Source organism: Heteronotia binoei, chromosome 2, assembly GCF_032191835.1.
Source record: "Heteronotia binoei isolate CCM8104 ecotype False Entrance Well chromosome 2, APGP_CSIRO_Hbin_v1, whole genome shotgun sequence".
NCBI lineage: Eukaryota > Metazoa > Chordata > Lepidosauria > Squamata > Gekkonidae > Heteronotia > Heteronotia binoei.
In genome coordinates, this window is record NC_083224.1 from 156,746,444 (window position 1) to 156,888,536 (window position 142,093).

The 142,093-nt window shown below is 42.8% G+C and overlaps 1 long non-coding RNA gene and 1 other non-coding gene across 2 annotated transcripts; one reads left to right on the top strand and one right to left on the bottom strand.

The window, feature by feature from the left end:
- Nucleotides 1-66,864: 66,864 nt before the first annotated feature.
- LOC132567671 (uncharacterized) lies at nucleotides 66,865-118,179 on the bottom strand. The gene is made up of 5 exons (XR_009555110.1): nucleotides 118,063-118,179; nucleotides 116,351-116,457; nucleotides 107,822-107,916; nucleotides 75,518-75,592; nucleotides 66,865-67,233 (listed from the first exon to the last, which is right to left on the bottom strand). It is a non-coding gene; the product is annotated as an uncharacterized LOC132567671 (long non-coding RNA).
- Nucleotides 118,180-139,316: 21,137 nt separating this feature from the next.
- TRNAT-GGU (transfer RNA threonine (anticodon GGU)) lies at nucleotides 139,317-139,388 on the top strand. Its single transcript has one exon. It is a non-coding gene; the product is annotated as a tRNA-Thr (tRNA).
- Nucleotides 139,389-142,093: the final 2,705 nt, after the last annotated feature.

Sequence of the window (142,093 nt, forward strand, 5' to 3'; positions counted from 1 at the left end):
CAAGCAACTGGCCCCCTTCTCCCTATATCTTGCTTCCTTCTGCATAACAGCTTGCTTTGCAAGGCTTGCTCAGGAGCTACAGAGCAAAGCGTCTATATTCTCCATTGGCTGAGGCAATGAGTAGGAAGGAGGGGGGAAGGGTACCTTACTTTGCCAAGCTCTCTCAATTGCACAGCAGGGCTACTAAGCAAGCCTCTCTTCCTTCTATTGGCTGAGGCTCCTCCCCCCCCCCCGCCCCCGGTCCCTTGGGGAAGGAAGGAAAAAGCCATAGCTTCCTTTGTCAAGTTCTCTGGATCTCATGGGAGAAATACAAAGAAAGCATCTTTAAGACCAATGGGTGCTAACATTTTAAGCATGTTTTTAGTTTTTAAAAAAATGTATTTGTGTTTGTGCTCTTTATAAAATGTATATCTCTGCTACCTAATCTTAAATAGGTATGCACATGGCCCAGCCCAACATGACATAGCCCAGCCCAACAAGGTCTCATTTATGTCAGATCCGGCCCTCATAACAAATGAGTTCGACACCCCTGCAAGGTATAATGGGCTCGGGGGGGGGGGGTGTTGCTAGAGTTATCAGTGCCAAATATTCAGCATAGCATCTGGTGCCTCTCCTCAGAAAAGTCCCCAAGTTTCAAAAAGGTTGGATCAAAGGGTCCAATTCTATGAGCCCCAAAAGAAGGTGCTCCTATCCTCCAGTATTTCCAAATGGAGGGGGGGCATTTAAAAGATGTGTGGTCCCTTTAAACATGATGGGCAGAACTCCCTCTGGAGTGCAATCGTGCTTGTCACAACCTCAGTCCTGGCTCCACCCCCAAAGACTCCTGGCTCCACCCCCAATGTCCCAGATATTCCTTGAGCTGGACCTGGCAACCCTACATTATCCCAGTTTTGCAGAAGGAAACTCAAGACTGAGAAAATACTGATATCAGAAGATGCACAGTTCTTATCATAGAGGTAATATGCATGCATCTTAGAGGTATGGTATATTTCAGAATGTGCTGGAGGTAGGATTGCAAGTTAGGATGTTTTCAAATATCTCCTGATGCAAATTTGTCCCTGGATCTTGGTGTTCAAAGTTGCTTGATTACATTCTAAAAAACACAGTACAGAATTTTGCATATCTGCAGTTTCCCCACCACCATCCAATGCAGACTTCACCCTGCAGCACCCAGTGCAATGACACCACTTCTGGCAAAACCCAGAAGTGACATCTTCACATTGGATAATGCCCTATGGTTAAACTGTAGAGTTTGTGGTAAATGTTTGAGCATCACTCTGGAACTATGATGTCCCTTTGACACCAATCGCCCTCTCAACCCTAACTCCCCCTTCCATCATCTCTTGCCAGTTGCCAGGTCTTTTCTTGCCTGGCAACCCTACCTGACCCTCAGGAACACATTTCAGGCAACACTTTAGGTCACAGTAGAATGGGAGAAGCAAGAAAGTTCTTTTTCATAGAAATCACGTCCATCAGCAGGATTACCTGCGGATCCAACACAAAGGATTCTTCATTTATGTCTTTTCCCTGCTGTGACAAAGCAACTACTTTAATAATCTCCCTTCTAAAATGACCACCTTGTAGGTTTACTTCATCAGAAATAGGCACCTAAGCACATTGAAAGTTAAAACAGAAATCAGGTTTGTTAGTACAAACAGGCAGCATATGGAAAACTATACTTACGAGTGAGCTATGGTTAGGTTGGTAGAGGTTTAAGGGTATGCCCCAAACTTTTTACAGCATTAGAGATATTTAGAGAGCATGTTTTCTTAGTTTACTTTTCTTGCTGCTGTGACAGATGTTTCACTGCTTATACTGTGATATAGATATTACTAGGGTGTCTTATACCTTCTTCTGGAGCTTGTTACTGGATAATAGTCTGGGACCAATTTTATACTCACCTTATGCCGCTTTCACGTTTGTCTTCTCAGCGCAGCTTCCTTCCGATTTCACACTATTTGCCCCAGGGCTGCACCAAGCATCGGCATTTTTGCACAGCAAACAGAAACTGGTTTTTAGCGATTTCTGTTTGCTGTGTGAAAACACTAACGCTTGCTGCAGCCCTGGGACAGATAGTGTGAAATTGGAAGGCTGCGCTGAGAAGACAAATATGAGAGCGGCGTAAGGTGAGTGCAAAATTGGTCACACAGATTTGAGATATTATTATGCTTTAACTTTATGTTTAGAGTTCAGAGACTTTTCCTATCTGCCCCCACTTCCTCTGGCCAGATTGTTATGCTCAATAACCCCTTTTGACTTGCTTGAGGAACCTCTGTGCCTCCTCAAACTTTTTGTCAATTCCCTATCTTCCAGGAGGACAATCTCTGTAAACTGGTTAATAAGCTTCCACACTGAAAATGACTAATTCTCCACTCACAGCATCATCATCATCAGTGTTTCTGATGTTCACGCAAGAAGATTTCTTTCACTCCTTGAATATGTGAGGTTCTGACACTTTTTTGCCAGAATTACTGTCACCCCCCCTAGTGTGTCATTGGCAGAAGTCACAACACCCTCCTCTGCTACAGACCAGGCTTAACAGACCCTTTGTCGTCAGAGTCTCTCTCTAGGAGATTTTTGTCCACTCTCCTCTCTAGCTCCAACTCCAGCTACTTCAGCCAACTGCCTAAATGTCCCCTTGTGACAGTTAGCAGAAGTTCCCCCAATCAGAGTGAGTTCTATTAGCTGTCACACATTTGCAGTTCCATTAGCTGTCCATTCATATGCACTACCTCTAAGCCTGCATAAACCTGCTGTCGTCACACCTGCCTCTGCATTACTGATGTGCATATGCATGCATTGAGAGAATTCAAGGGGGGGGGGAGGCAAAAAGCTCTAATGATCGCCTTGTGTTTTGCTGATGTGCATATGTTCTCTCATGCATTCGTAAAACACTGCACCAAAGAGAATCTTGATGCAATAATAAAAACACTCTCAAGATTATGTTTTGCACTGATTAATCAAAGCCCACATGAACACTGGTAATACAGAGGAGGATGTAGATACAACTCAATGGAAAGGTACAATACTGTGTTTTGGGGCATACTGGTTATTACTTTTCCCCAGGGCTTTTTTTGAGCCGGAACACACCAGAAAGCCATTCCAGCTGCCCCAGGCAGCATTCTGGCTTGGCCTTATCAACTTCCTCCACTGCCTGGCAGGGCTCAGGGAGGCCAGCCACGCTTGCGCAGGGGCCTCTCGATGTCCAGGTGTCTGGCGGGGCTCAGGGAGGCCTGTCGCACTTGCATGGGGGCCTCCTGACGTCGCGCTGCTCAGCGGGGCTTGGAAAGGCCTGCTGTTCTGGGGCGGGGCCTCCCGACATCCAGCTAGCCAGCAGGGCTCAAGGAGCCAAGATGCAGAGTTGGGGCTTTGTGGAAGTCAGCACTTTTACAGGTGAGTTGCTTGCATCCCCTTTCTTTCAGTCTCTTTATTTTTTCCTTTCTTTTCTCTTTCCTTCTTGGTTTTCCCCCCTCCTTTCTTTCACTCCTTCCCTCCCTTTTCCTTTCTTCCTATTTCATATCTCTTTCTTTTTTTTTTTCTCTATTTGTTTCCGATTGTCTCCTTTCCCTCCCTTTCATTCATTCATTATTTCTTTCTTTTTGCCAGTCTTTCTTTCCAACTCTCTCCCCCCTTTCATTCATTCATATTCTCTTTCTGTCAGTCCCTTTCATTCATTCATTATTTCTTTCTTTTTGGCAGTGTTCTTTCTTTCTTCTTTCTTTCCAACTCTCTCCCCCCTTTCATTCATTCAGTCAGACTTTCTGTCATTCATTCATTCATTCATTCATTCATTCATTCATTATTTCTTTCTTTTTGGCAGTGTTCTCTTTCTTTCTCCCCCCTTTCATGCATTCATTTTTTTCTTTCTGTCAGTCTTTCTTTTTCTCTGTCTATTTGCTTTATTTTCCACTCCTTCACTCTTTTTTTCTGTCAATATTTCTTTTTCCCTTATTTCTTTTGCCTTATTTCCCACTACCCCTCCCTCTCTCTCTCTCCTTCTCTCTTTCCAGCTCTCTCCCCCCATTCATTTTTTCATTCAGTCTTTTCTCCTGTCTGTTTGCTTTATTTCTTTTTCTTTCTTTAAGCACTACACCGTGCTGGCTCTGTAGTAGTGTGTTGGAATTTGATTTTTTCCCTGGGATTGCTATATATTTATGGCTTTGTGTATGTGTGTGTGTGTGTGTGTGTGTGTGGCTATATATTTCTGGACTTTTTCCAATGCTAGAATATCTTTTTTGAGGTGTGATGACCAGAATTGTTACCACACCCCAAAAAAGACATTATACACTTTTGGTGATGTCAGAGGTGTGGCCTAGTATGCAAATGACGGTGATGTCAGAGGTGTGGCCTAGTATGCAAATGACAGTGATGTCAGAGGTGTGGCCTCAGATACTAATGAGTTCCTGCTGGGCTTTTTCTACAAAAAAAGCCCTGACTTTACCAGTGAAGTTACCATCTGGCACTTCCTTGGAGGGCTACTAGTGTCTAGGAGCAAGCAGAACTGTGTCCCAGCAGCTTGGCCAGTGCTGTAGGAGTCACTTGACTAAGACCATTCAGCAGCAGTGATAACTGGCATTAGTTCAGCCGCAAGAGCCAGCATGGCATAGTGGTTAAGAGTAGCAGACTGTAATCTGGAAAACCAAGTATGATTCCCCACTGCTCTGCATGAGGAGTGCCCTTGGGCCAGTCACAGTTCTCTCAGAAATCTCTTGGTCCCACCTACTTCACATGGTATCTGTTGGGGGGAAAGGAGAGAAGGCAATTGTAAGCCACTTTGAAACTCCTTAAAGTAGAGAAAAGTAGGGTATAAAAACCTACTCTTTTGCTGCTCTCACATTGCTGCCAGTCAGTAGCAATGCAGCCAGAAGCAATAGGTGCCTTGATATGCATCATTAGCACTACTGGCTGAGTCTTAGTTGAATGGCCCTTGCAATGCTGGCCCACAGTGCTACAGGGGTTGCTCAGCTTTCCAATTTAACTTCCCAGTCCTCCTCTGCTGTGCATGCTGAAAAACAGAATTAATTTTAGAAATGTACCTTACATCAGGTTACAAGACTAGCATTCAGGGCAGAGTCAAAAAAGGATCAGATTAGGAGAACCCCTCTGATCACAGCTGTTAATTTACTTATTAGGGTAGGATTCCAGTGTAGATATATTGTTCAGTTGCCATCATATGAAGAACAACATGTTCCTTCATGGGTCTGTTGACAACTATTCATGTAGATGGGGCCCTAGTTATCAAAAGATACACTTGGGTGCATAATGATAATTAGTCATACTGTAGCTCTATAATTTCAATGAATAAAAATGTAATGTTTGATGAAAACCTAATACTTTACAGCCCTGATCTGGATGGCCCAGGCTAGTCCAATCTCATCAGATCTCAGAAGCTAAGCAGAGTTACCCTTGGTTAATATTGGATTGGAGACTTCCAAAGAAGTCCAAGATTACTATAAAGAGGCAGGTAATGGCAAACCACTTTTGTTCACCTTTTGCCTTGGAAACCCTATAGGGTCACTGTTGTGTACTGGACCTAAGTGTAATGGGCATTCCTGCCAGGCTCACTGGAGCCAGACAAATGGAGCTTGGGAACTTGGGGACTATGGGCAGCAAGATCCAAATTCCTGCTGCCCTGCACCAATCACAGCCCCCCTGCTGGTTTGAATGATCCAGTAATGTGCTTGCGCGGGAACCCTGAGTTGTACATAGTTGGCCCAGTTTGGCAGTCTTAGTACAGCAGCCTCCACCATGCTGTATCTAATAAAGAGCTGTTTATCACTGTTACCTTGTCTCATCTATGCATAGAACCCACTATATTATAGTCACTATAAGCGAGTTTCTAGAGGAACGATTTTTCTTGAAGCATCTTAGATCTAATTAGGTGTTTGGCACATATTTCCCACCAGAGAAAAGTAGTATTATTCATAAATAGTTGAGTTTTAGGACTACTATTTGCTTATCAATATACTGAGGATGCTGCTTATTGTTTGTCATGTACAAAAAAGGTGGCAGGTTTGGGGTAAATGTTCTTTCCCTCTGTTTCCATAGGCACAAATTTTGGCAAACAAACCAGCAAGATGTAGAACCAGGAAGCTAGTCAGGATTCTGTTACTTTTAACTCCATGTAACCCCTCCCTATTTATGCCAAACTTTTCTTAAAGTTAATTTCACATGTGTGCTGCATTGCTTATTACTCTGCTAAGTATCCAATAAAACATTTTCACACAGTTTGTAGACCAATTAACATGACCAGGTGGTTCATATGCTCCTTTATGTTGCACTGGAAACCAGAGCACAGCCCTCCTCCATCTGTAACCCATAGATGTTCTTATGGTCCTCTTGAATATGAATACACAATAGGAACAGGGTTTTTCACCACTTGTATATATGCTTCTGTTAGGACCTTTCTGGTCATGTGATATAACCAGAAATGTAATTTCCAAATAAAAAATGCACTAAGGAAGAAGCACAGAATGTTAATGATACATATATATCATTTTTGTCAGTTGCAGTTCCATTAGCTTTGCATTTGACAACTGACAAACCAATAAGATCCTCATTAAACCTATGAAGTATACACTGCACTGGGAAATATCCATCTGGAATTTGTAATGCTAGCAAGCATTATTGATATTTTTGCTATCAAGAAAGGGCATTCCCAATGCACACAATGTCATTAGTTTATTCTGCATTTCATTGTGGTTTAGCTGGATGCAAAAAAAAAGGAGGAGGCAGCAGGTTCAGTAATTTGAGCTAAGACAGCAGTAAGAAAAGGCAACAAGCTAACCCCCTGAAAAAGTTCCAAAATGTGGTTCAAGAAGTGGTTTGCACATGCATACTCATTGATTATGGCAAGGTGGCCCATCATAGTTCAAACACCAGTACTTTTCACATCACCTCAAAGACAGCTTTTTTCAACAGAGTCAACTAGCATAGGCAGACATCAAGTGCATGCACACACATATGAACTAGCCATACTTATAAAACTGCAAAACCCACATCTTGGAGCTTAGCTCACTTGCTCCTCCCTGGTATCATCCTATGACTTTCAGATAAAACAAAACAGATTTCTGGTATCATAATTCATCACAGTCTCATTGTGTCAGCTGCATTGTACATCCCTTTTAAATCACTAGGGTACAGACATATGTCAGATAAATGCGCTCATTATTGGCTGGATGCAGGTGACACACTTCAGAGAGCCTAACAGAATCCATACCCCCAAACCTGCCAAATCTGTTTGACAGAAGTGGTGGGTCTGTCTTTAAGACCATCTCTGTTATTAACCTCTAAGACTCACTGAAACCAATGAGATTTTAAAATTCAGCTGGGCACAGGGATACCAGCCTTCAAGTTGGACTTGAGGATCCCCTGGAATAACAGTTCATCTCCAGACTATAGTAATCAGTTCCCCTGGAGAAACCAGATGCTCTAGAGATCAATTCCCCTGGAGGAAAATGGATGCTTTGGACTCCATGGCATTTTATCCCACACTGAGGTCCCTGTCCTTCCCAGGCTTGTCATTTATGATGCTGGCAAGCTCCAGGCAGGTCCCAGACTCTGCCATCAACCGGCCATGGCTTCCTGCCTTTGTTTTCACTGTCCAAAAGAGGAGTACGTGGGAGCATACACAGAGAACACTTCTGTTTTGGTAGGGATTTAAACCCCTCAATGAATTTGTCAAAACTTTTCCAATTTTTCTGAAAACCTGGGGGGAGGGTTGCAGAGCTATCCATTTTTAGTCAGTGTGGAACTTATCTACAGATTTTAGTATCCACAGATGAGTCCACATTTGACCATTAGGATCGAAAATAATGTTGTGGTATGTTTGTGTAGTCAAAGAAGAGGCCATTGGCAGCATAGGTAAAGGCAGGGGTGGAATTCTAGCAGGAGCTCCTTTGCATATTAGGCCACACCCCATTGATTTAGCCAATCCTCCAAGAGCTTACAAAAAAGAGCCTTGTAAGCTCTTGGAGGATTGGCTACATTGGCCTAATATGCAAAGGAGCTCCTGCTAGAATTCCTTCCCTGGGTAAAGGTAGACCCCTGTGCAAGCACCAAGTTGTTACCGACCCATGGCATAATGTCACATCAGGATATTATCATGGCAGACTTTTACGAGGCGGTTTGCCATTGCCTTTCCCAGTCATCTATACTTTACCCCCAGGGTGCCCATAAGATGTAATATTTAGATGGCTGTTTTAATGTTTTTAAACCATTGTATTTTGTTGTTACACATCACCCAGAGTCTAGCTTTGGCTGGGTACAGAACGATGGAAGGCTGAGTCAACCTTGAGCTGGCTACCTGAACCCAGCTTCTGCCAGGGTTGAATTCAGGTTGTGAGCAGAGATTGGACTGCAGCACTGCAGCTTACCACTCTGTGCCATGGGGTATACCACTATAAAATTTCATTCATCTTACTGCATGCTTCCTTTTCAACCAACAATTTGTTTGACTGTATCTACTTATTGAAAGTGTACTTGAAATTTAGTCTTCTAAATTAGAATTGTCAGGCTCTATCAAGGGTAGGCTTGCTGTGTCGTTATTGCCGGCAGAAAAGAGAAAAATTCACTAGGTGTAGATTTTCCACCAGTCACATAAGGGAACGAGATGGGGTAGAAAACTACAGATCTGTCAAAAAAAAAATCTCAGACAGAACAACACATTATGTTTAGTTCAATTATCATTTTTAAAGAGTTTTCCTTTTCCAAATGTAGCCATCAGAAGTGCTTCAAATATAAGAATGACATAGGGGAGAGAAGGGCTCTTTCTTTTTCCCTCCCCATATGTCTTCCCACTGGAAAATGCCTGCTTACTGTATTTTACCCCATGTTAGAAACTTAAGGGAATCCAATTAATCTGGTGTGGTGTGAAAAAAGTGTGGGGGGGGGGGGGGAGAGCAGGGAAGGGAAGAGTTAAAAGTCCATCTGCCCAAAGTTGTCCTTCAAAAAGCAGGCCCCAAAATTTTGCACAGTAAAATAGCAATGAAATTGTCTGGGGATGAAGACTTACTCCAAGAGGAGTGGTAACATCTTCAATGCATAGATGGCTCTGGAACCTAAGGTCCTCAGCAGGCCAACCCCTGTAGAAGCAGCAGTTGGGTGGCAGCAATTTTTACAGGAAACAACCCTGGGTGGTGCAATAGAGGGGAGGCTTAAGTCAGTATGAGCTGGGTTATGCAAGACAGTGAAGGCCAGGCCAGCCAGCAAGAATGCAGGTTTTATACACCTTGCTCCACAGGGGTGACGACTTCTGCAGGAAAATGCGGGCATCCATCAGCTTGTATGGGCTGCACATCTCTATTTAGGGGACTGGATGGAGGCATAGCTGAGAATAATGGACACAGGCCTCAGTACTAACATGAAAGTCATGCAAGCGAGAAGGGCCAGGGATGTGACAGATAGGCCTCAACCAGAATTTTTCATTGTGAACTTTGCATTATTCAGCTCTATGACCCAAACTACATTTCAGAGCAAAGCATGATATCTTTGACAGAGGTATCTATGTTCTAGTCAAGGTTTGGATATCTGCCCAAGAATCAGTGCCCACTAATTAGGGCTGTATCCCTGGGAGGAAACATGTGGAGTGAAAGCAATGTCACCATGTTATTGAAAGTTATTTATTTTTCCTACAAGCAGCAGAAACACAGACTGATTGTGAGGGGAATCTGAACTTGCTTGCCACCATCAAACATGCAGGTCATCTTTTTCATCACTGTATTCCAATAAAATTAGAAAAAGAACACATTGCCCTGACCCAATTTTTTTGTTGTTGTTGTCAGAGTAAATGTTCATAATGAGCATCTCTCCTTATGGTGGATACAAGGCTTTAGCATACACAAATAATTAGGCACCCCTTTTTTCTGCTTTTTGCATTATTTCCTCATGTGTCCAATGAAAAGTGTCTGCAGACCAGCGGTCTTTGGTATAGTGGTTAAGTGTGCAGACTCTTATCTGGGAGAACCCGGTTTGATTCCCCACTCCTCCACTTGTGACTGCTGGAATGGCCTTGGGTCAGCCATAGCTCTTGTAGGAGTTGTCCTTGAAAGGACAGCTGGTGTTAGCGCTCTCTCAGCCCCACCTACCTCACAGAGTGTCTGTTGTGGCGGGGGGGAGGTAAAGGAGATTGTGACGACTCTGAGATTTAGAGTATAGGGCGGGGTATAAATCCAATATCTTCTTTTTCTTCTTCTAAGCCAGTAGTTTTAACCATGAATTTAGAGTATCACACTTGGACAGGAAAGACTCAGCTTTGAATCCCATGAATCTTACTGTGTGGCCATTGATTAATCAATTCCTCTCCTCCTAATTCACCTCACAGTGCTGTTGTAAGGAAAGCAGAATGGGGTAATCCCTTTCATGAACACCAACCTGAGTTTTTTGGAGGACATATGAGATATCAACATAGAACTACAAGTAAGAACTATAATGAAGCTGGACCACCTATGTAAGAAATTTTATAGCACCATTTAAAATTTTGAAATTATAAATTGTTATGTTTTTGATTTTATAACCATAAGGCATTGTTATTATGGTATTGTGATTGTGAGCCGCCCAGAGTCCATATGCAGTGGGTGGCATACAAATGTAAGGAAATAAATAAAATATAGAAAAGTTATAAAGAAATGTATAGCCAAATGGTCTTGGAGGAGTTTGAAAGTTACCACATTAGAGAAAAAAAACCATAGAACCATGCCCATCATAAGAACATAAAAGTCACTTTGATGGATGAAACCAAGGTCCCTCTAATCCACAGCCATTCTGTTTCTACAAATGAACAACCAATTGCACTGAAACTCCACAAACAAGAGATGCTTCCCAAAGTCTACCTTCTGTTGTTTGTTATAACAAACAGCTCAAATGCACAGGGATACCACATTTAAGCCCTGACTTCCTCTTGTTTGTTAAAATGAATACTCATTGATAGTTGCATTTTCTATGGATTTGTCTACAGTTTGAAAAAGTACAGCTAAGTCAGGGGATATCACTACTATCATCTTTTCAGGGCAGACTTGTTTTATACATCCTTCCTAGGAAATGGGTTAATCCGATTACCTGTTACCATTACTTGAAATAACTGATACCAGAGGCACAAAGAGGATGGTGTATAGAAAACATTAAATATGATTATTTCATTTGATTATATCGCAAATATTGAGGAAGTCATATTAAGATATTTACTGTTTCCCTTTCATCTCCAAGCTGTAGAAATACAGGGGCAAAAGCATCAAGACATGACAAACTAGTCCTAAAGCCATTTGCAAAAGGGCAAGCACTCTCAGTGACTGAATCCATTTTAAAATTTATTCAGGCACCCTCGTTTCCTATCATCATTATCTAGTACAGGGTAATAAAATGGATCACAATGCTAATAAAACAAAATGACTACATGCTGTTTATCTAAGATGGCCATAAAAATCTAGCCAAGTGAATTAATTCCCCTGATAGCATAATAATTTAAGTCCTAAATGGATGTCCGGGGTTTTGACAGTCAACTGACGCACAAGGGCCAGACTGAAACTCATGGGTGGCTTCAAGCTGTTAGTTAGAGTAACACTAAGGAAAGGTGTTTTTTTGTTTAAGTGCTTCTGAGAAATATTATATGTGGCTTGTTCTGACCTCTTGTAAAAATGAGCTGATTTTAAAAGGAGTTAAGTACTGTGGAGCATAGTGGAAGGCCATGCACAGAATAGCACTTTTCAATCTCACCCTTTTTGTCTACATTTCACTCATCTCCTTCTGAAAACCGAAGAGCAAGCCAAATAAAGTATTTATATTACTAAGAAATGATTATATGGTAATATAGGCTGGCCCAGCGTAAATGAGTCTGAGTCATCGATGAAGGGATATTTTTCAAATGTCTATGCTATTCCGGATCTAACTATGGTATCATTAACGGGGCAGAAATTTCAGTTCTCCATTTAAAGGTGAAGATTGCTGTAACATTATAATAGTCTTGAGCTGGTATGAAAGCACACATATTTTAATATCCTAAAATAAACTTGGGGGGAATCTCCAAGTTTTCTACAGGGTGTGGGGTGGCAAACTGGTCTGCAAAATTACCAGTCTGCTTCCTTAGACCCCAGAGACATTTCAAATAGTCATTTCCATTTGTTTTACATCAGAGAAATAAAATTCTGCCTGATAGCTAACTATATTAGTCTGCTGCAGTAAAAAAAAACCCAGAGGTCTTGTGGTACCTCAAAATACTAAGGCATTTTTGTTTTTACATAAACCCATGATAGCTGGTGGCAGAGTAAACATTTGAGTGTTGAAGATGCCACAAACATTTGGTTTGTTTGTCTCTGCCTGTGATTGTTAATTGCCATCCAACTAAAATGAATTTCTCAAGGACTGTAGCATTTGCTGAAGAGATTTCCCCTCCCCAAATGCAGACAGGGTCCCTGTTTTGCAGACCATTATTTTTTTCTACTTTCAGAACAGGAAAAAGGTGATGAGGATTTTTTCCCCTTTTCATTCAGTGAGTGATTCTTTACTCAACAAATGAGTAAAGTGTAGAATTTGCTGCCAAAGGATGTAGTGATACCCCCAGGACACATGGCTTTGAAAGGGGATTAGACAGATTCATGAAGAATTGGCCTTCATGACAAAGAGTTGACAAAGAGAAATTTTTCTCCCTTTTCCAAAATACTAGAACCTGAGGTCATCCAATGAAGCTGATGGGCAGTAGACTCAGGATGGACCAAAGGAAATACTTTGGTACACAACAAGTGATTAAAATGTAGAATCTGCTGCCAGCAGAATTAGTGATGGCCCCAGGCCTACACAGCTTTAAAAGGGGATTGGATAGATTTATAAAGAGTTGGCATATCAGTGGCAGGTTAATAAATTTATATTCCAGTCCCAAAAAAGGGTAATGCCAAAGAATGTTCAAACTATCGCACCACTGCACTCATTTCACATGCCAGCAAGGTCATGTTAAAGATCCTACAAGCTAGGCTTCAGCAGTATGTTGATCGCAAACTAGCAGAAGTTCAAGCTGGGTTTCGGAGAGGTAGAGAAACTAGAGATCAAATTGCCAACATTCGCTGAATTATGGAGAAAGCACAGGAGTATCAGAAAAATGTCTATTTCTTTTTTAAAAAAAAACAATTTTACTGGTAACATATGGTAGCAAATTTATATCTTACAACTTAAAAAAGGAAAGATTTACCTACCCCATATCTTACTTTTCCCCCCACCCCTCCCCCCGTTACTTGACCCCCGCCAGTGTTATTTACTTAAAGAAAAACAAATATTAAAGGTACCCTTAACTATTAAAAAACCAAAAGTTATATTCTTGTTTTAAAAAAACTTAATCATTATCAAAGATTGTCCAATGTCCTCTTATTTTCCACTCTTTTTCTACATATTTTCTGAACTTCTTCCACTCCATCTTAAAAACTTCTAAATCATAGTCTTTTAATATTCTTATTAATTTGTCCATTTCACTCCATGACATGACTTTTATAATCCAAACCCATTTCTCTGGTATTTTTTCTTGCTTCTACAACTGTGCATACAATGTCCTAGCAGCTGAGAGCAAGTACCAGATTAAAGTTCTATCTTCTTTTGGAAATTTTTCCATTTCTAATCCCAACAGAAAAGTCTCTGCAACTTTGTTAAACTCATATCCCAAGATATTAGACATCTCTTTCTGAATCATCTGCCAAAACATTTTAGCTCTTTCACAAGTCCACCACATATGGTAGAAAGAACCTTCATGCTTTTTACATTTCCAACACCTGTCTGGCATTTTGTTATTCATCTTTGCTATTTTTTAGGAGTCATACACCATCTATACATCATCTTAAAACAGTTTTCCCTAATACTTTGACATGTTGCGAGTTTCATAGAGTTCTTCCACAAATATTCCCAAGATTCCATCTTTATTTCTTTATTTACATTAATTGCCCATTTTATCATTTGAGATTTCACTACATCTTCTGTAGACCATTGTAAAAGTAATTTGTATACTTTTGAAATTAATTTCTCATTGTCTCCAAGCAGAACTTTTTCCATTTCTGTTTGTTCTTTCCTTATTCTTTCAGTTTTGATATCATTCTCCACCAAGCTTTTTATTTGTTGCATTTGAAACCAATCATATTTATGACTCAATTCTTCAGCAGTTCTCAGTTCTATTTTCCCACTTTGTATTTTTAATAATTGATTATATGACAGCCACTTTTCTTCGCCTGTTTTAGCCGTTATCTTTATCACTTCAGCTGGCACTATCCATAAAGGTCTTCTCTCATCACCATATTTCTTATATTTTATCCATGTATTTAATAGGTTGCTTCTTATATAATGGTGAGAGAAAAGACCATCCATCCTCTTTTTTCCATAATACAAATATGCGCGCCAGCCAAATTTATTTCCGTGACCTTCCAACACTAAAAGTTTTTTGTTTAACAATGTTATCCATTCTTTCAATTTTAGATCTGGTAGTTGGAATCCGCCTCTCTCTTTTGCATCTGACAGAATTTTCATTTTAATCCTTGGCTTCTTCCCAGCCCACACAAATTCTGAAATTTTCCTACGCCATTTATCAAATTGTTTGGCATCTTTCACAATAGGAATAGTTTGAAACAAATACATTATCCTTGGTAGAATATTCATTTTTATTGCAACTATTCTGCCAGCAATGACAAATTAAGCTTGTTCCATTTTAGCATATCTTCATCCATTTTATGCCATAACCTCATAATTATTTTTAAACAGATCAATGTTTTTCATTGTTATCTCCACCCCTAGGTACTTTACCTTGGAGGAGATTTCACAGCCCGTTAGTCTTTGTAATTCTTGTTGTCTATTCATCTGCATATTCTTACACAGAATTTTAGATTTTTCTCTATTTATAGAAAGTCCCACCAACTCCCCATATTCTTGTATTTTCGTTAACAACAAAGGTGTAACTTGTATGGGGTTTTCATTTATAAACATTATATCATCAGCAAATGCTCTATATTTGTAAGTACATCCTTTTATTTGTAAGCCTTCTATATCTTTTTCTTCTTGAATCTGCATCAATAAAATTTCAAGAGTCATTATAAACAACAATGGTGAAAGCGGACAACCTTGTCTAGTACCTTTGCTAATTTTCATTTCTTCTGTGAGGTCTGCATTAACACACAGCCTTGCCCTTTGTTCCAAGTATATTGCTTTTATCATTCTTATAAAACTTTCTCCCAGCTCCATCTTATCCATTACCGCAAACATAAAGTCCCAGCTTAAATTGTCAAATGCTTTCTCTGCATCTGCAAAAAATAATGCTACTTCTTTTTCTGGATGTCTTTTATAATATTCTACAATATTTACAACAGTCCTAATATTGTCTCTTATTTGTCTTTTGGGAAGAAATCCTGCTTGATCTTCCTTTATAAAGTTTATCAAATGTTGTTTAAGTTGTTCTGCCAAGATTCTTGTAAATATTTTATAGTCGTTATTTAATAATGAAATTGGTCTGTAATTTTTTACATTTGTGGCATCTCTATCTTCTTTAGGTATCAAGGAAATAACAGCTTCTTTCCATGTATTTGGTACATTCCCTTTTATTCTTATATTCATCAACTTCTGCAATTTTGGTATTAATTCATTCTTAAAAGTTTTAAAATATTTAGCTGTATATCCATCTGGCCCGGGAGCTTTCCTGTTTTTCATTGCGTTGATTGCTACTTCAATTTCTATCTTTTCAATTGGATCGTTCAAAACTTTTCACATATTTTCAGTTAGGGGCTCTATTTTTAACTTTTGTAAATATTCATCCATCTTCTCTTTCTTTAACACCTTTAAACAGTTTGGTATAGTACTTAAAAATTTCTCTTTTTATTCCCTCGAGTAACCACTTCTCTTCCATCTATCACAATTCTATTAATTATTTTATTTTCTCTCTTTTTCTTCGCCATGCCAAATACTTTCCCTTTTTATTTGCCCCTTCAAACGATTTCTGCTGAAGTCTTTTCAAATTCCATTCCACTTCTTTATTTAACAAATGTCTCAATTGAGTTTGTAATATTGAAATTTCCCTTAGAATTTTCTTTTGCCCTGGTCTTTTTCTCAGCTCCCCTTCTTTTTTCTTTATTTCATTTTGAATGTCCAACAATTGTTTTTCTTTTTTTCTTTTGTCTTTATTATTCAAAGTAATCAACACCCCTCTCATTACTGCTTTATAAGCATCTCAGACAGTCTGAAAATCAATATCTTCTTTATCATTCACTTGGAAAAAAGCTTTAGTTTCCTTTTCTAGGAATGTCACTGTTTTTTTTATTCTGTAGCAAATCTTCATTCAATCTCCATCTTCTCAATTTCTTGGACAGTTTTGTAATCCACATTATTGGGTTATGGTTGGCCCCAATTTTAGGTAAAATCTCTATCTTTCTTGTTATAAGACTTAAGTCTTTAGTTCCCCACAGCATGTCAATTCTAGAAAAAGTTTTATGTCTTGCTGAGAAAAAAAAGTGTAATCCCGTACTTCTGGATTAAATTTCCTCCATATATCTTCTAAATTTTCTTATTTAGCCAATTCAAAGTAAGACTTTGGCAATTTCCCTTCTTTCCCATCATTTTTTTCCCCTCCAGATCTATCCAATGAGTTCTTAACTGTTCCATTAAAGTCTCCCATTAACAATACTTGGTCATAAGTCAGCTCATCCAACTGTTGTGTAATGTCTTTTAAAAAAGCATCCTTTGCACCATTAGGCGCATACAGTCCCAATAACGCTTTTTTTCCCCATTTAATATTATCTCCGCTGCTACAAATCTTCCATCCTTATCTTTAAATACTAATTTTGGCTCCAATTCTTGTTTAATATATAAAAACACTCCCCTTTTCTTCTGTTCAGCTAGTGAAAAAAACCTCTGCTTCCAATTGTTTGTTCCATAAAAATTTATAATCCTTTTGTTTAATGTGTACTTCTTGCAAACAAATTATATTACAATTTTGTTTCTTAATCCCATGAAATGTTGCCCTTCTTTTTTGTGGTGAATTTAGTCCATTAACATTCCAAGACAATAATTTGTGATCCATCATGGTGCAAATTCTTTATTTTCTTCAAAAAAATCTATGCAACTCCTGGGCATTTGTAATAGTGACTCTTTTCCCCTGGAGTTCAAAGCTCAAACCATCAAGTATTATCCATCTAAACCTCATGCCATTGTCTCTCAATTTTTCTGTCAACTTTTTGTACGTTCTCCTATCAGTTATCACTTGCCTTGGCAGCTCCTTCATGATTCTCACTTTACTGCCTCGCACTATCAATGTCTTTTCAAAATTTTTGTTCACAATCCTTCCCACAATTTCCTTTGTCATATATTTTATAACAACATCTCTTGGTAAATTATTTTTCTTGGCAAAAAGTGAATTCACTCTGTACATATAGTCATACATATTTTTGGTCTTATCAGGATCTTCTTCTAGGAATTCTGCAATTATTTTTATTATATACCCTTTCAGATCACCTTCCTCCACTTCAGGTACTCCTCTCAGACGTATCTGAGTTTCCATCAATTTGCAGTCATGAATTGTCACTTTTTCTTGAATTTTTAACAAGGTGGAATCATATACTTTCATTTTACCTTCTACTTCCTGCACTTTCTTAACTGTTTCCCCAGTTTCCTTTCTGAGATCTTCCATGTCTTTTTTAACCTCTGCAATAATTCCTTCTTTCGATTCATTTATCATCTTCCTGACCCCTCTCATCATTCTGGCTTCCATTGCATCCAATTGTTCCTGCATTTTTTCCATTGAAAGAGCCCTTGTTCGGGGCTGCTTGGCTTCAGACATTAAAAAAAAAAACACCAGAAATTTTAATCTCACAAATCTCATATTTAGCTATCAGATTCAACAGATTTGGGCTTACTTTTTTATAATAAGCATTATTTCATCTTCCTCGGAGCTTCCTAGGCCAAGATATGAATTTTTAAAACTTTTAAACCCTTCCAAAAATAACGAAATTTTTGACCTCACCAATTTTCAATTTGACTATCAGGTTCAATAGATTAGGACTTGCCCTTTATGGCAAGCCCAATTTTGCCATCCTCTGAGCCCCCAAAGTCCAGATATTTATCTTTAAAGTCTTTAAATTTTCCAAAATGGCGGCCGCAACTTTTTATTATTTCTTATAATTTCTTTTTCCTCTTAAAAAATTCCGAGGAGCCCACAAATAATATGACCAATAGTACTTATCTTCTTACCCTCTTTTCAGTTGATTCCAACAATTTTTAATGTCCCAAATTCTTTTAAAAACAATGTTTTTAATTTAGCCTCCCAGCAATGGCCGCCAATGTTTCTCAATGGTATATATTCCTAGAGTAGGTTTTCTTTCTACTGCTTCCTGTTCTTGTTGCCACCAACTCACAAGGAGATCTCATGATACTTGACATACTGCCTGTCTTGCTCAGATGTGCTGCAGGTCTGTTCCAGTGTGACGATGTTGCTTTTGCTTCCAAACCACAAGTAGACAAAACAATAAATTCCTTTTTAGCAGTTTTAACACTGTCTGTTATATTTATAAAATCCAAATTTTGCCTCTTCCTTCCCTCTTCTTCCAAGCTTTCTATACTTTCTTTTCCCACCTTTTAATTTTGATCCTTTAAGCTATAAATAGCTCCGGAATGAAAAAATAATCTTCTGTACCTTTTTTTCCAATTATCCAAGTTTCCACTGGTCTTTCAAAGCTTTGGATGTTTAGCAATGTCCAAGAAGGTTAGGATCCTGACGAGCTTATGTCAAATAAATGACTCTGGGCACCTGCAGACGATGACTATGCAACTACCCCTGAGACCCCTGAAAGCCTCAAAGAAGTCCCCTTCGGGGCTCCCTTTAAGCCAAGGTAAATCTCCTCAAAGTTTTCCATGCATGTCTTGGACTTTTCTCTAACTGAGAAAAGTAGGCAGTAGGCATTAATTTGCTTTCCACTACCCCGAACAGAAGTTCCAGCCTGCTCCAGTTATGAGAGACAGCTCAGCTCGGCATTTTCCTCCCCTGGAGGTGTAAAATGTCTATTTCTGTTTAATTGACAGAAGCCTTTGATTGTGTGGATCACAACAAACTGTGGCAAGTCTTTAAAGAGATGGGAGAACCAGACCACCTCACATGTCTCCTGAGAAACCTGTATAAGGGTCAAGAAGCAACTGTCAGAACGGGATATAGAACAACTGATTGGTTTAGCATAGGAAAAGGAGTTCAACAAGGATTTATATTGTCACCCTGCTTATTTAATTTATATGCAGAGTACATCATGTGGAATGCTGGCCTGGATGAAGCAGAAACTGGAATTAAGATTGCCGGGGGAAACATCAACAACCTCAGATATGCAGATGATACCACTCTAATGGCAGAAAGCAAGGAGGACCTAAAGAACCTCTTGTTGAGGGTGAAAGAGGAGAGCACAAAAGTAGGCTTGAAACTCAATATAAAAAAACTAAGATCATGGCATCCAGCCCCATCACACCTTGGCAAATAGAAGGGGAAGACATGGAAGTCATGACAGACTTCACATTTCTGGGATCCAAGATCACTGGAGATGGTGACTGTAGCCATGAAATTAAAAGATGTTTGCTCCTTGGGAGGACAGCTATGGTGAACCTGGGCAGTGTAATGAAAAGTAGAGACATCACCCTGCCAACAAAAGTCCGTATAGTCAAAGCAATGGTATTCCCAGTAGTAATGTATGGCTGTGAGAGCTGGACCATGAGGAAGGCTGAGCACAGAAGAATAGATGCTTTTGAGATGTGGTGCTGGAGAAGAATCTTGAGAGTTCCTTCGACTGCAAGAAGATCAAATCAGTCAGTCTTAAGGGAAATCAACCCAGACTGTTCCCTGGAAGGTCAGATGCTGAAGTTCAAATACTTTGGCCACCAAATGAGAATGGAGCACTCACTGGAGAAGATCCTGAGAAAGACAGAAGGCAAAAAAAGAAGGGGACAGCAAAAGATGAGATGGCTGGACAGCATTATTGATGTAACAAACATGAATTTGAGCAGACTTCGGAGGATGGTGGAAGACTGGAGAGCCTAGCATGACTTTGTCCATGGGGTCGTACAGAGTCGGACATGACTGTGCAACTGAACGACAACAAAATTCCTGTGAATATCAGGAAGCAACCTTAGCCTGCCTCTATGCCACTCTGTGAGACAGGACTCTGGATCAAACAGGCCTCTTCTTATCATCTTACATTCCTCCACTCCTTCCCATTGCCAGCATTTTTATATGGATAATGACCTATTTTTTCCAGCATCTGCCTAATTTAACTTACTTCCCACTTTAACAGCCTTAGCTGAATCTTGAACTCTCAACTTGAAATCAGAAATTGTGCCTCTGCTCCAAGAACCTAGGACATTTTTCCATTGTAGCGTTAAGAAGCTCAGGTCTGAATAAGAAATCCTGTTTAAATTTCTCATTTCGGCTCCTTTAATCTCCTAACCTTTGTTTCAGTTTCAGTTTGTCTTTGCACAAGCTATTCTCTGGGTTTGTAACCTTTGATTTATTACTCTTTTAATTGGATCTTGTTTTATAATAATATAATAATAATAATAATAATTTTTTATTTCTATCCCGCCCTCCCCGCCGAAGCAGGCTCAGGGCGGCTGACAGCATAAAACACACATTACATCAGTTGCAATTATAAAACACGGTTAAAACAATTACAAAATATTAAAATTCACATAATAATATGGCGTTATAACAGATTTCAATAAATTTCAGCAGTAAAAACATTTAAAGAGTAAAAGCATTTCTAGCAGCATATCTAGTTTTGTCGCAGTTTTCCACTAATTTTCGCTAGTTGAAGGCCATCCTGAAAAGGTGGGTCTTACAGGCCCTACGGAATCCCTCTAAACATCGTATGGCCCTCACCTCCTCAGGAAGAAGCTCCACAGCTTCCCATGTGCAACTGCTTTACAGGATTATTATAAGAACTGCAAGAAAATTAAGCATGTGAAACAATTTGAACCCCAAATAACACTGAACTATGTATCACCCCTAATTTTGCACTTCCATATTTACTTATTCATTTAGACCTTAATATAGTGGGTTCTATTGTGAAGGAGAGCCCCCTATTATTCATTTATACGGATATCGTGATCACGGGTTTGGTTGCCAGGATGCCTGGAGATGCAACTTTCACACATCTGCCTGTAAACGTGGGTTTACCAACCACTTTATAAGAGACATGTCAACACTAACAGCCTCAGCTTCCCGATAGCACCCTACAGCTCTGGAAGAGTGCGATCCAAGAGTGAAGACCAGCTCCCTGCCACTCCATACAAGAGCATTCTCGGCCGTTGCAGTGGAAGAAGTCACGCTGTCGGGAACTGCCCAGGCCAGCGGTTTCCATCCTTTTTCATGAAAGCCATGTCGGTAGGCTAATATCACTAGCGATCATTTTCTTGCACTGACAGACTCCATGACCAAAAAGCGAGAAGCCCACGTACTCAACAGCTGTTTCAAACACCTGCATAAGGCAATCAAGCTTATCTGAGGCGTGCATCCTGTCAGATTGCCCAAGTCTTTGTCAAACGGAACTCTTGACAAAGAAGGCTGCCAGCTGGTAGAGGAAGAAGAGGAAGAAAAGCTGTATTCCAAGACCAGAGCCATTGTATAGATCGGGTGTCACCCTAGGTTTCAATTCGACTCTCTATTGACCCTTTTTAGATAAATTTGAGTAGATTATTTTAATCCTCTCCAACCAGGACTCCCCCATTCCTTGCCTGCTGTTTAGATACACCCCCAATACCTGATCAGTTGAGGGCCATCTCCCCCATTCCCTTTTTTGTCGCCATTGGAGCCTTCTTCGAAGACTACGATAGGTAATTATCACCCTGTTTGTCTACCCATGTGTTTACCCTTCTATTTCAAACCTATTTTTCCTAGATCTGTATGTTGTATGATTTTATACTCTTGTATGTTTGCTTGTATTTTACAATAAAACCCCCTATTATTATTAGACCAAATCTCCTCGTTATTAAGAGGGTAACTCTCAAAGAAGATGCCTTCTGTATAAATAGATTTGATCTCGCTAAAAGGCAGATTGCCCACCAATCTAAATTCCCCAAAAACCCTATTTTTAGGGCAATTTGCTTAACACTATGCATTGAAGAGGCAAAGTGGTAGTGATATACAACACAGGGTTCCCGTGCAAGCACGTTATTGGATCATTCAGACTGGCTAGGAGTCTCTGATAGGTGCAGGGCAGCAGGGATTTGGATCCTGCTGCCCATTGTTCCTGAGTCTTCAAACTCCATTCATATGGCTCCAATGAGCCAGGCAGGAACGCCTGATTTAGTCATTACTTGAGTCCAGTACACAACATAGACTATCAACCTCCTTCCCATCCAAAGATACTTGAGCTGGTGTAAAAATCAGATAAAACGGGGTGGCCAACAGTAGCTCTCCAGATGTTTTTGCCTACAACTCCATCAGCCCCAGCCATTGGCCATGCTGGCTGGGGCTGATGGGAGTTATAGGCAAAAAAAAATCTGGAGAGCTACCATTGGCCACCCCTGAGATAAAACATTACATTCAAAAAAACTTAAAACTACCTCAAGAGACACAGGAGTAAAAACTACAAGCAACCATCTAATGCACTATCCCACAGTTCAGTCCAAAGATCTTCTGGAGGAGAGAAGTTTTCCACAAAATTGTAGAAACGCTGCCAAGCTTCTCCCCAGGAGGAAAAAATTCCACAAGTTGGAGGCTGTGGTTTTAAACAAAAGTCCCCAAATCCTACCAGCCAGCTGAGCCTTAGATAATGCCTGTTACTGCATGAATCTGAGGACCTGGCGAAGCTGATACAGGTGGAAATGGTCATTGCGATACGGTGGAATCACCCAAGCTATTCAATACCAGCTCCTTGAACTGAGCCTGAAAACAAACAGGGAGTCAATCCTGCTGAAGTAGCATTGGCTTGAAGCGATCATTGTGGCATGTCCAAATAACAACGCTTGCAGCTATGTTTTGTGCCAACAGTCATTTAAAGTAGGTCTTCAAAAGCAAACTCATGTGAAGTGTGTCACATTAACCTAACCTGGCTGTTTACCAAGCATGCATATGCAAGAGAATATATTTTCACCACAAATTGCCACAGCTGGCAAAGTACCCCTATGTTAGCAAAAGACAAATGGAAATTATAGATTACTTCATGTTGCAAAGGCATCAGCTTTCACATTTTATTCCCAGTCTGCAGTAGCTGGAATCAAGTTCTAGTTGTACCAAGCACAAGAAAGCCATTTGCAAAGCATTGTCCTTGCCTGTCTCTCAGTTTGCGGAGCCATGGTTTCAGTAGCACAAAAAGAGGAATCTGAGTTTGGTCCTATAACATTCTATAGCTCTTTCCCTCTATGAAACAGAATTGCATCTTTCTTTCTCAGACAGTGGCTTTGAATTCAAGTCTCCAAATCTGCCAAAAGCTGAAAGAATGTATGAGTTACATTGCCATTCTACTATGATCAAAATAGGACATAGGTCCAAGTTATCAATGGCAGGATGGTACTCACCATTCCAAAGCTCCTGTTTGTTTCTTACAAGTAGCGTCATGAACACTAGAGTTGCCTGATGGTTTCAACAAATATAAATACTAGATACACTTCATGTTGATATAGGACACACTTTCTATTGTATTGTATTGCATACTTCATCTAAACCCCACTTTTTGCTCTGAGGCTCAAGGTGGATTCCAGAATTTTAAAGAAACAGTTCAATCAAATGGCATAGCCCTCCGCTAACCAAAGCAAAAGGACTGGGATCACAGAAATGGGAAACTGCAACCGTCCTGTCCACTTAGATATCCCTTCTGAAAATTCTTCTTTTGGTCCCATTTGTTACTGAAAGCAACCATTTTTGATCAATTTAATTTTCTCAGCCTTCCTTATTTCATAAACATTTCAAGATTTTGTACGGAAATTTTGTCATCCAGATATAAACAATTGAATTGGGGGGGGGGGGTTTGTTTCTCTGAAATTCGGTACATGTTTATTTAAATGAAATGGTTTGAAGTTAGGGAGGTCGGACTGAGATGGAGAGCAAATAAGGGCTAAAAGTATCCAAAATTGTTTGAAGATTTTCCACATTGCTTCTCCCAAGAAACTGAATAATGTGTAATTAAATAACATACGTTTATATTTTGCATGCAGTTTTTAGTTCTCATATTTTGAACTTCCTCTCTTTTTATGCATATGTACAGGGCCAGCTTGCTCATTAGGCAAATTACACAGCTGCCTAGGGTGCCAGCCTCCAGAGGGTGCCAAATTGGGCACCCTACCATGTAACTGATCGATCAGGGGCAGCAGCAGTAAAGGGCTGGCAGTGGAGTCAGCAGGGCAGCCGCAGACACTGGGAGAGGCCTGGGGGCCAGCAGAGAGAAAAGAGGTTTCTGGTACTTCAGAGCACAGCTGTGTAGGCAAGAAAGGAGGAGCCAGCAAATGATATTCTCCCTGACAAATTCAGAGATTGACCAAGCCTGTCTATATCTATATGTCCAGTATTTTCTCAGTTTTTTTCCTGGGTCATCAGTGCAGATATTAGACCGTCTGAATCGAAACTGGACACTTGGCAATACTCAGGGGTTTTTTTGAGCAGGAACGCAGTTCCAGCCAGCTTGGTGTCAGGGGGTGTGGTCTAATATGCAAATGATTTCTGCTGGGCTTTTTCTACAAAAAAGCACGGTGTGAAACAGTGGTGACATCAAGGGGTGTGGCCTAATATGCAAATGAGTTCCTGCTGGGCTTTTTCTACAAAAAAGCCCTGGCAATACTAATGTAAACATGAAGTAGAATCTACACTAACTTGGTGCCATGACATAACACAGCAAGCTGTCACAGATGTCAGAATAGTGACAATATTTGGAAGTCTCAGGCAACACTGTTCTTGACAAAAAAAAATCCTAGAAAAGTTGAGCCTCACTGCATTTAAACTATGGTTGATGATCCAACTCTGTGGGTTTTGGGGGGTGGGGGAGAGAGAGATTGTCTTCATCCCATGAGATATATGTTTTCTTCTATAGCTGTCTTCTGCCAGCAGGTTAAAAAAACCAATGCTTTTATATTTTGTATGTATTTTAACTGTTTTGTATGTTTTGACTCTATATTTAAGCCTCTAAAAATTAATGGTGTATGTTTGGAAGAGTGTTGATTTTAATGGTTTTAAATGCAGTTTTATCTTGTATAATAATAATAATAATAATAATAAATTTATTCTTATATCCCGCCCTCCCCCGCCAAAGGCGGGCTCAGGGCGGCTCACAAGCATGGAGTTCCATGGTTCAATAAAACAATACAATACAACAACAATTTTAAATAATCAATGACATAATAAATAAGTTAGTTAAAATAGATAAAATAGGTGCTACATTACTATGGGTCATAATATCCACAAGATGGCTGGATGGCTACACATCAGTTTCATCAATTTAGCCAGGTTCTGTATGTTTTAAATTGTTGAAAGGGTGCTATAAATGTTATAAATAAGGGACAGCTCCTTCTTTGGAAGTTTTTAAAGAGAGACTAAATGGCCATATGACAGCAATGCTGATTTTGTATACTTAGGCAGATCATGAGATTAAGGGCAGGAAGTGTTGTATCAGTGCTTAGTTCTTGTGACCCTTTTTTACACATCCAGGGAAATGCTGATTGCCACTTTGAAATCAAGAAGCAATTTTTCTCCAGGCCATTTTGGCCAGGGATCCTGGAGGGTTTTTTGCCATCTTCTGGTCATGGAGCATGGGTGGGGATGGGGGGGTTGTATTTATGAATTTTCTGTATTGTGTATCATTTATTACTTTCTCTGACAGCAGCTTTCCAGGTCACAGGCAAAGACATTTGATATCACCTACTACCTAATTTCTTCACATGAGTTTACCCAGGAGTAAGTGTAATTGAAGTCAATGGGACTTACTTCTAGGTGAACATGTTTAGGATTGTGGTGTAAATATATTTAGGCTATGAAAGTCTGAGATCAAGTAAAACATGAGTGCTATGCTCAGCCAGCTTCAATTCTTATCAGTTGTGGCAAACAGTGACAGTTGTCTTAATCTATCTCATTGGGGTGAAACACAAGGCATCAACAAAAGTCGCATCCTGTACTGTATTACTTTTTTCCTGGCAAGCTTTGCACTTTTAACATCGGTGGGAGTGAGGCACTTAATTGAATAGAATCCAGTGATGGAGAGGATGCAATATTTTGTAAACTGAGCTGACATTTTGCAATTGGTGGGGAAGATACTTCCAATAAAACAGGATCCTGGCACTGGAAATCAATAGAAGAAAAATGTGAGCAGCATGAAAATTGTACACAGCACAGAAGTGGATCTGATTTCTTTTGAAAATGAAAGGCAAATCATTACTCTAGGTATGAAACTGTCACGGGTCAGGTGGCCAACCAAAAGCAGTGTTGAAGCTTGCTTTACATTTCAGAAGATAAGTGTCCTCTATATAGATGAGGAAAATGATTGAAGACTTTAGGTATGATTAGTATATTGAGACAGATGTACTCACACAGTTCAGCATAAACATCTTATGCTCCTGAATGAATGCAGTGTAAAGCATAATGTCAAGCTTCGAGTAGGTCACATTCAAATTAGGGAAATGAATAAAGCTGCTGAAAAATATTATTAATCTGAGGGGCCAAACTATACATAACAAAGGAGTTACAAAATTGGAATTGCAGATTTGTAATCTGCCTCCAAAATGCAGCCATGGGACTGTGGGTGCAAGGGCCAGCTCATTTGCCTAGGGCGCTGGGCTAGGGGATGCCGAATTGGGCTCCCCCCTGGCACCCAAGACAAATGACTAATTGCACAGGGGAAGTTAGGAGGCGGCGGTGGGCAGGCCGCCTCCCCCCCCCCGCACACAGGCAGGCCACCTCGCCCCCTCTCCGGCACACTCAGATGCCAGCCTCACGCTTACCAGCTTCAGCTGGCATTGCAATAGACTCTTCTGTTAATATAAAGGAGGAAGAGGCTTCACTCTCCCCTCCCTTCCTGTTCTGGAAGGGAGGGGTGACAGTGAAGCCTTTTCCTGCTTTATATTAACAGAAGGGCTTATTGCAATGCCAACCAAAGTGGGTAAGCACAAGGCTAGTGTGTCTACTCTGAGTGTGCCAGGGGAGGGGAAGGGGGTGGCAGCATGGCAGCGGGTAGGCCACCTTCACCACCCCCACCCCCGGCGCACTCAGAATAGCAATGCCAGCCTCGTGCTTACCGGCTTCGGCCGGCATCGCAATAGATCCTTCTGTTAATATAAAGCAAGAATGTAAGCTGCTCTGAGTGAAGGGTAAGCTATAAATCCAGTCTCCTCCTCCTCTTCTTTTCTTCTCCTTCTTCTTCTTTGCAATGAGCTACCAAGAATGCAAAGAAGAGGATTTCAAGGTGCACAGATCTCCCAGGCACCATAACAATTCACCAAGGGGTCTAGGTTTGCCAAGCCACAGCCAGCAGCCACAGGGAGAAATTTGGGGTAGGGCCTGGAGTACCAGTGTCACATTGGCAAGCTGATTTCACTGCCAATAAACACCAGAAGTGACATTATTAGATATTCTAGAATTTACAAAAACTGCATGTTAGACCAGTCCCTGCACTTAGACCAGTTCCGCAGGGCCTGCAAGACCGCCCTCTTCAGACAGGCGTTTACTAATGATTGTACTAATGTTTATGGCTAGATTAATAATACTTACCGCCACTGTTAGTTTAGGAATGTTTTAATTACTGATTGGTTTTAATGTGATTTTAATGTTTTATTATTGTATTGTTCATTTTAAATGTTGTAAGCCGCCCTGAGCCTGCTTCGACGGGGGAGGGCGGGATATAAATAAAATTTTACATTACATTACATAAATTCTGAAGCATCTATTACATCACTTCCAGACTTTACCAGAATGCCAGCATGAGCTCCATTTTTGCTCCAAATTTCTGCCCATGTTTGCCTCAGACACACTGGGATGTCAGGATCCCTAAGTGGGTCCAGTATGGACTTATAAACCTCAAATCATAAATGTCCTCCAAAATCATGTTTCTTACTATATGCAGACCAAACATTTACATGAGTGAAACTGCACCTAGCATCTGCTACAGGCCAAGGTAATCTGATACAAATTTAAAAGAGAATGTTAAAACAGATTGCCTGCATCCTTTCTTGTAACAGTTCCTGCCTAATGTCCTTGTTCTTCTGGGAATTTCATTAGTATGTGCTCTGATCCTGTCCTCCAAGTCCTCATTGCTTGAGACAAGCATGGATTTAATTGAATGAATACCAAACTGTGACAGTGGCTCAGGTGTGAAGGCTGTTTCTGCTAGGAGATTAAACCAAGCTAATGATTGGGTGTTTTTTTTTTTAAAAAAAAATTCACATTTCTTGTGCAGGAGAGATTTAATACTGCCTATTAATTACTATTCCAGACTGGCAGCTTTGTAGGAAGTTCACTTTCTCACACATACTCACACACTGCTACAATTAGAGAGAAAGACTGATATACAGATAACACAATTTTCCTGAAATGGCATATGCATTATAATTGGATCACATGGTTCTAATAAATTATCATAGGAAGTGACTGAAAGAGATCTGAAGGGACTTGGGGCTGCTGTATAACTACTGGGCAGCTGGCTTCTGCCCAGCTGTGATGATCAGAAATGAGTAGGCCTAAACCCTTCCAAAGGCTAGCACAGTAATTAGAAGCAAGGTTTTGGCTTAAGGCCCCATTAAAAGCAGAGATAGCAAGCAAGCAAGCCTGAACTGCCCTTGGCAAGCCCTTTTCAGGCCAGTGCTGGAGAACAAAGTGCTATGACTTGAAAACCACATACATTTCTGCATTTAATCAGTATATATATATCTGAATATATATATATCAGTATATATATATATCAGTGTATATATATATATATATCAGTATATATATCTGAAAGATCCAATAAAAAAAACTTAGGACACGCAAGAAACAGAACATTTACCTACTTCTAGACTTATCTCTGGGTGTGGTATATTCCCAAATGTTTAAACCAAATGAACAGCCTCGAACAACAGCATCTGCTGCTGACTCATGGTGCTGCGAATCAGATTCTACTTTAAAGCAGTACCACTATCAGTTTATTGAGATATTTATTGCTGAAATACGTATATGCTACTTTGGGTTTTCTCTCCAACAGGAACCCAAAGTGCCTTACAACATTGTTCTCTTAGATTGCCAGCCCGCCTTTCCCCCAGTTTTCTCTAACTGAGCAAGGGCTAGGTAGGGTTGCCAAGCTGCCTTGCCATTGTGACGGGGGGATTTGAGGGGGGGGGGGTAACCTGGAGTTGCTGGGATGCCACACATGATGATGTTATGACATAATAATATCATGACAAGATGATATCACCCAGAATGGACATCATTGCTTCAGTGATGTAACACACAATGCTCTGGATTTGAGGCAAAACACTATGGTTTTCTGCCTTCAAATCCTGAGCATTGCCACACAACATCCCTGTTTGGGTTTCTCTTGCTGGCCAGCTGGCTGGTTGTGGATCAGAGCCTCCAAAGCAGGAGAATCCCTGCTGAGAACTGGGGTCTGACATTTACCTACTTCTAATAGGAAGCATTGCTGGAAGGTCCCTGCCAAAACTGGATAAGCAGCAATCCATTGTTTCCTCCTCTTCCATTTTACCCTCACAATTTGTTTATGTTATTTATATCCATTTTTCTCATTGAGACTCAAAGTGGATTACACAGTATAAATCAATGCAATCAAGAAGATGGGGGCATCCAATAAGCAATGTAACAAAATTAGGATTGCAGAAGTCTGAAACAAAGCATAAGTATTAACATGATGTGTTTTGTATAGTTTATGGAATGCCAGGTGTGTGGGAGCCTTCCTTACCTCATGAGGCAAGCAATTACTTAAGGTGAGGACCACAGCAGAGGTACATGAACATATGAACATATGAAGCTGCCTTCTACTGAATCAGACCCTTGGTCCATCAAAGTCAGTATTGTCTTCTCAGACTGGCAGCGGCTCTCCAGGGTCTCAAGCTGAGGTTTTTCACACCTATTTGCCTGGACCCTTTTTTGGAGATGCCAGGGATTGAACCTGGGACCTTCTGCTTCCCAAGCAGATGCTCTACCACTGAGCCACCGTCCCTCCCCTAGATCAGAATGAGAGTGACTGACCCAGTTGGGATTCAAACTTGGACCACCCTGAACCTAGTCCAACCCTTTAACAGTCCCTATCATTCTGTACCATGGTGGGATCAACATGGCGGCGGTGGTGGAAGCCTAGGCGCTAGGACTCCCGCCGCTATTAACAGCTATTAACAACTATCAACAACCACATCGAAACAACCACACTGAAACAACTAAACCGATACAGCAGCAACGAATAAGCAATGAATGAGTGAATAAACAAATGAACGAACGACAAACCCCACCTGCAAACAATGGAGGTAGTGGCTGGAGACCTCGCTGCTGGCTGGGCCTGGTGCTGTGGCAGAGGTGAGGCGTGACCGCGGGCTGCCATGCAGAGGAGGCCCGAGTGAGACTGCAGGGAGCACGGAGTGCGGAGGGAGACTGCAGGGAGTGTGGAGTCAGGAGTCGGACGGCCAGACGAGAGCGCCGCAGATGAGCTTGCGGGCGTTGGCCGGGGGGCTAACACGAGCGGAGGCCGGGGAGCGGCGGCGGAGCTGCGCAGAGCCCGAGGAGTAACTTGAACAGTGAGTGGACAGTGGGCTGCCCCCGGAACGTGGGCCCTTCAGCCCCCACCTCCTCGCTCCCTCCACTCCCACCCCCCCTTCCATCTACAGACGCCGCCCAATACAGCCGGCTCGATGGCCTGGGTATTCCCCGACAGAGAAGCCCTGTGTGGGGCTCAGGGGAGTCCAGGACGTGTGCTGAGCCGCAAAGGATCGGAGGCGGCGCCGTTAGAGGTTGCGCTTCTTTGGCTGGAGCTGAGGGGAGTAGCTGAACAGCTGGGAGGTTGCGGGAGAGATCTCGCCCCTCCCTGGGTTGCCAGGCCGTGGATGCTGTCGAGCCGTCGAACCATGGCAAAAGTCATACTTGCCTAAACATCACTTGCACCTGCACTTTAACAACAACTGGGACCAACCTACAGACATTACACCTAAGAACAGTACCTCACGGACAGTATACACTGCCACCTCCCCAACAGAATATCTGGATTTACTCCCCACTGATTAACTGACTGCTGACCACTAATGGAATTTTGTTATTATTGTTAATTAATTATTTGGACCTTTTAGCCAATTAACTAGTGATTGAATTATTTATAATATATTTATATATTAGATTATATATATTTATATTTATAATTTTTTAGCTTATTAATTAGGAAAGGGGTGGGAGGGATTATTTATTAATAATGCTAAGAACGAATGAACTTATCAAATTTTAACTAATTAATTGGAAGGTAGATTGGGATGGGTGGTTTAAATTAATTAATTTAAGATATAAGCAGTGAGTCTAGCAGTTGGGAACTGGAGGGGTTGGTGGGGGTAAACCGAAATGGCAGGTGGAGACAAATTGGGAAGGGGTGATACCGGTGAGTTTTTATTCCGGGCAGGTGCAGATGCTCAGCCAGGGGATTCCAGTGCTCCTGGGGAGGGGAAGATATGACGGTGGGAATAGACAGAAATATAAGGGAAGGAGACAGAGACAAAATGGTGCTCAGCCACCTTCCAGTCTACTTCCCATCCCAACAGTGGCAGGTAGTGGGGCCAAGAGGAAATGCTCGCCTCCGTCATTGGTGTTATGCAACGCCAGGTCCATAAACAATAAGACCTCGACCCTTAGGGAGTTCCTGCTTCGGCAGGACGTGGACCTGGCTTGTGTGACCGAGACCTGGGTGCGGGATGGGGAGACAGTAGCTCTCTCTCAGATGTCCCCCCCGGGTTACTCGGTCTTTCACCAATCACAGATTAGCGGGTGGGGGGGAGGGGTAGCGTTGTTCATATGGGAGGGTTACTCCTTTTGGGCTCTCCCGGCCCCAAAGATTGATGGTATCAAATGTGCCGGTCTGGCGTGGGATGTTGGAGGGGGGTTGGCAGTCTGGCTGGTGTACCGTCCACCTAACGCACCAGCTTACCATCACTATTGGAGGCAGTGGCGGGCTGGGCGTTGGAGTACCCAGGGCTTATGGTCCTGGGTGACTCCAACGTCCATGCTGACGACACTGCCTCCACTCAGGCGATGGACCTAGTGTCTTCCATGGCGACACTGGGACTCTCTCAATTTGTTACGACTCCCATGCATCAGGCCGGGCACATATTAGACCTGATCTTTGCGTCTGGGATTTTGGTGAACGATATCGCAGTAGAAGCGGTTCCATGGTCGGATCACCTAGCCCTTAAGGCCCATGTGGAGACACCGCCCTAACCCTGTATGGGCGGAGAGCCTATTTTGGCTCGCCCCCGGGGCCTGATGGACCCGGAACAGTTCCAAACGGCCCTGAGGGATCCCTGGCCCACTGGCAATTCCCTCGATGACCTGGTGGAAGCCTGGCAAGGCCGGCTATCCAGGGCTATCAATGAAATTGCACCTCAGCGCCCTCTGCGCCCTCGTGTGAGGCTGGCTCCATGGTATACCTTGGAGTTACACCAGCTGAAACAAGGGCTCAGATGACTAGAGAGGCAGTGGAGGCATACTCAGGACGAAGCGACGAGAACATCCTATAGAACGTTTACGAAGTCTTATGAGATGGCAGTTAAGGCTGCAAAGAAAGACTACTTTGCAACCAAGATTGCATCTGCAAATTCGCGCCCAGCACAATTGTTTAGAATAACTGGAGATCTCATAACACTGCCACAAGGCAAACCAAATGTTAGAGAATTAGAGATTGGCTGTGAGGCATTTGCGAAACATTTTGCAGATAAAATCTCGTCGCTCCGCTAAGACCTGCCTATTACATTGGATACAGTAAGTGAAATTGAGGCTCCGTGCCTGTCTTCGGGCTTAGTGCTGGGCCACTTCGACCCACTCAGCTTGGAGGAAGTCGACGGAATCCTCTCTGCTGCTCGCCCAACAACATGTGATTTGGACCCTTGCTCCTCTTGGCTGATTAAATCTTGCCAGAGGGAGCTTAGATGTCCTTTATGGGACATCATAAATAGATCCCTCTTAGAGGGGCGTTTTCCAACACCTCTGAAAGAGGCCTTGGTCCGCCCCCTCCTGAAAAAATGTACAGCAGACCCAGCCGAATTGGCAAATTACTGACCGGTGTCTAATTTACCGTTTTTAGGTAAAATTATTGAGAGGGCAATGGCGTTGCAGCTACAGAGGTTTCTGGATGACGCTTCCGTCCTGGACCCATGCCAGTCTGGTTTCCGGCCGGGCCATGGGACGGAGACGGTGCTGGTCGCCTTGGTAGATGACCTCCAGCGGCAACTGGATCGAGGCGGCGTTGCAGTGCTGATGCTGTTAGACCTGTTGGTGGCATTTGATACAGTTGACCATCAGCTACTGACCCGCCGCCTCGCCGACATAGGGGTTAGGGGGTTGGCCTTACAATGGCTTTCCTCCTTCCTCATGGGTTGGGGACAAAGGGTGGCGATTGGGGGCGAGCAGTCCCAGAGGCACACACTAGATTGCGGGGTGCCTCAGGGAGCAGTTCTCTCCCCGATGTTATTCAACATCTATATGCGCCCCCTTGCCCAGATTGCCCGGAGGTTTGGGCTAGGTTGCCATCAATATGCAGATGACACCCAGCTCTATCTGCTAATGGACGGCCGGCCCGACTCCGTCCCAGGGAATCTGGATCAGGCTTTGCAGGCTGTTGCAACGTGGCTTAGGCTGAGTGGGCTGAAGCTGAACCCGACGAAGACAGAGGTCCTTTGTGTGGGTCACGGCGCTCTGGGGAAGGAAATATCTCTCCCGGCCTTCAACGGTGTGCCATTGAAAGCAGCACACCAGGTAAAGAGCTTGGATGTTTTACTGGAGCCTTCATTATCAATGGAGGCCCAGATAGCAGCCACTGCCAAGTCAGCATTCTTCCATCTGAGGCGGGCGAGACAGTTGGCCCCTTTCCTAGAGCGTCGGGACCTAGCAACAGTGATCCACTCAACGGTCACCTCAAGATTGGACTACTGTAATGCCCTCTACATGGGGCTGCCTTTGTGCCAAACCCGGAGGCTGCAGCTAGTGCAGAATGCGGCGGCCAGGCTGTTGCTAGGACTCTCGAAGTGGGAGCATATACAGCCGGGGCTACGTGAACTGCACTGGCTGCCGATTACGTACCGGGTCAGGTACAAAGTGCTGGTCATTACTTTTAAAGCCCTATATGGCCGAGGACCGGCCTACCTGAGGGACTGTCTTTCCCCATATGAGCCCCAGAGAGCACTGAGGACAGCAGGGAAAAATAAACTGACTGTCCCCGGGCCAAAAGAGGCTAAAACTCAGAACACTCGTGCACAGGCCTTTTCTATCGCGGCCCCATCCCTATGGAATCAGCTCCCGGAGGAGGTGTGGGCCCTGTGGAGCCTTGATCAGTTCCACAGGGCCTGCAAGACCACCCTTTTCAAGCTGGCGTTCACGGACTGCTGAGTTATGGTTGTTTAACGAAGGGACCCGTCAATATGGTTCTGTTTAAGGACCCTTGTTACTATGTAAACTGACAGAAATAGCGTCGGGAATATCATTCCTACTCTCAGATTAAGTTAAGTTTAATTATGTATTGACTGGTTTTTAAATAATGTTAATGTTAAAGTTCTATATTTATTGTATTGTATGTTTATGAATGCTGTTAGCCGCCCTGAGCCTGCCTTGGCGGGGAGGGCGGGATATAAATAAATTATTATTATTATTATTATTATTATTATTATTATTATTATTATTATTATTATTATTATTATTATTATTACCATGTAGCAGCCCACCTTGTATTAAAGCTGGGTAAGATCATCATTTGTTACAATTGTCCCATTTCAGCTGAGGTAGACCTATCCGGTGGGAGCGGGGGGGTGGAACCTATCTTCCAAACATCCCAGTCTTAAACAACATGGAAAAATCAAGCAAGAAGGATGTGCCTTAAGCAAAGAAAGGGAAACCCTGAGGAAGGAAACTGTTTCTATGAGGTGTTGGTGAGAGATGGAGAAAAAATTAGCAGATTAAGTGAAAGAGAACAGGCAGCATAGCTGGAATCATAAAACCATTTTCTTCATAGGGATGCCACTTATTTATCTATGCCAAATTCTAACAACTTGTTACAAGGGACTTAATCCCAAGTAAACATGTACTGTTGTTGATGTGGTTATTCAATCTAGGAATGAGAATTTGAATGACTTTACATTTTTCCACCATGAATTTTCTGGAACACCCCAAGTAAATGACTTAAGGGAACAAATAAGCAAAACTGAAGGTACAAGCAGGGGAAGCTAAAGCCATAAAAGACATTCATCTACATCTCCTGTGAAGTCACAGAACTCAGCTTGGTTTTTAATGGCCCACAGATTTAATAGATTAGTCATTTTGATTTCCTTTTTCTGCATAAAATCACAGAACCTCCAAACATGCAAGGAAGTATTATTAATAAATATTTCCTTTGAATATCCAGCTTATTATCTTCTCACAGAGTCAAGATCACTTTAATATATATTGCTGACATCAGCCAAAAAATCCTAGTTGCACAGGAAGGCAGAATAATCAGAAATTAATTATTCATTTGTTCTTTCATTCATTTGTTTCTTTTCAACTAATAAGAGCTCTTCAATCACTTGACAAAAAGAATGTCATATTAAAAATCACAGGGAATAATCAAATAGCAAAAATCAGACTATAAAATGCAGCACTGAAAGCCATTTACGGACAGCCATAAGCTTGAGAGCCCAGCAGATGGTCTAAGCTTGTGGAAAAGTGTTATGCCTTGGCAACCTTGCACTGCATGCCACTATGACTTTATCCTGGAGCTGCAAAGGATGGTATCAGGCAGCTTGCTTGCAAACAACCATGCAAAAGTGACCTGACATTTCTATTTCCAAGTTCTGTGCTCATTAAAGAATCCTTCTGTCACCAAGTTTCTTTGCCACATCAAGGGACCACACATTTATATCTAACCTAATACGGTACAGGAAATCATTATTTCAACAGGAAACAAGAAAACATCAGTACAGTTTACTTTAAAGGCTGGTTCACACAAGCCATCTGGGCATCTATTTTTTTTTCCCCCATGCAGTGACTTTTACTAAATCAAGCCAATAGTCCACTTACAAAGCAGTCCTCAACAGAGTCTCACTTTTTGAAGTCAATGGGTTTGAAATGATGTCTCTCTTCTTAGGACTGCACTGCTAGCCCAGTATCGTCAACTGTGACTGGCAGCTGCTTTCCAGGTTGTCTACTGAACCTGATAGATGTACTTCAGCAGGAGATGCTAGAGGTTGAAACAAGAAACTTCTGTACACAAAAATATAGTTTTCCAATATGGTTTTCTCCACATTCACAAATATTTACATAAAAGCTCACGTGGGGAAAATTCATTGTGAGTCCTATACTATATGCAGATATAATTCATAGGGCTAACAGCCATTTCTACATTTTTACAGTCACTGTAATTTTTTTTTCTTCACTCATTAAAAATGACCAGCTTACCTATGTGAATTGGTCCTTACAGAGCAAGTAAAAGAAGAATCACAGAGAATAGTGAAACAGGGACAGAAACCAGGGATGGAAATCTTCCTTTGTGCTATTTTTGTTAAATTAAAGCACCAACCAAAATTGTGCATGGACCAGAAACCTGGCAAGATCGGATTTTCAACACTGCACAAGGTAGATGCAAGGCAGAAAAATTAGGCAAGACAATGGCTGCTTCCGCACAGGATCCCCTCCCCACATTAAATACAGAAAGCTCCTGAATTAAAAGGGAATATTTGCATGGCGTCATGCTCATTGCAAGCACAACTCAATCTGTGGGGTAGCTGCAAGTGAAGCATCCTGAAGGACTCCCTCATAGCCACCATGGGAAGGGTGTGGAGCTCTCTGCCACACAAACTTTCAAGTCCTTCAAATGGCTTCTTCTTTTTTTTTTGCCATTTCCCAGCTGCGTTGAGCTGCTGCATGTTTCAAATCCATTCCTGAGAAATCGTTTTCCTTATTTTTGCCCTCTGGGGAATGTTTTGCCAAAATTTTGTTAATATAAGTTGGTAGGGTTGTCATTCTTCAAGTTAAGCTAGTTGACCAGGATCTCTAGAAATTCAGGTCTTTGGGTACAGAGGCACATCTTGTCTTTAACATGCGTGTCAGATAAATACACATAAACAGAAAGGCACTATGCAATGTGTAAACTGAAGAAGAAGAAGAAGATGATATTGGATTTATATCCCGCCCTCCACTCCGAAGAGTCTCAGAGCGGCTCACAATCTCCTTTACCTTCCTCCCCCACAACAGACACCCTGTGAGGTGGGTGGGGCTGGAGAGGGCTCTTACAGCAGCTGCCCTTTCAAAGACAACCTCTGCCAGAGCTACGGCTGACCCAAGGCCATTCCAGCAGTTGCAAGTGGAGAAGTGGGGAATCAAACCCGGCTCTTCCAGATAAGAGTCTGCACACTTAACCACTACACCAAACTGGCTCACCAAACTGCCACTTCACACACTGTAGCTGCTGAGGCATTACTTTGAACCACTGCAAAGATGTTCAAGGACCATTTTTTTCCACTATATCTGTAATTCAACAAGCCATCACCATTTTAGCTTTAAATCAATGGTGGAGTGGGCTATTGCAGAGTAAATACAGCCCATAATGAAGAGCTATCAGCAATGTGAAACAGTTAAGAACATAAACTCGTAAACAGATTCTTGGTATGAGAATGGGGTGTTACGAACATGCCCCTATTTTTGTCTGCAACATGCTGGAGGTTATTTATGGGTAGGTGGAACTGCAGCTGCCTTCTCAGTCATTGCATCATGAAATTTAAAGGGTGTTGAGTGGTGTCTGGCTTGCAAAGTGGAAACCTACTTAAGAGATCTGGGAGACCCAGTTTCAAATCCCCACTCTGCCATCAAAGCTTTCTGGGTGACTATGGTGACTCTCAGCGTATCGTACTTCACAGAGTTGCTGTAAGGATAACATGGAGGAGAAGAGAATGATGTAAACTGCTTTGGGTACCCACTGGGGAGGAAAGGGTGGTATAAATGAAATAAATGGATACTATTGCATTTGCTGTGAGTCTACCCTATCCCTTACTGAAATTCCATGTCTTAAAAAAAAAAAATCTGAAATGACATGTGACGGAAAGGACTCAACCAGAATTTTCAATTGTGAACTTTGACAGATTCCTTTGGCACTGCAACCCAGACTGCATTTTAGGGCATAACATAATATTTCCTGCAGACACTGGCCTATCTGTGTGCAAGTCAAAGTCCAGATGTCTGCCTAAGATTTAAGATCCATTGAGACGGCATTTCTCAGTGGAACAAGTTAGACTTAAACTCATGTTGCCATGTTATTGGAGGTTGCTTCTTTATCCTACAAGAAGGAAAAAATAGACTGATGCTAAAAATATTTGACCTTGGGTGCGTTCAGATGTACCATTAGTGGTGACACAGTTGCATCTCACTGACGGATTAAATATGTCCAGACATCCACATCTGGCAATCGAGCGTCATCTGAGCTCATCCCGGCTTGCTCCAGATCAATCCCGGGTTAATTTGATAGCGCAGAAAGTCCGGCCCTTTTTCAGAGAAGTGGCACACGATCGGTTTTTTCCTGTTTGGACAGCTCACGCGTGATACTGCCCCTTGGAATGTTTACCGCCCTTCCCATTTTTTTAAAAAAAAAATGCCCAGCAGAAATGCGCATTGCCAGATCATGCGGGAATCTGAAGTGATGCTTCTGCTTCTCCGATCAACACAGGATCGGGGTGGGAGGGGATGTTATCCCACTATTCAGAACAGGAAAAAAATCTTTTTTTCAATGTGGAGGATTTCCAGATATTATTGTCACTGCCAATTTCCAGGAAAGTAGTTCATGGCAGTCCCCTGGTTTGAATCGGCAACATTAATTCCAGAAACTTTCCCTCCGTCCCCTCCCCCCCCCCATCTCTGAAGCAACGTTTGATTTCCCACCTCCAAACAGTTGGGTGCATGTTCAATGGACCCCCCCCCTCCCCCAGGAATCACCATCTGATCACTCATGCTCCAAGAAAAGAGCGTGATAGTATTGATGTCTGATCAGGATGAGTCGCATTCTTGGATGCTCATCTGAGCGGCCCTGCATTGAATCAGTATTCAGCAATTCAAATTTGAGCGCTATACACCTGCTTTTAATGTGACGTGTGACTGCACCCCTTACTGGCCAACCCCAGACCATGATTTTTATTGCAGTGTCCCAATAAATGAAAAAGAACACTGCCTGTTTTTTTTCTTTCTGAGAAAATGTTCATAAGAAGTGTCTTTCCTTTGAGTGATTAAAGAAGGCTTTCAGCAGATGCAGGAACAGAGTTTTGCCAGGATTTCCTTAGTTGCAATGGTTGGATCTCCCCTCAAAGGGCATTGCTTGTGACAGACACCAATAACTAAAGGACTACCTTAAGGGTACATTCATTATAATACCTTCCTTAGTGACCTTGTCAAGAAGAGTATATGAATATCTATGTAAGAAGTTGCTGATACCACTTAGCTGAGAGGCCTTGCTAATAAAGATAAAGATGGAGAAGTTGTATAAGAGAGAAAGTGCATGACCTCATGAACTAATAGTAATTGAAGGGGAAAAAATTAGTAGTATGGTCACAGAACTGGGAATTAATCACCAATATCTGGCTCAGGATTTGTCAACTATAATTGAGTCAGAAGGAGAAATATTCAGGAAGTTTAGTCGATCCTAAGATTAACTGTGACCTAATAGGCATTACTGAAACTTGGTGGGATGACACTCACAATTGGAATATTAGAACTGAAAGGTGCAGCTTATCTAAAAGGGACAGACAAATAAGGAAGGGTAGAGGCATAGCATTACATGTGAACGAGATATATACTTGTGAGGAAATATGCAAATCTGAGCATGACAATTCATTTGAGAATCTCTGGGGAAAATAAAAGTAAGAAATAACAGTGATATTATGGTGGGGATTTGCTATAGGCCACCATGTCAGGCAGAGAACTTAGATGATATACTCCTACAACATTCAGTCAGTCAGTCACCTTTATTGCCATATACACATACTACAAACAGTGGTTTAACAAGAATGGGTACAAAGCCAATATAATCAAGATAAAATCATGTTACAAAAGTTTATGAACTCCTACAACAGATTGCAAAGTTCTCAAAGAGAAGGGTCACAGTCATGGGAGCTTTCAGTTACCCAGACATCTATTGGAAGTCTAACTGCTAAAAATGAAAGGTCAAATAAATTCCTGACTTGCCTTGCTGACAACTTCATTTTCCAGAAAGTGGTGAAGGAAACAAGAGGATATGCTATCTTGGATTTGATTTTCACCAACAAGGAAGAACTGGTTGATGAGGTAGAAGTAGTAGGAACCCTGTGACCATGTAATTTTAGAATTTACTGTCTTGGGAAAGGAAAAAGCTGTACATAGTCAGACATATAGGTTAGACTTCAGGAAAGCAAATTTTGACAAACATGGATAAAATGCTAGGTAAAATCCCATGGTCAGAAGGGAGTTTAAGAGGGGCTGGAGTTTCTTAAAAGTAAAACATTGAAGGCACAATCACTAATTATTCCTATGAGAAGGAAAAATGGGAGGAGCCTAAAGAAGCCAAGGTGGCTCCATAAACAGCTCCCTAAAGACTTGAGAAATAAAAAAAGACTAATTCAGGAAATGGAAGGAAGGTGTTATAGCCAAGGATGAATATAAACAAATAACTAGTACTTGTAGATAAAGAGTTAGGAAAGCTAAAGCTCAATATGAGCTTAGGCTATTGAGAAATGATAAAAACAGCAAAAAGGAGTTCTTTTCTTATGTACAAAGTAAGAAAAATAAAAGGGGCATGGTAAGCCGATCGCGAGAACAGGAAAATGAAATTGTAACAGGTGATGAAGAGAGGACAAAACCGCTCAGTTCCTACTTTTCCTCAGTCTTCTCTTCTGAGGGAAACAGTGCTCAACAGTGCAAAAACAAAACATATGATGAGGGAATGGAGTTGCAGCCTAGGATCAGTATAGGGGTAGTAAATAAACATTTAATTTCTTTAAATGAAAGGGCCAGATGAATTGCATCCAAGTGTACTAAAAGCATTGGTGTAGTACATAAACACCTAGACTGATTCTGCATTAGCCTTTGTTCTAGTCTTGGTCTTAGCTCTCGAGTTTGCAGGGAGCAAGCATGAAACAAGCAGCCTCATTCCAGAGATGCCAATGCAGAATCTGGGGAAAAGAGCTGCTGTGAGGAGCCGTGCATGGAAGGGAGTGTTAAGTGCAGAATCAATCCTACTTGAAGCCAGATGAATTGCATCAAAGGGTACTAAAAGAACTTGCAGATGTTATTTCTGAGCCTCTGGCCATTATTTTTGAGAATTCTTGGAGAACAGGCGAGGCACCAAAAGATTAAGGTAAAGGTAGTCCCCTGTGCAAGCACCAGTCATTTTCACCTCTGGGGTGACATCGCTTTCACAATGTTTTCACAGCAGACTTTTTACGGGGTGGTTTGCCATTGCCTTCCCCAGTCATCTACACTTTCCCCCCTGCAAGCTGGGTACTCATTTTACCGACCTCGGAAGGATGGAAGGCTGAGTCAACCTGGAGCCGGCTACCTGAACCCAGCTTACGCTGGGATCAAACTAAGGTCATGAGCATAGGGCTCTGACTGCAGTACTGCAGTTTTACCACTCTGCGCCACAGGGCTCTACCAAAAGATTAGAGGTGGGCAAATGTTGTCCCCATCTTCAAGGAGGAGGAAAAGGAGGATCCAGTTAACTACTGACCCATCAGCTTGATGTCAATGCCTGGAAAAGTTTTAGAACAAATAAACACTCAGTCCTGGAACATTTAGAAAAGTTGGCTGTGATTACTAAGAGCCAGCATGGGTTTCTCAAGAACAAGTCATGCCAGACGAACCTGATCTCTCTTTTTTTTTGAGAAAGTTACTATCTTGCTGAATCAGGGGAATGTTATAGACACCGTTTATCTTGATTTCAGTAAGGTTCCACATACTATTCTAGTTGACAAGTTGGTAAAATGTGGTTTGGTTCCTGTTACTCTTAGGTGGATCTGGAACTGGTTGACAGATTGCACCCAAAGAGTGCTTGTGAATGGTTCCTCATCCTCCTGGAGAGGAATGACAAATGGAGTACCTCAAGGATCTGTCCTGGGACCTGTTTTATTCAACATTTTCATATATGAGTTGGATGAAGAAATAGAGGGAATGCTTATTAAATTTGCAGATGATACTAAACTGGAAAGGGTTGCAAATACAGAAGAAGACAGAGTCAGGATACAGGATAATCTTGACAGGTTGTAAAGCTGAGCTAAAAAAATGAATTTTAGCCTGGATAAATGTAAAGTTTTGCATTTAGGCAGGAAAAATCAAATGCATAATTATAGGACGGGGGAGACTTTTCTTGGCAGTAGTAGGTATGAAACGGATCTAGGGGTCTTAGTAGACTGTACACAGAACATGAGTCAGCAGTATGATTCAGTGGCTAAAAAGGCAAATTCAGTTTTGGGCTATATCAACAGAATTGCCATGTTCAGACCATGTGAAGTGATGGTATTGCTTTACTCTGCTCTGGTTAGACCTCACCTAGAATATATTGTTCAGTTCTGGGCACACAATTTAAGAAGGATATAGACAAGCTGGAACATGTCCAGAGGAGGGCAATGAAGATGTTGACGGGTCTGGAGACTATGAGCCCTATGAGGAAAGATTGAAGGAGTTGGGTATTTTATCCTGGAGAGGAGAGGACTAAGTGGTGATATGATCACCATCTTCAAGTATTTGAAAGGCTATCATACAGAATTGTTTTCTGTTGCCCCAGAAAGTTGGACCAGAGCCAACAGGTTGAAATTAAATCAAGAGTCTCTGGTTAAATATTAGGAAGAACTTCCTGACAGAGTGGTTCCTCAATGGAACAGGTTTCCTCTGGAGGTGGTGGGCTCTCCTTCTTTGGAAGTTTTTAAGCAGAGGCTAGATAGCCATCTGACAGCAATGCTGATTCTGTAAATTAGGCAACTCATGAGATGGAAGGCAGAAAGTATTGAATCAGTGCTTAGTTCTTGTGGCCCTTTCTTACATGCCCAGGGAAATGCTGATTGCCACTTTGGGGTCAGTCAGTATTTTTTTTTTCCAGGCTAGTTTGGCAAGGGATTCTGAAGGTTTTTACCATCTTCTGGGAATGGAGCAGGGGTTACTGGGAATATATGTGGGGGGAGGTATTTGTGAATTTCCTGCATTGTGTTGGAGGTACCTTCCAACTCTATGGTTCTATAATTCTAAGATGAATGTTGATCAAGATGACCAAACTAATACAGCAACAACAAAGGTATATGCAAAATACTTTTAGGTGGGTAGCGATGTTGGTCTGAAGCAGCAGAACCAAGTTTGAGTTCAGTGGCAATTTAAGACCAGCAAGATTTTATTCAAGGTATAAGCTTTTGTGTGCAAGCACATTTCTTCAGAAATACCAGACTTTATTCTCTATAAAAATACTGCAGTGAGACATATGCCATCTTGCTAAATGGAGGAGCACTAACACTGACAGTATTGTTCATTCAGAAATATGGTTCATTCCCTCCTGATCAGCAATCTGTGGTCACAGTTTTCTTGGAAAGTTGTGTATCAGTCTGGGGAAGGAAGGACAGGTTGAATTTGGCCAAAGATAATGATAGTCTATCTTTTCCACCAAGTGCCTGGAAAGACACAATTTGAAAGAGTGCTTTTGCTTTTAGGGATGAATGCTGTTTTAAAAGCTAGTTCTTCCTGCTTGTTTCTGTCTAGGTATGCTTGAACACCCACTGATTCAGTTCATTTCCTGCTTGCCAGCCATGGTCAAGGAGCTGACACTTGACAGGCTATTTGTCTGAACATGAGGGGCCCTACCCAGTTTGTCAGGCCACTTCTGTCATGTAGCATGGTACAACATTTGTTTAGCATGTTTCTTCCCAACAATTCCCTTTGATGTCTGCCACTGCCTCAGAAACCAGCAAAAGAAACTGGATGGGAAAAGGAAAGGCCCTTTACATCAGCATTGTGCCAGCAATCCCATGTCACTGCCTGTTTAAACTGTAATTGGCACAGGATGCTCTAGGATTCCATAAAAACTCATAGCAAAACTATAAAATTGTTGTCCAAATGCTAGAGTGACCCAAGCAACACCGTGACATCTCTTTCAAGTCCACCGAGAGTGATGTCAGTGTGTCACTAGTGACAATAATACATCACTGGCGGGATCCCCACAGTCATCTAGTCCAACCCCCTGCACAGTGCAGGAACTTCACAAATACCCCCTAAGTTCACAGGATCAGCATTGCTGTCAGATGACCATCTAGCCTCTGTTTAAAAACCTCCAAAGAAAGAGAGCCCGCCACCTCCCGAGGAAGCCTGTTCCACTTAGGAACTGCTCTGTCAGGAAATTCTTCCTAATGTTGACCCAGAAAATCTTCTGATTTAATTTCAACCCATTGGTTCTGGTCCTACCTTCTGCAGCAACAGAAAACAATTCTGCATCATCCTCTGTATGACAGCCCTACAAGTACTTGAAGAAAGAGCCTGATGTTCACACTGAAATGAGAAGCTTAATGCTGCGATTAGAGAATGTAGAATAGGGTTCCTAAATAACTGAGCTGTTAAACTAAAGAAGGAATTGAAACGTCATCAAAATCTAAAGAGACGTCTTTTTAAGACAACGGCTGCATTGAAGCTACGTTCCTCAGGAGCACCCACCTTGTGAATGGGACCTATTTCCAAGTTTGGACATATCTATTCATTTGGGGACAGGATTTTGGCCCCCTTGGGGATCTGTTACTTTAAAAGGCCCTAGCACCGCCAGCCTCTATCATTATTGTATTATTTATTATGTGTTGTACACAATCCTTGTAATATATTTTTGCAAACTTAAAGACAGTGTATTACTTAGTGGCTTTGATCAGTCTACTAAACCAAACGTCTGGCAGGACAATTCTGCCTTATAGGCCCTGAAGAACTGCATCAGGGCTTGCAGGGCAGTGATGTTGTTTGACAGAAAGTTCCACCAGGTTGGAATCAGGGTAGAATATGTCCTGGCTCTGGTTGAGGACAGTGGGACATCTATCAGGCCAGGGACCACCAACAGATGTTGAGGGCCTTAAAAGTCAACACCATGACCTTGAACCTGATCTGGTTTTCTGGCAACCAGTGTAGCTCACACAGCACAGGATGGATATATGCTGTATGCAGAGTTCCCATAAGGACCCACGCAGCTGCATTTTGTACCAGTTGTAGTTTCTGAGTCAGCCTCAAGGGTAGGCCCATGTAGATTGAGTTACAGTAATCCAATCTGGAGGTGAATGTTGCATGGATTACTGTGGCTAGATCAGGACAAGACAGGTAGGGAGCCAGTTGCCTGACTTGGCAAAGTTGGAAGAATGCCTTTCTAGACACACTGGTGACCTGAGCCTCCATTGTTAAGGAGGCATCCAGAATTACCCTCAGGCTCCTAATGGATGGTGCTGGTCTCAAGAGCACACTATCAAGAGCCAGAAGCTGGCATCCCAAGCTCTCTGTCCCAGCCACAGAACCTCCACCTTGGAAAAGATTCAGCCTCATCTGACTCTGTTTCAACCATCTGTTCATAATAGTGAACAGAAGCCTGGATTGTGATACTACTATGTTTGTCACTCTTAACTGTATAAAAACATTATTTAAAAATAATAATTGATTTTTAAAGGATACTAAAGCTGTGTTACAGAATAATCTGGGTCAGTTTTCTCTGTCAGACCTAACCTTTTCTGAAAAAACCTTTTCCCAGCACTGATGGGAAGCTTTGAGGTTCCACTTAACTGACCTGCATTCCTTATTGCCCCCCCCCATTCAGAATAACGAGACAGATAACAATGTGGGATAAAGGGCCACTTTATTTAAATTTAACGACAATGGGAAAATGGGGCCAGGATAAGCCAGGGGTCATAACACAGACCACCTCCTCAACCTGAAAACAGGGCAAGCCCCAGGCCCCAGGAGTGAGCCAACCCAACGGCTCAAACCCGGCCGGCCAGGCATGAGATCCCATTCACTGAGCTCCACCCTCACCCGAGCCATGCAGCCTGGGCTGTGGACAACTCCCTAGTGACGGGATCACAAGGCTCCCTGGAACCAACCTTGAGCCATGCAGTTTAGGTCACCCCAGGGACGCTGTACACCCCCAAAGGTGCGTTGCCATGGGAGCTCACCAATACCCCAAAAGAACATGTTCCCAACAGTAAAACTATAAGCGACATGTTCCCAACTATAAGCAGCACCGCCTTAGCCAATCGCCAACGCACCTTCCACAGTATAAGGAAGGCGAAAACACTCCCAAGCTGGCCAATTTGCTTGGAAGTGAAAAATTCCTACCAGTGTAGGCATAGGCAACCAACCTATGCCTACACTGCATGACGGGCGGGCAGGCCAACAAGCCCTGAAAAAGAACTGCGCCACAGGAGGATGGGCCAGCCTATATAAGGCTGCCCACCCCCTAGCAGTTCAGGGCAAACCATTGTCTCTCCTCCAGCAGGGGAGGCAATGGGCGGCCCCCAGCCTAAGGCGGCCGATCGGCCGCTCAGCTGGGTGGGGCCAAATTCTTGCTGTTTGCTTGTTTCAGACATTGCCATTGTAGGAATTGTGATGGATCCAGTTCTAAAAGACTGGCCTACAATAATAGGTGGACTTCTAAGAGGAAGAACAAAGAGCAAGTAGATTTTGGTTGTGTGCATAGAGTTTTATAGAAACCATGGACTTCCCCCCCCCCCACACACCCCAAACCTCAAAAAAAAAAACCAGACATGTAGGCTTCTATATAAAATCAAGCATGAATTCTCATTAGAGGCTAAAATGGCTGAACTAAAACTATTGTGCTTTGGGCACACTGTGAGAACATAAGACCCACTGGAAAAGATTATAATGCTAGGGTGTTGTTGTTGTTTTGCCTTTCCCTTCCCTAAACACCCCCATAAACTCTTCTTTTTTCCCCCAACCTACCCTAACCTACCTCTCTGTCCAGCTTTTCTTCCTTTCCTCCCTCTAGCAGCCTCATCCTGGGAAAACTGCATGGTTTCAGTTTATGGGCTGAGCTAGTTGAATAGACTTGCAGGGAGCCACCACTTTCACCAGTATCCCCCTTCGTATACTATTGCCTCTTTTCCTCCTCCTAGCACTCCTCATCTATTCACATTCCCTGCTTCTTTTCTCCTTCCCACTAACCAACCTTTTATCTGCCACTGTCTTCAACTATATTTATTATTTATTCATTTCTTTTATACCCCTCCTTTCTCCACAATGGTGATCCAAAACAGCTTACACCATTCTCCTTGCCTCCCTTTTATACTCACAACCACCCTGTGAGCTAAGTTGGACTGACAATATGTAGCTGGCCCAAGGTCATGACAGAATGGGGTTTCAGACCTGGATCTTCCAGATCCTGTTCTGCAATGCTAAACGCTACAACACACTGGCTGATGGTTGCTGTTGAACAGCAGCAAGGAGCCAGGCCTGATTGAATCCTGCAAGCTGCATGTCACTTGGTGGACTGCTGACAGGCCTAGCTCAAGGAATCCTTCCTCCCATAAAGCAGCCCTGGAAAGAACCCTGCCCCCTTCCCCTGCTTTTTATGGACAGAAACTAAAGCTGGAAGGCTGGCAATACTTAGGGTTGCCAAGTCCAATTCAAGAAATATCTGGGAACTTTGGTGGAGGAGCCAGGAGACTTTGGGGGTGGAGCCAGGAGACATTAGGGGTGGAGCCAAGATCAAGGCTGTGACAAGCATAATTGAACTCCAAAGGGAGTTCTGGCCATCACATTTAAAGGGACAGCACACCTTTTCAATTCCTTCCTTCCATAGGAAATAATGAAGGATAGGGGCACCTTCTTTTGGGGCTCATAGAATTGGACCCACTGGTCCAATCTTTTTGAAACTTGGGGGGTATTTTGGGGAGAGGCACTCGATGCTATACTGAAAATTTGGTGCCTCTACCCCAAAAAACAGCCCCCCCAGAGCCCCAGATACATGGATCAATTCTCCATGATTTTCTATGGGGATAAATCTCCATAGGGAATAATAGAGTGCCCAGCAGACATTTCCCTCCCCTCCCCCCGCTTTTTGACGACACTGAAGGGGGGGAGGGCCTCCAAACCAGGGGATCCCCTGCCCCCACCTGGGGATTGGCAACCCTATTTCCCCGCCAATTCCAGGAGCCTAGAAAAACCCAGCCAGGCGCCTTGGAGTGCGGAGCGTTGCCTGCTGCCCCCGAGGAGGCCACCATTTCCCAGCCTGGCTGCCTCCTTCTCCGGGAGGGAAGAAACCTTCCCGGGCTCCTCCAGGGGAAAGAGCGGCGAGCAGGCCCGGCGAGGCGGGGAAGGCCGGCCTCCTTCGGCGGGGTAAGGGGAGGCGGGCGGGCTGCTCGCCGGCCTGGAGATGCCGCTTCTCCTCGGCTGCTCCCCTCGAGGGCCCGCCGCTGCTCTCGCTTCCACAGCCTGCAAAGGGACCGGGCAGGGGCGGAGGGAGGTGGTGCTGCTAAGCCCAGCCGGTCCCTTGGGAGGGTGGCCGCTTGCTGCCGGCCTTCGTGGATGCTCCCCATGGAAACCGGAGCAGAGCGTGTTGATGTGCAGGTGTGCGCATATTGCAACAAACGCGGCGGGTTGCATGGCTTGTTTGCACTCTGCGAATGCTCAGAGGTGACGCTGGAGCTGCCTGCATGGGTGGGTGGGTAGAGCAGAGGTTGCAGATCGAGCCCAGCCCTGCCCTTGAGAGGTTGGCCGCTGGTTGCCGCTCTTTGTGGACGCTCCCCGTGAAAACCCGAGCAGAGCATGTTGGTGTGCCTGCGTGTGCACATATTGCAACAAATCTGGGGGGGTTGCATGGCTCGTTTGCACTCTGTGAATGCTCAGAGGCTACATGCCGGCTGCCTGCGTGGATGGGTAGAGCAGAGATTGCAGATTGAAGGTGGGAGGTTGACCGCTTGTTGCTGGCCTTCGTTGACGCCCCCCTTAGAAACCAGAGCAGAGCGTGTGGGTGTGCCTGCGCGCTGGCCCCAGCAGCCGCCAGTCGAAGGCCATGCGCCGCTGCAGCCCCGAGGGAAAGGGAGGGGAGGCATTGCGCAGGGCTGGGGACGGCAGCGGTGGGGCGGTGTGGTGGAGAGCAGGGCCCCGCAGCCAGGCCCAGCGCCAGCAGCACCACCGACAGCCCCAAGGCTGCGGCCAGCAGCCGCCCACGCCGTCCGAAGCCCCTCGCCGGCCCCAGCAGCCGCCAGTACCCAGCAGGCCAGTCCCCAGCCGCCGGCCCCAGCAGCCACCGCTGCAGCCCCGAGGGAAAGGGAGGGGAGGCTGCCTGGGAGCGCCGTCAAGGGCCGGTTGGTGGCGGCGCGGACAAGCCACTAGCTGCCACCTCCTCCTCTCAGCTCCCGGGTCTGTTGGCTGGTGGGAAGGCCTGGCCCAGGTGCCCCGCCCAGCTCTCTCCCCCCCCCACCCCCCACCCCCAGATTTTTTGAGAGCGGGGGTTGAGGCTGAAAATTTGGGGGTCCCCCACCAGGGCGGAGGTTTGGGAAGCCTAGCAATACTATTGTGCTTGCCTAGAAATGGCCACTGAGGACATTAATTTCTTAAAGTTTCAAGCCTTGCTTCTATTATTTGGGGGGTTAGCATCCTCAGTGTATTTCAGATTTTTCTACAAACCTAAAGCTTTTTTCAGGTTTATAGAAAGTTCTGTCTGGTCTGTCCATGGCTTCAGTCTCTGGATTTAAGTGGCAACAGATGAGGACATGATTAGAATTATACATATTGTTTTTGTGCATTTAATTAAACTATTTTTGCATTTTGATGTGGATTTTGGAGAGAAAACAGTGTTTCTAAAATGACAAATGTTTATTTATGAATATAGTACCCAGGAAGACAGCACTTAGGAAGGTATAAAGAAGATGTAAACAAGCTAAGGGTGACAAAGTATTAAATTTGATATTTCAAATAAATATATAGCTTTTTTTGTGAAGCTGGGTGGTAGAATTGGCAAAGCACTGGAAGCTAAAGCAAGCAAGATACTATCTCAGATTTAAATTCCAGCGTCCTAGAAAGAGTAATGGAGGAAATCAAGGTTTTTGTTTTTCTACCTGTCAGAGAACCATTTATTTCAGTTTGGATCAACCCTTTATTTTTCTAGTTTTTGCCTTCTTGCAATATTTGCCGTTTGTATTCTCTGCTTCTCCCATAGAGGTTCACCTTCAGCACAAGTCAGCACTCCACTAATTTTTCTTGCTCTAAAAAATGTCAATGGGTCAGGTTAAGGTTAAATCATCTTCCCACACTTGTCTGCCCTTCTCTTGATCTCTCTTTATTCTAAATCCCTCCCTTGTACTACATGAAGCTCTCCAAGCATGTACATTGGTTATTTCTGTAAACTAAACAGACCCCATTTTGTGTTTCACTACTTGAAAACTTATCTAAATCAAACATATAATTTGTGTATTTGTACTACATGAATACTGGGCAATGCAGCCAATGAGCCCTTAATCATTATTTCTTGGAAACAATGGACAAAGTTCCCACTGTCTTGATAAGCTCACTGTGCAGCTGTGATTTTACAATCTATAGCACCCATGATTACTAAATTAGCATAATTGAGTAGAAACAGAAATACTTCAGGATCGTATATAACCTCTTGGACAAATTACTCTCTTATTAGGAAGGAAAAAAATTGACTTGTTTCCAGCTGGGCTGCCATTCATGCTCTCTGAAACATTATTTCTGCAGCACCTTTGCTGCATACAGGCTTGATTTTCATTGGTTAATATTGCTGATGCCAAGTAGGAATAAGAAAAAAGAGCAATATAAAGTCCACGATCCATAATAAAAGTTCCATTTATCTATGGATGTGAGAACCATGACCACCATATCTGGAAATTTCACTGCTCTTATCAAAAGAGTGGAAAATTTTGTCATTTTCTGTGCTGTGTCTTAAAGTCCTGTCACTCTTTCCCATGGACATTTTACTGGGAAGGTGTGTTACAGCAATAAATGCATGGGTGGGAGAAGGGAAAGTTACCTATGCCTTTCCATCCATATTTCATATCCACAGACATGTCACACACAAACATCTGTAAAAACTCCTTAAAATTCCTCTGCTGTTTTGCCAAGCAGGAACTTCTAAATTACTCTGATATGAAAAGGCAGGATTCATTGGCAACCTAATGATGTACTAAAGCCCCTTGAAGAATTTTGCTGGTCATATCAACATTCTTTTAATATTCCTCAAAGTTTCTTGGATGTTTTGGGTATGCAGGAACTCCACATTCACATTATGTGAAATTCTCATCTTAATCCATGTCTGGCAATCACATTCCCTCTTTCGTCTGTACCCTCCATCCCTGCTGGTCTACCTTCCCTCCCCACCCCTTCCCCCTCACTGCTCTACAGTTTGGACACTGATCTGCAAACACAAATGAGGGAGCACAGGTAATTTCTCTCAGATCTGTTTCAATTTCTCATGTACAAGTGGTGGTTTCATCCTGTCACACAGTATAAATACAAGAGACAAATGAAAAACAGAATGTGACTTGCATGATAATGGGCATGTGGAGATTCTGTTTAAAACTTCTGAAGGTGTGTGCGGCCAGATGATTCTCAAGAATCAAGTCACTCAAAATGAGGTTCCCTAAATAAACTATAAGACAAGTTTGTTCACAAATTGCCATATTTGTCGAAATTAAAGCTTTTGTCCAAGTAAATACTCTGTTTTATGGACAGAATCCAGATCACATAACATTGGGTAAGAACTTTAACATGTGCAGTATTAATTCTACAGCTCACCTTGCTTAAATATAATAGCATCTCAGCAACAAAACCAGATGAGAAGAGAACAGCAAGCAGCCAAGAGAAGGGAGGATTCTGGGGGGAGCAATTATTTGATATAAAGCAGAATACTATTCCATGCCTACCGTGATCTAGGGATGGTCTTGAATGTCTTGTTCTTCTTGCTCTGACCCCTAAATCCCCATCCCAGTTTTGCATCTCCCTTGTGCAACTCTTTATTTGGATATCATTTTCAGCCTTGGATCCAGATGCAATTTCTACTGCAAGAAGAGATATCTCCCATCCTGCTGTGACCCAAAAATGATGCTGTTAAAGGATTCTAAGGAACACTATGAGAGATTAATGCTGCAACAGTAGAACAAGGGAATTGACAGGAATCAGCCAGTCTTCTCTTAACAGAAATATACTGATGGATGAAACCCACCAGTTTTTTTCTGTAAAATTTTCTGTGAAATTCTGTAATAAAGCTGCATTGTGTTAGAGATATATAGATGACATAATATATATACACACAAAATGAACTACATCTAAAAACCAGATGGCATGTATATGTACAAATATACAAAATCAACAGTAATTAGAAACAGAAATTGGAACATTCACTTATCCCAATAGTGACTTTCCCCTCCCATATAATTATCTATGCATCTGTGGGGACCACAGTCATGTTCATAGATGAATAGGGCTTAGTATGGAGGCATAATTTTTTTAAAAGTAAGTTCATGATCACTTTGCTATGAGTGATCAAAATCTCCCATCCCCAAAAAATCCAACCAAATACATGGTATTAATTGCACAACCAGCTCCTCAACACGGGATTGCGGTCAAGCAACTCTCATACAGGACACTGTGTGAACATAGTATTGGTGGGAGAGGAAGATGGACAGAATGGGGGGAAGGAAGCAACAACCCCAATGTTTTTATCTATGGAATTGAGGAATTGTGCATGGCCAGGTTTGTATAGAAGGGCATAGCCAAATAAAGGAACTAATTCAGGCCACAGAAACCAAAAAGTATAGAAGATTCAGATTTAGAAGGAGCACAATGATTGGCTCCAATCCAGAGTTGCATTGTCCCATTCCTACTTATATTGACTGATTCATATTAACATTATCTTTATGTCTTTCCCTGAGCCCATTTTGGGAAGGGCAGTATAGAAATGTAAATAAATAAATAAATACATATGTACATACTGACACCTGGAGTTCAGACTCTTCTATCTACATTCTGCCTCTCAAGGACCATGGGACACTAAGGATTATTCTGTGAAGTCTGCAAGGGGTGGTGAAATAAAACATGGGGACAATTGTGCTGTCTGGAGCTCCCAAGGTTCAGTAGCATCAAATGGTGTGTCACCTTTGGTTGAATCTTGGAGTACACTGATCAACTCTAATGTGCAACAAGGACTCTTACTGATCCCTACAGATACTGTAGTTTACAAGGGACCTTTGCTACTATCCTTTTCAGTTATGGGTCATAACAATAAGACTCTAACTACCTAGCTTATTTCATGAGACAAATGACAATCCTTTCTATGATTCATATTGACATTATCCTTAGGTCTTTCCCTAAAAGGATGCACTATGATTTACAACCATAAATGCATTTTACCATCAAGAAAAGAATAATACATAACATGATCTGCCTAAATTTTAGTTGATTAGATGTCTTATTTTGCAGTCCTATACATGGTTACCTGAGAGTAAGCCGAATTGAATCAAATTGGGTCCTAATTTAAGTGAACATTAATAGGGTTGCACTGTCGGATGTTTGCAGGCTTAAGAGGAAGATAGGGAGTGGGGAGGGGGAGGAAGAAGATGCACAGGCAACCATGTTTGGAAAAAAATGGTCACAGCATATTGAACACAACCACAGGAGTATTGGAATAGGATGGGGATAGATCCAGCATTGGGCAACTGCTGCCCAATGAACACCCGCTTCCCAGCCCACCTGCTGGGTGGTCCCCCTGCCACCTGAAGGTGAGCCAACAGCCAGACCCTGAGCTGGGCATACTGCTGTATCCACCCACCACAATCCCATAAGAGAGTCCCCAAACAGGGGAGGTGGGCATGCAGGCAGAGCCTCCCCACATCAGTGGATCTGTTCCAATCCCCAAGCCGCCCAAAGCTACGTTGGAGGACATGGCTTATTGCTGTTTTACTAGGTCTTTAATGCTGTTGTTGCAGTGTTATCTGCTTGGTGTTCCATGTATTACTATTGTTATATGTTGAGCTTTATTCTACTGATAATATAAAATAGTCACTTTTGCAGGTTATTTTTCCCATAGTGCTTCTCAGAATCAATTCTCTCCATACAACCACTCAGATCGTTTTGGATCCTGCTCTGAGTCAATATTACTATAGTGTCCAACTTTTAAAATATATAGTTTATTTATACAGTTGTATGATAGGCTGTAGGCTAGACTGCAAAAAAGAATCTGTGTAATTTTTTCTCATACTTTTTTTCTCCCCAAATCTAGTGTTGATACAACTGGAAAGTATTAATCGTCTTTTCTTCAGCACATCTTAGTGCTTCATGATTGCTGACTTACACCTGCTAATCATTATTAACAATTTTTGTAATAATATGAATAGACAGGTAATACCTTTCACATCAAAGAATTCTTGATTTATAGTGCATCCTAAGCAGAGTCAGATCTTTCTAAACCCACTGACTTCAAAAAGACTTACAAGGGAGTAACTCTGTATGGGATTGCACAGTTAATTCACATATCAAAGACCACAAAAAGAGTTAGTTACATAAAATTGTGCTTGATTCCATGCTCCCTTGCAAAGGTGTAAATCAATCTTCTCTTACCATCAGACGTCTAATACAGTAAAAGAGTCTAGAATCTCATAAGCATAATTTTCACTGTCAAATTCTGACGTTCTTTTGAACACACTGTCATGTTCTATCAGTATGGTAATGAAATTGGTGAAAAGAGCGAAAAACTTTTGTGATGATGACTAAAGATTTCACTGCCAATAATCCAGCTACATTAAAACATAAAAGTGATCACTCTTTCCTTATGTTGTTTTTATGTTTCCAAATTAGAATTAAACACTAAATAACATGATAGATGTTGCTAGTATTACCACCATTATATTTATCTCTTTTGTGTCATGTTAATCTTTTCCATATAAAACATACTATTGTGAAGAAATGTGTTTGTGAGAAAAGTGATATAAGTAGGTAACACAAATGCATTCATGACTAACAGATATTTGCTTTTCCCCTACTTGACCTGTTAAATGTCTAATCCAAAACAGAGCAAAGGGACAAGTCAAATTCTACTCATGCCATATATAGCCTAAGTGCAGGCTCTCCCTGGTGCATTAGGAAATATTATTATTATACTCTACGTCAGTGGTGTAAAACATACAACCTGCAGGCTGGAACTGGCCCATCCAGGGCTCTTATCTGGCCTACAAGCAACTGGTGCAAGGGATAGAAGGCAGGAGGCTGCTGGGGGGATGGATGAGTGGGTGCTTTGAAGATCTCTCTTTGTGACAACAATCAGCAAGTGAGTTCAAGTTCAGTGGGCATGTAAAAGGTGTGAACCCCCAGTTCACTGCATGAAAGCAGAAAGAGAGCTGAGCCTAGGAGTAGAAGGATCATATTTCAATCTAAAGAAAGGCAATAGACGTCCTGACAGCTAGAATATTTTTTTCACCTTTTGGAATTTATTTCAGACATGAGGACATTGCTCTGAGATTTATATGAGGTGAAGACTAAGGCTCCTCATACCAGACATTATCAATTACTGGTTCAGCTCTGCTTTCTCAAGGTGGTCAAGTCTGAAGTGGCCAGAGAGGAATACTGTTGACTGAGCCACACTTTTTGGACTAGCTTGACATCTATTTGTTAAGAGCAACCTGCATTTGCATTGGGTTACTGCAGTGTGTCACACTGCATTTTGTATGACTTTGTTGTTTGTAAATTTTCCTCATTATAGCGGGCTTTGTAACTTCATACATTGTTCTTAATTACAGATGTTAATACTTTAAAGTTTTGTTAAGTACTTAAGTCTTTTGTTACCCTGGGGCTTTTCTTTAGCTCCACCAGGCACAGTGGGCAACACAGCCACACAATAAGTAACAATAGAGCCCACCTCTTGAACCAGGAACTGGCTTTCTTGAAAAGGGGAGAACAGAGTAGCAAGGCACAGGTAAACAAGCCAGTAGTAGTAGCAATAGCTGCTGCAAACCATCAGGGGAGAAGGGCCTCCCCCCCCCACACACACACACCCAAGCCTGGGCAAGTTGCACTTCATTCTGCTCTGTGCACCTTAAGCATTAGAATCACTTTGCAGGTAGGCTTTTATTTCTCCAAAGAAAAAAATTCGGAATGAGAGAGAGACAAAAATAACATCCCACAAAGGGAGATGTTATTTTTTTGTTGTTAATTTTGCTGTGTCCTTTATTCAGTTTATTTTTGTGCACAGTGTGTGCCTCAATCAGACTGCAGGATCATTGGCTGGGGGGGGGGGGTTGAGCTATCTGTGTAATTCTCCCATTTACAAAAACTAGCAGACAAGGAATGCACAAGCTTTTGGCATGGCAGCTGAGACTACATCAGCACCAGCACTGTCTACCAGGAAAAGCAGGCAAAGAAGCAGCCTTGTCTGCTCAGCAGAGTAGCGGTCCAAGATAGAGAGCAAACTGGTTTATGGAATGCAGCATTAACAAAAGACTCCAAATGAGGACTATCATCTAATGTTGCCCCTCCCTTCTGGCTGGCTGGAGAGCCAGTTTGATGTAGTCGTTAAGGATTCTTATCTGGGAGAACTGGGTTTGATTCCCCACTCCTCCACTTCCAGCTGCTGGGATGGCCTTGGATTAGCCTTAGCTCTCATAGGAGAGGGCAGCTGCTGTGAATGCTTTCTCAGCCCCACCCTCCACACAGGGAATCTGTTGCGAGGGAAGGAGATAAAGGAGATTGTAAGTCACTTTGAGACTCTGGTTCAGAGAGAAGGGTGGGGCATAAATCTGTGGTCGTCTTCTTCTTTGCTTTAGTAAAAACCAGGTTCCTCCCACATGACTCTGTGCTAAGCTCTACTCCAAACTGGTGAAGGAGGTCTGAAATTAGTGGTCTTACATCTGAAGCTGGGGTACAGTTGCTGCTCAAATAAGACAAGTAGTGGACACATATTTGCAAGCTGCCACTTTATCAGAAAGAATATTCAAACTGATGTATGGAATGGTTGCAAGGCAGACATGTACAAGTAGAGGTCCAAGAGGGACTTGCAGGGGCATCTCATTTTCCATTCCCCAACTGTTTCCTCTGTATCCTCTTTTCTTTTCCTGAGTCCTTCTCTCCTGTCCACTAACTGGCCAACTACCTGGGCTGTCTCCAGTTTTCAGGTTTGCCTCTTTCCCTCCCTCTTGCAGCCTCTCCCTGGGAAATGTCTGGCCAGCCATGTTTTGCAGTGCTGTCCACCATACCAGGATCAGTTATGCAGTGGGAAACCTGCAAACCACTGAGTTTCTTTCCCCCATACTGTTTCTTCTTTTCATCTCCTTGGCAACCCCCATACTCTTACCTTTCCCTGCTTCCTTCTCTCCTTCATACACACCAACCAATCCACTTTTCATCTGCTGCACATCTTCAGCTATATTTATTATTTATTTACTACAGTTATATCCCAACTTTTTCCACACTGGAGCACCTTCCCTATAAGGAATGGCTGAACAGTCTGGGACTTTTCAGTTTAGAAAAGAGATGACTGGGACCATGATAGAGGTTTATACAATTATGCATGGGGTAGACAATGTTGGCAAAGAGAAATCTTTCTCCCACTCCCAAAATGCTAGAACTTGAGAGTATCCAGTGGAGCTGATGGGCAGTAAATTCAGGATGGGCAAAAGGAAGTACTTCTATACAGAGAAAGTGATAAAAATTGGAAATTTGCTGCCAGAGGAAGAAGAAGAAGACTGCAGATTTATACCCCGTCTTTCTCTCTGAATCAGAGACTCAGAGCGGCTTACAATCTCCTATATCTTCTCCCACCACAACAGACACCCTGTGAGAGAGCATTCACAGCAACTGCCCGTTCAAGGATAATTCCTGCAATAGCTATGGCTAACCCAAGGCCATTCCAGCAGCTGCAAGTAAAGGAGTGGGGAATCCAACCCGGTTCTCCCAGATGAGTCTCTACACTTAACCACTACACAAAACTGGCTCTCAGAGGGTGTAGTGATGGCCACAGGCATAGACAGCTTTAAAAGGGGATTAGACAGATTTATGGGGGATACGTCTATCAGCAGCTGTGAGCCATGGTGACTAAAGGGAACTTCCACAGGCACAAGCAAACTTCTGAATCTCAGTCCCAAGAAGCAACATCAGGGGAAGGTCTCAACCTCTATGCAATGTTGTTGGACTTCCAAAGGAATTAGATGGACACTGCTGGACTGGATAGACCACTGGTCTGATTCACCAGGGCTCCTTACCCAGAGACAGGGCTTTTCTCAGCAGTAGTATCCCTGTGCTTTAAAACACCCTCTCCTAGCAAATACCTAGTTTACTATTATTTAGACCAATGTTTTATTGGCCTAGGTGTTTATCCTAAATGTATGTGCTGGATGGCTTGCAGAAGTTATTTTTTGTACTGAATATTTTACTGCTGATAAGTCATTTTTAGTACTGACCTTAATTTTATATATTTTTGTATTTGTATTTTGAACTTAGACTGCTATTTTGCCTCTATGCATTTTGTTTTACTTCATGTTTTGATGTTTTATAGATGTTAGTATTAATTATTTTGCAAATTCATGAATTTCAGAATTTATGAAACTTGGTTGTGAGCAGTCTTGGCTATTTATATGGAAATGTGGCAGATAATATAAATAAATGAATAAATCTGGGCATGAGGGGACAAATCAGCCCAGAATCTCACCTCCTGTGACTCCATCCTTTCAAACTATGGCTGAAAAAAAATCCTTGCTCTCCTTTTAGAGTGATGTTGCAGTACACCTGTATCACTCTTCCATTCTAATTACATGCCATTCTAATCCTGCAGCAAATTTTCCCCATGTAGGGCTACGTCCTTAAATTTTTATGAGAAAGGGTGAAAGAGCACCAAATTACTTTCCTAAAACCATGATTTTTCCATTCTGAGAGAAAAAATCAAAATCAGAAGAGACTGACAGCACATTCCAAAATAATTACACCTTCTAAACCCACTGACTTCAGTGGACTTAGAAGGGTGTACCTCTGCTTAGAACTGTACTGTAGAGCTCTTTCTCTGAGACAATTTGCTCTTATCAATTGATTGTGAAGAATTTTCTCAACCATATGATAAAATATTAAGATGAAAGATTACAAAGCCTCTTCTTATTGTGGCAAAATAAAGACTTGGTGTTGATTCTGAGATAATTTATTTTATTTTATTTATTTATATTAAGATTTATACCCCGCCCTTCTCACCTAGGTGTCTCAGGGCGGTAATGGTAGTTACAAAGAATATTGGTGCATACAGCAAAAATGCAGGAAGGGAGTTAGGGTGAGACTCATCCTGTAATCATTTGGTGCTTAGGGTGCTTAGGGTTATTCAAGAAAATGACTCATAAAAATTATTATAGTACCTCTGAATCTTCTTCATAGTTCCATATTATGGGTTGGTTCAGTGAGTCCCGTATCTGGAAAGGTTTATGACCACTGAATTAGTGAATGTGTTTAATGTGAAGATGTCATGATACTGCACACTCCATCACATTTGGCTATGTAATGTTATCATCAAGGCCATGTGAAGTTACTTGAAAATGAGAGCAAGTTTAATCATTCTACTTGTCACCACTGAACACTCTTGCTCTTATGTTTAATTTGAGAATGCAAAGTTTCCAAAGAAATTATAGGGGTGGAGACAAGAAATAAATTTTTTTTAAAAAAATCCCTAATTCTGTGTTCTTCAGACTTCCCAGATCTGGGACCCCCTGAGCATGAGAGTAGCTGAGCTGGAAAATTGTGAAGGGAAGAGGTGGGAGGGAGTTACAATCTCACCAAGTCAGAGACCATAAGCAGCAGAGGCACTGCACCCTTGCTCTCCATGCAGGTGTTCTAGCACAGTAGTTCTCACCCAGTGGTGCATGTACCACTTTTACTAAGTAGTAAAAATTATGAAGAAGTAACTCTCAATTACTACAAATTAACAATTATTAACAATTACTATTCCTAACAATTAGTAAGAATTAACTTTCTTTTAATCTTCATATCCATCCATGGCCTTTTGGCATACTACTTATTGATTGATTGATTTGGCATCTTTTATCCCTCTTTTCTCCCCAATGGGAAACCCAAAGTGCACCAAAAATACACTTTGAAACAAATTTACATAAAGCTCAGTATTTTTTTAAAAAAAATGAGACAAGATATCCTGCGTTGGTGTACACAAAATTAATCCATCTGATCAAGGGCACAGGCTGTGATCTGCAAGCTAGGAGCCCAAGGCCCTTCTGCTCATGATCATGGGCTCCCAACCCCAGACACATCCAGGCATGGTCTGTTGCAGGAAGTACCTACTGTGGTAGAGAACAATATATTCAGTATGGACAGTAATATGTTCAGACTGTTTCAAGCTGGCAGCCATCTTTTCTCTATCTCCGCCCCATCACACTCAGGCTTCAAATGCTTGCAGCAGGTATCGTATTTCCTTAAAAATTACCATAAATTATAGTGCCTGTAATAATGTAAATGTTATCTCAAAAAAAGTGGTGGGGGGGTTCTATCATGGTGGAACCCAGTTTGTTTGATAAAGTGCCTGGCAGGATATAGATACAAAAAAAAAAAAAAGCCAGCTAAGCTCCAGAACTCACCTAAGGGTCAAAACTCATGAGCTGAAGGCCACTGGGATCCCTAATTAGCTATCCAATGGTGAAGGGAAATAGGGAAACTACTCCCAGCATCCTCCTTTTTCCTCTCAAGCAGTTTATCACCTCTAGGGCTGTGGCAAAATGTGCCCATGCCCAGAGGATAAGCAAACATAAGAGAAGCCATATTGGATCAGGCCAATGGCCTATCCAGTCCAACACTCTGTCACACAGTGGCCAAAAAAACAGGTGCCATCTGGAGGTCCACCAGTGGGTCCAGGACACTAGAAGCACTCCCATTGGATGAGGCTCAAAAATTGTCCATACAGCACTTTGAATGGGGCATGGGTGTAGCATCCAGCCAACACTCCATGCTCATCCATCTAGTAAATTCTACACAGCCTCCTTCTTTGGCTAAACCTGTGTAAGTAATTAGACAGATGCTATCTGAATTGCAGTGTGGTTAACTCTCCTTATCTATTACAAATGCACAAAATATCATATAACTGACATCGTAAAGAAATATATATATATATATAGGAGTATTGGATAATACCACTAAAAGGTTATCCTCCTCCTATCAAGGGCTTTGAAAGGATGTAACCAAAGCACCAAATCATACAGAAAAGCACTTGAGTTTCATCACTGCATCAGATAGCTTACTGGTTTGTGATGGCATAGTAATAGTTCTCTCAGATGCACTTATGTGATTGGGCATACAGTCTGAGAATGACTATTCTAAGGCATACAATGGGCAAAACTTTGGACTCTGTTCTTTAAGGAAAGGTTATGGCTATATGGATGTGATCAGTTGCAAACCAAGATAGATATAAGACACCCATCATATATTCAGTACACGTGCATCCTTCCTAATGGACTACAGCTGAGAAATCCCTGAAAGGACTGGACAACACCTAAAAACCCATGGTTAACTGACAGCCATGCATTGTTAGAAATTTTTGAACAGATTGAAATACTGGATGGATTTCAGGACTGTTTTCAGGCTGGTCTTAATTTCTGAGAGAGTTTGAGGTATGTAGAGAATAGTCAACAACTTCTTCATTTAAACAATAAATGGCAGATACACACCATTGGTTCCTAAAGCAAATTTATCAAATAACAAAGAGTTGAGAGGAAAGTAAGTATCCAGAACAACAGAAGAAAAATTTGAACATAAATCTTTGGACAGCTACAAGTCACACTATCAACTATGGCATATGCTGAGCAAATGAGCTATTTTTCTTACTCATAGAACCATACGAGCATGCACTGAGGGGCCTTGTTTGAAGAGATTCCAAATGTGATGACATTTAGAGTCCATAAATGCTACTAGATGCACAGCTGTGCCTAGAAGCCAACACTGTGGAAATGACCAGGCATGCCTTCAGAAGTTCCTTCCTGTTAAAAAGACTCTTTTTCAAGTAAGTCTTGGAAATTGTCACTAAAACCTTAATAACCTACACTACTATAGCACACGTTTGTCCAGACACTTCAGTAAGAACAAGATGAAGAACCTGTTTCATTACCATAGTGGGTCACAGAGAATACCTCTGAGAAGGAGGAATTCCAAACAGATCTACTCAGAATTCTCATTTTATTCACAGAGGTTATTCCCAGGAACTTGCTTTCAGAACTGCGACCTTAATCCAGAGCTTTACTAGGGATGGGCACAAACCAAACCACTTAGATTGAATTCCATATGCCATTGTTAATTTATAATGCATGCAATGGCCTGGGCCCAATACATCATACAAGAATTTGTACTGCCATGACTACTGAGTACACTTTCTTGAATATGTTGTCCCTGCTCCAAGAGCATATAATCAATCTGCCCTGTAGTTATGGAACTCCATTTTTCTTATGTTCTGTCAACTTGGTCAATCCATTCATGATCATCACTTGATGACATGAGTATCATCTTTAACACACATCAGATAATCTCACCACAGAGAGAACTTTCAGTTGGCTCCACATCACCCCTCAAACACAATGTTTTTCAATCAATCACACATTTGTTGGTGGGGGTGGAGTAGAGCTGAGCCAGGTAATGGTGGATGCCTAATCCAAGGGCTCCACACCTAGATGTAAAAAACAAAAAGACTCTAAAATCAATCACACATTTGTCTGTCCATCATCAAACCCTCTTCCAGGTGATCTTTAAATGTGTGGAAGCTGGGTTACGCATGCTGTCCCCAGTACAAACCACAGAGCAGAGCCTGTGCACATATAACTCTTGTTTTTCAGAATTTCCAGCTTCATGTAGAAAGCAAAGACAGCACACACCATCTCATCCCCAAGATACCTTCAAAGAATGTCTGAAGGGTGATCAAGCAGGCAAGGATTCAGTTTAGAGGAATCAAGTGATTACACATGTATGTGTGACCCAGCTCTAGTCTTGAGTCATTTCTGGAATATCTATAAAAGCTTTACTTTTGATTTAGATATTCAGCAACCAGGAGTAAGTAGTAGTGGGGTACCTTTTTAAAAATTAAAGTGAGTATTTTGAGCATAGGAAAGTAGGATCAGAAATCACTTGAGAACCAGGAGCAAGCAAGGGCTGGACTTTGTATGAGATGTAAGAATAATCTTCCTCTTTATCCAATGGCCACCATGATATAATCTGGACATGTCCTTGTATGTGTATGTAAGGTTCTACTGTGCCCTATGACTAACTTCCTGTACAGACACAACAGCAACTTGTACAACACTGAACTTGTCCCTAGGTTTTACTATGCTTTTTAATGTGCTTATGTAACTGTTGTTAAATAGCCTGAGCTGCTATTGAAGGGCTAGCTAGAAACTAAATTTAAGAAAAAATGCCACATGTACAACAAAGAGTTAGCAGTCAGCATCTTTTATTGCTTTTAAAGCTGGAAGAATAACAATTAGTCTTCATTTTAATTGGCCTAACACAGGTGGTCCAAGGGATCTAAATGTGTTTCCCCAAAAAGGCAAAATGAAGACATTTTATTGATCATAAAGGTTTTTAATGCAAATAGAAGAATGCTGAGGTAGCAGAACTGTCTGCAGCAGGTTACAGTTTACAGCGATAAACTTCCCATCCCCTATCAACCCTTCAACACTGCCTTCCCGATGCAGTCTTTATCTTCACACGCTGACACATGTAATCTAACATTCTCACTTTGCCACAGTAGGAGCAATTCCTTGACAATTTGATTATGGCTTCCTGTCAACTCTCGCACAAAATCTTTCTTTGAGCTTTCAGGAAGTGCAAAATATTTTGATTCTTGCAATGACAATAATCTTCTGGGGGCGGGGGATCAGTATTTAAAATACTGATTTCTGATTGCAAACCTGCTCCTCATATCCACATACCGTATGCTGTCCCAAATGGCTACAGCCTGCCACACTCATGAACTCTAGAAGAAAGAAGCTTATAATGTTCATGAAAATATAACCTAGCAAAAGAAGCTTGGGGATTCAAAATGATTGCCATGTCTGCAGCTTATATAAATAGATTTGCTGGTCCAATTTGTGGTGGACAGCAATCTATATCACAAACCTCCAGTGTGGCCGATAAGATTTATCCAACAGAGGCCAAATCCTGATTACCTATAGAGAACATCATATAGCAGCAGGATGTCTTCCCCACCCTTAGCAGGTTATGTGGAAGTGAGAGATATGGGATAGGACATATATCATATATTTGCTGTGACATTTAGGAAGACTCCTTGCCTTTGTTTCTGAAGTGTGACCATGGTACTCAAGAACAAAACATCCTGTGATACTTTAAAGAATAGCAAGGTATGGCATGCCTTTGTTCTTCTGCTGCTGTCTATTGCCCATTTGTTTTAAGAAGGATTGTGGGTTCATATTTAAGAATGCTCCTCCACTTTATAAAATCTGGATGGGGCCAGGAGTTGCTGTGTATTAATATAGCGAAAACAATTCAATTCTGTAATAAGAGGAGCTAACCTGTGGTGGCTCCATGCCTTCATCTACCAACACAAATGATTACATGAATCTATGCACAGCCAGGGCTTTTTTTGTAGCAGGAATTCCTTTGCATATTAGGCCACATTTCCCTGATGTAGCCAATCCTCCAAAGCTTACAGGGCCTACTGTAAGCTCTGGGAGGATTGGCTACATCAGGGGTGTGTGGCCTAATATGCAAAGGAGTTCCTGTTACAACAAAAGCCCTGTGCACAGACATAAATAATACTTAATCAGACTCAACAAGGTAAACCTTTCAAAATATAAGCCCAGTTCAGACAGCTATATGATACTCTCTATAACTAATTAGGATTTGGCCTCTGTTGGCAAAATCTTATTAGTCACACTTGACATTTGTGACGGCCTCCATGCCACCATCCACCCAAGTGTGGGGAGATACCATGTGTGAAGACACAAGGTTCATAAGCATTCAGTTTGTGCAGTCTTCATGAAAGCATTTGTGTGAGGGCCACCACCCATTTCACCTGTTTTAGTCATGTCATCAGTCAGTTAAGCTCCTTTTAGGTCAAAATCATATGGACATTGAGAAGTCCAGGAAGGCCAAACTGTGACAGTAAAACATTCTTTCTATTTGACCATCAATCAGTTCACAAACCAGGTTCAAGTCCCTTTAAAACTGCCTTTTAGAGTTTTAAATGTTTTACTTTTGCAAACCAGCCATAGGAGATTGCTCTGAAAAGCAATTTCAGTGGCATGTGTGAATTCAGCATTATCGTTCCAAGGAAGCAAGGGCAAATCCATACTTTTTCACTCCAACTGCAGTCACATAAAGATGTTTGCTTAATTATTTAGTCTTAACTAGAAAGATTAAATGGCCTTTATATCAATCTAATCATTAATTGATGTGCCACAGGAGGCCGAACTTTGGGTGTAAACTGCCATTCTAGTTGACATATCAAAAAGAGGGGGGTCTTTTTGTTGTGATTGTCATTGCACTGTGACAGCTGCATGAAACGCAATAGGAGAAACACCACTACAAAGGTGCAATGCAAGATGCAGCAAGCCATGAGGTGCATGGATAGCCAGTGTTAAACTGAAATGGTGAAATAGATTGTCTTACTCTCCAGATGAAAGAGTGTACAATGGCCCTGTGTATATTGATCATTTGTATGAGTCTAGTAACATATGCAGATACTAGTCACACAATCAATCACCCTATCTAGAAATTCATCAACTCAGCGATGTAGTATTCAAGCATACAAGGAGTTATTAAGAAGCTATTAATCAAGGTGCTTCAAACTAAAAGCTTAAAACTTCTAGAAAGAATGTGCATTATCTACCGTATGCACATTGTATGGCTTATTCTTTTTTCGCTGTTAAATTTGTACAAAGGGAGTTTCTAACAGCTGAGACCCAAGCAGAGTTACTACCTTTTAGGTAAATTTAAGCCTATTAGCTTAAAAATAAAAACTCTATTTGGGATTCCATTGTAAGGTTTGGAAATCTGCTGAATCCTCAGTCATGCCCAATGTAGATAATTCTCGTGATTATTGGGGGTCAGTCTTCTGGGAGTCATTTCCCCCCCAGTTACTTCCCATGATAACTCTGGGAAGCTAATGTTTTAGCTTCCAAGCATTATCATGGCAGGATAAGAAAAAACCATAGGGAAGTGGCTTCCTCTTATCTGTAGCAGCAAAACATGAAGAAGCCCCCCAACAGTATGGTTCAGACAAAATCCTCATCCTTGACAAGTTCTAAAGATGAGCTGTAGTAATAAAAATGTGATCCAACTTTCAAGCTGACACAAATCAACATGCCCACACAGTAATATCAACCATAGAGAGGCAGGCTCATATTCTCAAGGACTGTTCACTCTAAACTCCAGCTTTAGAGAAAACAACAGCGAGGATGGAAAGAGACAATGGCAGAGATTGCAACAGAGAGGAATGAAGGGAACAATGGGAGAGGTTAGGGCAATAAACAACAAAGTAATGGGATGGTGAGACAGATCAGGGTAACCAAGGGATGACTGGGATCAAATATGCTTAGATTTTGTCAGTTAGGAGGCTGAGAATGAAATGGTTAGACCAAAGGCATCAAGGGTTTCCCATGACCTGTTCCCTTTCTGTGCTTTGCATACCCTTTCTAGAGGTATAACACATTTTCCAGCACTCTTACCTCTGCTTGTTTTGCTCAGCTCTTGCAGGCATTAAATTCACATTACAAATGAAGGAAATATATTTTGATAATTGCAGCAGGTGTGGAATAAGAAAACCTCTTTATTTATGTAAATAATTAAAATAAATGTCAGCAGAGCTACATCCTCTGCTCATTTAAGTCATTTTAATGATACATAAAATATAAAAGAAGACTTCAGCAAAGGTCTCTAAAGAGAAAAGGGCAATACCACTAAATAAAGAAGGATTATCATGCTGGGGTAAACGTGAAAGGAGATGGCATTTATACAAAATGCAATTTATTTTGACAGTAATTTTCTGTATTTCCCCTGCTATTATTGAAGATATATGTGTTTGAATTAGAGCTTTCTCCATCTGAGGCCAGCTGTTCATTCTCTTTGGTCCTGCAGTGAAGTCACACTCCTCTGTTAATGGCTTCACAGTTTGCTAGCTGAGGGAAAAAATGGGTATGATGTCATACATTTGTCATTTTTTTTTTACCTCACTGCAGGGTCAGCCATGAGAAGGAAATGGGCTGTGAGGAATAAAAGCTTTGCTTAAGAAATAAACATTTTTCAGTACCAAAAATGAACCAAAACTGGTGGGGAAAATAATCAACAGAGGCGTGAATGCTATATAGACTAATGTATATGAAGGAAATATTTTAAATACCCCCTTAGAAAGGTGTTTGTTATTAATAGGCCTAAGAATACTCTTTCCTTCTAAATCAAGAAATCAGTCTTCCTGCTTTTTATTCAAGTGAGAGAGCCTAACTATAACAATGCTTTCTGTAAATATTTGTCCAATTTCCCAGCACCTCTTCCTCTTAGTTAAATACAGATCCTCTTGTGTTTGCCCTTGAGGAGTACTTTCCTGAACCGTGTTGGGGTGGAGGAAATTATTGCATTGCATATGAAAAAGCACATGAAAAAAGGCATCTGTGTTGATCATCTCTTTCATATATGTGTATCTATATGTTTTGTAAAGAGGGGAGTACCAGTACTACAACATCACCTCCACAACACGCATTTTCCATCAGTAGTTATTCAACGCTAACACATGCAACAGAACAGCAGGAACCCTCCCCCTGCCAGAAGTGCAAGATCAAAAGTCTGAAGCACTTATTAAGGCATTTCATTAAACAAGTGATAACAAAAACTGCTCAAGACATGGATGGAGGCACAAATACCTTCAGCTGTTGTCAAATGAAGCTCCAATTCCTAGTCACCCAAAATCCTACTAAACTTGTGACCCACCATACTAAATGCCACTCATACCAGCCAAATGATGCACAATAGCCCTTTTGTTTTCCTGTCTCAGACAGAAAGCAAAAACAGGGTATTAATTTATGGCCTGATAAGTATTTGTTTACCTCTTCTAGACTCCATTGGGCTTGGCAGATCACAGGATGTGCAATAAAAACCACACAATGCGGCTCCCATCCATAGGCAGGCTGCACAGCCTTGCATCTGGGGGCTGTTTTACCTCCTCACAAGGAGGAGGAGCGGGCAGGGCATCATCTGAGGTGGGGGCGGAGCAGGCATGCCCTAGAGGCAGGCTCCGCTCCCTCCTCTCAATCTTTACTTCGTGCTCGAGGAAGGCAGAGTGCAGCTTGTGTGCTCTTTCCCTGGCCATGGCTGCTTGTAGTGAGCCGCAGTGGTCTTCAGGAGAAGTCTCATCGCATCAGGAGCATCTTTGGGAGCGTCTTTGACGCAGCAGTTTGTCACTGGCTGCGGCGTTTTCGCACAGCCAGCGTTTTTGTGCTTCCCCTTTTTGTTTTAGGGTGTCTTGTGGTACCTCTCCCCTTTTGAGGGTGCTGTTCGCCCCCCACTTTTCCCCTCTGTTAAGTCGGCTGAGCAAACAACTCCCTCCCCACCCCCACCCCATTTATATAATCTTCTGGGGGAGTGCATGGTTACTTCACAGTGTGTGGGGCTGTTCTTCCAGACAGTGCAGTTTGGAAGGAGGCCTTAGCTAATCATGGGTTTAATGGGGTAGCCATTTTATTGCAGCTGTTCAATTCTTCCTCCCTGTCGCTGGGCAGAAGAGTGGCCATTTTGTAGATAGCTCGGGGTGGCCATTTCAAGGACAGCCTTTATTCTTCCTCCCTGTCGCCAGGGAGAAGAGCGGCCATTTTGTGGATTGCTTGGGGTGGCCGTTTCGAGGACAGTTTTTTTATTGGGATTCTTCCTCCCTGTCGCCAAGGAAAAGAGCGGCCATTTTGTGGATAGCTTGGGACGGCCATTTCGAGGATAGCTTTAATGTTCACCACAAGCCTCTGGTAGGGCGAAGGCCACATCAGTGAGGGCAGTAGATGGGCTTGCCATTGTTATTGGGCACATTATCATGCCTAAGGGACAGGGCAAATCCAAGGGCAAGTGCCCTGCACTGAGACCACAGTGGCCTGTTCCTAAGCGGTCAGCACCTTTGCCTTCATCGTCTGATGAGGAGGATGGCACTTTCGAGCAGTCTGTGTTAGCCAGAATAGCCGCTTTGGAGGGGTCGAGTAGTAGGCAGCCGGTCGTATTGGGTGTAATGGGCCTGACTTCCAAGGAAGACAAGCAGGCTGCTAAGAAGCGCTTCCAAGAAGAAATCCTTAATTATTTGTCTTCCCTTGAAAGCAGGTCTTCTACGGACAAAATGGAGGGTGTGTCGCCTCTTCCAGCAGAGGTGCCCAATGAGGATGCTTCGCAGAGTTTGCAGTTGGGTAGGGGTGAGTTTGCACAACACATTACCACAGCTTGGCCCTGGGGGCCGTGGGGGAAGTCGGCCACCTTTGGGCCGGTTGCCAAAAGCCAGCCTGCAGTTTTTAATCATTCCCAGCCTTGGGCTTGGGGCTTTAACCTTTTTCAGTATTTCAACATCATTTACAAAAGCTATAATAGCTTTACTGGCCCAGCCTGGCTTCAATATGATGAGGAGTTCAGAATGAGGTCAGCTTTGAACCCGGCCCTTCAATAGGATCAGATTCAGCCACAGCTGTGGCTGCAGGTTATGTCTCCAGCACGATCTAACCTGGGTGATAGGTCAGACAGTGGACACGTTGTTCAGTGCACAGCCACTGCTTCTGGTGCCCACAGCAGTGTGGGGCAGGTGGTTCAAACCCCACCTGCTTTGTAGGGAGTTTTGGTCCCAGGGGGTGTGTGGTAAAAAGAACTGCCAATACAAACATGAGTGCCTTCTTTGCGGGGGGTCTCATTCCTTCACGAATTGTTCCAGGGGTAGATTCCGGCAGGGACAGCACAAGTAGGGCCCAGGCAGTACAGATAAGCCATTTGGTAAAGGGCCCCAGCTCAATAAGGGCGACAGTGCTTGAGGCATGGCTCCGTGATTATCCAAGGGTTGAAGATAGGCTTTATTTGTTAAATGGTTTTAAGTTTGGGTTTAGAATTCCTTTTCAGAGCCCCAGAAAGCCGTTTATGGCCAATAATTTGAAGTCGGTTGTAGGGATGGAGCACATAGTTCGTCAGAAGATTGGGAAGGAATTAGCCAAGGGTAGAGTGATTGGCCCATTTTCTGCACCCTCTGTGAGTACCTTGGGGGTCTCCCCGTTGGGCCTGGTGCCTAAAAAGGCCCCAGGTGAGTTCAGATTGATTCATCATTTATCTTACCCCCACGGGGAATCGGTGATGAAGCCATACCAGAAAATTTGTGTAATGTGAGGTACACATCTTCTGACCAAACGGTGCAGATGGTAAGGCATTATGGGGTAAGGGCTGAGTTGGAAAAGTGCGACATAAAGTCCTCCTTTTGCCTCCTACTAGTTCACGCTTTGGATTTTGAATTGCCGGGTTTTCATTTTGAAGTGTGGTTTTATATGGACAGGGCCCTGCCCATGGGGTGCTCCGTTTCTTGTGTGGCCTTCGAGCGCTTTAGCTCCTTTTTAGAATGGGCAGTGCGCTCGTTTGAGCAATGTGGTGCATTATCTGGATGACCACCTGTTTGCGAGCCCCTTAGTCTCCGGCCAGTGCGCCCATTTGATGGCAGCCTTTGCAGAGCAGTTGGCAGAGCTGGGGCGTTCCTCTAGCCCTTCAGAAGATGGAGGGCCCTACCCAGCCACTGACGTTCCTGGGGGTTGAACTTGATTCATTCCAACAAACTTCACGCCTCCCAAAGGACAAAATTCTTGGTCTGCAGGAAATGGTTGCTCAGTTTTTGCTGCGGTAAAAGGTGACCTTGAGGGAGCTGCAGCAGTTGGTGCGTCACTTAAATTTTGCGTGTAAGGTAGTAGCTCCTGGTCACCCCTTTTTGAGGAGGTTGTGTGATGCAATGGCTGGATTATGCCAGCTGCATCACTGAATCAGGATTTCATGCAGCTTGCAGGAGGACCTTTTACTATGGAAGGAGTTTTTAACCTTTAATGGTGTCTCCTTTTGGAGGACTGAGTTACAGCTGGAAGCTGAGCTGCAAATTACATCAGATGCAGCAGGGTCCCTTGGGTTTGGCATCTACTTTCGCAGACAGTGGTGCGCAGAGGAATGGCCCCAGGAATGGGTAGATGCAGGGTGGAACAGAGATTTGGCTTTCTTGGAGTTCTTCCCGATCTTGGTAGCCATTTGGTTGTGGGGGAATGAGTTGGCAGACCACACAGTCCACTTTTGGTGTGACAACTTAGCCATGCTGCATGTTATCATTTCCCTCACTTCCAAATCCCCCAGGGTGATGAGGATGGTGCGGGCCTTCACTCTTCGTTGCCTGAGGCTTAATATTGTATTTTTCGCCAGGCATGTGCCTTGGGTGGCTAATGGGGTGGCTGACACGCTCTCCTGCAAACAGATGCAGAGGTTTTGCCAGCTGGCCCCAGATGCAGATCTTCTTCCAACAATGATGCCCCTCAGGATATGGATGATTGGCGGGTTGAGGCCAGCAGAGCAATAAGTCTTGCCATTGCTCCTACTACCAGAAAATCATACAACAGGGAAATATGCCAGTTCGAAAGCTTTAGGAGCAAAGTTGGTTATCAAAGGGGATGGCCCCTTCCAGTGGAGCAATTACTCCACTATAGTGTATCTTTAAGGCCCAGGGGATTAGCAGTTCAATCTATTCGGGGCCGGCTGTCTGCGTTGGCCTTTGCTAGTAAGGCTTTGGGTTTCCAGGAGAATATTGGTGACTTCTGCATTAAGAAAATGTTGGAAGGTTGGTCTAGAGAAGTTGGGCCCAGGTGGGATCCTAGGCAGCCGATTTCCCCTGCAGTTATTAGGGGTTTATGATCGGTCTGGGGCTGGGTGTGCGTGTCGGAGAATGAAACGCTGCTCTTTCATGCTGCCTCTCTCGTGGCATTCTTCAGGGCTCTCTGGATAAATGAGGTGACGGCTCAGTCCAAATGGGACGTTTCAGGGAGGGCCTTGATGGCTCAAGACATTCGTCTGGCTGGCGGATCTGTATATGTTACAGTTCGTCATTCCAAGACCGATCAGCTGCAATGGGGAGGGGGTTACTATTAGTTTGGATTCCTGTTCTGATGTTGAGATCTGTCCCCTAGTGGCTTTAACATGATACATGGTTGCTCGTGGTTTGGGTGCCAGCCTGTTGTTCCATCACAGGGACTGCAGTCCCCTGACGAAGCATCAGTTTTGGACAGTGACGTGCAAGGCCCTTGCTATGCTGGGCCTGTCAGGAGTTAAGTTCAGTACCCATTCCTTCCATATCGGAGCAGCATCTACGGCTGCTGCCCTGGGGTACTCCCCGCCTTCCATTCAGAAGTTTGGTAGGTGGCGTTCCTCGGCCTATAAGGGCTATGTTCACCCTCTTGCACTGCAGTAATTGGCATCACATTATTAGGGGGCTATGTTATTCATCGTTTCTTCTTTTCTTAGGTGCTGTGGTCCATGGAGAGAGACGATGTGTCCTCATATGCAGACACAACTTTGTGTTTTGGGCTGCCCATCGGGCCAGGAGGACTTCGGCCGGGTCACAGCTGGGGCTCAGCAAGTGGGCCACCATTGAATGGCATAGACGGTGGGGTCTCCATTGGTCAGGCCTGTTGCCCCTCTTGTTTGAAGATGTGTACATGTTGCCGCCACATGTTGTGGTGATACATCTGGGTGGTAATGATTTAGGCTCAAGGGAAAAGCCCTTGTGTTGCAGGCCAAAGATGACTTTAGAGTCATCAAGAGGTGTTGGTCGCAGGCTTTGATCGTGTGGTTGCCCATGATCCCACGACAGATATGGCGTGCGGCTTGGGACCCATGGGCAATTGAGAAAGCTCACCGCAAAGCCAATTTAGAACCTAAAAGAGCCCTCGAGGGGGGTTTCGACCACTTTCTTCCTCACCCTGGGATCCGGGCTGATTGCACGGATTTATACAGGAGTGATGGCGTACATCCTTCGGACAAAGGTAATGACGCCTTTTTAGAGGACTTGAAACTTGGGCTTAAGGAAGTGTTGGGCGTTTAGTGGGCACAGCTGCCTAAGCAGAGGCTTGGCCTTGCAGTGACTAGGTTTGGCCTAAACTTTCATTATGCAGCTCGGTGAGCACCTGTAGCACCCCAGTTTTGGGGCATGGGGTCTCACTAAATCATTCCTGGATCATGCAGGACAGTTGAGTGATGAAGCGGACTGCCTTGGGTTTGCATGGATTGATTAGCCCATTAGCCATGTGGCTGGGGGTTGGAACTCCAGGGCATAACCTTTGCTAGGCCGCCCTGGTACGAGCCATGTATTTTGGCTATACCTAGGGCAGGGTGGCTCGCCCGTCATGCAACAGGGGAGGGGTATTTCGTCCCCTGGCCTAGCATGCTGCCTGTTGTGTTATAGCCCTTGTGTTAATGTAATAAATAAAGAAAGTGTCCCTTTAGTTACCCAAACCCTTGTGTCCGTCTCTTCCTTCCATCTGGGGGGGCAACTGGGTTTCCCCCCTCTAGGTTGCAATCAACAAGAGTTCACTTTTGAATTGGTTGCATAATCTGCTTGTGTCCACTGAACAGAAGTCAGGAGAAACAGCATGACAGCAAAGTTTGCTGATGACAAATTATTTAAGCCAAACATTTCTCTCCCTGAACCCTCAAATGCTTTCCAAAAGTTTGAATTATATCCCTCATCAATCTTTCCTAACTATAAACTTCTACTAAGGAAATAAGAGTCATCAACATAACAAAGGAAGGGTCAGCCAGCAGAACTGCAGTTTTAGAGACAAAGATACTTTCAGTTAATGAGAATAAATTTTGTCAACAGGGCTTTTTTTCAGTAGATTGTACCAAAGGAACAAAACCTCCTCTAGTATTTGCAATCCTTCCTGATTGCCAGATACTGCAAAGCAAAACATTTGTTTCTGTTATTGTCTGCATGGATGATCATGAGGGAAAAGGGGAAGGCTGGGTCCCTTCATTGTTTCCCCATTTCTGCAGTCTTGCCTGCCAGCATATGTAAATGACCCCAAAGAATGACACACACACTGACATGAACAGGGCGCTTAGTCAGGTGTCAATTCAACGTGTTCTCCCAAAATTACTGTGTAGTGATCAGCATACAATGTAAATCATGTGCGCAGAAACACCAACTAGGACAATGTTTTTCAATGGGAAAATCATCAAACTCTTCTGATAGGATAATGTCCTGTCAGGTGCATAGCTCCTGCCCCTCTATCTCCTCCTCTCCTTCACATTGGCTTGAGGAACATAAATAACGTCAGTGGGACACCAGAAAATGTGCAGAAGATTAGTGATGTTCTTTCACTATTTCTGAATATTATTAATGTTCTTTTTTCAGCTAGTTATAGTAACCATATTAACAAATGGATGCACGACCCTTGAAAATCAGCTGATGGCTGCTTCTCTCCTGTGTTCCCCTCCAGCTTTCTCTGTTTCTGAGAGAATTTAAAATTCTAAAGAGTTTATACATGATTAATTCTGTGGTTTATACATGATTAATTCTCACATGATTAATGTAATCTATTTAGAGGCTCAAAATCAGGCATAGCTAGGTGTTCAGCTTGCTTAAACTAAAAGACACAGACATTTGATCTGACATCCAGAGTCATTAAAGTCTGGCTTTACTAGATCAGTGTTGTGGTTTTTGCTTGTGCATTCCAGTATAACTAGTATAACAAATATTACAATGGTAAGATTGTCTTACTCTTGTCATCTCTTGAAATCTATTTCAAATAAAATCTATTTCAAATAAAACCATATCCATAAGAACTTGGTGTTCCATTTCTTCTAATGTTTATGTTCTGTGTGAGCTTCATACACAATCACATGCATGCCTTTTAGAAGACAAATTTTATATAGAATATTCTACTGTTTTAGAATTAGAATTAAATAGAAAGGAGTATTGTGCCTTTCAAAAGAATATTCACTGCCTCAGAAAAACAGCTCTCCTTTGGAGATGCGGGGGCACTACAGTCACAAAAGTGTTCAGCCATTCAAAGTGAGGTCAGAAAGTACAGTCTTCACTTTGAATCTGCTTTGTTCTTTTATCACATAGCTTAATATGGTTGGCTACATGATACCCATAATCACACTGTTATCAAGGCTATTTTATCTAGAAGAGAGAATACACAAAAAGCAGCACAGACAGAACTGGATCCTATGGACAATTTCCACAAATGGAAAGAGAGTGAATTTCACTGGTTCCCCCTTTTCCAACTCTCCCCTTTAATACTCTTTTGGGGATGAGGCATTTTGGACTTCAATGGGAAAAGAAGGAAGAGAAAGTCATGCTTTGCTAATAGACATCAGCAGAAGCTTCTGATGGATGCCAGTCACATATCATTCTGTTAAAACAGTGAAACTTACCTTGTTGATGCCAACTTTGGGAAATCTATCAACAGCTAGTAATAGGGTTTTACCAGGTGGTCACATGGATGCCCTCTGGAAAGTAATGTAGGCTCCAATATTCAGTCTAATTAATACAGAGCAGGTACAAATTGTCCAGCAAGATTATGTAATATTTATATGTAAAAAAGATTGCTTGGGATGAATTACTGGTATACCTAAGTAGCAGAATATTCATACATCTATGCCTAAAGGCTGCTATTGACTTCTTTCCAACTAGTCTTGATGTTCTTCCAGCATCTTTTTTGGTGTCCTTCCAGCAGCAAACACCCCAAAAGAAAAAAAAATGTAATATTCTGAAATATGTGGTGAATGCTGATTTTCTATGTCTTTGACCTAAAGTTTTATGTGCAAACTAATCCCAGTAGGCCATGGCTCATATGCAAAGCTCTCACTTGCATGAAATGGCTCCATAGAACTGCAGTTTCTTTAAAATGGACAGCAATAGTCTAGGTTGCCTATAATAAGGCTAGTCAGCACATAGTTCGGCTGGCAAAAAAGTGTTCTGTTTTTGTTCTTAAATGGCACCAAAGTAGCACCAGGAGGGACAGTGGACATAAGCTATTGGAGAGAATATTTATGCTGACTGATAGCCATATTAGTAAGATTTATGTGAGGTCAAATAGGAATGACTGAGGAAAGCAGCAAAAGGAAGAACAAATTGGACTATGTACATCAAAAAATGATTATTTAACATCCTTGTGTTTCAAGTAAGAGAACAATCTACCAAACACCATTCTTACACAGATTTGGTTTGTCTTCATAAATACCCTATATTTCCCAGGATTCACCTGAGAACAGAATCCAAAGTGCTATGAAAAGTTTGGAGGAAGAAAGAGGGGGAGTACAGGAGGGCAACCTACAGTGCCATCCCAAGCTGGTCTATTCAGAATTCTACTCAAGTCTATTTAAAAGTCGCTTACTCCCCAGAAAACAGGATTGCATTTAAATATCCTCCTCCTGGCCTTTGCTTAGCTCGCTGGCGAGGCAGCTCCTTCTGCCGCCACTACCAGTCATGAGGTAAGCAAGAAGGGAGGAGAGGGGAAAGGAGATTGATTCCGTCAAACCATTCTGACCCCAGCGTGTGGCTAGAGAAAAAGTTTGCCAACAGGTTAGAGTTCCCTAACTCAAGTACAATCTAAACACATGGGGGCACATCCATCTATAGTTATGCTTGATATAAGCTTAACTAAACATATCAGAAACATCTTCTAAACACATCAAAGTAAAGGACACTTAACAGTAAAACATTTGAATATGCAATCCAGAATGTTTTAATCAGAATATATGTGACAAATCCTAGAAAATATCTAAACCCCCTCAAAAATGACATTTCCCCCACAGGAAAGGGATGTTGAGGATAGCCCCCAGTGCTATTTGTAGCTTCCATGGACGTTATTGATTATAATTCTGGAGATACTATCTAGATTTGCCCATTAAATGTGAGAACTATTTTCATGCTCATTTTCCAACACTAAAATATCCAGAGGCCAACTGGTAATTAAATGGATAGCTGGATAATAACCATATTGCAATAGGAAAGGGTATTTTCATTAGAAAAATGATGGAAAATTTGAAAATATGAAATAGAATATCACTGAAGAGCTTCGTGACAGAAAAACAGTGTTGCACTTACCTGTAACTGTTGTTCATCGACGTCTTCTGTGCATACACAATGTGGGGATGCACAGCAAGACGGACGATGAAGTATAAGATCTGATTGCACTATAAAAGGGTAAATGGTGTCTTTCCATGGGGCAATTTTTTGACAAAAAATATAGGGCAGACATAATGTTCCCAGAACATTTTTTATTAGGAAATAATAATCCATAATTCAGAAAAGACAAGGAAATTACCATAAACTAATTATACCTTGCCAGATATTAATTCAACACCATAACAATAAGAAGAGGGAGCAAAAGTGTTCTTCTGTTTTCATAGTAACTAAAATCAACATCCTTAAATCCGCTAGGGGAAAAAAGATTTTGATACATTTTATACATTAGGACAGTGTAAAATCCCTCAGTATGCATCCTTTGCTAGAAAGAAATTACCTTGCTTGGGTTAGGGGACAGTTATTATGCTTTGGTTACATTCAGACTTGACTACTGTAAGGCTTGATTACATATGGCTGCTTCTGAAGACTTCTCAGAAATGTCAGCTACTCCTTAATCCTACACCATGGTTGTTAATGAGGACAAACTGCAGGCAAACTGCAGGACCATGGACAGCTCTAAAGCAGAATATATTCCAACAGTGTCTGGAGAACCAGACTGAGTTCTTAAATACTGCAGCAGGCTCAGACAGATCCTACCAAGGAGCGCTTCTTAAAGGCCTTATACACACACAATTGAGGTATGGCACTCCTACAGTACTCTATAACTGCCTTGGAGGGTCTTCTAAGGTTTCTGGTGAGGTTTGGAGTGCTTTCACACACACTAGAAAATACACATTGCTCTGTGACCATAAATAAACTGAACTGAACATTTCCAGTCCACTTTCAATGCACTTTGCAACTGGATTATGAAATGCTGAACAGTTGTCCAATCATTCAGCAGTAAACACTAGCATAAACCAAATGAGCCAAGCCAAGCCAATCATTAGTTGATCCAAGTGGCTTGCTGCAGTGATTAGGGACTAATTAATGGTGGCACTATCTTTGTAAAACTCTAAGACAGTCCATCAGGTTTACACACTTACTATTTTCTGGATGCCACTACACCTTTCTCTTTCTATAAGTATTTGCTTCATGGTCACTTCTATCTTGGTTGATGGCAGCACTCTGAGCTCACAGCAAGCGATAAATTAGTGAGCCGCAAAGTATAATGCAGGACTTCATCCACCTTCCGATGAAGTCTCTCTACATAATATTGTAAGCATAATGGGATGGCTAAAGTTATAGATATTGTAATAGTTGTATGTGTTGGATTGTTATTGTTATATTAATATTAATAAATTTATTTAAAATTGAAAAAAAAAGAAAAAAGAAAGAAGGCATAACAGTGGTTTTTGATGCTATGCTGTTTATAAATTGGTTTAGTTGGACTTATTTTTATTTTTATTGTCTTTTATCAGTACAGCAAGCTGCTCTGAGAGCTTTTTCCAGAATGGAGGATAGAATATAAATATTTAAATAATTAACTAAATGATAGCAGCCATTATCATATTATCTTCAGTAATATATTAAATCCGCATACTAGTTGCACCAATTATAGTGACAGAGGGAAATGGAATTTTTTTTAAAAAAAAATCTCACACTGTTCTAATTATTTTTTGCAAGCATCTAATTTCTTGATCTGGTTTCAAAACAGGCAATCTGAACAGCGTCTAAAGGTTGACCCCCATTTTCTTGCGGTCTTTGAATTCTATATGCCCCCAACAGTTAGCATTAATCTTTACCTTAAAAGCTTACTAGCAAAGGACACAATATGAACACAGGCAATTAAAGTAGACCAGCTCACTCACTGAGTGCGTCAGCATAAACCTTGCATAGACATTTTAAAAGCCTCATTTTTATCCAAAGGCAAAAATATAGTGAAAGTGAACAATTGTCAGATCTCCCCAGAGATAGCAGAGCTCTGAGGTCGGGTGAAAAATATTAGAAAAATCACTAGTGCAATTTTTTTTACATTGACCTTCTAAAAAACCCCAAAAAGCAACTGTCCTCCAGAGGTAGATTATTCATCAACCTCTATACAGATCCATCCTAGACCTCCCTCAGCAAAGACAGGAAGCATTTGGTGAATTACACATAAGTAAAGAGATATATATCAACCCGACAGGAGTCCTAAATTGAGGCAGTGCCAAACATGCTTCATTTAACAGAACAACTTATATTCAGTCCTTATTCTCAAAGATGGATGCTCACCACTCTGATTCAACCCACCAGGCATCCAGTAGTTTTCTTTATTCAATGTTTATATTAAGAAAGGGAGGGTCAATAAATTTATTTCCTAGTGTCAGCTATGATTGCAAAAGAATGTTCTGGAGGGGGGGGGAACTCTCATCTACTGTTCGGGTCACACTGCACTAACCAGAGAAAATTCTGGATTTGATTTTAGTTATCTCCAAAGATAACCATAGTCCAACCCAAATTTGCACTACTGCTTTGGAGAAATAAAACCAAGTTCAGTGGCACCTTAAGATTAACAACATTTATTTCAATATGAGCTTTTGAGAGTCACATCTCACTTCCTCAGAAAAAGAAGGGGAGTTGAGACAGAGAGGATGACCCTTTCAAGTGTAAATGCTCTGTGTAAGTGACTGGAATGGGGCTCAGGGCTCAACTAGACATGACAGCATCCTCATGGCCACCATTTAATGACTATCTTAGTGCGGGTTCAAGATGTTCAGTATGTTCTAAAACCTTTTACATGAAGTACCACATGAATGCAGCCATGTAGACAAAGAAAAGTCTAACCCTGTGCAATCATGATGACTGGCACTGCTTCCCAGCACTGATTTTACTTAGCACAGGGATCCATATGTCTTGTGCTATACTTGTGCTATACTTGTACAAGTATATACAAGTTGATGGGGTGTGAACTGGAGTGTAAACTGGGGTGTGAACTGGAGGAGACTGACCAAGAGAGAGATCTTGGAGTAGTGGTAAATAATTCACTGTAGATAATGTGATAGATAACTCACTGAAAATGTCAAGACAGTGTGCAACTGCAATAAAAAAGGCCGACACTATTCTGGGCATTATTAGGAAAGAATTGAAAACAAATCAGCCAGTATCATAATGCCCCTGTATAAATTGATGGTGTGGCCTCATTTGGAGCACTGGGTACAATTCTGGTCACCACACCTCAAAAAAGATATTACATCATGGGAAAAAGTACAGAAAAGGGCAACTAGAATGATTAAAGGGTTGGAACACTTTTCCTATGAGGAAAAACTAAAACGCTTGGGGCTCTTTAGCTTGGAGAAACATCAACTGAGGGGTGATATGATAGAGGTTTACAAGATTATGCATGGGATAGAGAAGGTAGAGAAAGAAGTACTTTTCTCCATTTTTCTGTCCTTTCTCACAATACGAGAACTTGTGGGCACTCAATGAAATTGCGAGCAGTTGGGTTAGAACAGATAAATGGAAGTACTTTTTCACCCAAAGGGTGATTAACACATGGAATTCACTGCCACAGGAGGTTGTGGCAGCTGCAAGCATAGCAAGCTTCAAGAGGGGATTGGATAAACATATAGGTTGGAGGTCCATCAGTGACTATTAGCCACAGCGTATTGTTGGAATTCTCTGTCTGGGGCAAGTGATGCTCTGTATTTGTGGTGCTTGGGAGGGGCAACAGTGTGAGGGTTTCTAGTGCCTTGGCCCCACTGATGGACCTCCTGATGGCACCTGGGTTTTTTTGCTACTGTGTGACAGAGTGTTGGACTGGATGGGCCTTTGGCCTGATCCAACATGGCTTCTCTTATGTTCTTATAGTGGAAAGCAGGACCTGAAAACAAAATTTGCACAGGGCCTAAAATTTGGGACACTTACGTGTACCTAATTATAAAATATGTAAGGAACTTTTTCTGAGTAAAAGTTCTGTTGGTGTAACCAAACTTAAATTGTAGTGATAAATTTAAGGGCTGGACATATCGAGCTGCTTTATACTGAGTAGGATCACTATCCATCTCAGAGCCAGAATAGGCATTACAGGTTTTCACTAATTGTGTCCAGATTCCTTTGACTCAACTTGCTCTTCCTGTAGTGACAAAGCAATTGGAGGAAATGTAACTTTTAAAGATCTGAGGCCATGTTTTCTGCTTGATACTGCAGCATGTGCAAGAAGGGTTTCCCGCTTCCCCCTACCGCCATTTTGATAGGCTGAAATAATGTTAGCAGGGAGTTTTTTATCTTAGTTGGAGAGAGGCAAGAACCTTACTCCCCCATACATCACAGTTCCAAGCAGAAAAAGAGTCTCTCTGATCTTTAAAATGGCATTCCCTGAAGCTGCCATGTGACTGCAGATAAAGCAAGTTGGGTGCAAGGAATCCAGACATACAACATACTCCTCCCCCACAAAAAATGCAACATCTAGTTTGGCCCTTAGCTCAGTGCTGTCTATGCTAACCGGCAAAGCCTCAGACAGATTTCTTTCTAGCCTTCAGTACCTCAGATTTGTTAACTAGAGATGCCAGGGATCAGGTCTGGGACCTTCTGTATGCAAAATATGAACTGAACAATTGTCCATCAGAGTTTAATGGTGCAATGGACATCTATCCTATAATGTTTATAGGACATCTATCCTATAATGTTCCAAGCCCATGATAAAAAACACAGACAAGGCAATATAGTTCAATAAATAGCAGGGTCAGTGACTAAGAGAAATAAAATCCACATTAGGTTATAGTTGTTTTACTTAAACCAAGGGTCCCAAGGGACCAGTACTGGGCTGCAGCCTGTTTTCAATGGGCCGTGCAGCCTTGCCACCCCCCACGGCACCTCCTCATCCCCCCACCTCCTCCCCCCTCTTCCCGATCAGCTGATTGGCCGGGAAAACCGCTGCAGCAGTGTCGAGGGATGCTGCCCTTGCCTCCTTCCCAAGTGGGAAGTCGGCGAGGGCAGCATCACTCGCTGCTGCCACTGCCTGCCACCCGCCCTTCCTTTCCTTTCCCATCCCTTCACCTCCCGTCTCCCTGTGCCTGGGCTCTGCAGCCGCGGCATGCCTGCCTCCTTCTCTTCCCTTCCCATCCTGTTGCCTTCCCCCGGGCCCTGCCAGCTGCAATGTGTCTGCTTCCTCCTCCGAGCCCACCACCGCCACCCACCCCCTCCTTCCCTTCCCTTTCTGTCCCGTCACCTCACAGGGGGGGGGGAGAGGTGATGGAATGGGACAGAAAGGGAAGGGAAGGAGGGGGTGAGAACCGCGGGCCCAGGGGGGGGTGAAGCACTGTGTGAGGTGCCTGCCTGGGGTGCCACATGCCCTTGGCTGCCACTGGCTGTGGCAGTTTTTCCCCCACAGCTTTTTAGAGGGGGGGTGGCTTGGGAGGACTTCACCACCCCCTCCCCAGCCTTAAAATGGTGAAAACAGAGGGGAGGAGATGGCGAGGCTGCACGGGGGGGGGGGGCAAAGGAGGAGGAGGATAGACCCAGGTGGGCAGTCGTGTTGGTCTGAAGCAGTAAAACAAAGTAGGAGTCAAGCTGCACTTTTAAGAGGTGGTGAGGCTGCACAGAGGGGGAAGGAGAGAGGAGGAAAATGAGGAGGGAGGAGGAAGCGGTGAGGCAGCACAAGGGGGCAAAGGAGGGAGGAGGAAAATGGGGGAGAAAAACAGGAGGGAGGAGGCGCTGCGGGGGGGGGCAGGCCGAATTGGGTCCCCCCACCCTACCGGTTCTGGGACTGTGGATGGCACGCCAGCCCTGGAGTCGGTCCCTGGGGCCAAAAAGGTTGGGGACCACTGACTTAAACGGTCAAAGGATCCGATTTTAAAAAACCAATGAAGAAATAACACAATGCTATTTAAGCCTATGTGCAATTTAAGCCTATGAAGACTTAAACATTAGAAAAAGTGCAAACACTTAAAAAAAGACCGAGCTTTTGCTCTATTCATCTGAGCCTTAATCCCTCTAACATTCATTATGGCTATGTCCCACTTAAACCAGAGGAAGAAGGAAGTTAGTACTACTTTAAATTCTGTTGCTTAATCACAACTAATGCAAAATGTATTGGGCTCTGACCCAGCAGTAAATGTTCAGCCATTTTCATATCATAAAACCTTACTTTGATTGTTTTTAGGAATAATTCTAGTGCCGCTTCCTCTAGGTTTCTGATGATCCCAACTGCATGGCGACCAGTACCTACCATGGCAAGTTTTTTTGCATGGTTCATTAACTACATTTACTAGAATACAAGCACATAACTTTTGTACCATATACTATACTAGATAGTCAATGTCTTTTATAATTAGAGTTGTCAGGCCTGTCACTATGGCAGGAGACCCCTGCAGGCATCCTAGTCACCATCACTGCTCCAAGCAGTAATGGATTTTTTTTAAATGGCAACATTGGTGGCATCACTACATTATTTCTGTGGCTAAAAAAAAACAGAAGCAATGCGGGTAACTCTAGGCATTGCTGGAAACTCTGGGTTGTCATTAGAAGTAAGCTGTTTTTGTGCACACCTCCATGTTATTTGGTATCTAAACTACAATGTGGAGAGCATTGAAAGTAAAAGAAATGAAAATTTATCTCTAGCCAAAAAAATACATATATATATGAAAATTTATCTATCGCCAAATAAAGTCAGTATTCAATCTGCAACACCTTAGCTATGTAAAACACTGCCTAGTTATCTCATGGATGATTAAGTAAAATGGAGGACATACAACATAAAAATTATGGCTGTCAAAGCATTGGAAAACAGATGACTCAATAATGATGTTCATAAATGTTATTCAGATTTTGTCAGTGAAAGGTGTGTGATGATTATTAATTAGTGATTTGTGTTGCTGGTAAAATACCAGCCCAGTTACAAGAATACTTATTGACCATGCATCTCTGGGATCACTGCAAATGAAATCTCTTTTTTTTCATTATGAAGTTAAGCATTCATGTGTAGCATTGTGTTTCCAATGAATATGCCAAGTACAGAGGGAGTCATTTCTTTGAATGATATCCCCATAGAGTCAGAAATTTAAGAATATAGAAAGAGAAGAGTTTTAAACAACTAACCACTGACAAGTTGTGGTATGTCATAATTACTATCATAAATTATTTTCACCTGGATTTTTTCGCTATGAAAATGTTCTCTCTTTTTAATATTTGAACTGCTTATTGTATAATTTAAAGTGCAGCATGGTGTAATTTAGCTCTTTTTTAAGTTGTTGGGCTTAGTCAAAAGGGACTATCTACTCTCTCACTCACTCACACTCTCAGAGAGAGAGAGAGAGAGCAAGGATCTCCGTAAGTGATATTTCTTTTCTGTGGTAACCTGTAGATAACAAGATAGAATCTGTGTACAGCAGTTTAAAAGGGCAAGGATACTGGAACTGTGCAATGTTATGGGCAGACTGACTCCTTCATTTTCACTTCAAAGTTCAAGACATTTAATATCAATTTTTAAAATAAATAAAGCAGTTCATTACAGCAAAATGTTATGAATCATGAGCCATATACCTGACCACATAGGGGATACTAGTCATGAGGGCTACTAGTCATTATGAATATCTAGTCTACAATATTACAGTCATGGGCTTTCTAGAGGCAGCTGGCGGGCTACTGTGTGAACAGAATACTAGACTAGATAGGCCTTTGGGCTGATCTAACGTGGCTTTTATTATGTTCTTCAGTGGCAGAGCACACAAAAGCATGTGCAGAGCACACAGAAACATGATTCCTATCCAAATAGCCTTTTCCACACATGTTGTACAACATATAAATGTTCCTTGGATTCTGCACACAGAGCAGTATTTGCAATGCCTCCTGCCCCTTAAACTTGGGAGCAGACTCCTGGTTTCAAATTCTAGTTAATGGGAAATGCCAGATCACATTAGCTGTTTTACTGCAAAGGAACTTCAAGAACAGAATGGAGAGAGAAATTGCTGAATTACAAATTATTATGAAATTTGGAACAAACACCTCCCCAGGACTGAACAGGGATATTGGTTTTTTTATCTCATTACAGATGCTAAACCCACTCTCAGAACTTCAAGAACAGAATGGAGACGGGAACTGCTGAATTATAATCTCTTGTGAAACTTGGAACAAACACCTCCCCAGGACTGAACAGAGATGTTGTTTTGTTTTTTTTATCTCATTACATATGCTAAACCCACTTTCACCAAGTATGGCGATATATCCACAGTATTTCAATGTATTTCTCTTTTAGGATAGTGTATCAGAATAATGCTTTTATATTGACATACTCAAACAAGGGATATTGGCTGTTTATCTCATTACATATACTAAACCCATCTTCCACTATATTTTAATGTATTTTTTCCTAATGGCAAACTGGAATGATGTATATATTTATGTTACATGTTAAAAGGTAAATTAGTTGGACAGGAAAAACTTCTGGGAAAGAAATGCCTTCTTTTTGACCCAGGTTTATTAGCAAAAGAATAATTAACAGGCATTCTCACATTTACTGTTTTATGGTTTCCCACGCTAATGCAACCCAGATCAAAGGTTTTCTGAATTTGTTAATTTTACTATTCTACTATTGGATTTTAACTTTGTACCACTTGGCATTCCAAACCCCGTCAGTTATATGTGGCTCTGCTTACTGTACCTCATTCCCCATCTGAAGAAGTGTGCATGCACATGAAAGCTTACATTCTGAATAAAACTAAGTTGGTCTTACAGGTGCAATCGACTCCTATGTTGTTCTATTAACCATCACTGACATTATCAGGAATGGAGCCCAGGGTACAGATCCTGGTGAACAGGGAAACTTGCCTAATGTTAACCAAAGCCAGTATCATTGTAAATGTAACATTTAACCAAAGCTGAAGCTGGAAAGGGAAGGGCTTCCTTTGTGAGGTAAGGGAGCATATGTCAGTTACAACATCTTAACCAGAGTTGTCAGCCAGTGTTTAAAAAGTCTGTTCTAGAAGAGACAATAGTTTGCATCCTCAGGGGTTGCTTCTTCCACTTTGAGCCCCACCCCTATGTCCAAGAGTTCAGATTGTCTCATGAAACCACACTCAGAGTGCCAAAGTCATGAGACCTTAACTGAAGCCTCGAAGGAACAGTGCTGAATCAGGAGAACCTGTGTCTTGGGGAACTCTTTCCCTAAAGAATCACAACAGGATCCCCCACTGCTGGTTTTTAGGCATTTAGCCAACTAAAATGTGTTTCTTTAAAGCACTCAGCTAGTTGTAATCATTTTGCTGTTGTTTCATCTTTGACATTCATTGGATGTGCTACTAGACCACTGGCTCAGACCAAGTGTAAGTTAAAATAAATTAACCAAGGAAATGCCTAAAAATGGGGGCGGGGGGTCATCCAAAAAGCATACATTTCAATTATCAAAGATATTTTCCAGGTTTAAACACACTGATCCATAACATGCACTAGATTATATGAAGATACAAGGATAAGATAAAAAGAATATATTAATTGTTCAGCTAGCATGTTTTAAATTTATCACAAGGACACCTCCAAGAATATTCCATGTGGGTTCTATATGGGATGTGATCACTGATAGTCATTGTGAGTAAGCCAAAATAGCTTTCAATGCTGTTGATAATGCAGAGGATCAGATGCCACACACACTTTATTATGTCACATGAGATGGTTTCCTTATTATAGCTTCAGATTTCTGGTTCATCAATGGCATAGCTTTATATAACATGCATATTTATCAATTAGATTAATCTATCTACATATAGAGTGTCATGACTAATGCTTCATCATGGCAAAATGTTAAATCAGCTAGTATTCAGAAAATATTCTGATGTCATAATACTTAATATAAATATCGTAGATAAGAAAGTTAGAACAATACTGGCACATGGGGAAGGTAGAAACACCATAAACACAGTTACTAAAATGGGACAATGTCTCACCGCAAGATTTCATTCAAAAATTGGAATTAGACTTTTAGCAGGCACTTCTGTTAATGTAGCTGACAACAATTATGCTGACAATAATAAATAAGTAGAGTAGGTTTTTATATCCCACTTTTCCCAAGGACTCTCAAAGTGATTTACAATTGCCTTCCCTCCCTCTCCCCACAGCAGGCACCTTGTAAGATAGGTGGGACAGAGAGAGTTCTGAGAAAACTGGCCCAAGGTCACCCAGCTGGCTTCATATGAATGATGGGGGAATCACATGGCGAAGTGGGGAAGATATGTTTCTCGCAGACTCCCCTAACCCAAGCCTCCAAGGACAAAGTAGGCAGCAAAACCAAACAGATTGAATAAAGATAGATGTCAGCTTTTGCACCAGAATCTTTGCCACTAAAAGCTAGGGCTGCCAATCCCTAGGTGGGGGTAGGGGATCCCTCGGTTTGGAGCCCTCCCCCCGCTTCAGGCTTATCAGAAAGCAGTGGGGGGGGGAATGTCTGCTGGGCATTCCATTATTCCCTATGGAGACCATTTCCCAGAGGGTATAATGGAAAATCAATCCACAGGTATCTGGGGCTCTAGGGGGACTGTTTTTTGAGGTAGAGGCACCACATTTGCAGCATAGCATCTGGTGTCTCTCCTTAAAATAACCCCCAAGTTTCAAAAAGATTGGACCAGGGGATCCAGTTCTATAAGCTCCAAAAGAAGTTGTCAATCTGATGTACATCTAGTCATTTTTCATTGTTTAATGTAATAGTTAATGTGAATTTTTCATATTATTTTACTGGCAAATCTTAAATCAGAGTTTAAAGTTTCTAAAGGTTTATGAGTCACATTTTAACTCAAGTGTATGTGTGCATGTGAGAAAGACAGAGAGCTTTATGACTAATTTTATTTTTTCTGATATAATCAAGTTCAAAGGAAGTTTAGAGGCAGAAGAAACCAGACTGAATAGTGGAAGTTAAACCTTATATTAGCTCCTCTGAATAACAAGAAATCCATTCACAGTGACCATTTCTTGCATATACCACAATTAGATAATGAACTTTTCTGCATATGTAAGAGGAAAATGCAGTCCAGAGCAATATTAAATTTGCTATATAAACTAAATACTGCAGCAATCTATAGGCTCATAACCTTTGCAAGATTCCACATTGAACATGTTCAACATATCCAGGAAAACCACTTGGTAGCATTTTTCTGCTTATGGAACAATTCATGCCATAAAGAACTTATTTTTCTAGGAGTGCACAATATGAAATTACAACCATCTCTGCCCTATGCCCCCACCCCATCATATTTTTTGTAAAAATTTCAGTGAACAGTTATGACAGGCAAAAGTTGATTCAAAAAAGAAAACTGCTGTGCCAACCTGCCATTCCCCTTTGAGACTTCAAATTGTTCAATGTGCCATGTAATGCTTTATTATACTTTAAAAAAATATTTTTCTTAGCCACTTTGAGAAGATATTTGATCATAAAAAGCAGGACATATTATTTCTAAGTACATAAATGAAAGATAGCAAACTGTGAAAGGCCTCACTTGGAGCATTGTGTTCACTTTTGGGCACCACATTTTAAGGATATAGACAAGCTGGAATGGGTCCAGAGGAGGGCAACGAAGATGGTGAAAGGTCTGGAGACCAAGTCCTATGAAGAAAGGTTGAAGGAGCTGGGCATGTTTAGCCTGGAGAGAAGGCAGCTGAGCGGTGATATGATCACCATCTCCAAGTACATGAAGGGATGTCATATGGAGGATGGTGTGGAATTGTTTTCTGTCATCCCAAAAGGTAGAACCAGAACCAGCAGACTGAAATTATATCAAAAGAGTTTTCAGCTCAACATTAAAAAGAACTTCCTGACTGTTAGAGCAGTTCCTCAGTAGAACAGGCTTCCTCAGGGGGTGGTGGGATCTCCTTCCTTGGAGGTTTTTAAACAGAGGCTAGATGGCTATCTGACAGCAATGAAGATCCTGTGAATTTAGGGGGAGACAGGGCTTTTTTGGTAGAAAAAAGCCCAGCAGGAACTCATTTGCATATCAGGCCACACCTCCTGACATCACCATTGTTTCACATAGGTCTTTTTTGTAGAAGAAGCCCAGCAGGGACACATTTGCATATTAGACCACACTCCCAACACCAAGCCAGCCGGAACTCCATTCCTGTGCATTCCTGCTCAAAACAAAAGCCCTGGGGGGAGGTATTTGTGAGCAATGTTCCCTCTGAGCTGCAGAGTCCTGTGAACAAAAAGTCCACTTTGTGAGTTACTAGCATTAAAGTTATGAGCTACTGCATAAATTAGTGTGCTCTGGGGTCATCCTTCCTAAACTATGACAAAAATGTGTGAGCTGGAGGCTAAAAATCTGCAAGCTAGCTCATGCTAAGTCAGCTTACAGAGAAGTTTGTGAGTTTCCTGCATTATGCAGGGGGTTGGACTAGATGACCCTGGAGGTCCCTTCCAGCTCTATGGCTGATTACAGACCGGCACTTTGGGCTGACTCAGAGACGCCTCTGAAGTCGGCCCAAATAATCCCTCCACACAGAAACATCTGCCAGGCCGCACTCACCCCATCCTTCCAGCCACTCCACCCGGCTCAAAAAGCAACCACTTTGAAAGCGGTAGCAAATATTTGAGCCGACTGGTAGTCGCCTCCCCGCCGTCTGGAAGGGGAGGGGTGCAAGTGTGGTGGCTTGGCAGTGTGGAACTGCCAAGACGCCCAAAGCTATTTCCAGGGGGGGGGGTTTAAGAACCCAATGAGAGCACTGGAGTGCTCGTGTGCATCAGCGCTTCCCCCCGAGGGGGAACAAAGAGGAATCCAGCTTCCTGATCGCCTTCCTGTGCGGAGGCGCCAAGCCACTTGACGGACCAGAGGCGGGCAGCATGTGGTTGAGTGTGTGGAGGCTCCTGAACAGCTCTTTTTGTGCCTGTCTGATTCGGGACACCTCCCAGCCACCCCAAAATGCCCGTCTGTTCTCAGCCTATGATTCTATGTGAATATTCAAATAGATCTCAGGCTAAATTGTGTATAGCCAAACTGAAATTAAGGCTTGGACTCTAGTAAAAGGGACAATGTTTACAGATTCTACTATCTCATTGCAATTCCCCTCTTCAACCTTCTCTGTAATATTTTTGTGGGTCTATAGATCCACTAAAGTGCAGAAGATTGCCATGAGATGGGGGAGGCCCACCCTCTGTACTCTCCACCCCTCAAATCTCCAGGAATTTTCCAGTGTGGAATCGGCAACCCTATGTCCTTCCCAGCAGCAGTAACAGTAGCAATGTTATTGCCCCCCAAGTTGGAATGAAGAGGCTGACAAAGTATGCTTGGTAAAATGGGCCACTTTATTGAACATAACCTTAATGTAAGTAGCACGGCAAGGGTTAACAGAAGCTGGACAAGCCCCAGGGTCATCCCATGACCCTTCCTTGTCCAGGTGTGAGCAAGCCACCCTGCCCCTGACATGAGCCACAGATTTGGTTCATGGCAGGCCGACCAGGCAAGATCATCCTACCCCACACTGGCATAATCACCCAGGAAGAGCCAGTCTTGTGGGGAGGCATCACACAATTGGCATTATGCAACATTGAGCCATGGAGCCCATCTGCCGCTCATGCTGATCGCTTGCACTCAACTGGTGCGGTGCCCTGGGTGCTCACCTGGGCTTCCGTAACCCCTTGCTCATTCTGCCAACACTTAACCAACTACTACCATCTGTTCCCTCTCTAACAAGCAGTACAAGGTAGGCAAAAAACACCTCACCACAAGCCAATCAGATGAGAGTGAAAAAATTCCTACCTGGCCCCTAATAAGGTGACCGGTAAAACCTTTACTGCTGCAAGGTGGGTGAGTGGGCCGACAGCCACAAATGAACTGCGTGGCTCGAAGCGGGGTCGGGACTCTTATAGTCCAAACGCTCCACCCCCGAAGAAGTCCCAGATGCCTGGGAAGACGGCGCAGCCTCCTCCTCCAACAAGGAGGCAACCGCGGCCCCCCAGCCTACAGCCACTGTTGTGGTGCGGCTGGAGATGGGCCGAATTGCCCCCCAAGTCAGAATGAAGATGCTGACAAAGTATGCTTGGTAAAATAGGCCGCTTTATTGAACATAACCTTAATGTAACTAGCACAGCAAGGGTTACCAGAAGCTGGACAAGCCCCAGGGTCATCCCATGACCCTTCCTTGTCCAGGTGTGAGCGAGCCACCCTGCCCCTGACATGAGCCACACATTTGGCTCATGGCAGGCTGGCCAGGCAAGATCATCCTACCCCATACTGGCATAATCACCCAGAAAGAGCCAGTCTTGTGGGGAGGCATCACATAATTGGCATTATGCAACAATGAGCTGTGGAGCCCATCTGCCTCTCATGCCGATTGCTTGCACTCAACTGGTGCAGTGCCCTGGGTGCTCACCTGGGCTTTCGTAACCCCTTGCTCATTCTGCCAATGCCAAGCCTCTGCTTAGGCATTAGCGCCCCACCGGGTGGCCCAGAGCCGCCCAAAGCCCTTGCCGAAGCTCATCCAGAAAGGCCCTGTTACCCGCATCTGATAGATGCACTCCATCAGGTCTATACAGCACGACGCAGCTGACTTGAATTGCTGGGTGCAGCAAGAAATTCCCCAGACCACCCTTCATTGCCTTTTGAAGTTCCTGGTTCACTTTTTTTTCCTAGCCCTTTCAATGCCCGCTGGCTCCCAAGCCCCTCGCCAGACCCGACGAGGCAGGAAGGCAGACCACACTAGGCGGACCCCAGGCCACCTCCCCACGATGACCTGCAGGTCCACCACCGCCTGTAGAAAAAGGGCCTTCCCTTTCATCCACCCAAGGTCATTCCCTCCAAGGTGTATGACCAGTATATCTGGAGGAGGACCCCTCTTCCCCTGAAAAAAGAGAGGCAGCAGACAAGGCCTACGAAGCCCACGGCAACCCTGCCACTCAACCATGGCCCATTCGCTGAGACCCAATTGTGAACCAATTGAAGACCTCCATGCATAGTGGGCCACCCAGAACACAAAACTGTGCCCACAGACGAGGATACGCAGCCTCTCCTGATGAGCCACAGCACCTGAAAGGAGAAAACAGTCAACCAAGAACCCAACATGCCCAACAAAGGCCTAACCTGTTAGAAAAAAGGTTAACAATTTTCAAACTGGAGGAAGCAAAGGGCGTACATAAGAGTGGTAGGCCGCGGAACGCCACCGACCAACGCCTGGGTACCCCATTGCCACCGCTGTGGAGGCCACTCCAATCCTGAACAAATGGGTACAAAATTTGACCCCCTTGAGCCCTAATTTATCCAAAGCCCAAGCAGTTACAGCTCAAAATTGGAATTTGGTAAGCGAGGCCCCGTCCCTATGACAAAATAAAGGACCATCTGCCTCCCCCCTAATTGAAATGTACTGCTGCATTGCCCTAACTGGGCACAATTCAGACTCGCCACACGGTCCAAGTATAACCGCTGCACCCTTGTCCACCTGATCTGTCTTGGATCACCTGACCATTAATACCACTTGCTCACCCTTAAAGGTGACATCGCTGGCCCTCAAAGCACAGTTAGACTGATCCTTACGGGACCAAGACACCAGCTCGCTAACTCTCAAGGCCCCAAAAAAGGCTGTTAGCACTGCAGCATGAAACAAGGCAACTTCAAAGGGTGACACACACACCTTTGGCCAAATCTGACCCAACCCCCTAAGCATGACGGGTGAAATAGGCTGCCATGAGTCAGCCCTAGACCCTCTTTCCCTGGACCAACCCTCCAGCATCTTCTTAACCCTAAAGTCTCCGGTGTTCTCAGTAATTCCCTGGGCCTTACTGACAAAGGCAATGGCTGCCAGCTGCCCTCTTATAGATTTAACTGCCAAGCCCCTTTTCTTTTGATATACCAAAAACTGCATCAAATGGGGCACAGACACCGGCCAAATGTCCTGTAATCCTGCAGCAGTTCTAAACCCCTTAAATTGCCGAATGGCCCGCTCGCACGCTCTTCTAGTACTTGCCGCCAAGGCTAAACTGATTGCCCTACCAGCTTCGACCCTCCAAGCTGCCACAGGTCCTGAGGCATCCTGACCGGCAAGGGGTCAGCTTCCGGAGGCAGCTGGCGAAAACGCTCCATCTGTTGGCGAGACATGACGTCCGCCACACTGTTACCAACACTCAGAACGTGCCTTGCCATAAACAGCAGGTTCAATTGAAAGCAGTGAAGCGTAAAGGCTCAGACCAGATTCATTACTGGTGCAGATCTGGAGGACAATGAGTTAATCACATGGACCACTGCCAAATTGTCACACCAAAAATGCACCACATGGTTGGCCAGTTGATCCCCCCAGAGCCACAATGCTACAACAATAGGAAAAAAATCCAAAAATGTTAAATCTCTACAGAGCCGACCAGCCAACCATTCCCTAGGCCACCTTTCCGCGCACCAATGCCCCCGAAAAAACACCCCAAATCCAATGGAACCTGCTGCATCAGAATTTATCTGGAGGTCAGCTTCAATTTGCATGTCCTCCCTCCAAAAGGAGACCCCATTAAAAGATTTTAAAAATTTTCCCCCAAACCTCCAGATCTTTCCACATGCCTGCAGTTATCCTCATTCTATGATGTGGCAAGCAGAGGGAACCCATTGCATTGCATAGTCACCTAAGGAAAGCCCTTCTCAGGGCAACTACTCTACATGCAAAGTTCAAATGCCCAACAAGCTGCTGTAGCTCGAGCAAAGACACCTTCCTCTGCCCCATAAATGTTTCAATGCACGCCCTCAGACCCTGGACTTTGTCCTCAGGAAGCCGTGAAGCTTGCCTACAGGTGTCCAACTCAATGCCCAAAAATGTCAAAACTGATGACGGGCCCTCGGTTTTTTCATGCGCCAATGGTATCCCAAGGTCCGCTGCCAGTTGAACAAATGCTTCCATTAATCTGGCGCATTGCCCCGAGCCCGCCAGGCCCATGAAAAGAAAATTGTCAAGGTAATGAACCGTCTCGGTTAACCCCGACTTAACTTGTAGCGCCCATTCAAAAAAGGAACTGAACCGCTCAAAGGCTGGGCAAGAAATTGAGCAACCCAGTGGCAGGGCCCGGTCTATGAAATATTTACCATCAAACATAAAACCCAACAACTCAAAATCCCTGGGGTGGACCGGTAACAAGCGAAATGCCGACTTAATGTCGCATTTTGCCATTTCAGCACCCCTACCACACCCACGCACCACTTTGAATGCCTGGTCAAAGGAGGTGTATCGCACAGAACAAAGCTGGTCAGGGATGGCGTCGTTCACTGATCCACCCTTAGGGTATGACAGGTGGTGAATGAGCCAATACTCTCCAGGTGCGTTCTTTGGAACCACCCAGAGGAGCGACACCTTCAAGCTGGGCACCGGAGGGGCATCGAAGGGTCAATCCTGCACTCCTTGGCAATTTTTTCCCAAACCACCTGCTCCATACCCCTAACTGAACAAAGATTGGATGCCATGCTAGGTGCCCAGGTACCTTGATATGGGATCCGGAACCCATGGGTAAACCCCTCCAATAAATAGATTCCGTCCGCAACTAAAGGATACCCCTTCAATAACTCTCTAAGTACTTTCATCTGAATGGGGCTGGGACCCTTTACAAGGCTGTGTAAGGTTACCCCCACCCCCAGCACGCTTGGTGCCACTTCTCGTCTTGGCTTTTGTGCAGCACGAAAAAGCATGTGACCCCCCGCACAATGAGCATTCATGCTTGAACTTACACTACACCCCACCTAAGCCGCTGGGCCCACATCCTCCCCAAATTAGCCTGCACAAAAAATTCAAAGGCCCCAGCAGTGTGCCAGCCGAAGCGCTAAAATCCCCCCGACCCGAGTGCTCAGCCACGCCCAGGCCTACCACCCCCTGAATGAATGGCCCGCAAACTGGCCGGCAAGAGGCAGCCACCCAGAGACAAGCTCCTCCGCCGCTAGCCCACCGCCTGGAACCGGCTCCTCGCCACCCACTAATACTCTCGGCCGCCCAGAACTCTCCGCAGCCGAGAGCAACGTTCCCCAGCCGAGAGCCACAAACAAACTGCGTGGCTCGGGGCGGGACTCTTATAGTTCCGACACTCCGCCCCCGAAGAAGTCCCGGATGCCCAGGAAGATGGTGCAGCCTCCTCCTCCAACAAGGAGGCAACCACGGCTCCCCAGACTACGGCCGCTGTTGCGGCATGGCTGGAGATGGGCCGAATTATACAAGTCCAGGGGTTTGGGCTGGGCATTGATGAGTCAGTCAGGACACCTGTTCAACTATCTGCAATCTCCATTAGTTGCTTTTTACCTCAGAACATAAGCTCCACAGATGACCAATCTGAGAAAGGGGTGTGCAAGCAGGCAGCAACCTGCCAGCTACACAGCACAGCTTTACCCCTATGCAAAAATACATTTTACCCCTTTTCACCTCCTTAGTGGTTGAATTTCTAAAAATCCTTTCTTAGTGGGTGCTTACATAATGGAAGGATGAAGGAATAAAGGGAATGCTTATTAAATTTGCAGATGAGACTGAATTGGGAGGGATAGAAAATATAGTAGTAGACAGGGTCAGGATACAGGCTAGAAAAATGGGCTAAAACAAATAAAGTATATTTTGACAGAGATAAATATTAAGTTCTGTATCTAGGTAGGAAAACTCAAATGTGTAATTATGGGATGGGGGAGATTTCTGTTGGCAGTAGTATGTGTGAAAATGATCTAGGAGTCTTAGTAGACCATACATTGAACATGAGTCAACAGTGTGATGCAGTAGCTAAAAAGACAGAAGTATCAACAGAAGTATAGTGTCCAGATCACACAAAGTGATGGTATCACTTTCCTCTGCTCTGGTCAGACTTCACCTAGAATATTGTGTTCAGTTTTAGGCACCACAATTTAAGAAGGATATAGACAAGCTGGAATGTGCCCAAAGGAGGGTAATAAATATGGTGAGGAGTCTGGAGAACAAATTCTGTGAGGAAAGTTTGAAGGAGCTTGTTATGTTTAGCCTGGAGAGAAGATGACTGAGAACTGATATGATAACCATCTTATTTTATTTTATTTTATTTATACCCTGCCCTATCCCATGAGTGGGCTAAGGGTGGCTTAAACACAAACCCATCAAAACAATAAAAACAGTAAATGGATGGCACAATAAAACAGTAACAAAAACCCATGCCCACATGTCAGAGTATTTTCAAGTACTTGAAGGGCTGTCATATAGAGGATGGTGCTGTGTTGTTTTCTGTTGCCCTAGAAGGTCTAACCAGAACCAAAGGGTTGAAATTAAATCAAAAGAGGCTTTGGCTAAGCATTAGGAAGAACTTCCTGACACAACAGTTCCTCAGTCGAACAGGCTTCCTTGGGAGCTGGTGGGTCTTCTTCCTTGGAGGTTTTTAAACAGAGGCTATATGGCCATCTGACAGGAATGCTGATTCTGCGAAGTTAGGTGAATAATGTGAGATAGGGCAGGAAGGTTTGCATCAGTGCTTACTTTGTGAGGACCTTTCTTATACTTCTTGGGTCAGGAAGCAAATTTTCTCCAGGCTAGTTTGGCCAAAGATCCTGGATGGTTTGTTTGTTTGCCATCTTCTGGGCATGGAGCTGGGGTAACTCGGGGTATGGGAAAGTCTCTGTGAATTTCCTGCATTGTGCAGGGGTTGGATGGGATGACCCTGAAGATCCATTCCAGCTCTATGATTGGGAGAATTTCCCAACCTGGGGTTTGCAACCATATTTTCTTCCCACTCAATAGCCAACCTACTATCTGCCCCTCTGTCTCCAGCTTTTCATCACCTCCCTCCCTCCAGCCACTACCTAGGAAAACTATGGGGATTTTTTCCCTCCATAGTGGGGACAAAAGCAGTTTGCATCATACTCTTCTCCTTCTTTTTAACCACACAACAATTCTGTGAGGTAGGTTAGGCTAAAATTATGTGACTGGTCAAAAATAACTCATTCAGCTTCTACAGCAAGATAGGGATTGGAACCTAGGTCTCCATAGACTCTACTCTGAATCTCTAAATGCTATACTACACTGCTTTCATAGGGTGTCTGAGGCTACTATCTGCCCTTCTGTCTCCAGCTTTTCATCACCTCCCTCCCTCCAGCCACTACCTAGGAAAACTATGGGGATTTTTTCCCTCCATAGTGGGGACAAAAGCAGTTTGCATCATACTCTTCTCCTTCTTTTTAACCACACAACAATTCTGTGAGGTAGGTTAGGCTAAAATTATGTGACTGGTCAAAAATAACTCATTCAGCTTCTACAGCAAGATAGGGATTGGAACCTAGGTCTCCATAGACTCTACTCTGAATCTCTAAATGCTATACTACACTGCTTTCATAGGGTGTCTGAGGCTACTATCTGCCCTTCTGTCTCCAGCTTTTCATCACCTCCCTCCCTCCAGCCACTACCTAGGAAAACTATGGGGATTTTTTCCCTCCATAGTGGGGACAAAAGCAGTTTGCATCATACTCTTCTCCTTTTTAACCACACAACAATTCTGTGAGGTAGGTTAGGCTAAAATTATGTGACTGGTCAAAAATAACTCATTCAGCTTCTACAGCAAGATAGGGATTGGAACCTAGGTCTCCATAGACTCTACCCTGAATCTCTAAATGCTATACTACACTGCTTTCATAGGGTGTCTGAGGCTGAACAGCAGCAAGCATACAGGCCTGCTTAAATCATACAAGTCAGATGGTGTGAAGGCACACAGAGGTTGCTGGCAGGTCTAGGGTTGCCAGCCCCCAGGTAGGACCTGAAGATTCCCCCCAGAATTACAAGTGAACTCCAGACATCTGTCCCCCTGGAGAAATGGCTGCTTTGAAGGGTGAACTCGGGGGCATTATACCATTCTGAGGCTTCTATCCTTCCCAAACTTTGCACTCCTCAGACTTCATCACAAAATCTCCAGGAATTTTCCAGCCCAGAGCTGGCAACCCTAGACTGGCCCCAGTGAATCCTCTGTCAAAGACCAAAATAAGCCTTTTTACTTATTAGAATATAAGATATTATTATCCCTCCAACTGCAGATGTGGGACTGAGGCTAAGATCCTGTCGCTTGTCTAACACCACTTATTGGGCTCCCAGCAGAGACAGGATTCAAAGTGAGGACTTCATTACTCAAAACTCACTTTTTAGCCATTATGCTATACCCACACTTTATGGCTGGATGTGCATTTGCATCAGCACAGGTCCACTTACACACACTGGTCTCCCTTGCTGCATCTGAAAATGAGCACTTTTCACAAGCAATGTTAGGCATGGGTGGAGTGAGGCTTTAACATTTGGCATGGTTTATATATATTCCCAGTTTTATGTGTGTTTGAATGTGCCTGAGCCTTTAAGACTGTGCTTTAAAAAATCGACATAAAATTATAAAGATCTAAGCAGCTCCATCTTTTGCAGGCTTTTTAAAAACTTTTTTAGCGAGCTTCCATTAAACAGATTTATTATTATTATTATTTTGTAATTTGGGTTCCAATAACAGGTGGATATCACATATTGCAAAGTCTTCCAATAAGCTATCACCCTCCATTTCCCCGGCATTAGCAGTAATCCTTCCAGCAGGGCAACAGCTAATTTCTAGCAAGACCTTGGCATGAAGATAAACTGTCTTGACTTCTGAGTATTTTATGGAAAATACAAAATTAATGACTACAATATTGAAAAATCCTTTTGTACTGATCCAAGGAACACCTCATTTGATCTTTTTTATCATCTAGAATATGCAAATAGCCATATTAAATACAGTTACAATCACTTTTGTTCTCTAGGGTCTGTATTCTTCTCTTTTATTGCAACAAGAAATATGGCTCTTGCCAGACAAAGAACAGACACTAGTAATTTGAAGAAACTGCCTTCTTTAGCACTCTTTATCTACTCAACAGCCTTCTTTCTTTTTGCTTAGACCAAGGATTCTTTTAATCCAGTTTCCAGTTTTCATCAATGCCCACAAGATGCCTCTGGGAAGCACAGAGTAGGAAGGCAACACCTTCAGAGGTATACTGCCTCTAACCAACAAGGCTCCATTTCCTGTCATAGCCAATAACTAGCCTTCCTCTTCTTTCCCTTGTAATATTAGTCATATAATGTTCCAGAAATTACAATTTAATTGCTCAAAAGTTTCAGTGAAAAGACTGTACATGCCTATAGCCTCTCTATAATAAAAGCCCTGTGGAGTGGCCAAATCCAGGTATCCCATTGGCTGAGGGGTGTATTCCATGCACTCCATAAACCACTGGCCCATTACAGTTCAGTCAACATCTCTGGCCTCCCATTGTCTGCAGGTTGGGTGGGAAGACAGCAGGGGGGAAGGTGAGTTAATGCCAAGGGCTGGGGGGGACAGCAAGGGTGGGGTGAGTGAATGTCATGAGTAAGGGAGGAGTGGTATGCCAAGGATGCGGGGTTAGTTGAGAGGAAGAGGTGGGTGGGGGTGAGTGTGGGGTGGGAAGCTGAGGGGTGAGTGGGAAGATACCACGGGTGGCTTCACTTGGGTGGGTGGAAAGACAGCAAGAGTGGGAGAGCCCAAAGACCTTATTCCTAGAGTGAGTGTGTGTGTGTGTGTGTGTGTGTGTGTGTGTGTGTGTGTGTGTGTGTGTGGAGAGAGAGACACAAACAGACATTCAGGAGTGGTTTGCCATTGTCTGCCTCCATGTCACAATGCTGCTGTTCCTTTGTGGTATACTAGCCAGGGCCAACCCTGCTTAGCTTCCAAGATCTGATGAAGAAGAAGATTTTGGATTTATATCCCGCCCTATACTCTGAGTCTCAGAGCGGTCACAATCTCCTCTACCTTCCCCCCCACACCCATAACAAACACCCTGTGAGGTAGCTGGGGCAAAGAGTGCTTTTACAGCAGCTGCCCTTTCAAGGACAGCTTCTATGAAAGCTATGGCTGACCCAAGGCCATCTCAGCAGGTGCAAGTGGAGGAATGGGGAATCAAACCCGATTCTCCCAGATAAGAGTCCGCACACTTAACCACTACACCAAACTGGCTCTCTGAGATCAGGCTAGCCTGGACTGTCCAGGTCAGGGCTATATATAACACAAACATACCAATTTTTATCACTTCAGTTCTTATTCCCTGAAGAATCCTGGGCTGCAATTTAATGAAATTCATGTGACTCTGATAGGGATCTGCAGCCACCCCAGCCCACACACATAACAACTACAGTTTCTAACATTCCCAGAGAAGGACCATTAAAGCAATCTAGCAGTGATGCAGACATATCAAAGAAAAAACTGAATGTTATCTACTGGTGTAATGACTATTAGAACTGAATATGCAAAAATAAATAAACCCAGAAAATGGAAAATCACACTAATTATTTTTTCATTGAAGAGTCAAAACAGATCTCTGACTTAAGATTTAGTTCTTCAACCAAATAACAAATGCAGTAGTACCATGTGAAATTGTCCATAATTTGGATGGAAAGCTGGCGTTGAGTAGGCTTCCCCAAAATTTCACACAAGAAACTGGAGTTGTGACAGATCATACAGGGAAATTTTCAGAGCATGTTTTCTAGCCTTTTAGCATCACATGGCCTTTAAAAACATCATCATAAAATCAAGAAGGTTTGTCCCAGGGGTATGAAAATATCAACCTGATTAGAGGAGTACAAACTTCAGAAAGTCTGATAAAGTAGTCAGGGGTGGCCAACGGTAGCTCTCCAGATGTTTTTTACCTACAATTCCTATCAGCCCCAGTCATCAGCCATGAAAATTGTAGAAGTTTTAAAAACTTGCTTTGATGTAAAAAAAAAAGTCCATATTTGCAAGTTTGTTATTGTTCTGCCAACCCAAAGAATAACTTCTCCTTTTGCCAGTCTATGAAAAATAAAAATTTCACCAGTATTCTAAAGGACCTGTTTGGTAAATGTATCTTAAACCAAAACAGTAGTTTGCAGACATGTTGAAGTAGGATCCACTTCTAAACTTGGGAGGGGTTACCAGCTCTGTTTCCCCAACTGGTGGCTGCTCTAGGAGGAAGGGTCCAGTGACATTGGGATCCCACAGACATGGCAGATCCTTTATCCTGATGACAGGAGGCAGACTCAAATTGATCTCCCAAACACCAGTCCGGTGCCAGGTTGGAACAGCCCTTTAAACCTCAAGACCCAACAGGAAGGCAGGCCAAGAAAGAGTGAAGAGGAGGATACACTGCATGTTGACAGGATAGGGTTGCCAGACCCACCCAGTGGAGGCAGGGGACCCCCACTGACAAGCCCTGTGCTCCCCAGCCTGAGAAAGAGAAGGGTCCAGGCCTCATTGCCAGCATTGCACAGGAATGACATCATCACACCAGTGACTTCCAAATGATACTCAGGTATCTGTGTTCCATGGCTGTGTTTTACATTACACAGAAGAAAATCAAATGTGCCCTTGAGCTTTTGAAAGCCTCCTCTCCCAGTTCACACTGTTTCTCCTCCTTGTCACACAATCCAGCCCAGTTTAAGAACCCTGTCTTAAATATATGAGGTTTCATAGTGCCCATTTTAATCAAAGAAAGTTAAAGAAATAGAATATGATTCAGCAAAAGTTATCCATGTGTTCTGGGAACAGAATACAAGCGGAAAGAACAGGGTATTGTTTGGGATGAAAACCTCTAGAGTGAAACCTGTAAATCTGCTACTGCTCTTGCTTCCATCATGCCCTCTCACCATGAAATCCCTGCAGTCTTGTATTGCAATTCTGTGATGGATTTAGGAGCCAATTTTAGCTTAAAAATATGATACACATATAATAAATAAAACAGAATATCCAGTCCCATCACACCTAAGGAATGCTTGAGTTAGTACATAAAACAGCCCATTCAGAAATTATTTTGACATCTGATTGACACTGATTGCCATAGTTGTGGTTAATTGATGCAGATAATTAAACACATCACACAGCATGTTTGGGGTTCTGAAAAAACAACGCTTCAGTATTATGGTGTCATAAGGTAGTGGGCTATGGCTGTGGGGAGAATCATTATCAAGAAACATCTGTCAACATACAACAATTATCCTTGATTGATCTGCTTTTTCATCTTTCCTGACATGATGTGCAGAGGTTGTGAAGCCTAAATATGGATAAATCACTTCCTGATTGGCCTTAGCCTGACCTCAAGTAATCATTATTAACATTACATGGCACCTAATTGAATATGTCCATGTCAGACAGTGGATTGGTAACATTTGTCCTAAAGCAGAGGTTTGTTGTGAGGATAAAAGAGAAGGGGCGAGTGTGTCAAACCACTTCAGTGTCCTTTTGGGGAAGAAGGCAGGGGATGCATGATGTTAGTTAATAAATTAAGCTGATGAAAGGAGTCCACTGATTTATATGGCTAAATCTGAGTCCAGCAGCACCTTAGAGAACAAGATTTTTGAGAGTCAAAGCTCCTTTTATCTAATCGAGGGAGCTCTAATGCTGGAAAGCTTGTGCCTCCTCCCCCAAATCTTGTTGGTCTCTAAGGTGCTCCTGGGCTTGAATCTAGTTGTTCTACTATGGACCAGCATGGCTACCCTTGGAAACTTCAGGGATAGTCTAAATTATATTAACTAGAAAGTCTGATGTGAGAAAGGAAGGCCAGTTTGGTGTAGAGGTTATGTGCTTGGACTCTTACCTGGAAGAACCGAATTTGATTCCCCACTCCTCCACTTTCAGCTGCTGGAATGGCCTTGGGTCAGCCATAGCTATCACAGAGCTGTCCTTTAAAGGGCAGCTTCTGGGAGAGCTCTCAGCCCCACCTACCTCACAGGGTGTCTGTTGTGGAGGAGGAAAATAAAGGAGATTGTGAGTTGCTCTGAGACCCTGAGATTCAGAATGAAGGGTGGGATATAAATCCAATATCTTCTTCTTTCTTTAAACTAAAACTGCAATGCTGAGCATGTGTAGAGAGTAGGTGCCACAGTGCTCACTGTAGATTACTTCTAAGAAACCATGTAGAGCAAGCCCAATGAGGAAAGGCTAAGGGACTTGGGGATATTCAGTCTGGAGAAGAAGAGATTGAGGTGGGAGACATGATCGCTCTTTTGAAATATTAGAAGGGCTGCCACTTAGAGGAGGGCAGGGAGCTGTTCCTGCTGGCAGCAGAGGAGAGGACTGGCATAAGAAAAACTTTTTCGTTCAACAGTGCAATCGGCCCCCTCACTGGCAGCCATTAAGCAGTGACTGGACAAACACTTGTCAGGGATGCCCTGGAAAACCAGAATGGCAGTGCAACAGTTGAAAAACAGCTTATCAACAATTTGCCCTATGGTCCCTGTAGCTTGAAAGAGCTCTGCTCAGATACAGCTATCAGAAGCATCATATTTGAAAGCAAGGAAGCCTGCAGTTCCTCCCTTACCACTCCTAAACCAGAGACAATCCTGGCTGCTGTTTCTGCCAGATTAGTGGGATCCAACATTTCCTGTAATAAACCCACACTCCTTCGAAAAAGTGCTTGATTCAAGGTCCTGATCTCTCCTCCCCACCCACCCCATCCCCACACACCCATGCTTTCTTCTTCCCTTCAGCTTGGATTGTGCCACAACAGTTTTGAAATATGAAACACAGCCAGGTCTTGGCCACATGAAAACATGAAGTTGCCTTACACCCATCTCTCTAGTGCAGGGGTGGCCAAACTGTGGCTCTTTCACACACATTGTGTGGCTCTTGAAGCCCCCACCAGAGAAAGCATTTGTCTCTTTAAACCACTTCTTCAAGCCATGCCAGCCAGTGGCTTGGAGAATGCATTTAAAGTTCAAGTTGCTTTCTTTCCACCTCTCTCTCTCCCCCACCTATTTTCCTTCCTTCCTTCCTTCCTTCCTTCCTTCCTTCCGACATCTGACGTTCATGTCTGGTGGCTCTCACATATCTGAATTTATTCTATATGGCTCTTATGTTAAGCAAGTTTGGCCACCCCTGCCCTAGTGGGTCCCATCTAACCCCCTCCCTAAAACTGCAGGAACAACTGCAAGGAATTTTTCTCTGTGTGTTGTGCTTGGGGGCTGCATAGTGGTTGCACCCCCACTCGCAACATCAGAATTCCAAAGTTGCCCATGAGCTCAAAAAGGTTGGAGTGCCCTGTTGTCTTTCTGAAGGAGGCCCAGTTAAGGTTCTCAGGTTTGGGTTGGGAAATACCTGGAGATTTGGGGGAAGGAGCCTGAGTTTGGGGAGAGGAGGAGCTTCAATGAGATATGACTCCAGAGCCTTGTGCACAGAGGGGGGGGCAGGGAGCACATAGAGGGCTCTGAGTGTCGCCTCTGGCACTCGTGCCATAGGTTTGCCACCACTGCCCTAGAGGTACTTGGAACAGCTCACATTTCCTGAAAAAAACATTTCCATGAAAAGACATATCTGATATCCCCCCACCACCACTACCAAAGAGATTATGATTATGAATATCATATATTATCATTTGAGGTAGCGGTGAGAGATAGATGATAACACAACTTAGATAGCAAAGTCAGTTGCTTCAGTTCTTCAGTTCCATATTATTGGGCAGCTAACCAAGCAAGATCATGGCAACCAAATTTCTGAGTGACGGAGACATTATTCAGTCTGATGACTACAAGCAAATATAAGGCTAGATTCTGGGAGACAACTAGTGCCCTGATGAATAAACTGTCAAGTAAAGAACGCATCACAATAAACATCTGTGTGGCAGGACTCATCTATAGTCTCAGTGAGCCAGCATTCATGCTAGGAAGCTTTCAAAAAGGTAAATCTTCCAGGAACTCAAACACATGTCTCACATACTCCCATATTCATTATTCTTTTCTCTGCACTCTAAGCTCTCAACATTCCAACCACAAAAACATTAATCACTCTGCAAGAGAAATATCCTTATTTTAATGCTCATGACAAAGGTGTACCTGCACTGTACTGAATCAGGTATGGGAACCTGGCAAACCCAATGAAATTGCATCTGGTCACTGACGGCCCTACCAAGTGATGCCCACCCTTTCCTCCTCACAAGGAGACACAGAGGTGACAGAGCTAGATGCTCCTTTATGCAGAACTTTTAATGCAGAAGGGCTATAGTCCTAAATGCAGGGCTTGGGTTCAGTTCCCAGGATTTCCATTTAAAGGATCACAAGTAAAAGGATGTGGAAAGCCATTTCTGTGCCTGAGACCTTGCAGGGCCGCTGCCTGACAAGAGAAGCCAACAATGATGCTGCTGCTATGGTACCAAATAATGTACTATTAACTTACTATTACTTTGACTATTAACTTACTCTGTTCACAAAAATGGCCATTTTTGACAAATTGAGCACCCCCTATACATACGCTAATGATTTTGTGTTTTTTACAACTCAAGTAGTATTTTGACTGTCATTGCAGTTGGAGGCATTCACAACCATATGAGCTACTGGTCAGCAGTTACTGCTGGCAAATGATCAAAACTTGCTGGAATTGATGTGAATTTTAGGTTTCTCAAACTTCTGATTCAGTTTGGGAGGTCCCAACTTGCATAAAGCCTGGCAGCAAAGTTGTGCTGTAGAAGACTGGGAAAAGGAATTTGTAACAGTCACAGCCCCAGAACCTTTATTGGCATAATAACATCATTATCAAATCAAGGAAGGGGGGGGGGGGGAGAGTTGGTTAATTAAACATTCTAAATAGACTCCTCCTCCTGTAAGCACAGTAAAGGAAGTTTGCCACCACTTCGATGATTTCAGCCTTATTTGAGGCTAGTAAACTCACTGTCTTGCTTTCATCAGATTTACCCTCCAGGGACTATATTATAGGATCCAGATAAGATGCACATAAATCACAGTAGAATCTACAGGCTAAAAGTACATGGTCCATTTCTTCAATTTCCTTCAGGAATTTATAAGAACAATAGCCCCCAACAAGGCCTCCTGTGCCACTTTTAAAGAACAATCCTCTATGCTAAACTATTTTCCCCTTCCAGGAAGAGTGAGCTGAAATACATGTTTGTGTAGCTGTGTGTATGGATACAGATGCACTGCATACATTTTGAACACGCACAACCAATCATTTGAGTGTTCAAGAGCGATGTTCCCCAAAATGGAAATGATTCAGAATGATTACAGGGATACAACATGAAGCCAGATAGACCTACGATATAACACTAAATTAGCATGCCAGAGAGAGATCTATAGAAATATTTCCCCTGAATTTTTAAATGGAATGCTGTGCAGGGCTCCAATTCAGATTGGGGAGAAAAGTACTTGGAGACAAGGAGCTTCAACCCTCCCCTCATGCAGCATCACTCATTGAAATGGACTCTCCAAATTGCTCCTGGCCTTCCAATGAAAAGCTATACAATCAAGCAGAGACATGGTATTTTTTCCTTCCAAAGCTAATAGTACATTCGGTAGGAGCAATTTTGATGACCAAAGCCACATAGCTAAGGCGGTCTTGAACCGCTGCGGAACCAGCACCTCACAGAAGGCAAGAAGAGTCATTAGTCTTTTTTGTCTCTCCAGATGGGAGAAGCTAGATTCCTAGACTAGTCCAGATTCAATCTAACTCCAGATATATGGGGGGCAGGGAGACATTCAATTTCAAAATAGCCTTTAATGGTCAGAAAGGCTGACATCTTACTGCTGGTGGCAATGTAAGCATATAAAGCGCCTCTGGCTTCACATCATCTCTCAAATTCAACTCATTACAGGGCACTCTATAATGCTTTCTCCTGAACTAATTTTCTTAAATATCAGCTTTGATGATATCCCAAAAATCAGACAAGACAAGACCTTATCACTTCCTGGTAGCTGCTAAATCTTCCATTGCTTTGAACTGGAAATCATACCTGACACCTCCAAGGAGCTGTTGGTTATTGAAAGTTTGCGACCTTTTTAATATCAAGAAGTTCACAGACCATCTTCAGCAATTTGAGTTCTACACTAAAGATACACCTTTTAAAAAAATGGTTCCCCTTTCTCGAGTTCGTCACAGCTTCAAAAATTTAACCATGCAATCCAGTATAGCTGTCAAGCTATACCAAGCAGGTCATCTCTAGGTCTCTGTCAGGATTCATACAAAGAGATGGGAAGACTCCCACACCTTAGGACCACTGAGAAGCAAAATTCATAGTAAGTGAACAAATTTTCTGTCATCCAGTGGCTCAGAACAGTCTTGAATCATTGGGCTATAGTATATGCCAGGGTGGACTATCCTCTTGAAGACCTGTTGGGACCTAATGGAGGACCTTCTACCCATGGAGTCACTGGTTGATGTTGCCCGCACTATGAGGTAACAGCACTCAGATTAATGTACAATGTTCCAGATTGCTGCCTGTCATGTCCCTCTAAAGAGCAGAATCTGTAAAGTCTTCTGAGTAGAGCACTTCCCTCTGATGGGGTCCATTCATGTATGGAGCTTGAAGAATTCCAGCACTATAGGCTATGAACTTACCATCACTTATTCAACTGTCCAGGTCTAACCTGGCCTCCAGACATAGGCATGCCTGCCTGAACAAAACAAATGTAAGGCTTTCTGATGACTTTGCTTCTTACAAGGGTAGACCCTTCTTACATCCTCATTCTAGGCAAACTATAGATTGGAACAGAGAAAGCAGCCCAATCTTATCATTATATTTATTTATTTATTATTTGCAGAATTTGTTTCCAGCCCTTCCACCCTCACAAGGACGACCAAGGCAGTTGACAGTTTAAAATATACATGACAAAATTACATTTCAAAACCAACCTCCCTCCCAAACACATATCATTAAAACAAATGCTAAGCAGAGTAAAAATACAAAACATAAAAACATTGATTAAGAAGAAATTATTGAGGGAATGCCAAACCAAAAAAAAAACTTCACCTGTGGGTGAAAGGCAGCAGCAGCAGGGGATGGATGAATCTCCCTGGAGAAGAGAGTTCCTTTCCTTTCCTTATTATGCTTCTCTGACCAGTGGTCTTGAATAAAGTAAAAACAAATAATAATAATAAAGTAAAAACAAATACAAGATAAAATACAAAACAGGAAACATTAAAATACAACATGGTGAAACCCATCTCTATTATGGCATGGAGAAACCACAAGCACTAGAAATATGGAAAGAGAATACATTATTTCCAGATTGGTGTCTGATGACAAAAATGAGATAATGCAGGATTCAACAAGCAGCTGATATTTACTTATGATAAGGTATAACTCAGAGGTCTCTGAGTGGCACCCATCTATCACAGAATGGGGATAGAGTTCCAAAGCTTTGGTGCCATGACTAATAAAGCCCTCTCCTGGTCACAGAAGATGGGGGCACTGAAGATACAGAGAACTTTATCAAGGAGTGAGGACTGAAACTGGGAACTCGGTGGACAGAGGGCATTCAAACCCAGGAAAAAATATAATGATGAGCCTGTGCTATGAATGCTGGGGATCAACGGGTGACCACTGAAAAAGACTCTAGGTAGAAATGTGTATAGTGGTGATTACAAAGTTTTGGTCATTTTAAAATGATTCATTTGACATCCTTATGTATATTGGTATTATCATGTTCATTATTTTTTCAGCATAAGAAAAGTTGCTATAGTGAAGTGTTAGAAAGTTATTTGTAATCCTCAGAGTTCGTTGGTTTATTTTTCATTAACATTTATTTATTAGTATTTTATTTTCTGCATTATTTTCAGTATTCTATCCATTTGGGTTTGGTTCTTCTGAAGGTTTTGGCTAAATATTGGAGTTATTTATGGCTAATAACAACCAGTCTGCAAGCCAGAGAAGGTCAAAACGAGGAGTCCGGGAAGAAGGATCTCTCATTGGGAGTCACCAAAAAAGACAAACACCCTGGCTACCTCCACGATGCTGCTTTTTCCAGTGGTTGATAAATTGCCCCAACCTGGACAACCACAGAACTGACTTTCCCAGTGCTGCATATACTTTAATTCCTATTTCCAAACCTCCTATGTACACACATGGAGAAGGTGTATTGAAAACCAAATTGTTCAGCTATCAAAAGACTGCACGAAAATCAAGAAAAGCCAAAGGCCTAAACAACAGGTGGTTTAGTAAAGCACCAGGATTTAATCTCCTTAAAGAATTAAACAGAAAAAAAGCCCACAAGGACTCCTGTGGTATGGGTTCATCAGGAGAAATGTGATTAGAAGAAAGTCCTACTAATCAGTTTATCCACAAAGTAGCCAACAACTTGTATTGTAGGACTGCTCTTGAAGCAATTCAACAGTCTCTTCCTTCAGTCTCTCAAATACTATCACTGGGAGAATTAATTTGAAATTAAATTCCTTTAAAAGTACATTTTTAGCAATCATTGCATAGTGCCTTTCAGGAGTAATGGATTCTGCTTCCTATGGTTGGAGCCATTTTAGAACTGGTTTCAGAAGGATTTTTCAATGAGTGTTGACCCTACAACCCACAGATGCATCTCTTTTAAAGAGGAAGAAAAAATCTGCTCTATTGTTACCCTCGCATCTCAGTGATTTGCTCCTGTATCCACATGATCACAAGATGGAAAAGAAGTGGCCAAAGAGCTCTCACTGACTGAAAGTTCCTCTGATTTTCAGCTAATAAAGCTTCCAATTTGGCAAACTGTCTGGAACATAAATAGCAGATTTCCATAGAGATTCCACACCCAGTATAGGTTTTTAATTAGTTTACCATAACTAGATATTCTGTTACCAGCAATTAGGAGTTGTTTTAGACACTACACTTTATTTCTATACTTTTTGAGTTTTGTATGAAAGTGTCATAAACTATACTTTCAAGATCTTTTAACCCAATTATATTTTTAAAATATGTTTCCCTTTTATATACTTATTGCATATGTCCATATATTTATTTGCTGGCTGAGGTTTCACTTAATGCTACAAAAGCAGTGCAATCCTAACCAAAGTTACACGTTCTAAGTTCACTGAAGTCAATAAGCTTAGAATGGTATAAATCTGTTTAGGATTGTACTGTAAATCTGTCAGTGTCCTAAATTGACTCCTTTCTGTTTTTCACAAGAGCCTGAAGAAAGTGAGGTGCTTGTGTTTTCAAGGCCAACTAACCATGTAAGCAAGCTCTGAGCTTTTCAGCATCAATTGGCAACAAAGAGCTTGGCATGAACAATGGAGAGTAGAGCTAGCTACTACACACTGCCAAACTGGCCAGAGTATTTAAAAACACAGAATGTTCCACAGGATATTAGCATACCTTTGCCAGAACTACTTTTTGCTTTCATCATTGCCAGAAGATGGCTCCAGTTTTTTGCATTTATTTATTTTTGCCCCCTTGTCCATGTTTATGAATAGGGATACTTTTACCCATCTCTTTAAAGCAAGGGTCCCCAACGCTCGGTCCAGGGATGGGTACTGGGCTGCAGCCTGTTTTCAATTGGATGCACAGCCTTGCTGCCCCCCCGGCAGCACCTCCTCCCCCCCTCCCACTGATCAGCTGATCAGCCAGGAAAACCACTGCAGCAGCATCGCTTGCTGCTGCTGCCAGCCGCCAGCCATCCTTCATTTCCCTTCCCGTCCCTTCGCCTCCCATCCCCCTGCGCCTGGGCTCTGCAGCCATGGCGTGCTTGCCTCCTCCTCCATCACCTCCTTCTCTTCCCTTCCCGTCACCTCCCCCCCAGACCCTGCTGGCCACGGCATATTTGCTTCCTCCTCTGAGCTCACCACCACCATCTGCCCCCTCCTTCCCTTCCCTTTCTGTCCTGTCACCTGCCCCCCCCCCGGCCCTGCCAGCAGTGGCGCTGTGATTGTGCACGTGGGGGAGAGGCAACAGAACGGGACAAGAAGGGAAGGAGGGGGTGAGTACCGTGGGCCCAAAAGGGATTTAAAGCACTGCAGAGGGTGCTTGCCTGGGGTGCCACATGCCCTCGGCTGCTGCTGGCTGCAGCAGTTTCCCCCCCCCCCCCGCAGCTGTTTGGTGGGGGGGGCGGCCTGGGAGGACTTCGCCACACCTTCCCGGGTCTTAAAATGATGAAAATGGGGGGGAGGTGGGGAGGCTGCACGGGGGCAAAGGAGGAAAACAGGGGGAGGAGGATAGATCCAGGTGGGCAGCCATGTCGGTCTGAAGCAGTAGAACAAAGTAGGAGTCGAGGTGGCAAGGCTGCACGGGGGGGGGGGAGAGGAGGAAAACGGGGAGGGAGGAGGAAGTGGTGAGGCTGTGCAGGGGGGGCAAAGGAGGGAGGAGGAAAATGGGGGAGGGAAACAGGAGGGAGGAGGCACTGCAGGGGGGAAGGCCAAATTGGGTCCCCCCACCCTGCCGGCTCTGAGGCCGCGGTCAGTGGACTGGCCATGGAGCCGGTCCCTGGGGCCAAAAATGTTGGGGACCACTGCTTTAAAGGAAGGGAATACACAGGCTAATCCAGCAGGCACCCAAGGATGTGCACTGGACGGTCAGCCAATTGCAGAAGTGTTTGATGCCCTAGAAATGTGGGTCTTTCCTTTAGGCTCAAGTTTTCACCAACATGGTAAACAGGAAGGAGCATACTCTCCCTCAGTCTAGAAGGAAGACCTTTTTCCTAACCTTTTCTTATGGCAGCAAAAGTTTCAACTAGCCTACGAGTCAATTCAGGGGACACATTGAATATTACACCTCCTCTGGCAGCATCAGAGGGCACACCGAAAACTCCAGCATCTTCAGCTACGCTTATGCACCAATCATAGCACAAGAGGGGAAGGTTCATTACTGATGGGCAGCTACTTGCTAGCATTGTGAAGGTGCAGCCCTGACACAAAGGATACCAAGTCCAAGTATAGTATTACTGTTGTTACCCACTTAAATGGGTATGTCAGTGAGGTACATAAATATTCTAAATGAATCAGGTCCCTTCCTTGACCAAGTTGTAAGGCAGACAACCCTACGTTGATTGAAATTAATGGGCATAGAAAGGTGCAACTCTGCTTAGATTTTCATCATTAGTCATTAAGGTCAGAGGGAAAACAGCAGGGTAATTGGAAATGAGACCTAAGAAATGACACCACCAAAGAAGACTGCAGAGGAAGGCGATGGCAAACCACCTCTGATTCTCCTCTGATTGAAAGTCCCTTGCTGAGGTCGGCATAAGTTTGGCTGCAACTTGAAGGCACTTTACACACACACGTTAATTGAGGTAGGCATAGAGATGCCAGCCTCCAGGTGAGACCTGAGAATCCCCTGAAATTACAGCTCATCTCCAGACTAGACTATATATAGGGCTGTCAACCTTAACATGTTGGGTGGAGTTCTCCCAGAATCATAACTGATCTCCAGACTACAAAAATCAGTTCCCCTGTAAGAAGTGGTGGCTTCAGAGCACAGATTCTATGGCATCACATCTCCATTGAGATCACTCTCTTCCTCAAACTCTGCCCTTCCCAGGCGCTAAAGATGCCAGTCTCCAAGTGGAATCAAGAGATTCTCAAGAATTTCAGCTCATCTCCAAACTATAGAAATCAATTTCCCAGGGGAAAATGGATGCTTTGGAGGGTGGACTCTGTGCCATTGTACCCCACTGAAATCCTTGTCCTCTCAAGGCTCCACCCCCAAATCACTAGGAGTTTCCCATCCTGGAATTGGGAACCCTACCCCCCATCCTCCATTGGTGGCCAGGGAGGACCTGATGGCAACCCTACAGGTACCACCATTGTATTTTCAGGAATTTCCTGAGCCAGAGTTGGCAACCCTAATTATAAGTGAAAGAAATAAATAGAATTATCTGTTCTCAGAGGATGTCTGTCATCTGTAATTTTTATCAGCAGGGAAGCAAGCACACAAGTCATGTGGTAGTGTTTGGGTATTTCCCACACACTGCTAGGCCAGGGAAGAAAGAGCAGGGCAGTTAGGAGTGAGTGGCTAAGTTGGAAAGGCACAGAACCGGATTAACCATTAGGCCAAGTAGGCACTGACCTATGGCCCCCCCACACCTTTAGGGGCCCCGGACCAGCTTTGCCCCCATTTCCCCCCCCCCCTGCTTGCAGCCCACCCAGTCTGCACATGCAGCCAGCAATTGAACTGCTCTTTGCCTGACTTGCCTGGTGTGGCTGCTGCTGGTGTTGTCGCCAAGTTTGCCCCTCTTTGCCTCTCCCCTACAGCTTTGTCAAAGGGGCCTTTGAGAAGGTGCCTGAAGGTTGCAGTGAGGGCTGTGGGTAGAGGGGCAGGTGCTCCAACTGAGATAATTTGCAAGGCCTCCCCCCAAGATTTTGACTGCCTAGGTGCCTCCACAGGGGTTAATCTGGCACTGGGAAGGCATCCTGAACATACCTGGTTTAAGGCAGGCTTGTGGGCCTCATGGAGACTTGCTGCCATTAAGGAGCCACCCTTGCTTTCTTGAGGTGGAGCGGCACCCATTTTAGCATAATGGCCATTTTGGAAGGAGTCATCCATTTGTTGGCCTGCTTCTATGCAGGAAGGCCCTAGGGCCTAGGCATTACAGTCATAAGCCGAGAGAGAGAGAGAGAGAGAGAGAGAGAGAGAGAGAGAGAGAGAGAGAGAACAGGATAGTTAAGGCTGGGAACTACCTGCTGCTTCAAAAATCCTTAGGGTTCTGGAAATCTTCCAGTGCTATTGTGCAAGTTCACCATTATTCTTTTGCAGGTGCTGGCAGCTGGAATAATCCTCAAAACAAAAACACCATCATTTGTAGAAACACCATCATTTTCTGGGTCAATAGGAGGCCAAGTTGAACCAGTGTGGCATAGTGATTAAGAGCAGCAGACTCCAATATGGAGAACCAGGTTTGATTCTCAATTCCTCCACATAATACCTGATGGGTATCCTTAGGCCAGTCAAAATTCTCTTAGAATTCTCAGCCCAATCTACCTCACAAGATTCCTGTTATGGGGAAGGGGATGCGAGTGTGACTGTAAGCCACTTTGAGACTTTTTAAGGTAGAAAAAAGCAGGATATAAAAACCTACTCTTCTCCAAGAAGCAATGAAACACAACTGGGCATTAATAACTGAGTCAAAGCTGATGGTTCAAGAAGCCAGAAATGCTAATCTCTGACTGATCAGATTGAAAGAACACACTGCTGGGCCATGGAGAGCCAGTTTGGTGTAGTGGTTAAGTGCTCGGACTCTTATCTGGGAGAACCAGGTTTGATTCCCCACTCCTCCACTTGCAGCTGCTGGGATGGTCTTGGGTCAGCCATAGCCATTGCACAGCTGTCTTTGGAAGGGCAGCTTCTGGGAGAGCTCTCTCAGACCCATCAACATCACAGGGTGTCTGTTATGGGGGGGGGGAGATAAGGGAGATTGTAAGCTGCTCTGAGACTCTGAAATTCAGAGTGTAGGGCAGGGTATAAATCCAATATCACCATCATCTTCATTCTTAGCATAATCGCTGTTGATATACAAACAGTGAAACATAGATGAGTGTCAGGATACAGAGTGTCTCCTCAATTTTTATGGCCATAGGAGGTAGAATCTATGTACAGTTTTAAGGCAACCTATGATTTGGGAAAGTTTTATCTAGATTTTGTCACTGCCGATCAAGTTTTTATAAATTTGACCCTTATTTAACCCATTACTGAGTAATGTGTCCTCAGACCATGGTATGTAGATTAAGGATGGGCACGTACCTCATTATGAACCTAACTTCATGCCAAACACGGAGGTTCATGCCCATCCCTATCCATGACCTTCCCATGACTCTCCACATGGTTTCAGGAAGGTTCATGGGGTTCATGTTGGAAATTAGGGACAAGCAAGAGGGATTGCTGAAAGAGATGCAAGCCATTTCAGCAGTATCTTTTCACTCCCCACTCCGCCACACACACACACACTTGGAACTTTACTTTTGGGGAACTCCCTCCCAACACTTGGACTTCAGCAATTCCTTTCACTCCGCCCCCCCCTCCCCGCCGAGCTTCGAAGTTCACTTCCAGATAAACTCAGCACTTGGACTTCAATTGTGCATGGCACCCACTTGTAAATGCTATTTAATGGGAACATTCCCTATAAATAGCTTTGGAAAGATCTCTCCTCCCCCGCTTTCCATTCTGTTGGCCTTGGGGAGCCACTGCTAACAGAAAGAAGAAAAAAGGATGATCTCAAATCTCCCCCCAGACCTCATGTACCAAACCAGTTCAGAAAATTGGGAGGTTCATGTGACCTCACAAACCATGAACTGGGATGAACATCCATTCCCCCAGTTCCTGCTGATTCCTAATGTAGAGAACATCCTACATAAAATATTTATCCATGTTTGTCTGGTTTTGTTTGTTTGTTTTTAGTTGCATGACCTACAATGTTCTACTTTGCTATGATACAAAAAGTAATAAAAGAAATCCTAAATTGTCCCATATAGTGATCTGCAGAAAAAAGATGTTTAAAATGAAATTCTGACCTAACTGCCACTCCATTGACTTTTGAACACACTGTACCTTCTAGGCCTTTAGTATATGTAGTACCTCACAAATGTCAGAAGCAAAATTCCCTCTTTGGCAGAAAAACTGCTGTCACTCAGACCTAGCACATTGTATGGGGAGGGGGGAGGGGATTAAGTCCCAGATTATCCCTTAAAATTGCAATCAAAACCTCACCCCATTATGACATTGCTGCAGAAGAGAAACTGTTAGAAGTTATTAATCAATATTACTCACTCAGCAGTGTCCAACAAGCCCAAAAATGGGTTTTTCCCACCCCCAAGTTTCTATTTCCTCTTCAGATTCAGAATGATACAAACCACAAATTAAGGCCAATAATGGCATCTGATTCCCAGCCAGTGTGAGGAATATGCAGACCTTAAGGCTAGCAATATCTTTAAAAGCCAGCAATTATGAAGATACACAAGCACAACCAAGAAATCATTTCAGAGGTGTGGAATTCTAGTAAAGGATGAGCAATGCTGCTCTGAAAAGGCCCCCATTAAATGTTGAATGAAATGTCATTTTGCAATAAGGAAAGCTAGCACAGGTCAGAGAAATGCCTTCCATTTCAAATGAAGCTTTTACAGAGACTGATTCCTTACTAGCAGTTGCTCCACACCTGAGCTTCTTGCTTTCCTCAGCTCATGTGATCAATTCCCCAGCAGTTGCCTGCGCAGGCACAATTTGATCTGTGGCTCCCTCCAGCTTCTCTTGCAGCTTCCTGCTCTTGTTTTTAGCATTCCAGAAGCCACAAGGGAAATTGGAGAGAAAAGCGAATCAAAATGCACCTGGGCAGCAACTGGTGGGGAATTGACCACTTGAGCCACGGAAAGCAGAAGCCTGGGGGCAGAGCAACTGCTAGTGAGGAAAGTCTAAGCAAAAAAACTCAAACACGTTGGTAATTCAACTCAGTCCTTGTTATACCAGGTTCCTTATAATGCAGCATATATTAGCCAGCTGTTCTCTTAATAGTAATCATCTCACTGATTGAAACATGCAGATATATTCCCCCATCAAGCAAAATGCTGTATTTTGAACATTGCTTCAACTCACATCCAGAAGTCTTTGGTTGCTATTTGCCATTTCTTTGTAGATAAGAGCATTCTTTTGATATTACACTGTGCTTCCTTCTGTGTATTTGACAGGTGTTAGCTCAGCATCTGGAAGAAAATACCACCATACAGTCATTAGTACCATATTCCATTGTCATCTGTTTACAATCTCCGGTTAACTTTGATAGCAAAGTAATCCCATGCACATGGCAAATATAAGCTGCTACTCTAAATAGTAAATCTGAAGAGAAACCAGCGTATAAATAGTAAATCAAATCATTTTAAAAACACATTTCCAATGAGTGATGGGGCAAAAGAAAAAAAAAATAGAGACAGATGATAAGCACCTTCAGCAAAACAAAATCAATGCCTGTCCTAAAAGGTTGAGAGTTCCTGGAATAGCTCAAATGAAGGAAAGATGCTCCAGATCTAAAAGGATTTTGTCTTAATATACACTGTGCTAGACATCACCTGTCAAGTCAGGAACATTTCAGCTATGAACACACACACACTGTACACTTGCTAACCCTCACAGTTGAGGGTCTGTTTTATAAACCTTGCTTCTCTTTTTACCCTCTCTCAGCTCTTACAGCAACAAAGGCTTTGATTTTCAGGTTTATCTGAGGATGTTTTCAGATGCCAGGCAAAATCTAGCCAGGCAACTTGAATTTTGCCTAAATTACCATTCTTTATTTGCCATACTACTTCAGCAAGAGCCATACACCATGCTATTCCATTTTTACCTCACAACATCCTGTGAGGTAGGTTTGTGTCAAATATAGACTCACTCAAGGTCACTCTGCAAGTTTCATGGCTTTGGTGGGATTTTGAATCAAAGCAGGGCTTTTTTTGTGGTAGGGATTCCTTTGCATGTTAGGCCACATCCTCCTGATGTAGCCAATCCTTTTGGAGCTTACAGTAGGGGCCGCTTTACTAAGAGCCCTGTAAGCTCTTGGAGGATAGGCTACATCAGGGGTGCATGGCCTAATATGAAAAGGAGTTCCTGCTACAAAAAAAAAGCCCTGGATTCAAGTGTCCATTAATGGATGTCAAATCACTCTATCTGCTGTATGACACGGAAGAAATAAGATGAAAAGGTGCAGAGGGAAATAGAATCTTTAATAGTTATATAACCCCTACATGTTTCATGTGCAGCTTCATCATGAAGAATCTAATTAAATGATAAAAAACAGAACATATTTGACACGTAATTTTAAAAACTGATAAAACACAAAACATTTTCACAAAGCACATACAGAGTGCAGTTCATAAGCTGTTATTAAGAAAACCAAAACTACATGACATAATTGTAAAGAATTCACAATTTAGTTTGTTAAACTGGACAAAAATCCAAATTAAACTATCCACCCAGTAAATTGCAAGGGCAAGTGGAGAAATCCTGTGAGAATCTCAACCCAAGTTAGTTTGTCCATTAATCACGTGGGAATTTGTAAGTATTTGTCTTATTACCATTGAATATTGATAGAAAATTCCTTTTAAAGAACATTTCCTAATTTGTTGGAACCATAATACCACAACAAGCACAGAGAGCTATATTATAATGGTTCAATTTTTAATAAAATACCTTATTAGACAGAGGGAAGCAGGGAAAAGAATCCATTTTTATTACTCTATAATCCCTTTCAGCCAACTGCCTGGGTAATAAAATTAGGGATTCCATTACATTTAAAACAAGGAAAGTAATTTATTTACCTTTTTTGTCACACCCTCATGCATGCACACACATGGAGCAATCTGCTGCTGCACTTGTTAGCTTGCTGATTAAATACTTTGTCACTTAACTCTGAACTAATTAAAGAGAACTGAAGCAGCCTGTGTGTGTCAGCCAACAAGGTTTTAACTTCAAGTGAGCTCTGCCTTGCTTTACTCTTTCACTGCCTAGAAGACTCAGCTTTGGGTATCTCTACAATAGTATATACAATAACCTCAACATTTCTTAGTGGCAGCAAATTCAGTTTCACAAATTAAGAATCCTGGGGACACCATTTTAAAGGAAATGTAGATTTCTAACTTTCAGATGTTCCCTACTGTGAAAGAGTGAGCTGGGAATCTGAGGGATTCTGAGATGGTTAGTGTTGGCACCACATTTCAAGGCAAATTTAGTGGTTTCTGCTTGGGGGGAATGCGTGATTAATTTTCAGGGCAGTTGGAATTCTTCATGGGGGACAGTATCAAACACCCATACATGCCTTCTAAGTTTCACCTAGAGTAATTTCAAGGCAAATTTGGAGCCTGCAATTGGAACAAAATATCAAAGGAATTTCACTTTAAGTGTTCAGATTTTCTGTGAGGTACTCAACATTCCTTGAGGGTCAGGATTAGTGTTGCCTGCTCCAGATTGGGAAATTCCTGGAGATTTGGGTGTGGAGCTTGGGAAGTGAAGGTACCTCACTGGGGTATGATGCCTCCAAAGCAGCCATCCAAAGCAGCCATTTTCACCCTCTAAAGCAGCCATTTTCTCCAGGGGAGTTCATCTCTGTAGTCTGGAGATTCGTTGTAACTCTGGGAGATCTCCAGACACTACCAAGAGGTTGGCATGGGAATGCTAAACAGGATTAAGCATCCTTAGCAGGATAGCCAAGTCTAGCTGGGAAAATTCCTGGAGATTTGGGAAGTGGTGCCTGGAGAGGGAGTTCTGCAGGGATATGGTGCCATGGAGTCTTTCCTACAAAGCTGCCATTCACTCCAAAGAAACTGATCTCTGTGGTCTGGAGACCGCTTGTAATTATGGAATAACTTCCAGCTCCACCTGGAAGTTAGGAATTCTAATTCCTACGCGGCAAGCAACCACATCCATAAATGAAGACTTATGTGTATTGTTACCTCCTGAATCTACAAAGTCACTAGCTGTATTTGAAACAAGTTCCTAAGACAATGGGCAGCACCACTAGGGCTTGGCTTCCTACCAATGTATTTGGCCTTCTGTCTGGCTTCTCCCCTTTTGCTTGTTAACATACCAGCATCTTCAACACTTGCCCCCCCCCCCAAAGCCGATCAAGTAACAATGATAAGGGTGTTATTTTGCATGCCTTTTACATGGGACCTAAATCTACATATAGCAGAATTTTAAAACTCTTTGGTTTATGACTGGTGTGTTACCATCTAATAGATATATTACCATCTAATAGGTATGTCCAAGTTATGAGGGAATTCTGAACCTGCTATATCTATTTTGCCATCTTTTGATTGTTTAATTGTTATATCTGTTTTAATGATTATGTATTAACTGATTTTAGTGTCTATGCAGTTTGACGTTACCCGCCCTGAGCCTACTTTGGGAAGGGTGCGATATGAATTCAATAAATAAATGTAATATGGATTTATTTTGTTGGGTTATTTTCTTTTCCAAAGTTTACCTATGAGATCTGAAATTAAGAAAACTGCTTGCATTTTCTATACTGACGAGAAATTTCAGAATCCATTTGATTTTAGATGACTAACAATTATGTTACAACTGAAAGCTGCCTGCCATCTTTTAACCTACCTTTGATCGTGCCAGGTTTTTAATAAATAATACAATGATCAAGATAAGTTGCAACCTTCTGCACAAGGATAAGGAAACAAAAAGGTAGATTCAGAACTTCCTTTAAATACAGATGTAGAATTACCTGTCTTTTCTCCATACAGCAGCTAATCTCAGGGCAAACAGAAGTGCTTCTCAAGACTCTGGGCAGGACAGTGGGCTGCCTATTGCCAAAAGGTAGGAGTTTGAGCATCTGTCTCTATTCCTCTGTGCATTTATCCCCCAGACATCCAGCCCAGCCTGTCTGCCAGCAGATACAAGTAAAATGCTACCTTCTGCCTGCCTTGCATATGTGCACCCTCAAATACTAAGTTAGGCAGCTGTGACCTGTGCTTATATAAAATCAGAGCATTGTCATACAGTGCGCTGATTGAGGGGGAAGCAGGAATACACAAACATTAATTGGAGCTAATTTTTTTTGTCAAGAGTCTTCTTTTTGAATGGCATCCCTGCCCCACACATTCCTGATAATGCTGAGTCACTTCCCCCCCTCACTTCCCCAAACCCTCTCACCTTTCATGGCCTGAGAAATTAGAAGTGAGGCACCATAATAACCCTCAGACAAGAAGGCTTTTACCCACTCCCAATACATCCTGCTCTCGCTGCTCCTACCTTGACATAAATTGCAGGTTGAGTACAAAAGCTTTCACCAGGGTCAACTAAAAAAACACACCAAAAATCACAAAAATAGTAAGCAAGTTTTTGAGTTCACCTTGTGGTACTTCAATATCAACTCTCAGTCCCAAGAAATGTGTTGTCTCAGAAATGAATCACAACAAGAGGGCAGGGAAAGAGAGCTTTTTAAAAAAAATGAATACAGGCTATCTACTATTTAAAATTAGTGGAAGAAACAACTCTCCCCCCTCACCCTCCATAGGAGCTGCTCTCAAGTGTTTTCTCTCTCCATTTCGAAAGGCTCTCCAGTATACAACCTCCTCTGGTCTGTCTTCTTTTTTCTGACTTCATTCACGGGCTTCTGATGCACAGCAGGCAGGGAATGAGCCGAAAAGAGAAGGAGGGAACACATGATGATTCAGTCTTTCACAAATGTTTAGGCTCTGCTTTTGTTCTCAGTTGTAGCTCCATTTTTTCGGTCTCTTCATGAGCTTTGACATTTTTTTCCCCTTATGTTCTTTGTCTAGTTAAGCCACAAGCTCCTTGGATGTGTTTGTAAAGTGACAGAGGCACTGATATGAATAATGCACTCTGCATGCAGTAGGGATGGTGCTTATTAAAAAGGAATGTGCACCATCCACAAGTGGTACAAGAGAGTGTGTAACCACTGTGATTTCCTGCCAAGATTCTCCTTCTCTTTCACGCATTGTAGCTAGATTCTGCCACCTTCCTTTCTGTGAACTTACACCTTTGTAGTCAAAATAGAAATGTTTATAGGAGCTATATGTCTCTGAATTTCTAATCTGATAGCCTTCAGCAGAGAATCGTTCAGCCTTGGTCTCTACAGGAATTATATGCAAACACTAAAATAATTATATTAACACAAACACCCACACCACCAACCCTGGAACTTAGCATGCTGGATCCCTTTACTGACAATATGATTTCCCCTCCTAAGTGAATACACAAAACCCAAACATAATTAGAGATAAGGTGCCTCAGATCCATAAATACCTACAGATGGTATTCAAGGAGCTTATTTTAGTAATGTGGCCAGTGGGACTGATTACTTTTTTTTTTAACTTTGAGAAGTAGTTGCCATATCAGAAACTCCACTCAGATCAGCCCTGACTTCTTAGCACAGCTTGCTAGACTTGTCTAGATACACCTGCCTGCCCCTCTGGCCTTCTGATCCCCTCCCACTTTGCTAACTCAAAAAGATTAAAATGGTTGCTTGTTTGTTCTTGCCCCAATTAATTTCAGTTTCTCAGGTCACCCCCTAGTTTGCTACCAACATTGTCCCTCTGTCAATCTTTCTGCCACCAACAGCATCCAAATCACACCCCAGACTTGATGGGACTCACTAGTTCCCAAACATGCAATGAAAGGGATTCTGTCCTATCCTATTACCAGCAAGACAGTTCTCTACATGTATGGGGTTGTTGTTTATTTATTTTATACAGGGTAACAGTGAAATGAAAAAGAGTTCCGTGGTGCAGTGTGGTAAGCTGCAGTATTGCAGTCCAAGCTCTGCTTATGACCTGAGTTTCATTCTGGCAGAAGCTGGGTTCAAGTAGCCAGCTCAAGGTTGACTCAGCCTTCCATTCTGAGGTCGGTAAAATGCGTACCCAGCTTGCTGGGGGGAAAGTGTAGATGACTGGGGAAGGCAATGGCAAACCACCCCATAAAAAGTCTGCCGTGAAAATGTTGTGATGCAATGTCACTCCAGAGTTGGAAATGACTGGTGCTTGCACAGGGGACTACCTTTACCTTTAATAGTGAAACAGATACATCTGATGGGATTACAGTGCAAACAAGCACATGCCAAATCATGCAGTGTTCCTGAAAGAATGTATAGGTGCATATGCAAGTGTACTCACATGGACACCTTTCCAGAGCCTTGTTCACCTGACCCCCCTGCACTGAATGTGTGGAGATGGACACAAGCACACTGCCCCACTGCCCATGTGATTGTCTGCTTGCAAGTGTGCTTGCTACATACGGAGACAGTGTCCATGTGTACACTCCTTCCTTCCCCATGGCTGAGAATGCTTGGAAATCTTTATTGCTAATGCCAAAAAAAAAGCGCCATAGCAACAATTCTAAGTAAAATGAAATGTCCAACAAGATAGAATACGAAAAATAATAAAATAATAATGAATTGGACATTTTTACAGAAATTAAAGGCCCCATTAAAAATATATCTAATAATAAGAAAGGCAGACCACACAGTCCAGAAACAACTGACAAGTGACTCAGAGTGGTCCTGGGTCAGATATACTTTTGACAGCATGCCCCCATCATCTTTTTAGCCTTTTTGATGATGGCAGCAAATCTTGCCATTCAGAAAGTAATGAATTTGTCCCTGTCCACCAATAATATGACTAATTTCTCCTGATCTGACATTCCTGGGAAGCAGGATATTATGGTCTGCAAAAAATCTACTATGTTCGGTCTCATATCTAATTGGAATGTGACAAGGGACAGATTCTCAAGACACTTTTGATCACAGGAGCAGATTCTTTTCCTATATGGGATGCTATTAAAAGGGCCTTCCAAGACAGCAAGCAGTAAAATATCTATGGCTTTTCCGGACTTGCAATGACTTAAACTGGAAAAGTACGCTGGAAGAGAAAAACTATAGATGTTCCCAAAGATCTACATTGATTTGAGCACTCTGGTCTAACAATCTTTGTTTCATGAGTAGTTTGGCTGCATAGAATACAGAAGTCCTCAGTCCAAGGGTCCTCAGTCCATTCTACTGAGAATGTGAGGGTGATCTACCTATACCTCTGTCACCTCATTGATCGCCAGGATTGGTTCAGATGATCTGGCTTGCTAGGCAGGTGTCCCCTCCTACCCTCACTGCTCCATGTGCATTCCTCTCAAACCTGCACACTCAGTGGAATAGGATAACCATTCTAGATAGAAGGAGTGTACTATTCTTTGGTCAAGGGTACACAAGAGCTGTGTTCCCCTGCTAGAATCTCCAAACAAGCTCAAGGTCCATTTGTAAGTAGGATTGCCAGATTCAGGTTGGGAAACTCCTGGAGATTTGAGGGTACAGTCTGGGGAGGACGGGGACTTCAGAAGGGTACAATGGCACAGGGTCCACTCTCCAAAGCATCCATTTTCTCCAGGGGAACTTTCCTTTGTACCTTTAGGAGCTCATTGATTCACAAATCCAAGCAAATTGATCTCTGAAGTCTGAATAGGAGCTTTAATTCCAGGGGATCTCCAGATCCTACCTGGAGGCTGGCATCCCCCTGCTTACCTTAATTAATGTATGTGTGTAAAGACTTCAGGTCACAGACTGACAGCATTGGGCACTTTAAGGGGCCAAAATGCTGAGTCAAAGTTATGTAACTCCAGCTATACAGGATAATGAATAACATGTGAGTAGCATGTGCAGCTAGTTAACTAATCAAGGCATATGATTGGCTAGCTGCACTATAACAACAGAGGCCAAACTCTCAGTCTCATGTGGGTCGATAGGAGAGGAGGACGGTGTGTAGGAGAGGAGAGATATTTGGATCAAGACTGTTACTCTGTTGGACTGGATAACGATATTGATGTATGGACTGGTATGTGTTAACTACTCTACTGGATTCTGATTCTGTACTGTTGACTTGGCTGGACTGATTATCTGTATACTGACCATTGGACTGACTATAACTACCTCTATTGCCTTAATCCCAAATATATCTGTTGGAACGGCTTTGTTTGGAGTTTGTCTTCATAGAACAGCAGCTGGGGCTACACTTAGAGTACTCAAACCGAAGAACTTCCCACGCACACTGTCACAGACAAACATGGTAACCCCCTCAAGGGGCTTTCAAGGCAAGTGAGAAGCAGAGATGGTTTGTCATTGCATCCCTCTGAAGTCTTCCTTGGTGGTCTCATTTCCAAGTACTGACCCTGCTTAGCTTCTGAGATCTGATGAGATCAGGCTGTACCACGCTGCCTTCCCCACCCCACACCTTAATGACTAATACTGTAAATCTAAACAAAGTTGCACCTTTCTGAGCCCTTTATTTCAATCAATTTAGGGTTGCATAATAAGTGTAATTTGGGTTGGAGCTTATTGCTGCAGCCTCTTTCCACCACCATCATCACCACCCCAGTATTCATTCCCTTCAGAGTATCATTTAAAACCAACTTTAGTTTGGCTCTAAGAGACAGGTGGACATCATTGTTGATAATCTCATCTACAACCATTCAGGAATTCTCTTCCATCAATTGAATTCCTGAAAGTCTCGTCAGAGCAGCCCTGCAGCTGCTACGAACCAGACCAGGAGATGATGATATAGAGTGTTTATCTTGGGGAAAATGCTGCAAACATTGAATTCATGTATAAGAGGCAGTGGAATGAGGCTGACATCTGTTGCTAGGCAGGATTAATTGGGTATTACTTTAAATGATGAATCCTGGCCCATTCCCATGTGAACAGTTGGTAAATGTTCTGCTCTAATAAGAGATTTTTTCAAAAAATATAAAATGTGCTGTTACAAGCCATGGCCTTTATTAGGTGTATTAAGGCTCTTTCAAGTTTTTTAGTCTTATATCAGCATATAAGTCAAACAAGCTGCATCTCATTCAACATTCTGCATTATATTTAAAAAAAAGTTCATTATTATTCAGTTCAGCTGTTCTTATTATACATTATCACCTTACCTGGTTTGCTGGTGCTGTTTTAGCAGGTCATTTGAATTTCTTTTTTCTTTTTATTTTGGTATAGTGATTAGAGCATGGACTCTAATCTGGGAGAAATAGGTTTGATTCCCACTGCTCCACATGCACCTGCTGGTGTGACCTTGATTCCACCACAAGTTCTTTCAAAGCTGTTCTCTTAAGAGCAGTTCTCAAAAGAGCTCTTTCAGCTCCACTTATCTCACAGGGTGTCTGTTGTGGGAAGGGGCAAGGAAGGAGATTGTAAGACTCTCTGAGACAAGTGATGGGTGGGGTATAAATCTTCTTCTTCCTTCTCCTCCTCCTCCTCCTCCCATGGAATCTAGACCTTTCACAATCTCTCAGCCTAAAGAACCTACAGTGTTGCTGTTGTGAAGATAAACTGGAGGGGGAACAGCAATGAAAAATACCCTTTGGGCCTTTGGAAGAAAAGCAGTAAATCATTTTTTTAAAAAATGTGTAGTGTACCTATGTGGATAAGATCTGAGGCAAATGCTAAACATGTTTCAGGGCCAGGATCAGCCCTGCCACTAGCCAAACTAGGTGATTGCCTAGGGTACTGGCCACCTGTGATTCAGTGATGTTATCAGTGCACTGGGGGGAGGGGGGGCAGACGTTAGCCTTGCCTAGGGTCCCAGACAGTCTAGGGCCAGCCCTGTTCAGGGCTAGTAACTTGCATATTGAATGGTATTTCCAGCAACTGTTTGTTGTTCAGTCACACAGTCAAATCCAACTCTTTGTGACCCCATGGACAAAGTCACGCCAGGCCCTCCTGTCTTCCATCATCCTCCAAAGTCTGCTCAAATTCATGTTAGTTACATCAGTAATGTTGTCCAGCCATCTCAACTTTTGCCGTCCCCTTCTTCTTTTGCCTTCTGTCTTTCCCAGCATCAGGATCTTTTCCAGTGAGTGCTCCCTTCTCATTTGGTGGCTAAAGAATTTGAGCTTCAGCTTCAGCACCTGACCTTCCAGGGAACAGTCAGGGTTGATTTCCCTTAGGACTGACTAATTGGATCTTCTTGCAGTCCAAGGGACTCTCAAGATTCTTCTCCAGCCCCACAGCTCGAAAGCATCTATTCTGCGCTCGGCCTTCCCTATGGTCTAACTCTCACAGCCAAACATTACTACTGAGAATACCATCTTTTAGACTATAAGGGCTTTTGTTGGCAGGGTGATGTCTCTACTTTTAATTATACTGCCAAGGTTTGCCATAGCTGCCTCACTGTACTGATTTGTAATTAGCAGCAGCAAGATCTTAAATGAGGTCAGTAATCAGGAACAAAAGGGTGAGAAGTGATATCTGTTTTGGTACAGGTAGTAAATGCCATGATGCTCTCGGTATTTTTTAAAAAATCTGTGGTTTTATCACAGAGATTTTAAAATCCCTAGAGGATTGTGATATCATTTCCTGTTCCAATACAGGAAATGATATCTTGGACATCTCTAAACTCCCCACAGTGCTCCCAGATGTTGCCAGATGAGGGCTATTTCCAAATCTCAGAGGCCTGTTCCAGCCGCAGTTCTCTTTAACTCTTCTGCTTTCTCTGTCCCCTGCTCTTGTCCCCCAAACCCCATCAGGAAGAAATTATTTATTATGCCAGCATCAAGGGTTATTGGTTGATGTAGTCCCTAATCTCAGCATTACAACAGATTATCACATGCACTTCCATTGACCTTTTAGCTGGAAAACTGGCCAGCTGAAGAAGAGCTTCAGGGTTGAGTATCTGTTTCTTCTCTGTGTTGCAGATATTTTGCCTGGCATGACCAGAGGTAGCAGCTGAAAGGCAAAAGCCAAAGAGATGTTGGTCTTTTGCTCTTAGCCTATGGGTCACAGTCCATAGCTTGGAGTGAGCTAGCCCAGTGGATCCAGGATCAGCCCAAGAGTTGGGGTCATCTATATTGTTTTTGTTTCTCCAGTTTTATGTTTTTCTTTGTGTGGCAGTAAACTGCCTTGAACAGGAAGAAACATAAATTCAACTTTACAACTAGCATTTGAGATTTCCTACACAGCTTTAGCTCAGTCCTGGCAGGTATGCAATATAATTAGGGCTGCAATGTTTCATCAATCTAATTAGCAGGCTAAACAAAGTCTTTGTTGACTAAGAGCCAAATCACACAAGACACTGGAGTCCTTAATATCACATCTCTTCTACAACTAGAAGCTGAGGAGCATTTGGATTGGGACCATGGCACTAGGTAAAAGGGTGTTAACCCTAGAGATGTACAAATATGGATTTCATGTAGAGGGTAGCTTTCATCCCATTTGAGCTTCTTCTTTTTTTACCCATTTTCACTTTAGGTATTCTCAATTGGTTTATTTCTTTGATGGCATTTATATGGTGTAAAGCACTTTTATGACTCTTATAAGAAACTGATGGAAATATGGGCATCAATTTTCATGATAATGTTTCTATCAAATTTTGTTTGTATGTTAGGGGAGAAATATAACTGTAGTTTTGTAGCATCTTCATAAACCTTTTCCTCTCTTCTCTTTTCCTAACATAAATCTACCCCCTGGATATGCTATTTACCTTTGAATGTTTTCCCTAGGTGGAAAAGTATCACCTTTGTCAAATGCAATGGTCCCAATACAAATTTTCTCCCCAGGGAAAGATAAAATTCAGTCACAGATCTTCGGTATCAAAATGGATTTTAATTACTAAGGACAAAATTGAATCCGCAGAACGAGGTACTAAAGATGTATTTATTTATTTTATGGAGCAAGTAAATTTCCAGTATGAACTTCAGTCTCTAAAAGGCACCTAGCTTGCAGGGAAAGGCAGTCTAAAAGAGGGATGGATGGATGGTGTTTTAAGGTTTCATATGCAAATTCATTTAAATTAGAAGGTAAATTATTAACAAAAAAATCTTAGTGTTTTGACAGCCCTATTTGTAATGCAATTTGTATTTACAATATCACTATTATTATTGAATGCATTATTATGGTGTTGCATTTCTGGCATTTAACACAAAGAAAGTTCTTCTGTCTTCTTGAAAGAACCCAAACCTGTGTCTGATGGCAAAGATGGCAACTGCAAGAGCTCATCCATTTGATTTATTACCCCATGTACAAGAGGGCCAAAGGCCTGGAATATGCAAGAGAGCTATTGGTAATTTCTGCAGTCCCATTAACAGTGTTTGGATTCAACTGCATCTTCAATAATGCAAGTAAATATTTAGTGGAATGCAGCAGATAAGAATGAAGCCTTGGTCCAATGTCTTTTCTGTGCAGCACCTTTGTGTAGAGGGATCCCCATAGAGTATAACAGAAATCTCTTTGCCTCCTCCCTCTGTACCACAGCAGGAACAGTGGCAAACTAGTACAAAATTGTGTGCATCTGCAGTATCTCCATTGAGTTTTCCTTGAGGGGCAGATAGGGGAGGTGCAGAATAAACCTACTATTTCTTGTAATGGGCTGTCACACTGAGTGCACGGCAGGGGGGAATCATCCTCCTTTATGTTCTGCAGGGATCTGTCTGTGCACAGGGTCTGCACTTTGAATGTATACATGTGGGGGTTCCCCATTCATACTATATACTAGCATAGGAGAATGCATGTTCTATGGGTCAGTGACTGCACAGTTCCACTTATACACATCCATGCACACATCAGGCTAATTACATTCCATCACAAGGCTCTCATGTTCTTTTCTCAGGCTCTGAGAGCAGGCAAATTCATTCCACCCAACAAGGTCCAAATTTATTTCAGATTGAGTGCCTTAAACGTGCAATGGTGACTTTAATCAACCCTTTTCCTTTCTCATCCTGTTGCTAGGTATTGCCAGAAGTTCAGGAAACTTTTTGAAAAGCATTGCTAGTAGAATCACAAAAGGAAACATAATTGCCCCTGGATCAAGGAGAGCAAAAGGGACCATCAGATCTAGCACAACCTAAGTGTTCTATAGAAAGAAAATTCCTGTGGTGCAAAAAAAAAAAAAAAATTAGAACATTTTCAAGGGGGTGAGGGGTTAAGGAGAAATAAGCTACTGTAGCACAAATGGAACAAAGACAATTTTGAACAGACAATCAAAAGCATGGGATATTGTAAATTCCATCTGCTGTACAGTGAACACTGTATAGGAGAAAATAGCCAGACTCCTGCAACAAGAGGAACACATCTTTCTTACCTATGATTTTTCACTTCTTTCTCCATGAGGCAAAGTGGTTATTTGGGTGCAACAATTTTTCAAGCTATAGCCAAATTAGACCATTCTCCTTCATTTCATTTGCCAGTCCTCTACAATGGACATTGAAAGGGGGGGGGGGGTTGCTTGTTTTTTGCTTATTCTAGACACATACAGAGTCCTAGCTGAGCTCTTGGCACATGCCAGACATGGAGCACGTGAGGTGGTGGTCTAGCACTGCCCAGGGACATCTCCAGTTTCTAGTGTGACCAGTCAATGGTGTCTTCATTAAGCATGCTACGCATAATGATAGTATATGAGGTAACATTCTAGAGGAGTTCAGGGACAACTCAAACCACTCCAGGAAGCCACTTTGCATACTCAGAGTCTCCCAGTTAAACTCACAGGTATTTAAAAACTTATAACCACTGAAAATGTCTATCATCTTTATTTGTAAAGTAGCTCTCTAGAGCAGCGGTCCCCAGCCTTTTTGGCACCAGGGACTGGTTTTGTGGAAGATAATTTTTCCATGGACCAGAGTGGGAGTGGGCAATGGTTTCGGGATGATATAATTGTTCACTTTATTTCTGTTAGTTTGATGTGGTGGTTAAGTGGATTTGATTTCCTACTCCTCCACTTGCAGTTGCTGGAATGACCTTAGGTCAGCCATACCTCTCGCAGAGTTGTCCTTGAAAGGGCAGCTTCTGGGGAGAGTTCTCACAAGGTGTCTGTTGTGTGGGAGGAAGATAAAGAAGATTGTGAGTCACTCTGAGATTTGGAGTGGAGGGCAAAATATAAATCCAATGTATTGTTGTTGTTGTTGTTACATTGTAATATAAAATGGAATAATTCTACAACTCATGGCCCGGTTGCTAACAGGCCATGGACTGGTACTGGTCCACGTCCCGGGGTTGGGGACCTCAGAGTGGCCTGGATATACTACATCCACTAACTGACAACCAGAGCTGCTTTCCACATTCTGTTCAATATGTAATTCAAGAGTATCTCTGCTAGGACTGCCCACTCTTAGAAGAAGACATGAATCTGGCAAGAAATGGTCACAATTCTGGCAAGAAATGATCACCCTATATGGCCAGGGTCCTGCATACCTTAGGGACCGTCTTTCCCTGCATATGCCCCAGCGAGCACTTTGGTCCGGGTCTCAAAACCTGTTGACAGTTCCCAGCATCAGAGAAGCGAGGCTCCAATCAACAAGAGCCAGGGCCTTTTCCGTTGCTGCCCCTAGCTGGTGGAATGAACTGCCGGAAGAGATCAGGGCCCTGCGAGAGTTTCCACAGTTCCACAGGGCCTGCAAAACAGCACTCTTCCGCCATGCATTTTCATAACATCTGCAGCCACAGGATTGGCCCATAGAAACGTCACCGACGGTCTACCTCTTCATGCTATCGCAATCCTAGGACCTCTTTGAATGGCTAACCACCATTTAGATCGCTGCCTGAAACCTTGATACCAGTATAAGTAGATGTTTTTAGAAATTGTTTTGTGTTATGTTTTTATTGTTGTTTTATTTTAATTGGTCACACAATGCAACTGTGTGACCTTAAATCTGTGAGCCACCCTAAGCCTGCCTCGGTGGGGAGGGCGGGAGATAAATCAAATAAATAATAATAACAATTCAGATATGGGACCTAGCCTAGCACCATCCAGGGCCAACATGGAGTAGGGAGGTGCAGCTCAGTGGGGTCACAGGGTAGAGCACCAAGAGCCATCCTGAGGGATTAAAGGGCAGAGACAGCAGAAAGTATTAGTTTATCTTTCTGTCTCCCTGCTCCCATTTTATTGAGGTGATATCAGGGAATCAGTAAAGGCAGCCTAGCAGAGCTGCAAGATTAGATATGCTGCTTTTGAGATGCTGCAAATGAAGTTAAAATTAGCAGCAAATGTATTTTTTTTCTTCCTTCCCCTGCAACAAGTTACAGCAGACTTATGATGACCCTGTAGGGTTTTCAAGGCAAGAGATGTTCAGAGGTGGTTTGTCATTGCCTGCCTCTGCATAGCAACCCTGGACTTCCTTGGTGGTCTCCCATCCAAATACTGACCAGGGCCAATGCTGCTTAATTTTTAAATTCTGATGAGATCGGGTTTGCCTTGGCCTATTCAGGTCAAGGCTCCTTTTCCTTAAAATACATTATGTTAAAGATCAGCTTCTTTCCTATTCTTTCCATGGTATAGGATGGGGTGAGGTATTCATCTGGCCACCAGCCAAAAGCAGGAGGGACTAGTCTTGCCAGGGGAAGTTAATACAAAATTTGTTTCCTGAACAGGCAAGAAGCTGCCCAACCACAGTCTCTGCTACTCCTGAAATGCATTATTCAGTTTAGAAAAGAAAAATTACCAAAATATCCTGTAAATGTACTTGGAGTTCTTGTTTAATATTTAAGGCCTTGTCCTGAAGTGATGGCAGCTTTCTATGCTCTTGGGGGAAGGACAGAAAAGTCAGTCAACACCTAGGAGAATATATATTCAGATGGCAAATCCACCACTGCAGTTTTCTGGTCCTTATGCTCTACTTTCACCCCCTACGTCTCCATGTTATTAATTTATGATGGGATTTTTCTTTGCTAGGTTGGTGTATAATGGTGTATAGTTTATAACTCATAGTGAGAACTGGGATTTAGGAATAAGGATGACTCAGTGACCAGTTTGCCACTGGAGAGAATTATGCAAACGTTCTGTAATTTAAAAGAAAAATTTTCAGTGAACTTGTTCTTTAAAGTAACAGAATCACAATGCAAACTTTTCAGTTCAGCACATTCAGTGCTGTGGACTCATCTGGTTTTTCTTCATTTATGTGAGGGCACAAATAGTTCAGACATTAAAATAGTCTGGGTATGTTCTTTGATTAAATGAATTTTGAAAGGAAAACCCACCTTGATTAAGAAAAGAACAGGATTCCTGTTACTTTGTGATCATTTTGTTCCTCCTTGAAGGAATTTTTTTATATATAGGGTGACTTAGGCTAGATTCAGATGAGAGATTTGGGGCAACACAGTTACCTCCACATCCAAATCAAAATGGCACATTTATACGCTGGCATCTGGGCCCCACCTCACTCCAATCCTTACCTCATTATCCTCCATGTCTCTGCTGGAAAATCTCTAAAGCACTTCCCTGTCACCTTTCCCAGCCATCTGAATGGCCAGGGTGCACCAGGGAAATGGCACATTTATACGCCGGCACCTCACTCCAACCCTTACCTCATTATCCGCCACCTCTCTGCTGGAAAATCTCTAAAGCGCTTCCCTGTCACCTTTCCCAGCCATCTGAATGGCCAGGGTGCACCAGGGAAGCACCTCCCAAGTGCAAGAGCAGTGTAACCACTCCTCCAGTGTGCACATAGTGCATCCTTCTCCCGGCTGCCAGGTATGTGCTGTCTGAATGCTCCAGGGCACCTCATACTGTGCTAACTTTTTTTAAAAAAAAAGCTGGGAGGCTACCGCCCCAATCTGCCAGTCTGAATTCAGCTTTAGAGAGCAATCCTAAGTAGAGTTGCATCCTTCTAAATTTATTAAAGTTTATGGGCTTAGAAGTCCTGTTACTGTTACCTTCACTGTTAGATTAAATAATGAATCTCCTTACAGTGACAAACATTTACCAAGCAACATGTTGTGGGGAAAGCAAATCCACGGCCAATTTCAAATTGGTTAAAAACAACCTGGACAATAGCAGCAGTGCTGACTAAATTGATGCACTTCAGAAGGAATCAATATGGGAATAATTCAAATGCATTTACTGAAAATTGAGAGAATGGTGGGAATCTCCTGTCAAAAGACTCAATAAACAACTAATTGTAAAAGCTAACACAATAACGATGTAAATCTTGCCGTTCATCACACTCAGTGATTGTATTCATTGGACTTTTCTATGGCCAAGTGAAAGCATCACAGTTTAAGTTGCTGGGAGGAATACTGGCAGGGATTCAGCCTCTGCTTCAGCTCAGGCCAAAGAGAATCAAGTTGGTTTATAGGTTATGGTTAAGGTGGATGAACTGAAGCTGACATATTTCATTTTGTTAAGGTAATGATGTTAGAGCCTATATTTTTGCCAATGACGTAAGAACTCTCTAAATTAGGGATTATTGTGGATTTCTAGTTCTTGTGCCCATTTTCATTCCATGTCTCCATGAACCATAACTCTTTCTCTCTTTTGCATCATTTTCTTTTTTCTTTTGTATCATTTCCAAAATTACATAATAATACATTGGATTTTGCATCATTTTCTTTTTTCTTTTGTATCATTTCCAAAATGATGGAGATTTTGTGATTTGTTTCTCCTACAATATGTAGCAAATTTAAATTGTTACTGGTAAACCAATAAATAAGCATGGTATATTGTACATAGCTATCTTTATCTGACCCTTAGCTCAAGGTTGTTCCCTCCCCCATTTTCCTCACAACAATCCTGAGTTACAATGAGACAAGGTGACTGATTCAAGGTCACCTGGTAAGTTTAATGGCTAAGTAGGAACATGAACATGGGTGATTCAAATTCCAATTCAGCACTTTACCCACTATGCCCTGGCATGCATTGAACAAATATATACCATATAAATAGTGTACAAAACCCATTAACATGCAAAACCTGCAACACAACAGAGAACTGCAATCAATGACAAAAATATAAATCTGCAAAGAGTCGTATCACTTCGTACCGAAGAATAAAGCCCACTTCTAGGTCTTTGTAGAGAGTAGAAACTCTACAAGCAAAACTCCAGAGTTTTCATCATGTCACCAGAACATCAAGGCAAAATTGCAGCTATAATTTATGTGCATTGTGGGAACAGATAATTTATGGGTGCATGACTTAAAAGCTACTTCTGCCCTTCCACTAATTGGTCTCTTGTCTTCCTTCTTATCCCATTCAGCATATTCTAAACAATAAACTGTCACTATCAATCTCTATCTTTTTGCAAAATTGAAATGATTTGGAATTTGAGTTGGTGTGGATTTGTGTTGGGCTTTGCCCTCATTGTGTACTTCTAATACACACTCAGTGAGACCTTCCCTCAAGAGATTCCTTCTGCATTCTAAAATGTAATTCAGATCATTCCCATAAAAAAGAATAGATTAATATATCAAAATTTAATGGAACTATTAGATTAATACATCATATTTTTAAAATCTTTTTTTTACATTTCTTACTACAAAGATACAGTTATGTAGACAAATAGCCAGTTCTTGACATTCTATCTCTTTGTCCTGGGAGAGCTCGGAACTGGCCCATCCAGTAGCAAACCAGGGCAATTGCAAAAGATGGCAGTCTCTCCTGAGCTGGAGAGGTGCCAAGCCAGCCTCCCACAACAATCACAGATTGGCCACGGTGGGCAGTACCACACTGAGGCATCTGGGCAGTGGGTGGGATCTCCCCCACCATCAGTTTTTGTATCATTTGTTGTTTTATACTTATTGAAATTAATATCAGGCCCCTTATTTTGTATCCGATTAACCCTTTTGGTTCTTAATTCATTTTTGGGTGTGGGATTAAGTTTTTGTTCCCCTCTTTTTTTCTTTCACAGCCACACCATGTCACAGCACATGAGCAGCAGACAAGATCTTCTCCTATTACCAGGTTCAGGAGCAGCTCTGACCCTAGTAGGGTTGTCAGACTCCAGGTGGGGGTGGTGCTCTCCTGGAATTACAACTGGTCTCCAGATGACAGAAATAGAGAAAATGGCTGCTTTAGAGGGTGGAGTTTATGACATTACACCCCACTGAAGTCCCTCCCCAAATCCTGCACTCCCCAGGTTCTACATCCAAATCTCCAGGAATTTCCCAACCCAGAATTGGAAATCTTAAGACCCAAAGAGGGCAGCCTGAGTGCTTAAGGGGCCAAAAAAAAAATTAGGCTAAGAGAACTCACAAGCTAAATGAGCCACAGGAGAGGGTATTGCAGTGACAAGGGGAAATCTAGTAAGATCATCTGTTTTTCTCTCTTTTGCTTTCCCTCTTTTGAGAGAAAAATAATTAATATGACTTTATCCCCTCCCCCTAATTGCTGTAGCACTTCTGGTACATTTTGTTCATGAAGGTCTCCCAGTCTTCAGAGAAGAGTTTCAGGACAGGGCAGTTTGGCCAAAGCATGTGAATGGCAGCCTCCAGGTAGGACCTGACGATCCCCCAGAATTACATCTCCTTTCCAAACTACAGAGATCAGTCCCCCTGGAGCAAATGGCTTCTTTGGTGGGTAAATTCCAGTCTCTGACAAAAGGTACAGAATCTAAAATCTGAAGACACACAAGGAGGAGAATTCCTATGACATCATCTTTTCCTCAAGACTGCTTGGCCATATGTGAGCAACTCTACTCATATGAATCTCTTGCCAATTAACTTCCATTAAGAAATCTGACCATGAATATCGGTCTAGACATTTTACAAACATTTATTCCTGGCTTTTTTCTGTGCAGTGTGAATCCATTCCCTCCCATGAATCAGAATGCAGTTAAGAACTCCTGCCTTAATGAATCCTTTCACCAACTCATCACGTCCTGAAAGCCCATCCATATGGGAGTTTTGTAACTTGAATTAAATCAGCTTTGTCCATGTAGCCATATATAAACCAGAAATGCAGCTAATCAGCTGGCATATCTAACTCTGGGTTGTTAAAATCTGTGCTTGTCCTCTGTGGCTAGTAATGAAATCATGCACACACATTCTTTGGAGCCCCATCACAATCCCTATGCTCTGCGGAAAAGGTAACTTTCAGCTTAAACTGAAAAGTGACTTGGCTGTGCAGCATGTGGTAGAAACATCAAGCAAATGATAAACTCATCCACATTCTAATCCCATTCTGCTCTTAGGAACCCTTTGAGAAAATGCACCACAACCAACAAGTGCTCCTAAGAGAGAGACTAAACTTCTACAATGTCTGTTGCCAGTCAGCATCCATAGCAGTCCTCCAGCCAATATTACCTGTTTCAATTTTGCATTCCTCTCAGTGCCAAGTAATGGCATTTTTGCACAGCTGAGGGAATTAAAGAAGGCGCATGAACTAATGGGGTACTAAATCCCAAGGAGAGCAAAGGAAATTTGCCTAATTGTATCTGGCTGCCACCTTGTCAATTTCAATGCACATTTGAAAGGAAGGCTCCCTTAGTATTGCCAACTACTTGAAAGCTGGCAAGCAACCCCCCCCCTCTTCCTCTAGGCACCCACCCTCAGTGATTTACGAGGTGGTGGAGAGCGGCAATAAGCATCTCTTGAAAAATGTGCCACTAAACCACCAGGAATTCCATCTCATTCCAAGATCAGGTGCTGGAACCATACTGTAATCTTGGCAGTAAACCAAGTAATTACTGTCTTCCCATGAATAGAATTTGAGTTCTAGAAATGCTGGGGAAATGGCTAGAATTCTTTACCAACAGAGATACATGCAGCTATGCCAAAGCAACACTTTTTGTACTATTCCCCAGCCAGGTGCACTAAATAAATTTCCTCCTTTCACATCATAACCTGTTACATATTATCCTTTCAGTACATTGTTTTCCTCTCCTCTGTTTTACACTCATTACAACCCTGTTGTGTAAGTTAGGCTGAAAGAATGTCTTGCACAGAGTCACCCAGAGAGATTCACACCTGATCAGAGATTTGAACCCAAATCTGCCCAGTGCCAATCTGACTATCTAGGCATTGCACCACAGTAGGTCTGTATCAGATTTAGACTTCTGCATTTGCTGCCTTATACTGCTCACTCCCTTGTTTTGCTTTTCACTTAAAAAAAATCAGACATACTGAAGCTCATGATCTTTCTGAATCAGTAACAGCTTACTCCCAGTTTGGCTGCTTTCAAAGGAGAATACTGAGGTCTGTTGCCTTCCAATTTTTCCTAAACATCAGAGAGATTTTTGAGGTAAACTAAATGAGCTTCAATAAGACAAGCAAAATTTCTCAGCGGGGTTTCAGCATCCTTAAGCAGCCACTAAATCCCATCTAGACTTTACTTTGGATGTTCCAGTTCCAACATAACATCTGAGAAATTCTGAGGGGAATAAAATAAATGTCAATAATACCACCAACTTTTCTTAAAGAGACTCTGCACTTCCCAGATGCAAATACTCTAGCAAGAAGGTTCCGTGACAATGAATTGCCACAATTCAGCAACAATATTCTTGATGAGGGGGACTCTGTAAATTATCATGTAACAGATAAAATGGGAGGTAAGTTTTTCATTTTATAGTATAGGCATATACATCCATAGACATGTTTTAATATTAACATCCTATGTAAAGCTGGGGTTTTATGTGCATGTTCTGATAGAAGCCAAAAGGAAAAGGTGATATGAAAACTAGTTTAGTTTTATACTACCTGCACAACATCCTTTACAATTGAAATTGAGTTGCAATTCTAAACACACTTACCTGGGAGTAAACACAAATTAACCTAGTTCTGAGTACAAATACATTGGATAGACTGTAACACACACACATACACACAAATACATTGAAAACCTTAAAGCAATTAAACCCTCAGAACAGCAGGAAAACAACTTGATGAGCCACAAAAACAGTCATCAATTTAAAACAGGGTAGCTGGAAAATAATTAGAAAACATCATTCAAATGCTTCCTGGGATTTAAAAAAAAAAGTTTGGAAAGTCAGAAAGGATGGCAAGAATCTTACCATCCAAGAAGTTGTTCCATAGCCTTCTGTAGTTCCCTGGCAGCCTAACTTCGGATAAGTTCCTTAAGGAAGGCCCCATATGCCACTTTCAAGGTTAAGGTAGTGGTTAGTATGGGTGGAGGCAGTCTTTCATCTAAGTTGGACCCCAAACTGTTTAGATTGTTGACAGCACCCTGAATCAGGCCTGGAAAACAAACTAGAAATCAGTATTGTGAGCAAAACATTGGCTTAATAGATTTATTGTGATGAGGAGCTGTCACATTGTCACAGTGTCACATTGATGCCACAACATCACTTCTGGTGTAACCCTGAACTGACATCATCACATCAAGGGCCACTCTAACATTGAACAATAGAGTTTGGGCAAATGCTAGAGCAATGCCTAGGTGCAATGATGTCACTTCTGGTACAACATGGTGTTGGTGCGATGCTGAATAAGTCCCCAACCCCTATCATCTCCCATCAGTCCTACCTCTAGCAGCCATGTTCTGAACCAGCTGAAGTTTTCAAATCATATTTGAGGACAGCCCCATGTAGAGTGTGTTACAGTCAGGATGCTATTAATACATGTGTGACTTTTTTAATGAACAGCTGGAGCTGGTGAACCCAGGCAACTTACTAATTGATTTAGATATTTATATCCAGATTTTCTCACTCTGCATAAAACAACAGACCACAGGGATGACCAGCTATATGTTTTGGAGCAGATGTTACCTGAGAGAAACAAATAGTTGTCATAGCAGCCATGGAGTACTCGTGCTTTAAAGCTCTGCATTAGGGCAAAAAGAGGAGAAACTTTTGTGAACATTTTTCTTAGCACTAAGGCTTCTTCCTTAGAAATTTTTTTAAGGTACAGCTAACAGATAGGATTAAGGTCTTCATCCGTATAGGCTGGGACCACTCTAGGAAGCCATAATGAGGAATGACAGGGCTTTGCATCAGAGGATGTGGCCTAATATGCAAATGAGTTCCTGCTGGTCTTTTTCTACAAAAAGCCCTGTGTGAAACAATGGTTGTGTTGGGGGTGTGGCCTAATATGCAAATGAGTTCCTCCTGGCCTTTTTCTACAAAAAAAGTCCTGAGGAATGATATGTCTTCAAAATAACTGCAAATTGAGAGACAACAGCAAACAGCTTCAAGAAGTGGGGGGGGGGGGGTGAAAAAAGGTAAATGTTTAAAAGATTCCCCTCTCCAGGAAATATGACCTCAGCATTTGATCTCCAAATTTCAGCACAGTCTTACAAGACAATGTGAATACTGATGTCACTGTTGTCCAACATTTCCCTGGGGTGCACTGAGCACCCTCAGTTGGTGTCATTATTCATGATATGCTAAATATCAGCACAATGATATTGGGGAAGGGATGGTGGCTCAGTGGTAGAGCATCTGCTTGGTAAGCAGAAGGTCCCAGGTTCAATCCCTGGCTTCTCCAAAAAAGGTCCAGGCAAATAGGTGTGAAAAACCTCAGCTTGAGACCCTGGAGAGCCGCTGCCAGTCTGAGAAGACAATACTGACTTTGATGGATCAAAGGTCTAATTCAGTATAAGGCAGCTTCATATGTTCAATATGTTCATATGTTCAATGCTCCAGTGTCCATGGTGCCAAACCAGATTATGCCACATATTGTTATACTCTTCAACCAGCTGTTGTTATGGAATTCAGTACAACTTCTCTAACTTATGACAACAACCAGATATGCTCAGTCTCCAGCCACTTCCTCTCCATGGCTCCTTTGCACCAATTGTGTTTACCAGACCAGCTGCTTCTATCCCCATTCAAGGCTTCCAGTACAGCATGCACCAGAGCCTTTAGGTGGTAGCTCCTGCCTTCTGGAACAGGCTCCCAGAGAAGGTAAAGGGGGAATATTTGCTTTAGGACATGCTGCACAGCAGCATTGTTCACCAGAGTATCAAAGTGATGTGACAACTGCAGGCAACAAAGCTGATTTTGTGGTGATTTTTAATGAACCTGGCCCCTTCCTAGCTGACTTGCCATCAGTGGCTAAGGACGGGGCTGCTTTTGCCTCCCTGGAAGAAGGGGAAGACTGACAAGCCTCTCCCAGGCATCTGAAGAGTGGCTGGAGGTAAAGCACTATGCTTTATTAATGCCAGCTCCGTCTCCAAATGTGCAGTTGCCTTCAGCTCTCAGTCCACCCACCCTTTCTGTTGCAGTGCAGGCTTTGGCTGGTCATCATGTTTTGCAGGGCCAGGTAGAAATTTTTCACCTCCACCTGATTGGACTGGGTTAGGGGTGTTTCCACCTAACTTGTACTGTTTAGTAGCGGTTTGGGTACTTGGCTTTGGTGGTGCTATTTGAATAGATTGGTCACTTGGCATGAGATAGTTGGGTTTAAGAAAGCTGAAAGGTGAGAACTTAGAGCAAATCCCCATTTGGAGTGTAAGTGGCCTGTCAGGTTCTTTTAGTGGGCTGTATGGCTTGTGGCTGTGAATGGGAACCCAACCTCATGAATGACTCCTTTCTGCAAACTTTACAGGTTGGAGCTTCAGGTAGGGGAGGATTGATTATTGCCCAGCCAGCCTGGTACAAGCCATGCCTGGGATGGCTCATGCCAGGGGCAAGGGGGTTCATCCTAGTCAGGATAAAGAAGGGTGAATGGGCTGACCTTTGGCTTGACCTGTTCAGTTTTTATTGCCCTTGCTTTTCAGTTATTTTAATAAAGTGAACCTTTAGTTATCCAAAATGCTGTGTCTGCCTCTTTATTCCAACTAGAGGGGGGACAAATGAGGTAAACCACCTTGAGCCCATATGGAACAGGCAAAGTACGAATATACCAATAAACAAATCATGCTCAGCTGTAAATTCAATTTTGCTTTACTTGAGTGAATAAATATTTCAGTATCACAGAATTAAAATAACTTTTGCTTGTTACAGTTTGTCAAGATGAAAGGACTGTGAAAATCAGCTGCTGAAGAACATTTTTAGGTAGAAACGATCAAATACAAAACACCTTGCTGTCCTATCAAGGAAAAATCAATTGCCTTGCAAAACAAAAAACTGAGTTAGGTTGAACACCTGTTATTGCCTTCGATGCCATTGATTCCTTTTGGCACTTTCCATCTGAGAAACAATTAAGCTGCTCAATCGTAATTGCTGTGTTACCTGTCAGTTGGTGCACTGTCTAATCTGTGCTATCCTGTTCAGGTAGAATAGAAAGGTAAGATCAAGAAAAGCAACACTGGTGGGATCATGAGTGGAAGTCACTGGATGGGGACACGTGTTCATCTGGGAAAGAACTGAGAATCAATTGCTGTTGCATGCATTTGTGTACATGTCTTCATTTAGAGCAATGGTTTCCAAACTGAGCTTTGAGGAGCTGCAGGGTTCCTCTGAAGATTATTAGGAGGATTGTCAATGAAAATCATTAATGGCAAACAAACTTTGCATCATTATCTATGTGTGTAAAATGCCAACAAGTCACAGCCCCAGCAAAGGCCTTTCAAAGCAAGTGAGAAGCAGAGGCAGTTTGCTATTGCCTTCCACTGCAACAGGGCCGTAGCCAGGATTTTAAAATTTGGGGGTCTTTTTAAAAAGTTGGAGGCACCCTTAACCATCCACTGTGGGGCTCACCACTTCTCAGGAGCTTTCTGGGGCAGTGGCAAAAGCTGGAGGCTCTGAAAGTGGCCAAGTCAAGGCAGCCAGCCCTAAAACCTTAGAGTCACAAAGGGACTGCATCTTCCATGCAAGTAAAGAGGTTTCCTTCCACCTCCCTCTCCCCCATCTTGGCTCCCCCATCTTGGCTCTTGATGGAGCCAGCAGCTCCATCTGCCCCCTTCCCCCAGCCCATTCCACCTCCTGTTCTGCTGCCTCCCTTCTCTCCACTTGCTGCTTTTACTGCTGCAGTGCACTGTTCCCTGCTCAGCTCTACCAACTCTGGCTGCTGCTGCTGCTGCTCCACTGGCTCAGCCATGGCAAGGAAAAAAACAGTCTAGGGCCCCCTAGAAATCAGGGGGGTCTGCCTGGAAGTTGGTGCAGTGCCTCCACAGGCCTCCTGCCCCATGCCTACCAGTCTGCTCTACAGAGGCTTCCTTGGGGGTCTCCCTTCCAAATACTGATACTATTTAGCTTTGAAATCCTTATGAGATTATCCAGGGGTGGCCAACGGTAGCTCTCCAGATG